Source organism: Dendronephthya gigantea, unplaced genomic scaffold (genome assembly GCF_004324835.1).
Source record: "Dendronephthya gigantea isolate DGI-Jeju-01 unplaced genomic scaffold, DenGig_1.0 000194F, whole genome shotgun sequence".
Taxonomy (NCBI): Eukaryota; Metazoa; Cnidaria; class Anthozoa; order Malacalcyonacea; family Nephtheidae; genus Dendronephthya; species Dendronephthya gigantea.
The window spans coordinates 1-144,018 of NW_021163204.1; the positions used below are offsets into that span (position 1 = coordinate 1).

At 35.7% G+C, this 144,018-nt stretch overlaps 6 protein-coding genes across 11 annotated transcripts; 3 read left to right on the plus strand and 3 right to left on the minus strand.

The window, feature by feature from the left end:
* The first annotated feature begins 2,359 nt into the window (after positions 1-2,359).
* Positions 2,360-13,995, plus strand: LOC114539017. 3 transcript variants are annotated; one of them, XR_003688843.1, is made up of 5 exons: positions 2,360-2,504; positions 8,915-9,729; positions 10,043-10,102; positions 12,674-12,739; positions 13,941-13,995. XR_003688843.1 is itself a non-coding variant. In XM_028559855.1 (4 exons), the coding sequence occupies exons 2-3, from the start codon at positions 9,160-9,162 to the stop codon at positions 10,091-10,093; spliced, it is 621 nt and encodes a 206-aa protein (XP_028415656.1). In that variant the 5' UTR covers positions 2,360-2,504; positions 8,915-9,159; the 3' UTR covers positions 10,094-10,102; positions 12,674-13,528. The 3 variants fall into 3 exon arrangements, 1 of the variants encoding a protein (XP_028415656.1); XR_003688842.1 differs by lacking the exon at positions 13,941-13,995 and adding an exon at positions 13,216-13,528; XM_028559855.1 differs by lacking the exon at positions 13,941-13,995 and having other exon boundaries at positions 12,674-13,528.
* A 4,620-nt stretch (positions 13,996-18,615) lies between these two features.
* On the minus strand, positions 18,616-19,527 carry LOC114539007 (zinc finger protein 583-like). Its single transcript, XM_028559845.1, has one exon. The coding sequence runs from the start codon at positions 19,525-19,527 to the stop codon at positions 18,616-18,618; it is 912 nt and encodes a 303-aa protein (XP_028415646.1).
* A 30,069-nt stretch (positions 19,528-49,596) lies between these two features.
* LOC114539006 (tetracycline resistance protein, class H-like) lies at positions 49,597-64,619 on the plus strand. 4 transcript variants are annotated; one of them, XM_028559842.1, is made up of 5 exons: positions 49,597-49,619; positions 50,056-50,237; positions 55,797-55,958; positions 62,566-62,637; positions 62,725-64,619. In XM_028559842.1, the coding sequence occupies exon 5, from the start codon at positions 62,736-62,738 to the stop codon at positions 64,122-64,124; it is 1,389 nt and encodes a 462-aa protein (XP_028415643.1). In that variant the 5' UTR covers positions 49,597-49,619; positions 50,056-50,237; positions 55,797-55,958; positions 62,566-62,637; positions 62,725-62,735; the 3' UTR covers positions 64,125-64,619. The 4 variants fall into 4 exon arrangements, with proteins under 4 accessions (XP_028415643.1, XP_028415644.1, XP_028415642.1 ...); XM_028559843.1 differs by lacking the exons at positions 49,597-49,619; positions 50,056-50,237 and adding an exon at positions 51,312-51,657 and having other exon boundaries at positions 62,725-63,380; positions 63,411-64,619; XM_028559841.1 differs by lacking the exons at positions 49,597-49,619; positions 50,056-50,237 and adding an exon at positions 51,313-51,657.
* Positions 64,620-68,510: 3,891 nt separating this feature from the next.
* Positions 68,511-74,365, minus strand: LOC114539001. The gene is made up of 5 exons (XM_028559835.1): positions 74,029-74,365; positions 73,293-73,525; positions 72,801-72,930; positions 71,817-72,050; positions 68,511-69,890 (listed from the first exon to the last, which is right to left on the minus strand). The coding sequence occupies exons 1-5, from the start codon at positions 74,171-74,173 to the stop codon at positions 69,592-69,594; spliced, it is 1,041 nt and encodes a 346-aa protein (XP_028415636.1). The 5' UTR covers positions 74,174-74,365; the 3' UTR covers positions 68,511-69,591.
* A 6,496-nt stretch (positions 74,366-80,861) lies between these two features.
* LOC114539008 (P2X purinoceptor 7-like) lies at positions 80,862-81,476 on the plus strand. Its single transcript, XM_028559846.1, has one exon. It carries the CDS (start codon positions 80,862-80,864, stop codon positions 81,474-81,476), a length of 615 nt encoding a protein of 204 aa, XP_028415647.1.
* A 21,842-nt stretch (positions 81,477-103,318) lies between these two features.
* Positions 103,319-108,646, minus strand: LOC114539010. Its single transcript, XM_028559847.1, has 4 exons — positions 108,530-108,646; positions 108,006-108,135; positions 106,174-106,407; positions 103,319-103,881 (listed from the first exon to the last, which is right to left on the minus strand). The coding sequence occupies exons 1-4, from the start codon at positions 108,644-108,646 to the stop codon at positions 103,574-103,576; spliced, it is 789 nt and encodes a 262-aa protein (XP_028415648.1). The 3' UTR covers positions 103,319-103,573.
* Between the last annotated feature and the right edge of the window lie 35,372 nt (positions 108,647-144,018).

Here is a 144,018-nt window from a genome sequence, read left to right on the forward strand (position 1 = left end):
ATATGAACGATAGTTATAAACACAATAACCAAACAAATTTTTAAAGTGATAGAATTGCCTGTATTTAAATCTAAATATTACGAGGAGTCACCTTCTCCAATAATTTTTAATTGCCGTTGATTTTCACACTGTGTTAGTTTGTGCTACTGAAGGAAACAAATGTGAGATATATTGGGGATGCACTGCGAGCTGTGAACACGCCCTTGCCCCATCCCCGATCTATATAGTTTAAATCCATCAATGTTCTTACTAAGAAAATTTACCAAAAAAAATAGGAAAATGTTAAGACATCTAGGCTTTTTAGCAAATAAAGACCGGAACGATGGTTGTGCAAAAGCTATATCTATAAAGGCTTGCTGGAAACTAGCACTTCTTAAAGAGCAGTTTCGTTGGTGTGAAGAATAGAAATAACAGCAGGCAATGAGGAACGATGAGTGGTTGGCATTATAGGACCATACGTTTGCTAGGGATAGATCACCAGATGGGACGTTAGAATTTATATGTCCAGACATCGCGTTTGAGGATAAGCGGACAATGGAAGGAATAACGTGTTGAGGTATAAGAATCTGCTTAAAACCGAACATCCAAAACTAAGTGAGAAACGACAGAAATAAGTAAAGTTAGTGATGGAACAGATGAAATTAAGAAGATGGCAAAAATGAAAAATAATACCCGTTGTAGTAAGTGTGACAGGGATTGTGACTAGGGAATGGGATGAATGGGATGAACTAAAGTATATCCAGCTGATCTGAGATCATGAGTGTCGAAGTCATATGCAATGAAGGAAATGATAATTCAGTTTTGTCGAAGATCTGGTTTCTGATTGGTTGATTTTTATACTAAGATAAGCTGGATACCAGGAATTGGTGAAGGGCAATGAAGAGATGCAGAAGATGGTGTATGCAATGCTCTCCCCAGACCCATCCAGGTAAATTGCAGGGAAAATTTGTAACAAGCTTCAATAGACATCATTGCAGCTGCCCAAGAAGTATTATATCGGCTATTGCTGAACATATTAGAGTATACAAAAGTAATTTGCTAGTGCTATAACACATACATTTGGTTATAAAAACACAATTTGATATAAATTGTATTGTGAATTTAATATAAATTGTGTAGGGCTTGTTAATTTATCCAAGGAAGAGTCAGAAGTGCAATTTATCACGAAATACGCCGAATCTTAACATTTTGGTTGTGGAGGCACGAGGCTTACAAACAGAAGACCACTGAGCTGTATTATAATTATAATATAGCTCAGTGCAGATGACAGAGCAGTGAACTGGGACAGAGAGAGAGCAATGGGACAATGGGGCCACCAGTGAGCTCTCTCTCTCTCTCTAGGTGAAAAACAGGGTGCTTTAGTAACCTTTTCTTTCTCTAACGATATTATTGGTCGATAATTTTGCAGAAAAGTTTCGTTTTTTTTAAAAAATTGAAATTTCATGTCATTTTGTGCTTCATAGAAAAAATTGGGCAGTTTCATTACTGGAAAAGTTTCTGTGCCCTTAAGAACACAATGGAGGTTACAAAAGATCCTTGTGCAGTGCTTACGCCTTAAATGAATAAATATCGATTTGTTTGCATGGAATTGTAATAAATACACTAAATAAGACATTTTAGTTGATTATCTTCATAAGCACTACCCTTTATTATCGTTTTTCTGTTTTATTCAAATTTTCAAGTGGGAATATTATGAACCTTTCCCAGGCTGACATCCCATTTTTATGAAATTGAAAATTGATATACGAAATAGGGTTCTACTACTAAATTTCATCAAAATTTGACAAAATTTGGACTGAATGTCAGAGTTGGTTATTTATAAAAGGCATTAAAATTTGGGCCTGATCAGATATTTCCTTCCTATGATTTTTTAATTGTTTTTGGCCAACTGCAAGGTTACAAAAGATCCCTATTGCAAGAAAATCAAAGTTTTTCATAAATCTGCATTTAACAAACCAGTAAAAATTGCCTTAAGCCTACCCGAGTGATTCATCCATTTCTTTCTTAAATCATTTTTTTTCGACAGAATTTCTGAAATTTTGGCAATCCTTTATAAACCTTGCATATCAGAACAAAGCTCTTGGGCGAAACAATGAATGCAAGCTCATTTATTTTATTTTTTAATATCTTAAAAACTCGGAAAACGATTGGAACTGGTTTTTAAATAGAAATCCGCCTTTTCACTGATCTACTTAATGACAGCTCAGGGGATATGCTTTGTTTTTATTTAAAAATTCGGATAGACTTGTATCCCCAATACTTTTCTAAAAAAAATTAGTAATTAAAATTACAAAGACAGAAGGCAGAAATGGCAAAGGCAGAAATGGTTTTTTCGTTCCCAGTTCCAGACCCCCTTTACGCGTGGTTTGCTCGCGATATTTGCTAATCAGTATTGTTGCTTGGACTGTGTATCTTTCGGTGGTTTTCTTCAGTTTTTTTCGTATCTTTGTGATTTGGCGTGTACAGAGGAAGATCCTAGTTGTATCTAAAAGTGTGCAGCTAAGGTAAGACGATTTTGACTACCCGTAGTATTTTAATTATTTTGTTTATCATAGCCGAGCATAGCGTCGCCAGACGCCAGTCAAACCTAACACTTAAATATAACAGGAAATATTGTAGATCGTTTCTAAATTCAAGTGAATAAAAGTTACACTGAGTTTAGCATCCGATTACACTACGTTTTAGTTTTATTTTATATATCTGTGATCTACACATTAAAATCATTGTGCATGACTGCTTTACATTAATTTCAAATGTGCATCAGTGAATTTCACACTTCTGTGATTCCTTATGGTTTTATGGTATCAATTATCAAGTCACAATGGCACTAAAAATATTCAAAATATATCCCAGCTTGTTCTATAATATCTACACATGATTCTATAATATTGACTGTTTGCTTACAATATTCTATAATATTGACTGTTTGCTTACATGATACTATAATATTGATTTGTTTGCTTACATCATTCTATAATATTGACTGTTTGCTTACATGATTCAATAATATTGACTGTTTGCTTACATGATTCTATAAAATTGACTGTTTGCTTACATGATTCTATAATATTGACTGCTTGCTTACATGATTCTATAATATTGACCGTTTGCTTACAATATTCTATAATATTGACTGTTTGCTTACATGATTCTATAATATTGACTGTTTGCTTACATGATTCTATAATATTGACTTTTTGCTTACATGGTTCTATAATATGGATTTGTTTGCTTACATGATTCTATAATATTGACTTGTTTGCTTACATGATTCAATAATATTGACTGTTTGCTTACATGATTCTATAATATTGACTGTTTGCTCACATGATTCTATAATATTGATTTGTTTGCTTACATGATTCTATAATATTGACTGTTTGCTTACATGATTCTATAATATTGACTGTTTGCTTACATGATTCTATAATATTGACTGTTTGCTTACATGATTCTATAATATTGACTGTTTGCTTACATGATTCTATAATATTGATTTGTTTGCTTACATGATTCTATAATATTGACCGTTTGCTTACAATATTCTATAATATTGACTGTTTGCTTACATGATTCTATAATATTGACTGTTTGCTTAAATGATTCTATAATATTAACTTTTTGCTTACATGGTTCTATAATATTGATTTGTTTGCTTACATGATTCTATAATATTGACTTGTTTGCTTACATGATTCAATACTATTGACTGTTTGCTTACATGATTCTATAATATTGATTTGTTTGCTTACAAAATTCTATAAAATTGACTGTTTGCTTACATGATTCTATAATATTGACTGTTTGCTTACATGATTCTTTAATATTGACTGTTTGCTTACATGATTGAATAATATTGACTGTTTGCTTACATGATTCTATAATATTGACTGTTTGCTTACATGATTCAATAATATTGACTGTTTGCTTACATGATTCTATAATATTGATTTGTTTGCTTACATGATTCTATAATATTGACCGTTTGCTTACAATATTCTATAATATTGACTGTTTGCTTACATGATTCTATAATATTGACTGTTTGCTTAAATGATTCTATAATATTAACTTTTTGCTTACATGGTTCTATAATATTGATTTTTTTTTGCTTACATGATTCTATAATATTGACTGTTTGCTTACATGATTCAATAATATTGACTGTTTGCTTACATGATTCTATAATATTGATTTGTTTGCTTACATAATTCTATAAAATTGACTGTTTGCTTACATGATTCTATAATATTGACTGTTTGCTTACATGATTCTTTAATATTGACTGTTTGCTTACATGATTCTATAATATTGACTGTTTGCTTACATGATTCAATAATATTGACTGTCTGCTTACATGATTCTATAATATTGATTTGTTTGCTTACATGATTCTATAATATTGATTTGTTTGCTTACAAGATTCTTTAATATTGACTGTTTGCTTACATGATTCTATAATATTGACTGTTTGCTTACATGATTCTATAATATTGACTGTTTGCTTATATGATTCTATAATATTGACTGTTTGCTTATACATGAGTCTATGATATTGACTGTTTGCTTACATGATTCTATAATATTGACTGTTTGCTTACATGATTCTATAATAATGACTGTTTGCTTACATGATTCTATTATATTGACTGTTTGCTTACATGATTCTATAAAATTGACTGTTTGCTTACATGATTCTATAATATTGACTGTTTGCTTACATGATTCTATAATATTGACTGTTTGCTTACATGATTCTATAATAATTACTGTTTGCTTACATGATTCTATTACCGGTATTGACTGTTTGCTTACATGATTCTATAGAATTGACTGTTTGCTTACATGATTCTATAATATTGACTGTTTGCTTAGATGATTCTATAATATTGACTGCTTGCTTACATGATTGTATAATATTGACTGTTTGCTTAAATGATTCTATAATATAGACTGTTTGCTTACATGATTCAATAATATTGACTGTTTGCTTACATGATTCTATAATATTGACTGTTTGTGTTACATGATTCTATAATATTGACTGTTTACTTACATGATTCTTTTATAATGACTTTTTGCTTACATGATTCGATAATATTGAATGTTTGCTTACATGATTCTATAATATTGACTCTTTGTGTTACATGATTCTATAATATTGACTGTTTGCTTACATGATTCTTTAATAATGACTTTTTGCTTACATGATTCGATAATATTGAATGTTTGCTTACATGATTCTATAATATTGACTGTTTGCTTACATGATTCTTTAATATTGAATGTTTGCTTACATGATTCGATAATATTGACTGTTTGCCTACATTATTCTATAATATTGACTGTTTGCTTACATGATTCTATAATATTGACTGTTTGCTTACATGATTCTTTAATATTGACTTTTTGCTTACATGATTCGATAATATTGACTGGGCTTGCTTACATGATTCTATAAGATTGACTGTTTGCTTACATGATTCTTTAATATTGACTTTTTGCTTACATGATTCGATAATATTGAATGTTTGCTTACATGATTCTATAATATTGACTGTACTTTTGTGTTACATGATTCTATAATAATGACTGTTGGCTTACATGATTCTATAATATGACTGTTTGCTTACATGATTCTATAATATTGACTGTTTGCTTACTTGATTCTATAATAATGACTGTTAGCTTACATGATTCTATAATATGAACTGTTTGCTTACATGATTCTATAATATTGACTGTTTGCTTACATGATTCTATAATATTGACTGTTTGCTTACATGATTCTATAATATTGACTGTTTGCTTACATGATTCTATAATATTGACTGTTTGTGTTACATGATTCTATAATATTGACTGTTTGCTTACATGATTCTATAATAATGACTGTTGGCTTACATGATTCTATAATATGGACTGTTTGCTTACATGATTCTATAATATTGACTGTTTGCTTACATGAGTCTATAATATGACTGTTAGCTTACATGATTCTGTAATATGAACTGTTTGCTTACATGATTCTATAATATTGACTGTTTGCTTACATGATTCTATAATAATGACTGTTTGCTTACATGATTCTATAATAAGAACTGTTTGCTTACATGATTCAATAATATTGACTGTTTGCTTACATGATTCTATAATATTGACTGTTTGCTTACATGATTCTGTAATATGAACTTTTTGCTTACATGATTCTATAATATTGACTGTTTGCTTACATGATTCTATAATATTGACTGTTTGCTTACATGATTCTATAATATTGATTTGTTTGCTTACATGATTCTATAATATTGACCGTTTGCTTACAATATTCTATAATATTGACTGTTTGCTTACATGATTCTATAATATTGACTTTTCGCTTAAATGATTCTATAATATTGACTTTTTGCTTACATGATTCTATAATATTGATTTGTTTGCTTACATGATTCTATAATATTGACTGTTTGCTTACATGATTCTATAATATTGACTGTTTGCTTACATGATTCTATAATATTGACTGTTTGCTTACATGATTCTATAATATTGACTGTTTGTTTACATGATTCTATAATATTGACTGTTTGCTTACATGATTTATAATATTGACTGTTTGTGTACATGATTCTATAATATTGACTGTTTGCTTACATGATTCTTTAATATTGACTTTTTGCTTACATGATTCGATAATATTGAATGTTTGCTTACATGATTCTATAATATTGACTGTTTGCTTACATGATTCTATAATATTGACTGTTTGCTTACATGATTCGATAATATTGACTGTTTGCTTACATCATTGTATAATATTGACTGTTTTCTTACATGATTCTTAATATTGACTTTTTGCTTACATGATTCGATAATATTGAATGTTTGCTTACATGATTCTATAATATTGACTGTACTTTGTGTACATGATTCTATAATATGACCGTTTGCTTACATGATTCTTAATATTGACTTTTTGCTTACATGATTCGATAATATTGAATGTTTGCTTACATGATTCTATAATATTGACTGTTTGCTTACATGATTCTTTAATATTGAATGTTTGCTTACATGATTCGATAATATTGACTGTTTGCTTACATGATTCTATAATATTGACTGTTTGCTTACATGATTCTATAATATTGACTGTTTTTGTGTTACATGATTCTATAATAAGACTGTTGCTTACATGATTCTATAATATTGACTGTTTGCTTACATGATTCTATAATATTCTGTTTGCTTACATGATTCTATAATATTGACTGTTTGCTTACATGATTCTATAATATTGACTGTTTGCTTACATGATTCTATAATATTGACTGTTTGCTTACATGATTCTATAATATTGACTGTTTGCTTACATGATTCTATAATATTGACTGTTTGCTTACATGATTCTATAATATTGACTGTTTGCTTACATGATTCTTAATATTGACTGTTTGCTTACATGATTCATAATATTGACTGTTTGCTTACATGATTCTATAATATTGACTGTTTGCTTACATGATTCATAATATTGACTGTTTGCTTACATGATTCATAATATTGACTGTTTGCTTACATGATTCATAATATTGACTGTTTGCTTACATGATTCTATAATATTGACTGTTTGCTTACATGATTCTATAATATTGACTGTTTGCTTACATGATTCTATAATATTGACTGTTTGCTTACATGATTCTATAATATTGACTGTTTGCTTACATGATCTATAATATTGACTGTTTGCTTACATGATTCTATAATATTGACTGTTTGCTTACATGATTCTTAATATTGACTGTTTGCTTACATGATTCATAATATTGACTGTTTGCTTACATGATTCTATAATATTGACTGTTTTGCTTACATGATTCTATAATAATGACTGTTTGCTTACATGATTCTTAATATTGACTGTTTGCTTACATGATTCTATAATATTGACTGTTTGCTTACATGATTCTATAATATTGACTGTTTGCTTACATGATTCTATAATATTGACTGTTTGCTTACATGATTCGATAATATTGACTGTTTGCTTACATGATTCTATAATATTGACTGTTTGCTTACATGATTCTATAATATTGACTGTTTTGCTTACATGATTCTATAATATTGACTGTTTGCTTACATGATTCTATAATATTGACTGTTTGCTTACATGATTCTATAATATTGACTGTTTGCTTACATGATTCTATAATATTGACTGTTTGCTTACATGATTCTATAATATTGACTGTTTGCTTACATGATTCTATAATATTGACTGTTTGCTTACATGATTCTATAATATTGACTGTTTGCTTACATGATTCTATAATATTGACTGTTTGCTTACATGATTCTATAATATTGACTGTTTGCTTACATGATTCTATAATATTGACTGTTTGCTTACATGATTCTATAATATTGACTGTTTGCTTACATGATTCTATAATATTGACTGTTTGCTTACATGATTCTATAATATTGACTGTTTGTTTACATAATTCTATAATATTGACTGTTGCTTACATGATACTAATATTTACTGTTTTCTTACATGATTCTATTACCACTATAATTATGGAGTTGCAAGAGTGGATGGGTCACCTGATGGCAGCAAAAAAGGATGAAAAAACGGTTTTTGCAACATGGTTTTCAGCTTTATATCATGCTAAAAGCCATTAATGATTTAGAGAAATTCAGTCCCGGTTTGACCTGAAGTTTAATACGTCAAGCATTTTTAAGTTGTGCATGCATGTGAAACAGAAAAAGTATGAAGCTGGCACAATCAAGTCGTATTTGATGAGTATTCATTTGTCCTGTCCGACAAACCAGATACAATTAAATTCAGTTGGGTAGACGTAAGCTCAGCGCGAGAAAAAGTAAAGATGTGGTCTTCATCTTACAGGAGAGAATCAAGCACAAGGAAATGGCAAAAGCTTGAAGAAGATATGCTGAATCGTTTGACACCATCAAACATCAGGAAGTTGGAGAAAAGCGCAGCAGCTCGATAGGCGGCTAAGATCATTGACCAATACTCCGATCCAGCTGAGTCCACGCCTGTCACTCTATCCAGTTTTACCTTGGTTAGGGATTTCCTGTTCACTCAAATCTTTATAGACAATGCCAATCGACCAGGTGTCCTAGCACATAATGACGATGGAGGAATTTACAAACATCCGAAAGCAAGATGACTATTACCTCATAACAGTGAAGAAGCACAAAACTGCACATGTTCATGGACCAGCTCGTGTTGTATTGAGTGAAAAACTGAAGGCGTGGCTGTCAATATTCGTTGGCATAATGCGAGCCCATGTTACCACCCGAATGAATGGCCCAGTATTCATATCCTGGAACGGAAACCCTATGAATTCTGTGCACATCACTAAGGCAGTACAATCTGTCTTTAAAAAAGCTGGAGTGGATGTTAAAGTAACATCGACATCGTTTCGGAAAGCAGCAGTGACGAAAGTTAATGTCGATAAGCCAGAGATGAGTGCGAAATTGGCTAGCCTTATGGCTCACAACGAAGCGACGGCAAAGAGATATTATCTCCTGACAGAGAAATCCAAAACTTCCATAGAGGCTTCACGAAATCTTGGTCGCCTGATGCGAACTGATGACGAGTGTGGAGATAACATTGAGACTCCTTCATATGGCAGTTCATTTAGCTACGTTAAATACGAGAAATACAACGGGTCAAAGACAAGATTCTCTCCACGGGTACGCTATGAAAGCTTGTTTTCATACAACATAATTCATCGTAATTCACATGTCTTAATTCGTTGTAATTCGTTAATTGTTATGCGAAATCCGACATATGGAAACAGAACTACAATAAATACGTCATTTGAATTACGACGCGGAACCATGTATTTGTTTTATAAAAACCAGCCTTGAGTGGCTGACAATGCAAAGAATCCTTCAGCCTCTCCCTACTTACAAAACTACTTCCCGCTACAATAACGATCCGTTATCGTGTATTATCAAAACCTTAAAGTGTTTTTTGTTATATATATTTTATTTATATTTGCAGATTCTGCGTAGAAGGATCGACTTGCTTTTTCCGGACAAAGAAGTCTATTAATGAAGTATGGTAAGTATATTCGTCATAAATAGACAGCTGGAATCTGATGCATTAGAGCTGTTTTCTTATTCAACTGTAATATATATCGCAGAGTAGTGCGTATTATATTTTCCTGGGCTCCGGCTAGAGCTAAGGGCTTTGGAGGAATAAGAATGCAAAGGAATACCGCTACGGTTCGCTACGATATACGGTGCAGTGGAAAACAGGCTTTATGTAACTAATCTTGATTTTATCACTTTTTAAATCATCTTGTATATTCCTGATTCACAGCGGACCGGTATTCCTCATCCTTCCCGCTGTGAATGCAACTTGGCTAGACTATATATGTTATGCCTTATTGATGGGATTTGATAAGGAATTTTTGCCTTATTTAAATTACAAAATCGGTGTACAACCTCGCGCTCGGCGGATAAAATGTATATGCGCGTCTTAGGATATGCTTAGTTAACGCCAAAAAAAAATTAGTATATTCATGGAAGAAGAAATGTCCCACAACACACGTTTTAATAGTGCATTATGCAAGTAAAGTGTATGCTTGTATAAAATTGTAAAACATTTTTCCTCATTACTAGTTTGATTTTGAATCTTAGATAGGACACGTGTTACTTCATTGATGTTAGAGAAAATATTTAGAAATCATTGTTGAGATTTGAATAAAATCCCTTGATGTATGCATGTGCAAAAAAAATGTGTACAACATTCTGGGGTCTTCCTGACGAGTGCAAAAATAATGTGTACAACATTCTGGGGTCTTCCTGAGGAGTGCAAAAATTAATGTGTACAACATTCTGGGGTCTTCCTGAAGAATGCAAAAATTAATGTGTACAACATTCTAGGGTCTTCCTGATGAGCGCAAAAATTAATGTGTACAACATTCTGGGGTCTTCCTGAGGAGTGCAAAAATTAATGTGTACAACATTCTGGGGTCTTCCTGAGGAGTGCAAAAATTAATGTGTACAACATTCTGGGGTCTTCCTGAGGAGTGCAAAAATTAATGTGTACAACATTCTGGGGTCTTCCTGAGGAGTGCAAAAATTAATGTGTACAACATTCTGGGGTCTTCCTGAGGAGTGCAAAAATTAATGTGTACAACATTCTGGGGTCTTCCTGAGGAGTGCAAAAATTAATGTGTACAACATTCTGGGGTCTTCCTGAGGAGTGCAAAAATTAATGTGTACAACATTCTGGGGTCTTCCTGAGGAATACAAAAATCAATGTGTACAACATTCTGGGGTCTTCCTGAGGACAAAAATCAATGTGTACAACATTCTGGGGTCTTCCTGAGGAATACAAAAATTAATGTGTACAACATTCTGGGGTCTTCCTGAGGAGTGCAAAGATTAATGTGTACAACATTCTGGGGTCTTCCTGAGGAATACAAAAATCAATGTGTACAACATTCTGGGGTCTTCCTGAGGAATACAAAAATAAATGTGTACAACATTCTGGGGTCTTCCTGAGGAGTGCAAAGATTAATGTGTACAACATTCTGGGGTCTTCCTGAGGAATACAAAAATTAATGTGTACAACATTCTGGGGTCTTCCTGAGGAGTGCAGAAATTAATGTGTACAACATTCTGGGGTCTTCCTGAGGAGTGCAAAAATTAATGTGTACAACATTCTGGGGTCTTCCTGAGGAGTGCAAAAATTAATGTGTACAACATTCTGGGGTCTTCCTGAGGAGTGCAGAAATTAATGTGTACAACATTCTGGGGTCTTCCTGAGGAGTGCAAAAATTAATGTGTACAACATTCTGGGGTCTTCCTGAGGAGTGCAAAAATTAATGTGTACAACATTCTGGGGTCTTCCTGAGGAGTGCAAAAATTAATATGTTCACATTCTGGGGTCTTCCTGAGGAGTGCAAAAATATGTTCAACATTCTGGGGTCTTCCTGAGGAGTGCAAAAATTAATGTGTACAACATTCTGGGGTCTTCCTGAGGAGTGCAGAAATTAATGTGTACAACATTCTGGGGTCTTCCTGAGGAGTGCAAAAATTAATGTGTACAACATTCTGGGGTCTTCCTGAGGAGTGCAAAAATTAATGTGTACAACATTCTGGGGTCTTCCTGATGAGTGCAAAAGTTTTTTACAACATTCTGGGGTCTTCCTGAGTAGTGCAAAAATGTGTACAACATTCTGCGGTCTTCTGAGGAGTGCAAAAATGTGTACAACATTCTGGGGTCTTCCGGAGGAGTGCAAAAATGTGTACAATATTCTGGGGTCTTCCGGAGGAGTGCAAAAATGTGTACAATATTCTGGGAGAGATTCTGGGGTCTTCCTGAGGAGGTATATATGCATAAGTTTTCGTCCCATTCTTACAACGCTTTTCTCGGCTCCTCGAATGTGTACATCATTCTGGGTCTTCCAGGGGATTTTTCGTACTTTTAGTTTGTATTTACGTTTGATACTTTTTATCAAAAGCACATTCCCACTTAATAGCAGTAAGGTTTGAGAAATCAAATAATTACAAAGTCGAGCTATGCCATCCATGCAATCCCCATTTATTGCGGTATGTATCAATTATTAATTTGTACCAACCTTGAATCCCTGTTTTAAATGTATTTAAATTTACTTTTTAGAATATTTATGGAAGACGAAATCCGAATTGCAATTCTCTAATGAATACATTTGTCATTGGAATATGGGTAAGTGATGCTCATAAATAAACTTTCAGTCTTCAAGCAGGCCACTCTCCCGTCGGATTTATTGAAAAATGACCAGCACATACATATATCAGATGGGATTCAGCAAATATAGGGTAGGGTCGCAGCTCCTCGCAAGAACGATTTTCATGGGCTAAACTTTACAATACATTTCTGTTTCAACCAATAGCATAGCTTCGTTCTTTAGAAAGCATAGAAAAGCATTATCCAATTGGACGAAAGCTTCCGAGCTCTGCGTATTGAAGCAAAATATGTAAAGATTTCCTGCGCGTGTTATTTTCTTCATCATTGATCGAGTCATTATCAAAGTAGTTTTCCTGAATAGAAATCGCGATATGCTCAATATCATATTTATAATTCACCCTTAACAAGGGCATGCAAGTTCTCATAACATACCTCAGACTTGAAATTAAAATTCCAATTTACAATTGGTAGAAAAACGAACCCTTTTTTCACAGAATTTTAGAATTATTCCAGTGCCGAGTTATATGGAATAAAGAAAAGGGTATGCAGTCTTGACGAGGAACTGCCTTCTCATTGGTTGATTTTTGATGAAAAACGGCTTCTGAGAGCTCTGCATCATTTTCCGCCTTTATTATCTATAGTCACCAATTTTGTCGAAGGTCGCCTTACAATTTAACATGAAATATTGCTGTGCCTTCTATAAATGGCCAGCAATACAATATGCACACGCAACCAAAGGAATGCACCCGATTAGGTTAAATAAATGCCGCTATTCTATTTCTCTTTTTAAAAACCCGCTTAGACCAGTTCATGCCCTTGCTTCAACGTTTTAGGTGCAAAGTAATACGGAAAGATGCAATTTAGGTGCCATAGAGGAGTGAAGTTAGGTTTTGCTATAAAAATTTAAGTTTAAAAAAGAGAAAGTTATCAAGAGTTATTAAGGAATATTTAGGTAGTTTAGCTATATTAAAACGAACCATGTTTACTCGACAAAATGCATGTGTGATAGACAGTAAAAAGACACTGCATGTTAAGAATTAAAGTTTTTATTGTCAATAAAAATATATCTCCATGAAGGTCTACCTCACTGCTCAGTCCCCACATTGTTTACATCGAATCTTGAAAAGTCCACACAGTGAATACACTAGAAAACTACTGTCCCCACATTGTTTACACACGGCGCGTCCCCGTTATGATGATTTCATGTTTCTTGACACAGGTCCCCAGAGGGGCATAAAATTTTCTAGTCCACAGGATGACTGGCAAACAGGTATTAATGTGATTGTAAGTGTGAGGATTTACGCGTTGAGTTGCACACTATAAAAGAAGATCAAAACTTGAGCAATGAAGAACTTCGATCGCTTTCGGAGTCAGTTGTTCGTTTGTCCGAGGCTATCATGAATTTGCCGAGTGGTTTAATTCACAGTAATAAGGATAATGGCAACCAAAGTCCAAGCGAAAATATTGTTTTGACTAATACACCAAACTATGATGCAAACGATTTAAATATGGTCAGTGAAGCGAGTAATCCCATATCCCAAATTGAAAATGGGGCTTTATCTCAAGGCAATGGCAACGCTAGCTCGCGTTACTCTTGATGGTAATCCAAACAGTGCCTTGCCTCCTGAACACCTTGTCCCATGCATGTCCGTTCCTTCGTAAAAGGGGTTATTGTTTAAAAGGCTCAAATTGTGACTTTTTCCATGATAAACATAACTCTCTACAACCTATTCAATCTTCCCGACCATATCGGCAATTTATTCCTCCTCAGCCTTGCTTGCCACCACAAAATGCAATACCCTATCAAAATTTTCCATTTGGCCCCCAATACCCATTGTTCAATCCGTTCATAAGTTATCTCAACCCGTACCCACCACCAATACCGAATCCAACAAGATATCCCAGAGTAAGAATATGAATAAAAACTGCCATGACATCTATTTACCCAAATTGTTGGTGGCTAATGTTCGATCCTTGAATGATAAAATTGATGAATTATTTGCTATTTCCGAAATCAACTTGTTAGACATTATGTGTATTACAGAAACCTGGTTAAACGATAAAATTTCTGATACGACAGTTTCAATACCGAGTTCCTACTTTACCGGAATGATCGTATATCTACAATTGGCGGGGGAGTTTGTATTTATGTCAACTCGAAGCTTAAAACTCATAGAATTAGTAAATTTGATAACCCTATGATTGAGTCCTTATGGCTGTCAGTTCGTCCGAACCATTTGCCTCGAGAAGTGTCAATATTTTGATTGCTGTGATCTATCATAGTACATCACGTTCTGTGCAAGACAACGAAGAGCTATATAATCATATTCAAAGTAATGTGGATACTTTTCTCTCTGATCATCCAGACGCCCTCGTTATGATTACAGGTGTTGCTTAGACATTTTACCGGCTTACATCAAATAATTAAGTTTCCTACAAGGAACGAGTCTATCCTAGATTGGTGCCTTACCAATTTGGACCATATCGGTATAAAAACAGACCAGCTTCCACCTGTTGGTTCAAGTGATCACAATGCAGTAATGATCTCCTCGTATATTCGTCGTGCACAGAAACCTTGCAACGATAGTATTATGCTTAGAGATTTGCGGGATAGTAATTTAAGATCCTTTGGTCGTTGGATTTCAGGTTTTAATTGGAGGGAAGTTTTAGAAACGGATGATTGCGATACAAAATATGAAAAATTCGACGATATCACGAGAACAATGATTGATCTTTATTTTCCAGTAAAGTCATCTAGAGTACGAAAATGTGACAAACCATGGGTTACTTCGTCGCTTAAGTTGATGATTCAAAAACGTCAACGTGCTCTTACAGTATATGGCGGAACATCTAATGTTTAGATATTTGCGAAATAAAGTTCAATATGGAGTACAGTCTGCGCGCGAAAAATTTATGAGAGCCTTGGTAAAAAACTGCGAAACAGGGATCCTGCAAAGTGGTGGAGAGAAGTGAAGAAGTTGGGTGGAGTCTCTAGTCAACAATCATGGCTTCATCAATTGATTTCAGATACTCGTCCGTCTTTCTTAGATATTGCTGAACAGTATAACAACTTTCTTGTTAATTTGACTGCCTATTTTTCTCCTTTAAACCCTGATCTCCCTGACGACGATACTGATGAAATCCACCAGGTTCCCAGCTATTTATTGATGGATACCGATCGAGTTTGTTCCGCTCTATGTCGGATTAAAGTTAACAAATCATCTGGACCTGATAATATCCCCAACAAGATTATGAAAATTTTCTCGTATGAACTTGCACCAGTGATATCTAATATTTACAATTCATTGTTGATACAAGGAGTTTTCCCTTTGAAATTAAAGCGGTCCTTTGTTGTACCGATCCCAAAGACCCCGATACCGAATCTAATCGAGGAAGATTTACGACCAATTTCACTTACTGCCCAAATTGCAAAAGTTATGGAAGGGTTTATGTTGGATTCGATGACCCCCGAGTCAAGTGGGAAAATGGATAATAAACAGTTTGCAATGAGTGGAAAGTCAACGACCCAAGCTTTAGTTTATCTGTTACACCATATAAGAGCTAGTATGGATAGTGGATAGTGGATAGTTTAAAATCTTTGCAGATTTTAAAAAGGGTTTTGATCTTGTGGATCACAATGTCTTAGTATCAGAGCTCCAGTGTCTTGACGTCCACCCTGTCATCTTGCGCTGGATCAAATCCTTTTTAACTGGAAGACAACAATGTGTCAAAATCGGACATTTTACATCGTCCTCGAAGAAGTTAATGGTGGGGTTACCGCAAGGAACTAGGTTGGGCCCTTTACTATTTGCTGTTCTGGTTAACTCTTTGCTTAAAGACTGGCAAGGTAGAATTAAATTCGTCGACGATGCTACAGCTTGTGAAATTATCCCTCGATGTTCGATGAGTTATTTACGTCTCGTTGCCAATGAAATGTCCAGTTTTGCTAGCAATTGAGGTATGCAATTAAATCCAAAGAAGTGTAAAGAAATGGTCGTATCCTTTCTTAGATTCAGTACAACTAATTTTCATCCAATTTTATATATGTGGCCTGTGTTGAGAGAGTGACTTCTTTTAAACTACTTGGAATCCTTCTGTCAGATGATCTTACGTGGAATTGCCATATTGAGAAAATCTTAAAAAAAGCTAATTCCCGCTTATATGCCTTGCGCTTACTAAAAAAGAGTGGATTGTGCCAGAAAGATCTCGTTCATATATATTGCTCCATGGTCAGATCTGTGGTCGAATATGCCTCTCCCGCCTGGTCCGACTTAACCGAGTATTTATCTGTCCTACTAGAGTCAGTCCAAACTCCAAAAGAGAGCACTTAAAATTATCTTCCCTTTTGCCTCGTATCGTGAAGCTTTGGTTCTTTCTGGTTTGGATAATCTTAAAAGTCGTCGAAATACTGCTTGCGTGGTATTTGTTCATAAATTGAGAAACGCTGAACAACTTAATAATGATAATTCACTCTCTTACATTCTCGATGCAAAGAATTACATTGGTGGTCATGATCATAATTACAATCTAAGACATAACTCATCAATGAGACCCTTTGCGCACACCGAAAGTTTAAAAAATTTTATAACTGTTAAATATTTTTAATTTTTATTATGTTAATAATTTCTCATATGTTGGACATTAGGTATTATTCTTTCCGTGTAATTCAGTTTTTACTGCAATACGGTTAATTAAACATGCATTATTATTATTATGTTGAGCGTTTTTGTAAGTTATGCACATGCGTGAGTTCAATACAAGTTTAAACAGGGAGCTATAGGAAACGTTGCAAACGTGCGATTGCCTAAATTATAATATTGGTTCGCGAATGTGAAAAGAAAAAATGTGAAAGGAAATGTAAAAGGTGCCTTGGTACCTGAAAACTTTGATTTAAATGTATGGTAAAGCTATTTTGAGAGCGTTTTTTGACAGTAAATGTGATTTGCATATATTGTATTTTAAACAAGTATTTATTACCAACCAATGTATGACATTTCTTTGAAGTTATTCATCAATTTCGTTTCAATTAATTGGAATTAGGAAATCAATTATTTCAAATTATGTTTATTAAAGGTTAATCTGGTTGAAAAAGCAGTTACAAATTGTAGTATTTAAACCTATTCGTAGCGCATATATAGTTGAGTTTGAGGCTCAAGAACATTTCGCAGTTGGAAATATATGTTAATTGCTAGGCGAGGGGATATTGCATGTAATATATATGTCAAAATGTTTGGTGTAATTCGATACTAAACTTTAATCATGGTGACATCAATAAGTAAATTAGCTTGTAGGTACAAGATAATTAAGCTTACGTGGTGCACCTACTAGCTACTTTACTTAAAATTAACAGTTTTCGTTTCGATTTCGATTGTGTACTTACTATATCCAGTGTATAGAGGAGCTCGATATAGGCAAGTCATAAGGTCTACGCGGCGAACTTTTCACAGCAACACAATTCTATTTTACACCAAGTTTGGTATTCGCGATTATCCTATTTTACCCTAGTTTGGACGGAGAAAAATATTTACCTTTCCTTATTTCAATTCCGCTCTGCCTCTCCAACTTTGAAATTAAACGATTTGCCAGTAACATTGGGTTGTCCACCAAAAATTTTGAATCTTACCAAATTAAACGGTGTGCTACACGCTGCGAAAAAGAAAACAATAAAGAATTTTTTAAGGTTTAAATCAAAGCTTTATTACTAAATGTTCCCACCCTGTCAACTATTTGTCCTAACTGGGCTGCTGGTTTCTTAGACTCTGGACTCTCTCTTTCCATGGGCGTTATCAAGAAATTCCTGCCTGCTTATTGAAAACATCTATTCCCGTAAACATTATTCACTCTGCGTTTACTCACATTCTTAAGGTGCGAAGAATAATCATGTCAGAAGAACCTCAAACATCAAATTCAAGAGGTTTCTGTTTAGCGTGTGTTTTTTTATGTCTTGATAAGCCACCACACTGTAAGAATCTCTTCTTACAAATATCACATTCATAAGGTTTCTCTCCAGTGTGTATTCGTTTATGTCTAGCCACACTATTAGATTGCGCGAATCTCTTTTTACAAATATCACATTCATAAGGTTTTTCTCCTGTGTGTGTTCCTTTATGACCAGTCAATTGAGCAAAAGTACAAAACCTTTTCTCGCAAACATCACATTCATAATCTTTCTCTCTAGTGTGTGTTCTTTGATGTCTAGTTAAGCCACCATACTGCGAGAAGCGCTGCTTACAAACATCACATTCATAAGGTTTTTCTCCAGTGTGCGTCATTTTATGTCTAGCTAAGCCAGCAGACTGTAAGAATCTCTTCTTACAAATATCACATTCATGAGGTTTCTCTCCAGTGTGAGTTCTTTGGTGTCTAACTAAATGATTACTACGCGAAAATCTCTTTTTACAAATATCACATTCGTAAGGTTTCTCCCCAGTGTGTGTCCTTTGATGGGTAACTAAATTATTACCACGTGAAAAATTCTTCATGCAAACATCGCATTCATAAGGCTTTTCTCCAGTGTGTGCTCTTTGATGATTAACGAAAATACTAACATGTGAAAATATCTTCTTACAAAAATCACATTTATAAGGCTCCTCTTTTGTGTGTATTTTCTTATGTCTTGTTAAATCGCTCCTTTCACGAAATTTCTTACAAACATCACATTCATGTGGCTTCTCCCTCGTATGTGTCCTTTTATGTCTTTTTAAATGGCTTGTTTGAAAAAACCTCTTATTACAAACGTTGCACTCATGTGGCCTTTGAGTTCCCGTTTCAGTTTCTACATCCAAGTTGCATGATGATGAGAACATGTTCTGAAAATATTCACAAATTTCATGTCATCACACGCCCTATTTAATTTTAACTAGAAATACATTCATGCAGGAAACCCCTGCCATTTTAAACGTAGCAAATTATTTCCTGAGCCTGTCTAGCCCGCATTGCAAAAATTCGAATGATCCGCTGATGGGCAGACATTTTATGAACGCTCACAGCTAACGTATAACGCTCAAAAATTCAACCTTCATACCAGCAAAATTATACAAAATCCTCATGCAGGGCTAAAAGTTGAATGTTGTTTTGTTGTATCTATGGATCGATATATTTGCGGTCGACTTTTCAAAGTGTTTAAGTGATAATTTTTTTACAATTATACCAAAGAGGCCGCTCACGGGCCGGATATGCAGTACTTCAAAATAGTGCTGTTTTAGTAATTATAATCATAACGCTTTTTCTGGTGCTGTTTTAGCACCTGTCCTCCTTGTGTGGGCGCTAATTTAATTCTTCCAAAGGGGTGTTAAATAATCGCAGTGCTGAATTGTCTTCTTTACAAAATATTGGAGTTAAATCAGCTTCAAATTAGGTGTTAAAATAGCACTTTTCATTTAACACCACCATTTGGTGCTGATTCAATTACAGTCTTGGTGCTTATTTAACTCCCTGAAATTAACAGTGTAGCTATAGCTATTGTTATATTGTTAATATATTGGCTAAGTGGCTTGGGCATATAAATGCATCTTATGTAGCAAGTGTCAACGTTCATCTGTTCCGCGGAATCTGATTGGTTGAAAGTACGTCACATGAATATCAAGAAATCTGACTGTTTATACCGCAAAATCTTGTTTGTTTGATTTGAACTAGTTTGATTGCGGGGATTAATGCATTAACCTTCCATTAAAATTCTCAAGCCCTAAATTTATCCTGCTTTATGGCTTACGCGGGGTAAATTACATCATCGAATGTCGATAATGCTTAACACGAGCTTAATTCAAGTCATGTTTCTATTTTAGGTTTAGCAATTGCAAGGTTGTCAAATTTGCCCTGGCTGCGGCCAGCTGTATATAAAATACAAATTAACTTTTAACTATAGTTAAGAACAGAATTGGCTAATCAGAGTCGTGTATTTCTGAGTTAACTAGGATTTACGTATGCAAAATGTAGTTAAAGTGCCTATATCACTTGTGAGATCTTTACGGATTTGAATAGAGCTTGAAAAATTAGTTTATAAGTTCCACAACCTTTTTTGATAAAATTAAATAGTTTCGAAAATACGTCGGTTGGGGGACTGGGACTCAGGAAAGATTTGCAAACACGCCGTCTTTTATAATGTAAGCATGAAGAGTTTCACTGGCAATATAGTTTGCGCTTTTCAAGAAAAAAAATGCGGCAACAGTGCGTTGTGTATGGCTGTAGCAACTGGGCGAGTTTTTCTCAAAATATTTTACGTTTTTGGAAGATCGAAGTTGTTAAGTCATAAACATATTGCGTAATACAACATGACGTAAGTGTCATGTGATCATCTCCCACATGTTGTTGTTCTTGTTCTAACGCCATTGCTTGTAAGACAAAAGATGTTATAATAAAGATTTGGGATATCAATCCGACTTATAGTTTATCCATCGTCATGACTAATATGCTAACAGAAGTAAAATTACAATTGATTATAATATGTTCGACAAGAACTCGGTTCCCGAGTCCTAGGCCCCCGAGCACGACGGAAATTTAGGCAAATCGTCATGTTTAGATGTAAATGTTTCCGAAACTATTTAATTATATCAAAAAGGGTTGTAGAACTTATAAACTAATTTTTCAAGCTCTATTCAAATCCGTAAAGATCCCACAAGTGATATAGGCACTTTAAAGAATTTTATACAACCGGCCCTTGTTGTGTAAACCCGGCTTTTTCTTTGATGGAAAGGGTTTGGAGTGCCCATAACTCATTTCATTGTAGAATTCAAAATGGCATGTTTCAGAAGTTAATAGACCATGTTTTGATAAAACAAGTATGACCCACATACAAAGATGGATGCAATTATAGCTATAGCATAGAATGCTATATTATATGTAGCAATGCAACTTTCAATCTAGTTTGGCCTTATGGGGAATACGATTTTAATTCCAATCAAACATTATCACTTCTATGCAAAAAAAAAACCAGTAACGAGCAAGATTCTTATACCCGGTGTGTTATTTCACATCTTATCAACACGCTTTCCTCTGTATCTTCTATCTGGAGAATTTGCTAGTTTATACCTTTTATAGACGACTTTTAATCAGCAACAGTTAATTGTTTTTTTATTCGAGCATTCAAAGTCATGCTATACATAGCTATAGTGCATGTACAACTTGTTCATATTAATCTTCCAACTTCCACAATCGCCATGAATAACATCGACCAAACCGCGAAACAAAGTGTGGTTATTATTATGTTAGTTGCCCGAGGTATTATAATATTATGTTCCCGCCCGCGCGAGAAAAAGCCGCTATTTAGATCGTCACGGCCACATGAACAGATTGTCAAGGGAACGTCAGTTTACAGCTTTAATATTGAACAAGGAGTATACTTGCGGCACGCTAATATTCATGTAGGGTGTATAAAAAAACGCATGCCATATTCGATCTTTTGTGATCGAATAGAAAGCAAGGTTAACAAACAGCGGCGTAACGTTGCTCGAAAAAAGATACTGTCAATGAATGTAAATGGTTTTCCAAGTAACCCAAAATTGTTAACACCATATATATTGCTGAGATTCCATATTTCCATAGAGGGCTTTACATCGTGCAAATTTCTTTGCGAATTGCATTATTGCAACTCAATTATCATTATAAATATATACTTTCATGTTTCTGGATAAATTATATAGCTACTTGCTATTTGGCAACGATTAACGAAAAACCGGCCATCCATTATATGGATTTGCAAAGTATAGTCTGATGAAGTATTTCGATTAAAACGATGAGGTGATGAAATGGATTCGATAATCTTGAAAATTGTAGCCTGAGAATACCTGTCAGCGTATGCGCGGGTAAAGTGGGAGAAAATTGTGACGAAACATCATTTGTATATATTCGTCTGTGTGATTGGAAGGTTCCTTGTTTATACAATTCTACAGACAAAGAGTTGTTCAATTTTATTCCACTTTCGGCAATCAATCGTCTTGTTACTGCCCGGATTAAATTCGAATTCTGACTTGATTATGAACGATCAGGATTTAAACCAACTCCGTGCGGGAATACAAATGCGAAATTGAAGCTGTGCACCGTTATTCATGTACGTTGGGCGTTTTTGCAGGTTAAGACGAGTTGAACGTGGAATCTAGCAAACGTTTGCAAACGTGCGATGGGCTAAATCAAAATTTTTGTGCTGGTGCGCGTAACCATAGGCATGAGTGATATTTAGAATTTTAAAACTTTTGAAATAATATATTTCACTGAGATGATCTTGAAAATATACGAAAAATTGACTCGTAAAATTTATTAAAAGAAAATTTAAAACATGCCAATAGCACAGAGTAACAGAATTGGAAAGGTACAAAAAGAGAATTAAGGATAACTATAATTTTACTCTGAAAAAGACAACGATATAGTTCATTGTCGAAAGCTTCATAATCCTTTGGTAAGTGAAACGTGTAAATGTGTATATAGTCAGGTATAATTGCACTGATGAAGGCTCGGGTTAACAGACCGAAAGCTTTACGGTATTAAATACCAACCGGTTGTGTACCTACAAGCTAATTTACTTATTGATGTCACCATGCAAACATACAAGAATATTATTACACATGTATATAGTTAATATAAATTTTTTTGTATAGTTTTTACGTGCTGTCGAACGATAATTATTGTCTTATAGAAAAAAACAACGATAAAGCAAGGATTTGTGAGTTTTTCGGACGTCGCACGTAGGCGTTTGACATGAACTTTGCTGCATATTGGGTCTGACCATTACAATCTGACTTCATAATTATTAGGGACGGGAAACTCATCTTAAGACGGGAAATTTGACTGGGAAAGTCCATCAAAATATGAATAGGGATGGTTATATTTAAAGGAATGTTCGAGTATTAAAAAGCTGCGGTAGTTATTACGATAATCAGTTTGTTTATTTTCCCTACGCTATGCATGATAATATAGTTTTGTCTTTGTCGGCTTGTTATATATTTGAAAAGCTTGTCTGGTTTATACATCTACATTCAAATTAATAAGACGAGTTTCTCATCCAGACGGGATGCCCGTCAAATTCATACCTGTCTGTTTGGACAGGAAAGTTAGAAAGGGAAGTATAGACTCGCGTCTGTGATCAAAATAACGCCAGGCGAGTTTCCCAGGGCATCTTTTAGTACCATAGACTGGTGGTGCATTTTGCCCCACTGGGCCCTTTCCTTTGCCCCACCACTGAAGAAAAAAATGGCATATTGCCCCAAAGCCAGTGCCCAAGTTGCACATGAATGAACTATCAAGAGTAAATAGGTTTTACGTTGATAAGAATCCATATAATTTACTACGGTGTTCATGTTGATTGTGAATTCTCAATTTTACCAAAATCACAAAACAGGGTAGGATTTCACATCAATGACTTGTAAGGAAATATTATGAAGAAATAGATTTGGTAGCCTGTGGCGCACATGCACTATAGAAGCTTCGTACTTCGTAGCCATTGAATATTTTTACAGTCCATTTGTATTTGTAAAGCGAAAATTTAAATTTATAATGAAGAGGTCGATGAAATCCGGTCATCAAAAGCGATCGAGGGCAAAAGAAAGACGCTACAGCAGTCAGCAAATGCCCCAGGGCAACTATCTTTGTTTAAAATGCTCAGATCGAAAACAGCAACCAAATGGAGTCGCAGAACCAAATAAATTTACTGAGCTCGCAGCTCGTAGACGTCACAACATGTTGAACTTTCTGATCCTGAGTCAGTCATACTCGACCAAAATGATATTACTAACAGTAACACTGAAAATATTGCAACTGTACCAACCGAAGTATCAATGTCGAAGTCTGATCTCAAAAATTCTAACAACTGGTATAGGGGGATGAAAAAGGGCTCCGAGATCAATTTAAAAGACTGAAAAATGAGTGCAAGTAACCTTCGTGGGAGGCTCGTGTAGCCTCCAGGGGGCGGAAGGTCTGAGCCGTGCCGTGAGCGCTTTTGTAGTTTTGCCCTACCGCTGAATAATCCTTAAAAGATGCCAAGGAGTTTCCTGCATGTTTAAAGATAAGTTTTTTAAAAGACCTAGCACTTAAATCACTAGGACTGATTGATCTAGGGAATTAAAGCGCGAATGACTATATAGCCGATTTTAAAATCTATTTAGATACATTCAGTGATGGCTTAAATTAAATACAGTGTATCAGGCATGACGATTCGACTTGATTAAACGTTAATCATGCTCTAACTGATTTTTTATAAGATAATTGAAGAGGATGAAGAGGAAAATATTTATTAAGAACTTATCATGCAAGATAACTATTGATTGGTAATGATCTCGCTTTCACGAGTGGTTTGGAAGTATTGAAAATGTTAAAAAAGGTATAATACCTGCTGTTCGTAGTTCGACTACAAGCCTTTTCCACAAAGCCGCAGCACTAAAATAAAGCTGTGTTTGAAAAAGAAACGTGTGAATGCAAGGCCCACAGTACTCCCAGGCAACTGCTCGCATATTGTAGTATTGCTTCAACGATTTACAAACAAGACTGCATCACCATGCACGTAATGTCAGGAGCTACTTATAATACTAGACCTAAGTGGATTGACGGAAATGCCCTTAAAGTTGTAAAAATTCTTTATCTCCCACAATATTAATTGCCGCGAGCCGATGTTGAAGAAAGACGTTTTGACGAACTCCATAACGCATGCAATCATGCATTTTTTCTGCTATAGAGTTCAGAGAGACTCCGCGACGGAGACATTTAGTTGCAGTAAAGCAGGGCATCTTTAAGGATTATTCAGTGGTGGGGCAAAACTATAAAAGGGCTCACGGCACGGCTCAAACCTACCTCTCCCTGGATGCTACACGAGCCCCGAAGTTTACTTGCGATCATAATTTTTTTTTAAATTGACTGCGGAACACTTTTTTATCCCCTTATACCAGTCAATACAATTTTTGAGATCAGAGATACTTCGGTTAGTACAGCTGCAATATTTTCAGTGTTATTGTTAGTAGTTTCATTTTCGTTTAGTACCGCTTTCAATAACGCCCATTGTAAGCTCAGGATCAGAAAATTCAACATGTTGTGACTGCCTTTTCAGCTGCGAGCTCAATAAATTAATTTGGTTCTGCGACGTCATACCCATCTGTGAGAATGCATTTGCTCGTATTACTATTAGTTGTACTACAACTAGGTTGCTGTTTTCGATCTCAGCATTTTAAACAAAGATAGTTGCCCTGGGGCATTCGCTTTCTTTTGCTCTCGATTCGCTTCTGATGACCGGATTTCATCGATCTCTTCATTATAAATTTAAATTTTCGCTTTACAAATACAAATGGACTGTAAAAATATTCAATGGCTACGAAGTACGAAGCTTCTATAGTGCATGTGCGCCACAGATTACCAAATCTATTTCTTCATATTTCCTTACAAGTCATTAATGTGAAATTTTACCTTGTTTTGTTTTTTTGGTAAAATTGAAAATTCACAATCAGCATGAACATCGTAATAAATTATATGGATTCTTATCAACGTAAAACTTATTTACTCTTGATAGTTTATTCATGTGCAACTAGGGCCCTGGCTTTGGGGCAATATGCCAATTTTTTTTTCGGTGGTGGGGCAAAAGAAAGGGTCCAGTGGGGCGAATGCCCCACCAGTCTATGGTATTAAAAGATGCCCTGGGTGTGGTCGTGTATGGGTGCGTTGACACGTTGCAGTTTGCACAGGATTGAAGATTTAATAAAAGCGCAAATTCCAAAGTGTGAGACAAAGTGAACGTATCATGGGGTTTATTTACATTTTTGAACAGTCAACTTCTATGCTTTTTGAAGTAAGATGTGCTTCTGATTGTCGCGATCAGAACAACATTTAGGTTCGCAAGGCATCTAAATGAGTACGAACTGTATTGTTTATGTTCAGAAGTTTCATGAAGACTGGCACGTGCGCTGCACGCCGGAGTTAACGCACTGTCGTCTTGTTCCTGGAGGACTTGCTCTTCCAATCTCATGTTTTTGAAGCAAAAAACATGGCGGATTTTGACTGTTTGACGTCATAATTGACGCCATATCATACCTAATTTTAGTGTGCAGTGATAACCAATTTGTGCAGTGATAAAAGTAGAATGTGCTGTGATAAAATGAGAAATGTGCAGTGATAAAAGGTATTTTCTCAACAGACCTCACGCTGCTAAAATGGATTCGTCAGTAATTGTCACCCAAAATTTTAGAAATCAAGTCATAGGGATTTAAAAGTACAGAAAATTTTCTGCAGGAGCTCCTACTGACCGCCTACAATTACCTCATGGTTAAATTACCATTTTCCTGTTAGGACCATTTTTACATGCCCCCCCCCCCCCTTCTACTATAGTGGTGTGATGATATGCGCAGTGATAAAAAATTCTTAAAATTCGCTATGCGCCATATTGCCCCCCTTTGCCTATGGTAATCACTACAGACCAGGCTCAAATCTCAGTCCACTAAAAGACGACCCCCTGTTTTTTTTTAAATAACAGGATTTCGTGCCCCCTCTTTTTTTAGATGCTGTATCCCTAATAATAATGCCATGCTTTCAAATGGTTTAATACCAGAAATGGTTCTCTGTATGGCTTTAAGGTGTGATTACCGTTTCGAATTTGATATGCATCATATTCTAGATGATGCAAGGAAAGACTATTATAACTAACTTAAATTTGATTATGGTGCCATGAAAGACGATTATGGTACTAGATATGGTACTAAAGATAATTGTCTTATGAATTCATAAAAATGCAACTAAGCCAATTCATTCCTTCATTAGTCTATTAACCTTTAATTCCTGATTAGTCCCATGATAATTTTGGGGGTGGGTAAAACTGTCCAGGAAATTATAAAAGTTGTTGCAAATTGCCCAGTCAATGCATGTCTGATAAATTTATTTTCCATTTAAATCACTATTGTAACTATAACAGAGAAAGTCGACATGGTAAAATTAACAGTTTAATGCTCCAGTAATTTGTAAAAAACACATTTCCAAATTCCATTGCATTATCATTCAAAAAATAGAGATCTGATCAAGAGTACACCCAGAGGACAGAGGGGAAGGAAAAGCATTGGAAAATAAGCAAATTAAAAGTAGATTGATGACAAGGTGCAAGGCGCAAATACACACAGAAATTTCACAAATGATCATGCTTAACACGACATTTGGTGTTTTTGTTTTTTATATCATTTTCTATTCGCAAGGTTTTATGACAAGCAAGGGCATCCAAGTCGAATCTAAAAAAACGGCTCAATTTGCCCAATATTTAAAAATGATACCATCAGTGTTCCACTATTACGTTATTACACACAGTTGAAGGTAAATTCCTGCTGCAATTAAAATTTAAAGAAATATTGATTTCATATTTTCAACACCAAATGTTTAATATGAATATTTTGAATCGAATCGGCTCATCAGTCTATACTTTGCAAAATTATTCTATGGGGCCAAATTTTTGTTAATATGCATGTGCAAGTATAGCAAATACAGCAGAAATATTATGTCGAAGTATAGCAAGTGCAGCAGAATTGCACAAGTATAACGTTCGCAAATTGGTAGGTCGGTAAAGCTTATTTTTCAGATTACACGATACTTAGCCTTTGGTTAATAAAAAATACCAATAGTTTTCACAAATTCCCTAAATTTGCTAAATGCCAAATTTTTCCTGTCTTGCTTGGGCGGGAAAAACAGTTAACTATTGTTTGTTGTCTGTTATCACACGCGGGGATTGATCAATGAAAAGTTTTTGTCTTAATTTTGTAATCGTTAGCCATCAATCCACCGTGCAAATTTTTCCCAACTCGTTAAATTGAAATAAAATTCATCCTTGAAAATCCACAAGCGATCATGCTTAACACGATGTTTAGGCATTTTTTGATAGTAATTTTATGGTTTTAAGTTCATCTAATATATTGGGGGCCTAGGCTAGCTGTAATGCTATATAGACGCTTAAGTCTCTGCGAATCTTTTTCATGGATGCATGGTGTGGCTTTATAGAATTCGAAATGATATGTTTCAGATGTCAATAGATCGACAATGTTTTGATAAAAAAATGCTATAGGCTTATACTATAGCATTGCTTATATTATTTTATGCAAATTAAAATTGGAAATTAATTTTCCATAGAAATTAAATCACATAACTCCATTTTATCGTGTAGGTATCGTGTTTAGTTCTAGTATGCAGTAATCAAATGTAAAGATTCCCAGGAAAAAATAATATCGGAGCCGATTATCATAGAAAACCTCTCATACCCTCATAAAGGCCGACGATAAAGTTATTTTTGCGCTGGACAGTGCAACCGTCGCTCGATGGCAAAGTAATTGTTTGACGGAATAGATTTCATATACAGAACCATTATACACCCATTGTCAGACCGCGACCATAAGAAAAGTCTATACTAAAGTGCGCTGTACCTAGAGCAGGCATGCTTGGCCATGCTTCTTTCCTATAACGTGCTTCGTGCACAGTTTATAGATATTGAAGCAACCATCCTAGCATTAATTGATTAAACACAGATTTACAAATAAAATGATTAGCTACAGGGCAAATGATTCTTCGCCTCACGACCGTAGAATACAACTTAAATATAATATAAAAATAATATAAAAAATAGAGCTATATACTATAGTCTATATTCTAATAAATGTTAAAACATTTCTTCAAATCAACTGTATAGAAGAAATACGTTGTTGTTGTCACACAGAAAATTCAATTTAAAAAGTAAATTTATAAAATATTCTTCGTTAATAGCGGCACGGTACCTTTGTGGTACCACAGTTAATAGAATATACATGGTTTGGAGACCACATAAAACTACAGTACAACTCATTAACTATGTAAAGGCAGATTAATGCAAATTTGTTCCTTTCTCATGACATGTCGATTGTATTTTGCACAGATAAACGAAAAGCAATCTTATAATTAACATATTTTTAAAGTCAAGGTTAATGAGCTTAGCAATTTTAATTTATTTGCCTCGAAAACCTTGGTGAAAAGATCGAGAGCGCTAATTAACATTTATGACGTAGTTACAACCCGTTTTTCATGATATTCTCGAGCATCATATTGTACATGCATATTTAGCAACACGCTTACCTCCATATATTTAAACTGAAAAATTGGCTTGCTTGTATTTTTGTCAGAAACTTTATAACAGCGGTTAATTTTCTACTGACTCTTCAAAGCCATGTGACATTGTGACTCATAGCTAAATGCGCTTCTAATAACGCGACAGTTCTGTTTACAGTGCTTGAGCAAATTGACCTTACTATAAAAAAAGAGTGAAATACGTGTACTTCGGTGAACAAGGATCAGCTTTGTTTTGTTGTTGCAACATGTGCTCATATTTTGAAGAGCTAGCACTTAGATAGTCAAAAAAAGCGCGACTGTCTATACTATACAGTCCAATTTTTACTTTAACCCAGTCATATAATTGTAAGTCAAAATTGCCTCGACAACACTCGGTTACTGCTTCGGCGAAGTAGAATGTTCGACTGCATCTAAACTTTCATTCCAATAAACGACCACTGAATGTTTACAGGATAGAATAAAGTGAAAGACTCGACCGGATACAAGAAATAAAATAACACAATGTATACAACCTAAAATTTATTGCAGATATATAGCTGAGTATTACACATATCTACATATCAATTATGCCAAAGATAACCTTTCAATGGCATGAGTGCCCTGGAAGTGATAATAAAAGTTAAAATGGGTATCAAATTACCTGTTGTTTGTAGCTCGACTTCAAGGCTATTCCAGCGAGCCGCACCCCTAAAACAAAGCTGTGTATTAAAAAAATTGTGCGCATGCGGGGTCGATGATGAATAATTATGCTTACACATCTCTCCTATGCAGATACAGCTATAGATAGATATTGCTACTATACGATTTGTAAACAATGCGCAACACTGCATATATTCTGAAGCCAGTATTAGCCTATACTAGACCATGTATGTTTTTTTTTCAATTTTGATTGTGAAATCGTTAAATCATTGTGAAATCATAACTTAGCATCAAATGTGGTATAGCAACTACCTAAAATAGACAAAACACTTCTCGACGTTACCACCTGAGGGCCTTCTTCAGGAGAGTTGGTATGAAAATAAATATGGGGAATACATTTCTGGTATTGGGTTAAAACACATGATAAAAATGACACAAAATCAAAACAAATTGGAAAACATTACGTTGCCATAGAATGAGGAAAGCCTGGTCAGCAACGAAAATATATTACAACAAGCTCTGATGTAAACAAAGAAAGAGAAGTCATATTACTCGAAGTAGCTTGAAAGAGACTTTCATTTATGCCAGAGGGATGAAGAGTGCCAATTAGTGCTTTACCCTTAGAGATCTCTCAGTTTCACCGATATGAAAATTATAGTAAACCACATTTGTGGCGTGAAATGCAATAAATGAGGTTGGAGCTAGGAGAGGCATGTGAGATGGTGCCAACCTCTTTTGGGTTGTTCAACACTGTAGGTCAGTCAACAACCACGATAACACTAAGCCTGTTGCAAGACACTTTACCTTTGGTAATCATTGTGTCACGGACAAGAGAATTAGAGCCCTCTGTCCCATTTCCGTTAAAACGATAACCGTAAATGACATGAAATGCGACTCATCCACAGACTTGGCACTCTTCATCCGTCTGGCATAAATGAAAGACTCTCTTTCATTCAACTTAGCATCAAATGTTGTATAACAGCTGCCTAAAATAGACAAAACAGACAAGACGTTTCGACCTAAGCGCCTTCGTCTGGAGCAGGATCACATTTCCAGACATGCAACAAACTGAAATAAATACTATAGCAAAATACCTCCCATCAATCCCGAATGTTGAAGTCCGATTTAAGCGTGGAAGTCCATGCATGAGCCCATGCACACAAAATAAATAATTACGTTCTTTTTGATCGGAATTACCACATATTATATATAAATTAAGAACAATTGTCCATGGAACGTCAAGTAATTATATACCTAATATATTAGAATCGTTTTTAGGCTGTTATCAAACTGAGCAAACAAAATACTAACCGGGTTTGAAGTAGGTTTTGCGACTTCCAATGATCTATAACTTGCATGTAAGAAGAATTAAGAACTGAAGTAACTATGGCTATTTAAGTAGTTGGTGATTCACAATTGTGACAATTGTATATGAGAAGGAATCTTGGAACATTTTATTGAAGTGTTGTAATCATCACTGCGCGAGTGAATGGCTTTAAAATTTGACCACACTGTATAAAACTGAAAAAGGACCATGAATAAAATTACCAAAACCTTAGACGGCATGCTACTTGATTTTCAAGTTTAGCGGAACACTTTGATGTTCAAGTGTTTTGCTTTGACTATATATATCGTTTAAAATACACATTATATTTGCGATATATATTATACACAAAATAATCAAAAGTGTTAAAACGTAAATTTTTTATCTAAAAAAACCGAAGCAAATTTAGTTTTTTGAATGGTTATAAAGGAGTGCCGTCGGTGCTAACACTCAATCTGTCACCCGTAGGTTAAACCACTCTTCTGACAACGTAAGGACACACATTCGGACACACGGCTAAGTAAAACTCTGATCGAGATATATAGGCATTCAGTGGTTTTAATACACTCCTCGCGTATTCTTTTCCTACTGGAGGCTTTCGAGTATTTCTCGACTTACAAAAATAATCTGTATTTTGCTGCTTTTCGTAATATCGCAACTCGTATATACCTATTTTATGAAGTGTTATAGTCTAAGAGCTTTTCAATTTCAACAATTGACTCTATAATGAATGCACTGTCTCCCCTCTTCTTCGCCAAAGAGATTAATATAGTATAGCTATATTGTTCTTGTTGTGTCTTCACTGTCCGGGGCCGGTTGTTCGAAAGGCGTTTAGCTTAAACGGTGGATAAGTTAAAAATGGAAAACCTAATTATCCATTTATTGAACAACTGAGCTGAAATATTTCGATGTAAATAGTTGTCAATCGAAAGTACCTATTATATGCATAAGATGCAGGTTGAGTCATTCACAGGATTATATGAACGTATTTTTAAAAGTTGGCTTATCCACTGTTTAAGCTAAACGTCTTTCGAAAAACCAGCCCCCGGAATGCAATTTTCTCGATATTAAAGTTAAGTATAACATAGCTAGGCCAGCATTCCTTTGACGTTGTGCTGTTTCCTGCTCGATGCGAGTTTAAATTTTGGCTAGATGAAACGTTTTCGTTAGGCTCGCTATTGTGCATGAAGCGTCGACATGCAGAAAGAGTATAATTATTTAAGAGCACTTTGACTGAGGTCAGATAGTAAAATAATAGATAATAAAAAATTATATTATAGGTAAATATATAACAAATATTCAACAAAGAGGCAAATGAGGTAAAGTCTGACAGGAAGAACAATCGTTGATCAGTCGGTCAAGTGAAACAAAACCGCGCAAAACAGTGATAGATGAAATATAGAAATTTTAGATTTGACTTTGGGTTTGAGAATCAGTTCATCTTCAGTCACCTTCAAAGCGTATTGTGCATGGATGAATTAAATGTATTGATTACCGTAATATGGCTTCTACTTAGAATTTTTCTACTGCGTCGTTAGAAAATATATATATGCATGTGAATGATTAAATATGAGAACATTGAAATATTGAAACATAGGCTACATCATATTTTAAGAACCATGAAGTCCTGAGCATAGCTTTATTTAAAGGCAATAATAATTTGCCCTTATAACGCCATCATTTTGCATTGTATTATGATTAAATGTGACCTTCCACGGGAAAACGTACGTTAACGATATTTCGTTGAAACGGCAAAACGAACGGATAACGAACGGGTAGTGAACGATCTGTAATAACGTTTCAACGAACCCAAAAAACGTTTTGACGAATTCAGCTAAAAATGTGAACGTTTAAAGTCGAGAATACGAACGGATAAATAAACGTTCAATCTGAAGCCGTTTGAACGATTTATGTTTATGAACGGTTTTAACGAATTAGTCTGAACGCCTGTTGCGCGTATGATTGACGCAAGATATTATTGACTAATTAAAAGAATAGGAAATATTTTCAAACACGTATAACATGTGTTGGCGCAAGTATGCGTGTACATATAAATAGCTATACCTTCATTTGAATGTTTAACTAAATTTATTAGCTAAACTACCTAAATCACATTATTTTATACTTTATATACATATATACATTTGCATTTTGCATCAAAATTCGGGTTTATTAATCGTTAGAAAGCCTTCAGTTATTAGTACAAATTATCATCGTTACGTCAAATTAATCAATGCATCATCTGCAACTATACCCATCAAAATATTCAGCGTGTGTTTATTTGCAACAACTCTATAGCTCTAAACCGAGAGTAAACGAAGATTGCCATAAATGGCCTGGCTTCGATAATAATATCATAGGCAATGTCATTGGTCACCGTCTAAGTTTGGTTGAGTTTCAGCTACTGGATACATATTTTATGTTAAACTAAACACAAGAGATTCCATTGTACACTATTGCTTATACTCTTTGACGCGCAAACGACTAAATTAATTATCGCAAGGATTAAGTTGTTTACAGATGATAACCAGACATTAATAACAGTTATACAGAATATCGCATACGCAAAGCTCGTTTGTATACGAACCAGCGTAGTAACATGTGCTTGCATGCTGTCAAAACTTATTTGGTATAAATAGCCTACTACATTAAATATCCCAACCATTTATGCACGTGAAAATCCACATTTCAATTTCAGCAATGCATTGCGCGGTAATAAAATATTTAAAATATAAGCTTGGATATTTACCTAGTGCTCACAATATGTTCCGTGCGGCAATAGCCTCTAGCTGCGGTCAAGCTTGTCGCGGAATGTCGCCTATACACAGTACTGTCAGTAGCAACTAAGGGCATCATTATACCTTAAGAATATTTAAAAATTTGATAATAATCTATTTTATCCACTGCATGCACCATCGCCATATTTTCTTCGCAAAGCTAAAGCTGCAATGTCCCTATTTCTGCCGCCATATTTTTTCATGTAAGTGATATGTTTTGTGACCATACGACCACATATGCATGTGTTACTTGTGATATTAAATTAGCTAACTAAATTCCTGGTGGTCATATTCATCAGGAAATATTTTATTTTCCCCAAATATTCGACCATCTACATAGGTAACTGTGTACATACCTATGCTACCTGCATGAGCCTAACAATAGTGACCTAAAGAAATAGAACGCGCGTAAATTAATGGGATAATTTTCGAAATCTTCATTTCAAACCACCGCGGCAATCCGCAATCCCGAAGGTCCGAATTCAGTTCCGCCCTGCAAAACAACTTAATACTCAACCCCGGCAGCAAGAAAAGATTGCACAGTATTTTCACTAAAGCATATAGCAATAGCAGACGCCCATATAGAAACCGGGTTTTTAAATCACAAAGAGTGCAAATAATTTTTTCTGCAAAGCATATAGCAATGCTGCCGCCCATATAGAAACGACAATGCCAAATGCATGCACAGGGGAGTTTATACTCACCATTTTAAGAAACAAACGATCCTCAACATCTTCGAGACATCTACTTGTGACACAATTTGTGCCTCCTGCTTACAGTAAAATTAACTAATCAAGATTATTTAAGACATGCATGAAAGCATTAATCCATTTTGTCTGGCGAAATTTTTTATATCATATAATTATATATATATTTCGAGGTAGCATCTACCCCTTTTTTATGAAAAATGTCAGCAAAGTTTGTAAACAATTGTTGTTTCAATGTAAGTAAATATATCCTATAAATTGTAACCACCACGGCCCAAGCTAACAACTTTTCTAACCTCAGCCAAGCCATTTTCAATGTCTGGCAACCTTTCATGTCATGTTTATTCGGAATGATTGGATGATCGTGGCCCGGCCAACTTGATTCCACCGGCCATGATAAGCAATCTAAAGAGGTATATTGCAGTGCGCATTTATATCTGAATACATTTTACTCGCGTTAACATATACATAAAATGCAATTGAGAACGTCTTGTTATATACAATTGCATGATCATCTATATGAAATCTTACTTCGAATGCGTGTCATATTTCGATATATATGCATGGTCAATAGAGAGCTACAGTTTAGCCAAGCAAATACACTCAAGGGAAAAAAAACTTTAGTTTAAATCGAGAGAACCGTTATACGAATTCTGTTGATGATTTCATCAATAAGCCTGATTTCAATGCTTGGAGGAAAATAATTGCAAGCGCGCCTAATAAAGTGGCCAAGTCATGACTTTCCTTATATCATAGCTAATGTTTCATTTAGTGTTCATACCTGGTATTAACCTTTATATATGCTTGCGTTAAAACGCCTTGACTTCTCCATAGATGCTAATATCCAGCAAATATTTGGGACAGTCAGAAATTATTGGTAAAGATCTTTACCCGCGCGCTCATGCACGCATAAACAGTTGACAGGCGCCATTTCAAATTTGCTCATTTTGCCGCTCTAGCTGGCAGGCTTCAAGGTACAATGACCATGCATAGTTGCAATTTAATATCCGGAATGTAATTTCTAATCAAGGGAGGCCAAATCAAAATTAGTGAAAATTTTCCTGTTGCCCAACAGCTGATATGTTGTCCAAGCAAGATAAATTCCAATGCTCCTTTTCTGATGAATTATATATAGCGAAATATATGTGGCAAAATATCTGAAAGGTCAAACTTAAATGTTTGTAAACGTTAGCTTGGCAACTTGCCCTTTGGGCTTGTGTCAGCCCAGTTGTGCGCAATGAAGGACTGCACGCACTTTAAAACATAGCGCAAAACTCAACCTCACAAAACACGGAATTTTCTTTGTAATAAAAAAAGTCACACAATGAACATCATTGATATAGGTTCATTACTCTCATACAGTCTCTATCATTTATACGATTTGAGCCTTCTCCGCGTTCCACGTTTCCGATTCGAGGAGCAAGTCGAGAGAAATCAAATTACAACCAAAATATACATGGGGAGTGAATTGTGCTGAAATGTGCATATATCAATATATATGAAGTATTTTTTTGTGAATTAAGAGTCTAAATAATATTTACAATGCATGAGTTATATTTATGCCATGTATAAGTTATATTTATGCAATTGCCACCGTTCAACATGCCAGCAACGATCGAGCCAGATGGCTTAGATCTGGGGAGACAAAGATACCTTTTTAAGGAAATAAGACAATTTTGTAAGCGGGGCACTGAGGATCTTGTTGCTCCGGCTCTAGTTTTAGACTAGATGCACGTACATATTTAAATTGCTATTATATTCATGCAGTGGCGTAACGAACAGAGCTGAGGATGGGGTCTTGAGTACTTAGTACTGCGGGGTCCCTTAATTCGCTGTTTGTCATAAATCACGTTTTGCTTATACTATGATATTTCGTTATCTATCCTGGCCTCCAATAAATGAGGATCTCTTAGTTCTCGTCGTAACCCTACCGAACGCGCGTTAGGTCACTGTATTTATGTCTTCAAATATTACCTATAGGGTATTTCAATTGTTGTATAATTTGTAGCTATGTCAGACTGCATTAAAAGCCCCGTTTACACTACACTCAATTTATCGGCACGGCACGGCTAAAATAGGTACCCGTGCCCAATTTTACTAGTGTTCAGGCTACCAAAACAAAGGCCGGGCACGGATGAAATGGGCACGGGTACTCATTTTAGCCGTGCCGTGCCGATAAATCGAGTGCAGTGTAAACGGGGCTAAAGACAACGAATTTCAAGCTGAAAGGTCCGTCCTAGAATGCGGTCCTTAATTTTGAATAGATTTTAATCAGTAGCTGCTTCGTACGGAGGCCAGATAAGTTTATCAGATGTAAATAAATTAGCTATATATACACATGGTTTAAAAGTACGATATTAATATGTAACACGCAAAATCCCTCAATTCATTTTAAAATCTGGTTTTGTCTGTTTACATACATTTAGAGACTTCCGACAATTATGCAACTTAATTAGCACCTTGCCAAGGCATATTATGGCTCGTAATGCTAATATATGGCTTGCGAGTTGTTTGGGTGCGCGGTGAAATTTGGCTTATGGAAGCTACAGAAGTATAGTAAAGCACAAATTCTAACCATTTAGTGCATTACCGAAATTCAAAAAACGATAATTTTTTGAGAGACAGCTTAAGACGTGAAATTTGACGCTAATGGAATAATTGCATGCACTGAATCTTAATAGCCTTTCTGTCTGCATGACGCTAAGCATAAACCATAACATGAAGCGCACAAAATAGCATTCGATTAGGCTAGATTGATATAACCCCACTATTTCCTTTACAAGCCTTCTATACTAAGGAACTGAATACGTTTCTGGGAGTATTTCTGTGTAGCACATTCTGCGCTTCTTCTGCAAAGTTGTAGCATTGCAAATGTTTAATCTAATATGTTGAACCAAATCCAATGCGATTGAACGAAATTCCGGCAAACGTTTCAACGAACGGTAAATCAAACGGTTAAACGCTTTCGGACCAATTTTCAAACGTTTTTTCCTAAGCGTTCGAACGGGCAATTTCGAACGATGAACGATCTCGAAAATCGTTTCAACGAACGCTTCAAGCGTTTGAACGGCAAACGAACGGATAACGAACGATATTTTCGAACGAACGAAATAGCGTTAACGTATGTTTTCCCGTGGAAGGTCACAAATTATTCCTAATTATATATGTTCACCGTTGTGCTCGCTATAATTATTAGTGCTGGATCTTGTTTGATAGCGCTAAAATTTATATGGCCGATGCTGCTATTCCTATATAAATCCAATTCCTATTTCATAAAGTGCACTTAACACAACTGAAGTGTTTGTGTCTAAAAATTTTCTTTTTTGTCGAAGTGACTCTATAATTATAATGAAGACGCTGTCTAGACTATTTCTTTAACAAAGAATTTTGATAAATAGCCAATATTGTTTTTTAATGACCAAAGCATCTTGATCACACGAATAAACGAGCTGGATAATATGTTACTCTTTATCCGAGAAGTTTTGAAAAAGTTAAAATTAATTTGAGAATATGCGTCGGTGGTCGAATTCTAACAGCTTCACGATATCGCTTCATACTTTATTCGCACTAATTGTTCATATTTTTGGCATTAAGCCGCAAGACAGGACTTTTAAGTACATTTTAAGTGCACTTTAGGCTGAGTTAGAAAATGCTATAACGTTGTTTTATAGTCTGAAATTTATTCTTGCGCACAAGTCCGCGGCGTTAAAGGCATGCAGTTTGTTACCCCTCCTTCTTCTCTTCTCCCCCCGTTCTGTTCACACGATCAAATTTTGTTGAATCCCATTCACGTCTGATGGACGTTTTATAGTTTGTGAATTGAATCCAACGAAATGCGGTCGTGTGAACAGACCTTTATGCAACCTCTATTCCCAGAGGTTTCCAAATGATTTTTAAAAAGATCTTGCCGCTTCCGGTTTCGCGTAATAGGAATGACACCTATAATACTGGCAATTGGATTACTTTGCAATTTTAAAGCATGTAGTAATAATAATCATAGATTGTGGTTAGTGCGGTCGTCACCATGTATCCATTAAGCAATTCGAACTTTTGATAATGAGGTCGATGACAATGATGTTAGTAATAATAATAATAATAAACTTTATTTAAAGAGGGTTACAATCGTACATTTTAACCTAAGCGGTATTCTTCCAAATGGCCCTCATTATAATACATATAAGATAGGTTATGCGGTCATTATATACAAGAATTACATTATATAGGATTATATACAACACAGTTAATGGACGAAACGATATGTACAAAGTAGAAATATTATGTATACGTGTATATAAAACACAATGACTATATACAACACAATGTATATATTATACAACACAATGTATATATTATACAACACAATGTATATATTATACAACACAATGTATATATTATACAACACAATGTATATATTATACAACACCGTAGACGAGACAATATAAACAAAAGAAAGATATAAGAATAAAATGAATATTGAATATATTGAGAGGAAAATACCTGGTGTCCCAGAAAAAAAGTACTCCGGTTTGATTCATAATAGCTTTTAAACAAGCTAAGCTATTAAACGGAAATAACTTTCACTAGATAGAGGGGAGACTAACTTAGATTTTGATATATGTGACCTTCCACGGGAAAACGTATACGTTAACGATATTTCGTTGAAACGGCAAAACGAACGGATAACGAACGGGTAGTGAACGATCTGTAATAACGTTTCAACGAACCCAGAAAACGTTTTGACGAATTCAGCTAAAAATGTGATCGTTTAAAGTCGAAAATACGAACGGATAAATAAACGTTTAATCAGAAGCCGTTTGAACGATTCATGTTTATGAACGGTTTTAACGAATTAGTCTGAACGCCTGTTGCGCGTATGATTGACGCAAGATATTATTGACTAATTAAAAGGATAGGAAATATTTTCAAACAAGTAACATGTGTTGGCGCAAGTATGTGTGTACATATAAATAGCTATACCTTCATTTGAATGTTTAACTAAAATTATATTTATACTTTATATACATATATACATTTGCATTTTGCATCAAAATTCGGGTTAATCGTTAGAAAGCCTTCAGTTATTAGTACATATAATAGCTTTTAAACAAGCTAAGCTATTAAACTGAAATAACTTTCACTAGAAAGAGGGAAGACTCACTTAGATTTTGATATAATTATTACAATTGTATTTTACTTAAAAATTTACGGAGATATCAATGTTCAAAATTGGTAGCATATTTCTGGATGTGTCTAAATTATGCAAAAAACGCGGTATCAAATATTAATCAAGCTTTTCTCAACTGAAACATGCACTATTAGCAGTAAATAAACACACCCATACTCTTTGATCTTTACTTAATCTTGGCATATTCAGGAAAAACTCAAAATAAAACACATTCAAACCATAATTTCATGAGGCGCAACATGCAACTCCCCAAGGACATCCAACATTTTTCAAACAAAACGTATATAGAGAAAACAATAGTGCTGATACTGTTATATGTGTAATTGGCTGTACTATTTTTTCATGAAATAATAATACTTCGTTTCATAATAAACAATTTGTCAAGTGTCATTTATTTACTGCTAATAGTGCATGTTTCAGTTGAGAAAAACTTGATTAATATTTGATACGGCGTTTTTTGCATAATTTAGACACATCCAGAAATATGCTACCAATTTTGAACATTGATATCTCCGGAAATTTTTAAGTAAAATACAACTGTAATATATCAAGATCTAAGTTAGTCTTTCCTCTATCTAGTGAAAGTTATTTCACTATAATAGCTTAGCTAGTGTGGAAGCTATTATGAATCAAACCGGAGTACTTTTTTCTGGGACACCCGGTAGAAGAGGTGAAAAGTTGTAACATATACACTTGACAATGTTACTACATGAAGAGCAAGAAAAATGTTCAAGATGGTCAACTTCATAATTTAAATCACGAAAGAACTTTTTTAGTTTAAACTTGTTGGCAGAAGGAGAGTAGTCATTGACCATTATTAGGTCATTTCGCAAGGAGTTAAACAGAAAAACTCCACTGTATGAGAGTTTAGTTTTAGCCAGGTCAGATTTGACTAAAGGTACCCTTGGATAAATTAAGGAACGTCGAGTATCAGTATTGGCGTGACAACTCGGGATCCCTCGTATCCGCACGAAACATTAGACGCAAAATGCAACGCGCTTGGTCGTTGGCTCCTGCAGTTACTTTCATGCAGTGGCGTAACTAGAAGGATAATTGAGGGGAGGGGTGAATATTCATATATCCAGTTCTGCCCTACGGATTTCTTTTGTAATTGCAATAGCTTACAATAGAAATTTGTCTGGCAGAACTGAATATATGAATATTCACCCCCCTAATTATCGTTCTAGTTACGCCCCTGCTTTCATGCACAGGTGAGACGACCTCGGTCATCACAAAAAAAATCAACCCTCTGAAATCATAAAAGGTTTTGTTCTTTTTAGCAGCTAGTAAACCAGGTTTAAGCTGTACTTTGAGGAAATTTTTCGCAGACAGGTTGGTAAGATTTATATCCTTTTTTATGGTGCCGTGGTTTTTTCTTTTAGTTTATTAATTGTCCTTGCTTGTGTGCATTTTAAAAAGTACTAACATAATAAATGGTCTTAATGGGAAGACAATTAACAATTACGAGTAGTTCATGTGCATTCACTAGCTGCTTTTGAACAAAAAACTTTCACAATTTCACTGTTGAAAATATATGTACGTTCATTGCCTCCAGCAGGGAAGTGGAGCCAGGGGATTTTGCATATAGTTCTGGTGTTATATTACTAATAATGGGTAATCACTCGCTTGTAAGCTGAGTTTGAAATTGGTTTAACTAAAGTAATTTTTGACATAAAGAATTATGTCAGCGGTACAGATTTAGCGAAATTACACATTGGTTCCCAATCGTGGAATTTTTCACTTTTCAAGCAAGCAAGCAAGCAAGAGGGTGAAAACATAGATCTGCCCTCAATTTGCTGCATGCAAGCTCAAATTGAAAATGAAAATAGTTTTTCCTTATTCAACTGTCAGCTTTTCATGTTTGCAAACTCCAAATTTGCACTGCTTGTTTGTGCATGCCCAAATGCGGCAATCACCAGATTTGCACTTTCTTGTAAATTTGATTTTTCGTCCTGCATGCATGTGAGGCCCTTGCGGGATCGCTTTTATGTTCGGCTTTAACAAAACCTTTCTGTAACTTATAAATATAGGATAAACAGCTATTGCCATAGACAACCCAAATCTCCATAATAATTTGAACACGAGGAATTTTTCAGCAATTTGTCATCACAGTACGTGTAATATTATTACCCTGCGTCACAATCTTGACAAATTTCCCAAAATTTTCTCGCGTTTAAATGATCTTAATCAGTGATTCTCATAGATGTTAGGAAAATTGCCTTGTTGTAATATGTACTTAATTAATCTTAATTAATCCATGCTCTGGTTATTGCATTACGAGCATCGAGGCCATGTTGATTAATTTTTAATTAATCCCCTGCTAAGGTGATCACCTGCTGAGGCTATCATATCCAAGCAGGAAACACGGCTTCAACAAGAAGTGAAATACTGGTCGAAATCATGGCAAGAGCGTGAGGAAGGATTGGCGAGAGAGGTGTCATATGATTGTGACCAATTTTTATGACGAAAATTCCCATTTCTATCACAACGTCATTTGTTAATTAGTGTAATTATTTACCGTAAATGTTCTGTGTTGATAGATTTTATGGTGCACAGCAAAATTTAAATCCGGTCCATTTTATTTTACTGGGTCAAAGAAACTATGATATAGGGCAAAAGATTTAATCCGAGTTATGCTTGAATTGAACCATATCTACAGATACATTAGCCGTACATTGTTAAGCACAGGAGCAAATATTTTTTATTTTTTAAACAGTTTTTCTAGAATCTGATACTTCGATATTTTTAGTATTTTTTTTATCTGACGACTGAACCATCTTAACCTTCCTGCATATAGTTTTAAATCGAAACTCCAAAAAGATTACTATCAAATTCTATTGTTGAAAATACCTCACTTATTACTTGTGCCTGGCTAAACTTGTGGAACTGTGTGGACCGATCATGTGTTTGCAAGCTGGAAAAGTTGTTGTGAAATGAAGCTCATGATGAAGAAATTGCAGGGGTATATTTATTAAGTTTCCTTTATAATTAGGTTACCTGTAATAAGATGTACATATTCAACCTGCAGTTCTGTCAGACGAATTTCGTATAAAACGTGAAATCGTTTACAAACGAAATCTCTGATGTGAATATGAAATAAATGCATATATATAAATGAAAATGCTAAGGGACCAGAAACTAATGTACAATAATGTGGTGTAAGAATTTCCAAAAATAAATGAAAAATCTAACATCGACCTAAGCTAAGGCCTTCGCCAGGAAAGTAAATTTAGGAGGGATAATATTTTGTTGTGAATGTTATGAAATTAAGAATTGGTATATGATATTACTTAGGATGAAGTGATTTAAATGAAAAGTAATCTTTCAAAACACCTCTGTTGGTCGCAGGATTGATAAGGATTTGACATTCTACCGCAAATCCATTATTCGATCGACTGATTGTCAACCCAGGAAAACCCATTGTGTGTCTGCTTGTGGTTGACCAAATACATTTCCAGCCTTGAAAACCCAAAACTCACAAAACCAATTCAGGAACCGTCAGCAACTGTCGTGTTCAGATTAGCTGAACCTTGACAATCTTTCCTTCGATGGTGGCCATAACCGGGGGTACCAACAAATAAGGGTAGGTACATCGATGACTGTCTTGATGCAGCATCATGTTTTCATGTCAAATTAGAGATCAGAGTTTGTTACCATTTCAGTGTTCTACATCCCTGGAACATGTCGCAGCTCTCGGAAGCTTTTGTCCAATTGGATAATGCTTTTCTATGCTTTCTAAAGAACGAAGCTATGCTATTGGTTGAAACAGAAATGTATTGTAAAGCTAAGCCAATGAAAATCATTCTTGCGAAGAGCTGCGATACTACCCAAATTAGCTAGAATGAATTACACGGCCTAATTTCCAATTCAAAAACCCTTATAAATATCAAAACGCTAGTGGTTACTCATTTCCAAAGAATATTTTTACATAAAAATCTACCAATATAATTGTAAGTTTGAGCTGTAGTAATTTATTCTGACATACCCTTGATCCGCCACTGTGCCCGCTGACTCCTGTGGCAACCTCTTATATTCTTTCTTACATCCCAAATACACTAAGAAGTGTATTTATTTTCCCAGTTCTTTCGTGTTTGTTGTGTTGGCAGTGAAGATGTGGAAACAAGTCTAAATGAGTCTAAATGTTTGGGGATGCCTTATCCTAGGCCTCTTATAATTCCTGGGAAACACTTTAGAGTATGTTATACTAATGAATATTTTCGAATATCCAGCCAAATGATCTAAAGATATCTTTCATTGGCTGTGAGAAACCCATGCATACATTGGTAAAAAACTCTTTAAGCAAAACATTTCAGAGTGCAATGGCACATTACCACCTTGTGGCATTTGCGAATGTAAAATGTACTCTTTGACCTATTCCAAAACTGTGATTTCAGATCAGGCTGAAAGCATTAGATTTCAGATCACTGATAGCATCAGCAATTTTTACCATAGTGGTATTTCATCCAGACATAATGCCATTCGTGTTTTGCTATACAATACATGGAGTGAAAATATAAAACGTAGAATCGTCGCAACTATAGACTTAATTTGAGTCTACGAGCATTGTTTGCCGACCCCTAGATCGATAGGGAACATTTGGGTGACCGAATAACGGAATAATATTGTTTTTACCTTGCGTATTTTTTCAACCAGCCAAATGCAAAAATTTATTGCTTAACTTTATGTGTAATACATAGTGTAATACATGTGTAATTGCCAACTGATTCGAAGAAACTTTGTTCACGATAATGTCTTTTGTATTACTAATATAAATTTTCCTGCAGGGTACAGATTTTTTCTTGTGTAACTTTAAGTACAAGTACGATCGTACTATAGTGGGCCAGAATTCCTGGGACTTCGTGACCGAGTTACGATTATAGCCCCATTTACATTACACTCTATTTATTGGCACGGTACGGCTAAGATTGGTACCCGTACCCAATTTGAATAGTGCTCAGGCTACCAAAACAAAGGCCGAGCGAAGATGAAATGGGCACGGGTACCCATCTTAGCAGTGCCGTGCCAATAAACTGAGTGTATAGTGCAAACGTGGCTAATGTCTTGATAAGCAAAATTAGTCGTCCACATTCTTTACTCGGAAGCTCTATATTCATTTTGATTGAATATGAATAATAGAGGAGACAATAATAATAGAGACAATGTCGGAATAATAGAGGAGACAATGTCTATCCAAGGGTGGATTTGTAATTCCAGATTAATACAGGGTGCCCCCTAAAACACCCAAAACTATTGAAATCACCCATAACAATGTAATAGTTAGAGTTTGATTGCCTATGAATTATAACAGTAAAGTTTGTGTGTATCCACAAAGAATTCTTATCCAAAAATCAGCGAATGATGGATACATATTTAAACCAAGCACTCCTCTTTTCTAGCAACTTTTAAATTCTTCTTAGCCTATATAGCATTATATAAATTGCGTTGATCCCCACGAGCAAAAATTCGCGAACAAGTCATTCAAATTAAGTTTTTTACAATCAAATTAAGTTTTTTACAATAGGTGAATTCAATAGTTTTGGGGTTTTTTAGGACACCCATCGTTTTCGTTTATATTTGCTGAATATTAACTGATTATTATTCTATGGAAAGCGTCACTTCCGGTGAAATGAAGCTCAGTGATTGGCTGAAAATAATTTTCAGCGGTCAATACTTTCCCGTAATGTAAACGTTTACGTTACTGATGAGTGGCGATCCATTACGAGACGAAAAACAGAGAAATTCTGAATAAAAAAGGCACAAATAAATGCTCAAGAGAAAGTTAATTGCTTTTGAAATTAATAAGATTTCTCCAGATAATTTAGGTAAACTAAATAATTCAATGTTTTTGTTTTTGTTTTTATCAAATGCATGCCAGGCTATACGAATACAAATTGATGCATTTCTTCTTTGTTTCAAGTGCAAATACATGCCTTAAGCAATATACTAAACTTTTTATTAACCTCAATTGCTTTGTTTTTACCGAGAAATACCGGACCTCAATCTTTTTGTGCAAACCTCGCTCTACGAGCTCGGTCTGTTCGAAAAGTCCTCGGTCCGATATTCCTCAGTAAAGACCTCGCACTCGGTTGATAAGAAGTTATTAACCGAGTGGTATTTACCGAGTGCCGAGTGCCTATTATGGAAGTGGTGTAATTATGAAAAGTGAAAGCACGAAATGGACCTTTTTTAGAAGGCTAGTATGTATGGTGAGAATGTCTTCCCCATAAAACGCGTAAGCTAATGGTTTCGGAGTAATATTTCATACATTTTGACAGCAAAAACACTATAGCCAGGAAAAGAAGCAATCCGGGCCGTACAGAGAATTGTATATGTAGGCGCGTAACGAGAACGATAATTCAGACGGGGGGGGGGGGGATATTCAGATATTCATATATGTGAACACGACTGCCAAGCATGTTCGACTTGGCGCTATTTTAAGAATCCAGTATGGAATCGCCTCTAAGTGTATTCCTAGCATATGCCGTGATATTACTGATATTAGGTTCATTGAAGCTCACGTTTCTGCTCGTTGCGGGCGGGTATCTGCAAATGTTCATACCCGATCTGGTTCGTAAAGCCTTTCACTTTATGCACATTGCATTTAAGAAGCTGAAAAAGACGTGTAAATCTGTTCCTCGACGTGATGAAATTCACCAATTTCGTAGAGTGATTTTTTGATCGCCATTATTTTCTTTTAGCTGTGGCTATAATTATACAATACACAATAACTCAATTTTCTAAGCCCGCGGGTGCACAAACATGCACCATCGAGTAAAATCTATTGCATGGCATGCTCATTAATTTTGCACCAGCGTTGTTTAAGGTTGTGCTTTTGACTGCATGCATGGTGGATTTCAATCAAAAAGCTTTCTCAAGACGTGTTTTGTACCTATTTTTTACGTCTGGATATAAGTCTGGACGATAAAAAGTTTTCTTTGCTATGCATTATTGTGCAGAATTTATGTGCCTTTAGAAGTTATGTAAAATTCCCAGGAGCTGAAAGGCTTTTGTGCTTGTGACAAAGATATGTAATACATGCACAAAGCTGACAATACTCTACACATCCAAGAACTGAGGGGCTGTTTACATGAGCCCGGTTGAGCGAGATTCAACGAAGCATGAGATGATTTTGAGGTATTGAAATGAGCAGATAACATGATCCTGGCAGTCGTATAATCACCACAATAATAGCATGTGCTTGTTTGGTGTCATAAAGACTTATTTCAATACCTTAAAGTCCTTTCACGCTTTATTGAATCTCGGGTAACCGGGCTCATGTAAGCAGCCCTTTAGCGTAGTGACGGGGCATTTAAATTATGATAAGGCAAGCAAACAAAGGCTTGATTCAATAGAGTGTTTTTTTGTGACACCCTGTACAGGGTGTCCCAAAAAAGTCCCCGCTATTGAAATGAAGCTTTTGTTGGAATTTGAATGCATGATCAACGCAGTAGTGTGTAAATAGCATAGTTATTAGGTTGAGGCATTCAAATAAAGCGTCTGGCTTTCAATTGGGTTTATCATAATATTAAGGCAATCAGATTCGAACAAAGGCTTGATTTCAATAGAGGGGACATTTTTTTGGGACACCCTGTATACAGGGTGTCTCAAAAAAACGAAAACAATTGAAATCACTCATTGTTAAAATTTGAATGCCGTGCTCACGAATTCAACCCGTGGGGATTTAATGCAACTTATAAAATGCTAAATGCTTTGTGTTACTAGAGAAAGGGGACATTTCGCAGTTCATGGTCCTTGAGATGCACACTTAAATATTGTCATCCATATTTTTTAAATTGTAAATTTTGTTAATAAATATTATTTTTGTTTACAAGCAAATTTTACTGCATCATATACATGTATAAAAATGCGTATGGCAAACATTTATACACCTGTGAGTCCCAACAAAGTGTTTAGGCATTCAGACTCTAACAATTGCATTGTTATGGGTGATTTCAATAATTTTCGTTTTTTTTGAGACACCCTGTAGATCAATTCAGCCTCATAAGCAAATTACCCATAAATTACACACAATTTGAATAGCGTTATGACATTTTAGCAAATAATTTGAAATCATAATTATTGTTATCAGAACCAGAAATTAACCATGCACCCGCTTATCGATGCTAGCGACGCCACTTTGTTGAAATACTTATACAGGGTGTACAAAAAAAAGGACCTTCAGAAATTAAACTATTGATATCATGATAAACCCAATTGAAAGCAAGACGCCTTATTTAAATGCCTCAACGTAATAACTACCCTATTCACACACCACTGCGTTGTTCATGCATTCAAAATGCAACAAAAGCTTCATTTCCACGGGGGGGGTGTGCTTTTTTGGGACACCCTGTGGTTTTGCAATGTTTTCAAATTTGACGTCATTACAAAGTCCCATCTTAACGGGGGGGGAGGGGGGGGGAGGGGTTGCAACACCAAAGTTTTGCCGACGAACACGTGGCACTTGAAGCACGTTTAAAGAAAGCTCATAAGCAGAGAGAAACCGAATGTCTTTACAAAATTTAATGCATTTCGATCAGAATTTGTTGCTGAAATGCTTCAAATCTTATATGGCTTTGTCTACGTAATAAAACTTTTTAAATTTTATCACTTTAAACGTTCACGATGTATCAACAGACGAGTGAGGCGACTTCTCAAATTATCGCAAGCAGCTAAGCAAGTTAAGCAAAATTATACTTTATACCGACGATGATATTATTACCAAGCGACATCGTAATTTTTTATAATTAACACCAGGCTAATACGAATAAAAAGATCACAGTATAAACAGGAAACTTCTAGTGTTCAACGAAATGAAAGAAAGACTGTGCTACTCAGCCACAATATCGAAACAATTCTCCGCGCCGGAAAATACAGGAGAACAGTGGCGTATGGGAGACGACAATTGGGGAGGCACATATTCATATAATTATTCATGTTGTGCAAGATTAATTACTCGTTGTACAAGATTAGTTAAAAATTCGCCAGGTTTTTTTTTTCATCGTCGCAAGTGTGTTTTGGCGCGAAATGTACTAGAATTTGAAAAGTGTATGTAACCGTATTTATCTACGTCACAGTTTTGTGTCCCAAGAGTTGTGGTGCACAGCTCAAAATCTTTGGCTAATCGTCGGATGCGGGATTTGATTTCGCTCGCATGATACGGCAATTCGTCCAAGAGGCAGAAATAAACCGTTCTTTTATTGTTGTTCGATTAAGTTTAGGTTTAATTGAGGTAAGAATATGTTTAATACATATAGATTCTAGTCCTATTTTAATAATATCACAGCTATTTCGCCGTTTTACAAGATGTGGTCGTGTACTGGCGCGCGTTAACACGTCGCAGTTTGCACAGGATTGAAGATTAATTATTTTAATATAAGCGCGAATATACAAAAGTGTAAGACAAAGTGAACGTATCATGCTGTTCATTTACATTTTGAAACAATTGAACTTCTATACTTTTTAAAGTTCGACGCGCTTCTGAATGTAGTGATCGAACAACATCTAGATTTTAGTTTCGCAAGGCATCTAAATGAGTAAGAACATTGTTTATGTACGTTCAGAAGCTTCAAGCTTCATATTGAAGACTGCCACGTGCGCGGCACGCCGCGCCGGAATTAACGCCAGAACAGGCGAATAGTTTCTTTTCAAACCCATTGTGTTTACAGGTCTGTTAACATGAATATATGAATATGTGCCCCCCCCAATGATCGTCTCCAGTACGCAACTGCCGGAAAAGCTCCAGACACTGGCGGATATAACGAGGAGATAATATGTTTCATCTTTTGCGGGAGAAGAGTCTAGTTGGCGCCTTGAGTAGAGCCACTTCATGCAAAGACAAGGACTAAAGGTGGTAACAATATCCCAATTCAGATGTTCAGTTGACACGTTTCATGGTATATTAGATTATGCATGTGTATCTCTAAACTGTTGATGCAGATTGGATAATTGTCAATAGTATAGGTCACATAGAAATTCACTTCAGACAAAATTGGTATTTTTTCACTTCATTTTAGGCGTATTAATTTAAACAATTAAAGCGTAGATAGTTGTTGTTACGTAATATATATATGTATATACAGGGTGAGTAAAAAAAAAGTCCCCCCTATTGAAATGAAGCCTTTGTTGATTTGAATGCATGATCAACGCAATAGTGTGTAAATAGCATAGTTATTAGGTTGAGGCATTCAAATAAAGCGTCTTGCTTTCAATTGGGTTTATCATAATATTAAGGCAATCAGATTCTAACAAAGGCTTGATTTCAATAGAGGGGACTTTTTTCTGACTCACCCTGTATATTACGTAATATATATATTACGTAAACAGGATTATATTCAATAATTTAGGGATCCTAATATCTCCCCCTCTCCGCATCAGCATGGGCACTTCTTGGTGGCACTTTAATTAAAACATATCAATTCAAGAGTTTTGTACCTATTCCTAATAATATGAAAAAGCTAACGCGTTGTTAACGATTTTGAATTAACTGCTATATATATACCTTTTTCATATCTATCACAAAAAACTGAAATTTCCTAATCAGCAAGCCTTAATTATTGCATTGGTTGTATTGCATAAGTCAACCGATTTGCCAACCTGATTTTATCCATGAAATTACACATTATTTTTCTGAAAACAATATTATATATTGTCATATTATATTATATATATTATGTATATTATTATTGGAAAATTATACATTCTCTGTATAAGGTTTCCATGATAAAGAGGTTGTCACAATTTCGCCGGTTAAAATAAAAATGTCCATATGCTATTGCATTTAAATTTATGAGTTAGCTGGCGGGTTTATTATTACTTGATCTGTCAGAATCACCACTTTCATTTAACAAGACTGTCCTACCCACAATGCTAAATGGACCTCAGTTACATAAGTCGGGAGTGTACATGTTCGGAAGTTTACACGTATATAATTTACTATGTGATAAAAATACAAATGAGGTATATATATATTACATACATATCATATCAGCAGTGCTTCATGTCCTAAAATTACCCGTGCGTGTTTGTATTAGTATATTAACAAAGCGCAGCAACAAATATTGTATTATTTGAAATTAAAATTAATCATTCAGACCTCAAGAGGTTAACACTATTAATGAAAGCCTTCTTTATTTGAGGCTTCCAAAGGAAAGACTTCTCGAAAAAAACACAGATAAATTATGGCGTCTAAACTATGCTACAGATTTAACACGAATGTATGAAGATTATACAATATGTCAAAGTATGAGCATGAATTCGTGCCATTGCAAGTACGTATTCTATATTTTATAGCTCTGCAGCAATATATGAAGCGGTTAGCGACTAGTGATATGGAGAACGTACACACTTTATAGCTTTATTGTATAGATATATAATATCTTAATTATGTTTACCGTTACTATAATATAAAAAAATAACAAAATGGGTTTAATAAATCAATAAATTATGACCAAACCATGTTACGACGTTGGAATAAAACCCATTAAACTATCATGTAAACCCAGTATATACATGCATTATGTTATAGTATTCGTTCAAACAGAATGCAATTTGTTTATTATTAGTTCCTAGGGTTAATTGCCTAAGTTAGTTAATGACGAAATTAGTTAACTAACAAACCAGATTTCTGAGGAATAAAATGTTGGATAAATAGTTATTTAAACAAAGACAATAGTTGAGTAGATTTTTTCAATCCAAACCTTCAATTGAATGAGATATTAAAATTATTCATTTAACAAGGAAATCCATCTCATTTACATCATACTAGGAACAATTCCATGTTTCCCTCAGAAAGTTGTGAGGAATAAATAACATATAGAAAATCTTAATCATTTGTAAGGTTCTTGTATGATTTTGAAATTAGGTTGGGTATGATAAATTCGTACATCCCAATAATTAGAATATATATATTCCAATTGTACGAGAAATACATGCATGCAGCAAATGTTAAGTAAGTTTCAAAATCAATTCCAGTTAAACGAGATATTAAATTGCCAAAAGCACTTCTCAATTTATAGTTCAAGAGACGAAGTAACAAGAAAGCACAAGGCCACCCTATCCCAGCATGCATCGAGAGCAAGATACTATCCCAAGTGCTTGCGCGAATTTCAATATCAATGTTAAGGATTAACTGTGCATGCACTTTATATTATGTGATAGAGCAAGTATCAAAGTTTTGCGGCGTGATATTGGCAACATTTCCTATTATATTGATTTTGATATCTGTTACATATTTTTGTAACAAAAAATATGTACTAATTTGTTATGACTAAATATATTCACTTTCAAATAACCAATTTTGATGAGTTATTAGTAATCACTTCGTTTTTCTACTTATTAAAAATAGAGTATAAAAGTATATTGAAGTGAAATAAACCATTATTAGTCCAACCAAAACGATTGGTTTAAATAACTCGAAGTTGCTAATCACGGACCTATATATATATATATATATATATATATATATATATATATATATATATATATATATATATATATAATAAAATAAGAATAATAGAATAAAAGTTTCAGTTCACTTCAGTTCAGTTCAGTAACCTGGTCGATTGGTTAAAATGACGTATTGATAATAGTTGTAACTTTTTGAAATAGGTTATTTTAACCTGCCAGTTTTTGCAGCGTGCCTCCTATATTCAGCACTATCCTTTCATTGTTTCCGCGCACTTTCCAATAATCCTTCAAAATATGAAATTGCTATAAACGGTATAATATAGCTACGTATCTTGTATAAACCTCAATATCGAAAGATTTGTCAGAAAAACGAAGTCCTGCAGCTTCAGACCACGACGGCCATATCCGAAAGAATATTTTGGGAAAATCAACAGTTGTGAAAACCGACATTTTTTTAAAAACTTAGAAGAACATATTTTGTCCATTCGAAAACAAAAAAATAGGAAAGATTCGTATGTGATTATTTATTCAATTTAAAAATTAGGTTAAGTGCCAAAGATATTGGTAATATCAGGTCTTTTCTTTGACATATCGCTTTGCAATAAGCCGATGCAGACTATGTGTCTTTGCGTCTATACACATACCTCATGGGAAAGGATCATGTGTGTTTTTCACTGAGATGCAATACCGAGATCGATCTGTTATAAAGCTTTATAATAATATAAAAAATTATTTCTAACCACTCATCCAAGACAAGGAGGAAATCCCTTAGTGACGTTTTTTTATACATAAACGTTTCATGTGGCAGTGTAACCGTATTCTATATTTTTTTTCTTCCCGTAAAAGTTCCATTTGTTCGAATGCAAATTTTTCTCTGAATCTATAGAATAACATAATGAAACGTGTATTCATGAGAAGCTACCTGGTTTGCCTTTTTTTGCACTGCTCATAATAAGATGTACAATAAAATAGGGTACCTTTAGTATCGTTTGTATATATCGTTATTATACGCTCAATATATGTAAGATGCAACAAGGTGAAAAATCAAAATGCGAACTTAGCGCATTTAAATTAAGATTGAGAAACAAGCTCATCTGGTGAAAGCTTTACAACAATAACCTATAGGAAGGTGTTTAGTGTTGAGAATTACCCCTGTTAGAATTAAGAAACACCGCTAAATTTATTGCGCTTAAGCTGAATTGTTATAACTGCTTTATAATATGAAAATATAGGCAGTTTGATATAGGCAGGTAGGTTTAAGATTTTTAACTAAATGCCGCATGGCTTCCGCGAACGTTCAGCGAAGAATTAAACCATTGGCTGAAATCGTGGGTATGGAATATGCAGATTGCCTTAATTTGCAAAACTGTGAAAAAATCATTGGATTGCAGCACTGTATAAGTTGTATAGCGTATTCTTCCAATTTCGCCAGTTCGCCAAAATACTGCATGTTGCAATTAGCTTGGTTGTTTTTTATAAGTAAGGGAACATTAAAGTTTCTATAGTGTAATGTTTAATTTCTGCATTGTATAGGTTTATGTCATTTCTTCCCAACAAGCGTTTTACATGCATGCTTTCGACGTGATAAATAACTACAACTTTGCCTTAATGGAAATGGAGTAGAAATTACTGATAAAAACAATAAATTATATAACCGATAAAAGTAATAACTAATTATGCCTTTAACTTCTAGTCATGCGGTTCATTTACATTCTTTATATTGCAACATTTTGTCGCCAGAAGACATTCGCGCGCATTTTCTGCCACTGCTGTACTCAGTAGGCAGATTTTCCGAATTATCCGTACTGATGTCAATAGTAATTTTTTCATCTGTTTGCTCACTTGCCATCCTGAAAGTATAAAAAAATGATGCTCTAGCTTGCAATTTTTCATTGCCAACAACAATAGAGTTAACACGTTCAGTTTCACTGCTTGCAGGCATATATTTTCAGAACTAACAATGTTTCAGTAAATAAAGAGTCATTATTCGGCAACTTTCATCAAATATTGCTTTTTCAAAACCGAATGTGTATTAAATTTATGCTAAACAGTTAGCCTGTTAACGGATGTTTAACCCTCATATGAAGAACAAAAATCACAGGAAACGGAGAACTATATGCCCTGTAATTTAGCGTCAGTACCAAAACAATATGGATTATACGAAGTTCAAGAACGTTCTGATGTTCCAGAAAATAGCAGCCATAACGACAACAATATATTCATTCTTGCCGATAAATGAAAAGTCCAAACGGCGCTTTCATATAATAGATCGTGTCTGGAAATTCCTAAATGCTGTATGTACATGTGATAGCAATATTCAACAAAAGCACGGCTAAGATTTTAAGTTCAAACTAAGGCAGACTTAGACAATGCTTGCTACTAGTTTTGAGAGAATTGAAGACAATGAAACCTGAATCTCTAAAGTTGGTCGATGAAGCTTTAATTTTCGTGTACACAGCTGGATGCTTATTTACGCACTACTCGAATGGAAGTTGGCATGTCATTATAGATGAGAACTATTACTATTCTACTGTCCTTGAGTAAGCGGTTGAGATCTCAGCAAGAATTTATTAGCCATAGTAATTTTGAACGAGGGAAGTGGCGTTGACACCTAACATTGTTGGGCAATTTTTACAACATAAAAAATCAAAAGCAAATGCAAAATAATCTCAACTCTACCGTTGCTAGATTGAAATATTTTTAATTTACGTTTGTATTCACGTAAAAATGAGTACGGATAAAAATTAAATTTCTCAACAATGCTCAACAACGTCCAAAAGCTAATTACTTTTTCGGATTGATTAAAATTGCATCTGATGTCTTTAAATATATAAAGTTAAAACAATTATTGGATTCTACATTTGCATGAAATAACAGATGAAATGGACCTTGGTCTGAATTATTCCTGATATCATGCTCAGCCTCATCCAATAATAGCTCAATATTCACATGTCGGCATTATCAGGTTTCATTGCGCATGCGTGGTTTTCTTCTTCTTTAGTCGAAAGATTATCACCGCACCCACTTGAGGCAGATGTTCACTTGGCTTATGGCAAGCAACACGTCCAAATCGGAGCTGAGAATTGTCTCATCCAGGGCAACCTTCTCGATAATCCGTCTCAGCCCAGTAACTGAAGTTGCTATATGCAGTTATAACTTGAAGGTAATTCTTTGTTTTATTAAAAAATCGTTTAATTTTGATACGATCATATAATTTTTTTTAATCGTTTCACTGAATTCTGAAACTTTGTCAGAATTTTTTCTCACTGGCTGAAACACCTTTTATAAAGTTGAGGTCTTTTAAAATAAAGAAGTGGGCGGTAAAACCTTATTTAAAAGATCACACGATAGCCTGATGAGCCATACACTTGTTTTCAAAAGAAAATTAGAAACAGTAATCATGAATGCCAGGGTGCATGGTATACCAGCTGCACCCTCCGGTGAAGACAGAACTGCTCGTGCATGGACCGCCTTAAACGTTATGTGTGTTCGTGCAATGTCAGCAATGTTGCTGTGTAGTCTATTGGGCACTTATTGATAGTCAGTTTAACATAGAAAAACCGTTGTATTTGTTTTTGAAAGTAATATTGTATTTCAATTTTGTGAACTTTATTGCTTGAGAACTTTGTTGAATAATTTTTTTCCACTCTAATCCGGTAGAGTCTGCATTGCATCTCAACTCTATCGTAGCGTAACGCCGCCTAATATGATAATGGTACTTTAGCTACCCTATATCTGTACATACTTCGAGTGGTACTTCAAAGTACTCTAATCAGTACACCGCTAGTATGTTCATTGCTCAAAATTAACGTGTGTTGTCCAACAGCGAAGCTCGCAAACTATTTTATTAGTTGGAATTGGTCACATTGAATGGGGCAAACGTTTGATAATTATCTTCAACGACGGATGAAAGTTAGAATAATTATATGCTTGAATATTCGATAACTATGAGATAAAACATGCCAAAATTTAACTGTCTGCAAAATTGCAATACACAGAGAGAAACTATATGGGGCTTTGATAAAAAGCATGTAAAACAGGGAGTCTGTATAGTTGATGAATGCTTGGAAATTATTTTATGAACATGAATTTCGGAAACGCACAAGATTCCCAGAAGCAAAGCTCTTATTTTAGTGTAACAATTATTATGTAAAGCAATCATATCATAGCCTTTAGTCGGAACTTGGCATTTCTTAAAGTCAGGTAAGCGAGAGAACTCTGCATGCAGCACCTTATTTATATCAACCAATCACGACAGAATTTTTTTATTACAATTCGTCAGATCTCATTCAAAATTTATTACAACTTTACTGCTTTTGTAAAAGCTTTTTCTGTGCAAGGCGGAATCTTCATTCCAAAGTTTATAGCTAATAATTACACGCCGGTAACGTCCAGCGTTTTTTGTCGTCATTTTTTCCCTTTCTGTGTGTACATGCAGCCTGTGTTGCATTTCAACCGTATCGCGAAGAAACACCGCCTTTTGTAATGTTAAATATCAGGTTTCGCTTTGTCGGTACAGTTTCAAGAGGGGCATGCTTAAGAACATCATATAAAAAATGTATTTCCTTTTTTAAAATCGTGGTTTGATTTCACAGCTTGCATTTCCTTTAGAAAATTCAAGTACATGAATACTTGAATTTTGAGCATCTTTGAAAGCGCAAGTCGAAGTATGACTAAGCGTTCTAGTTTCTATATATCCATCACATAGAATGAATTATGCAGATGAGTATCTTGTGTTCAACCACAGTTAATAGAAGAAAGATGGTTAGGCTAGCTGGCAAAACGCCTCCGAAATTTATGTCGGGACACTTTTATTTTTGTCACGTGATCAATAAGCGGATGCCAGGAGTGAAATACAATATGGAGATATAGTGAAATTTGATACAATCCAATTCTCTGTTCGAAAATATCTATCATTTCACGCTGTGAAGGCCAGAAAAAGAAGAGGTATGTCCGATAGCGATCAAAAATCTGATTTTTGCGACATTCAGGACTTACCTAAGGATATCACGGAAGATTTGAAAATGTCAATCGAGGACTTCAATCTTATCATTCTTATGTATCGCTAGCGATCTTAGACACCGAAACGAACTCAAACGCGGAGTTTTTCAAAATTGAAACAGAAATTGAAGGCAGGAAATCGTTTCTTTACTCGCATTGCTCTAAAGTTTGTTAGTCGAAAGGTGGCCTAACAAAAAAATAAACACGCGAATTCCAAACACCGCGGAGCAGATGTTGTTGAGGCAATCTAATCGGAAGATGTCAGTTGTTCATTAGAAAATCTAGGAAAAATATTGATATTAAACACGTATTACGAAATTTACTAGTAGATATTATCTGCGAGTCAACGTTAAACTGTCCCGTCGTGAAATCACTGTGGGATAACATTGTGCTAGAATCTGGTATAGACGAATCTGGTTCTACACAGCAAAATCTATTTTATGCCTGGATTAAATACACACTATGTCATAAGTCATAGTTACAAGTTAATACAAATGCTACAGCATTAGAAGCAACTGTCCACTGTTACCTTTTCATACAATGTAAGAACAATAATAATTAATAAAATATTCACTTTTAATTTACTTCTATCAAATGTGGCAGGATTGGCAATGTTCAAATATTTGTAACCAATTCAATGTGTGGCAGTAATCAGTTTGATAGTTAACCAAAGCAGTTATTAGTTTGAAACAACATTCAAATAACATGGATATATGGACTCGATCATTGTGTCTTTATAGATAAGACTGTTTAAGCAGTGGAAATTTGCATACGGCTTTCATGACTTAATCTGATAATTAATCAAGCCACTTAACTTTGACTTTGTGCACAATACTGTGAGTATGCCCAGATAGTCTGAGCTTCTGTGACCTTGGCTTTTCATTCCCTATTACTATCATGGTACCAAAGAAACCGAGAAAAAAATAAAGTGGAGTCTATGAGAAAGAAATTGGTTATGCACACATGCAGTATTATGCTTTTCTTCTATAAGGCTTTTCCTCGGCAAGTTTTCTGTCGGGACGCTTCCTGTGACTAATATTTTCCTTTTCCCTAAAATGTAAATTAATTTATACAGTAAGCAATCTAATATTCGCGAACTATGATACGTTCTTCGTGCTAAATATTATCATGAAAACAGCTGTCCCTAAAGTATTTTACCACGAAAGTATACGCGACAAATATTTACCAGCTACGATACATTCTGGCTTGAAACGCAGCTCACAAACAAAGGCATTGTTTCCCTCAATTCTCTGTTTTAAACAGCGGAAGGGATTTTAAACAGCGAAAGCTTGTGCTTTCCGCTAGTCGCGCAGCAATTACCGCCACCGATACATTTAGGAACTTCTCTAATCACAAAAGTTTCAACCAGTGAGATACAAAGTAGAATGAATCACAAAATGCACTCGAATACCTGTGAATTCGCTCATAAATGTAATTTGAGCCTCAAGGGTCTATACCGCTTATTTGTCACATGCATGATCAAAATGAAATAGGACAATAACATATTTTGTCACGTGGTACGCTAGCCTAACCATCTCTCTTCTATTTACAAACTGTAGCTCAACATGCTGCATTCATGGGAACTAAGCATCTGCCAAATTGTCATGCATAGAAACAAACTAGCGTTGCTTCGATCCAAAACGTATAACAAAAGGATGCACCGACCTCGACGTCTATTTATGCAAACATAGGCAAATTATAATTAACCCAAGTTCGGAAATCACTGCTTGTCTTTTGATAATCGATAATACCAAAGCATTTTCAGAATAAGCGAATCAGAAGATAAATTTTTTTTTGAATATATTTCCTAATAAAAGTTTCCCATTATTAAGATGTTTATTCTTCCGAGCAAAGTTTTATTGTGAAACACCGATTTGATAGGTAGAATCATGAGACTTCAGTGATTTATTTTGATGAACGTGGATCGCCACTGCTAAGCGAGGCTTTTTCTCTATCACATCTTAAAATAGAACAAATCTCGTTGAAGTGAAATAATTTTGGCCTCATGGCCACAATCCTGTTCTACTTCACACCACGATTCTCCAATAGTGGTCTGGCAGTTGGATTGGTTTGTCCACCAATTAATAGTTATTTTGCTCAAGCAACATTTTGTTCGAATCGCACCACTTTTAGCCAATTCAATTGCAGTATTTGCCAAAGATTACAGAAGATATATATTTAACAATAGTATTTTCACTAAATTGAGTGCAATGATGTTCTACAGTGGCGTCGCCAGATTGACGAGTGGGGGTGGGAACATATTCATATTTCATTGAATGTATCAATAAATTGTTCATTTATTTTCGTCCAAATTTGTCGTTCAAATTTAGACGCTTTATTATTAATATTTGTTTGTAGCCTCTCTTCATCTTGTTTTCACTTTTTCATAAATTTTATTGGCTAATTGAGTTGCATTCAAACTGATTGGTTGTTGTTGACCAGTTAACTAAAAAATAACCCCATTTTCGTTGCATATACATGCATGTTCTCTCATACTTTTAAAGTGCCTATATCACTTGTGGGATCTTTACGGATTTGAATAGAGCTTGAAAAATTAGTTTATAAGTTCTACAACCTTTTTTGATATAATTAGATAGTTTTGAAAATACGTCGGTTGGGGGGCCTAGGACTCAGGAATGATTTGCAAACACGCCGTCTTTTATAATGTAAACATGAAGGGTTTCACTGGCGATATAGTTTGCGCTTTTGAAGAAAAAAATGCCGGAACGGTGCCTTGTGTATGGCTGCAGCAACTGGGCGAGTTTTTCTCAAAATATTTTACGTTATTGGAAGATTGAAGTAAAATTACAATTGATTATATTATGTTTGACAAGAACTTGGTTCCTGAGTCCCAGGCCCCGAGCACGACGGAAATTTAGGCAAATCGTCATGTTTAGATGTAAATATTTCCGAAACTATTTAACTATATTAAAAAGGGTTGTAGAACTTATAAACTAATTTTTCAAGCTCTATTTAAATCCGTAAAGATCCCACAAGTGATATAGGCACTTTAAGTAGCAATAGAATAAAGTCTTGAAATTTTCGACCTTAGGTAGTCTTTTTTAAAGCAATTTCGAGGGAGGATATCAATTTTGAGCATTATTTTAATGCAGCTGTAGAAAGTTAAACTTTTTGTGCAATATTTACGATATGAAATTGTCATCTGTAAAGTACCCTCCTCCCCGCTAAGTGGACAAAAAACACTACCAACTACGTGTAAATAATTTCTAAGCATGGGAATTGACCCTGTCGGACAAAAATTGCAATGCATTATTTGCTCGAAAATACACCGTTTTCACACCTTAACGCTCTCTTTAGTCCTTCTAAAACTGCTTTTCTGTTGCGCGATTCCCGCCTTAATCAGGGATTAATATTCAAATGAGAACGAAACCGGCTTCATTAAAGCACAGAATTTTAGAGAATTCATCCTTGGAGTTGTCGTTTCAGTTGTATTAGATTTCAATGTTGTTGACATAGACAGAGAGTGATTTCAACTGTATAACGTCAGCAATAGGAGGTTGATTTAGGTAAAAATTACTTGAAATTACAAGAAACATGGCCAGAGATCGAGAGATTGGATATGCAGATTGGCGTTAAAAAATTTCATATTTGTTTAAATATCTTTCAATTGCTGCACTATAAATCATGCTGGACTATTAATCACTTTTCCCAATCTTAAAGTCTGCATACGCAATCCTAGAGTTAAAATTTGAATCAATCGTTGAATATTTACAATTTAGCTGGTTGTTTCTTGTAAATCAAAGAATATCGACGTTTCTGGTAACGTTTTGCTTGTTCAGGGTTTATATCAACTCCGCATTAGCTTATTTCTACAAACGGTTTGCATGGCATTGAATGTAATACATGTAAATGGCTAAAACTGTGGCTTGGAAATGTGGGAAGAATACTGGTCAAAAATTTCGAAAAACTACCAGAAAATATTTCGGATAATTTGTTTTGCAACTAGCAATCGAGGCAAATTATAACCGACCTGCCAATAGTTTTTCATTTTAGTACTTTGCATTGTACAGTTTACTTTAACTTCACGCGGATATAGGTTTACACCATATGCAAATAATTCAATATCGGCGGAAGTACAATGTTATTTTTTCCAAATTTTCTGGCCAGGTGCATTTCGGCGTTTTATCCGTTTCTCATCTGCAAATAAGAATATTAAACGCAGAACATGCATTCCAATGCATTTTATAATATTACATTTATAGTATGCGCGTGCTGATTGGTCGAGAATCGTGTTGCTCTAACCTTATACAAAAACGGGACTTTTCCCCAGAGCTTGACAAGCGAATTGATGTAATGAAAATCTAATTGCATTGAATTATAATATTTCTGCAAAATCTTTTTATTGAGTTATATTACAAAAGAGATAGAAATATTTTTTCCTGTGTTTCTATACAGTTATAGACTTATCGAAACACTTGTTGGAGTTTGGGAGAACTCGAAACAACGTGGAAAAATTCACCTAGTTTTTATAACTGTATTGAAACACGGAAAATGTTTTCCTAAATAAATTACTGCTAACCTGAACTCTTACTAGCCATGTAATTTTTCAATGTTTCCATTCCCTCATTCTTTACTTAACGTTCTTTATTAAAACCAATCCTTTGTGAAACTGTGACAGAGTATAAAATGTTCATATTATACTTTGACTACTTTGTCTTAGATTTTCACATTTGCAACATTGATGTTTGACGTTGCATTAATTTTGTATCTGTGAACCATTATTGAACTAAATTTATTCATTTATTCAGAGACAACTTTACAACTTATTCCCTGCGATAAATGACTCAATTGCTTTAGAGTACTCGGAAACTTACGCTTTGGTAAGTGGCTTTGGCTTATATTGTAAATTAATTAAACACTTATTCTACTTTATAATTATAAGTATCGTTTCTCTTTCTTTTCTGCAGTGCAATTAGATATGGAAATAACATATCTGAAAACATGGATATTCTTCGCAATGATTGTTCGCCAATTCATAGATGGGGCAGAAGAATACTTTATCGCACCGACAGCATGGTATTATATCAAATCTCTGGGACAAAATATGCTTTTTCTCGGACTTGTCATGTCTGCTTTCCAATTTAGTGCACTCCCGTCCAGCCCCATCCTCGGCGAATTGGCGGACAGAGTTGGATACAGTAGATGTATTATTATCGTCAGCCTGTTTTTGAAGTTTGTTGCATATATATTGTATGCAATTCCAGTCTCGGCATATTTTCCACTAATTGGGAGAATTTTGGGTGGGCTCACTGATGGTTCTATCGGGGTCGTCTATGGGCAAATAATATTGTACACACCACAGAAACATCGAACACAAGTGTTCTTAATATTGGATGGAGTGTTCACCGTGGGCACCCTCTTGGGCCCGGCAGTCAGCGTGTTTTTGATCTTTAATGTGAATATCTTTGGCTGGAAAATCGACGCTGGTAACTCACCTGGAATCGTTCTTGCACTTTTATGGTTGGGAATGTTTGTAGTCTCTCTGTGGTTTCCCAGTGAGTTTGGAACAACGAAGGTTACAGTTGATAATAGTGATCAAGACCAACATATGGTTGTTGATGGCAATGATAATGATGGTGGTGGTGGTGATGGGCATGATAATGATGGTGGTGGTGGTGACGGGCATAAACGCGTTGATTGTAGTGATGGTCAGGATCACAATGAAGATGATTGCATTCTTCCGGCTACAAAAGATGGGGTTAAATCACAAAAATATGGTTCTTACAGTACAATTTTTCTCATGTTTTACCTCGTTATATTATGTTTCTTCTACTCTAGTACTGTTACCTTTTACGTTCCCTTGCTTGCGCAAGAACACTTCCACCTACGATTCATTCATGTGAAAATGCTGTTCTTGGTAAGCTCTGTCTTTTGCATGGTTCTGTTCCTCGGGTATTATATTGCCGCAAAATATTACGATGAGGCGCAAATGTTACTTTTTTCAATGATGATGCAGGTAATTGCAATATGGCTGTTAACCTATATTGCTTTTAGTTGGAACAGTGGGTTAGGTGCATACGGTGGTTATGTTCTCCTCCCTTACATCTGTCTTGGAATGCCATTCTTCTCATTTTCTTTGTGTTGTTCAGTCTTGTCGTATATCACCGATCCAAATAAGGCTGCTTTTTATCAGTCTATGTCAATCGCTGCACTTCACTTAGGAAACTTGCTGGGCCGTCTAATTTCATCGTACATTTTCACCGTAACGGAGCTTTTGTGTTTTTGTTTCGGCCAGTTTGTATGCTGGATTGTTGGAGCTTTATGGTTTGCCCTGGAGTTTTCTAACATACGACGAACGGAGTTTTGATTTTGCCACGCTTCAGACTTTAGCTACATGTCTTATTATAATGTTGCATGCAGTTATTATGTTAAATTATCGATAAACAATGTTAAGAACAAACAATGGACCTTAATTTCTAACCTGAAGACTGAACTGCGAAGCAAAGACAAAAAACTGCGTTAACCATACCGTGCATGTTAACGTCATATAACTAAGTATTTTTTTCATTATTATTGTGTTATCTTTTCGATAGAGTATTTTTGCATGATGCACCTTGTATTTTGAGAAATCTTTATAGTCTTTTTTTGTTTATACATACAATTGAAGTATATATTTTTTTTTCGTACACCATGTGTCTAGCTATCTCCTTGTCGCTTACATTACTGTTATGTCAATAACGAAATGATTGTTATTTTTTTAAACGAACATGAACATTTTGATGAAAATCCGCTGTACAAACCACCGTTTTCCAAAGCATGCGCATCTCCCAACTTTAATCGTTGGAATTATAGAGCTATTAAAACGTGTCAATAACTGGCTGTAATTGATTGTATCAACGTATATATTCCTGAAACAAATTCTTGTAATTTTGTTGACATTGTACAATCCCTGTCATTTACCAATAGGAATTAGGTTTAGAGATTGGACTGTGAAAACCACATTCCCATTTCCACATTAATTTTTTATTGATGCAGTAAGCAACCCTGCATTTAAGGAACTCGTTGTTCAGCACCTTATACGATATAATAGCAGTGGCGCCGCCAGCAATTTTTATTAAGGGGGCAATTCTGAGGAATTTAGTTTTTACTCTGTAGCTTTAGTAAATTTGAAAATTGTTAACACTCTCTCCATTTCATTGAATTTGGAAAAATCTGAAAGCCTATACTTTAGAAATCATTAAGGACGCCACTGTATAGTATACGCGTCAAAATTTGACCGGGTTGCAAAATTTCTGCTTATTGAAACGTTGCAGCAGTGAGGTTGACAAGACAGCACAACACAGCGATTCTTATGATCGCTAATCTAAGAGGATAACTAGGAAACTGATCATTGAAATACTTGGCTCGAGTGAGTACAATCCTAGCTATAATCTTTCTTTCCAATCATGTATATCATATGCAGTAAGTTGCTCAAGCTAAGCTTAGAAATAATCATTTTAAGCTGGATTTCCGGCACTTACAGCGAAATGTTTTCATATTTTCTTTTGAATTGTGAACAGTCATAGTTGCGCTAATTTATTTACGCTGTCAAAATTCCGCCTTTAGAGATACATAAAAATCAAATATTTGCCTATGAAAGGATCAGTTCAAAAGTTTTGCTGTGAGGGAACCATTGGAAGATTTTTATAACTGCATAAACCTTTAAGGCTGTGAATTGTGAGGGATGCGGTCTAATTAGGCTTCATTTCTCTTTTAACCGCTGTTTACGCTGGTTTTGCTATTTTTCTTCCCGTCATGAAAGTTATTTTTTTATTTAATACATACTGATTAAATAAGAAATATCATCATCGTTGGGGGATGAGAATATCTTTTTATATGCGTTCAATGTAAAGACTTCAAGCCAATATTGAATTCTGTAATGCGAATGACAGTCGCCTGTGTTATAATTAGAAGACAGGTATCCGTTGCAGTATTAATTGTCGGTATTCCGGTTTCAATACTTCGGCAATCAAGTTGCAACTTGAGATTTGAGAGCATCTTAAATGAATCAATAAAAGATAGCCGCTCGATTGCTTCGTTAAGTACCTAGAATATTAAGAAATATCGGCTTTTAAGGTCGAAACATCGAGAAGTAACAGTTACTATTGCGTGTTTGGTACTTTTGATAGAAATGCCAACAATATAAATTATTATCTGTTGACATCGCTGCGATTTGAAAGCGATTTTCAGTCTATAATATGCCTGGTAACTGTATAATAAATAATATTAAACAAATTTTGTATCTCGGAAAATACCTGAAAATTTGCAAGTTCGTCAAGAGGCAAACATAGCTGGCATAATGCTTAGTATAAACATGCAATTGACCAGCTAGCTCAATGTCATTATACTGATATACCAGTAAATGTGTTGTAAAGCAGTATTGGAATGTATAATTATATAATGCTGCTATAATAATATTCAGGTCGTCGAGAAAATAACAGTCCCAAAATTCATGCAGTACAATCCCAATACGGCAGGAGAGAGATTGCAGTCGACCAAAAAGGTGGGAATTTTATCTGGGCTGGTCAAAAAATAGCTGGCCAAAAGCTTCTTTGATTTTCACGTTTCAAGTGGGTTTTTTCCTTTTTCAATGTAGCAAGTAAACGTCAAATAAATAAATTATTCTTTTCGCCACACTAGAAAATTTAGCATGATACAACACCGTAAAGGAAATGGGACAGGGAACAACTAAATTGGCAGGTTGAAATGGAGTTTCAGTCCAAAATTTTTATGTCAATTTGAATCCTTGCATCAGTTAGAAATTATCCTGATGAAAATTTGGAAAATTTTTTTGAAAAAACATTCTGTTCTAAAAAAATAAATTCCGCTTGAAAGGCCCGATTCTTTTTTTTTCGAAATCGTAAAACACGTCCTAGCCTTGATTAAAGCATGGCTTCCTTCATGCTTGGGTTTTCTTGATACATTACGGTTCGGGTAAAACATTTTGATGCGTTTTAAAGTGCGTATAATCGTTTTTGACATGCTGAAAAAAATAGTTCAGGAAAATTCAGGATGATAAAACACCATAAATGAAATAGGACAGTGAGCAACCATTATTGCCAGGATGAAAAGGAGTTTCAGTCCAAACTTTTTTTATGTCCCCATCTTATCTAATCGAATCGATTGGATTTCAAAATACCTTGATTCAGTTAGTCCATATCCTGAAAAAAATAGAAAATATTCTGTCCTAAATGATAATAAATTCCGCTTGAAAGGTGGTTCCGGTAAAATATTTTGATGCGTGAGTGATTTTATAAATAACCCGACGAGGTTCTTTGTAATAATTTAAGAAATGGTAAATCATGCTACAAATTTCACAGAAAAACGGTCAAAGTACTTATACTGATGATGGTGTAAATATTGTTACAATGAATTCAAATCAATCTTTGAAATTAGTACTGATGGAATCAAAGGTTTCAAGATGTTTGAAGCAGAGTTAAAGTATTTTCATTTCATTTCAGGTGAATAATTGTTTAGTGAATTAGAGAGGTGATTTTTTGAATAAACGAATCTGCCATTCATTAATTTCGCAAGTGGAAGGAGGAATGAAAAACATTCAAAATATTAAAGATTCTATTCTAGAAGTAGTGTAATTATGAAAAGTAAAGGCACGAAATAGACCATTTTTAGAAGGCTAGTATGTATGGTGAAAATGTCTCCCCATAAAACGCGTGAGATAATGGTTTTGGAGTAATATTTCATACATTTTGACAGCAAAAGCAGTATAGCCAAGAAAAGAAGCAATCCGGGCCGTACAAAGAATTGTATATCCATGCGCGTAACGAGAACGATAATTCAGTCGGGGGGGGGGGGGGGGGGGCGGTGTGGGTGTGAATATTTATATATTCATGTATGTGAACACGACTGCCAAGCATGTTCGACTTGGCGCTATTTTAGGTATCCAGTATGGAATCGCCTCTAAGTGTATTCCTAGCATATGAATGATATTACTGATATTAGGTTCATTAAAGCTCACGTTTTTGCTCGTTGCGGGCGGGTATCTGCAAATGTTCATATCCGATCTGGTTCGTAAAGCCTTTCACTTTATGCACATTGCATTTTGGAAGCTGAAAAAGACGTGTAAATCTGTTCCTCGACAAGATGAAATTCACCAATTTCGTAGAGTGATTTTTTGATCGCTATTATTTTCTTTTAGCTGGGGCTATAATACAGTATGAGTAAAAAAAACTGACACCTTTGAAATTCAAATCAGTCGCATAGCGGCTGTAATGTGACAGAAGTTGCTTAAAATATTTCATAGGTTTACGAAGCATATCATATTAATTAACCTAAAACATGAAACATAAAGTTTGTTCCCATTGGGAGTTAAAATGCATTCTAAGCTCTGTAAATACATACATAGTATGGTCGGTGTTGGAATATGCTGTTCCAGCTCTTGTGGCAAAATGTGTATAAATACGTTATTTACCGGCTGCGAGGTCCTGCATGCATGATCGAAAAATACTTCCCGAGCCGAGGCCGCAGGCCGAGGGACGTTTTTAGGACCGACGGGAAATATTTTTCGATCCTGACCGACCAAAACGGTAAATAACGTATTTATTTTTTTACAAAAAGCGGCGTTCGGTTCAAATATAGTTGTGTAGTCAGACTGAGCAAAGGCGACAAAAACATAAACAATCAAAACCTCGTTCGTTTAATTTACTAAAATTCACTACAATTTATCGTTTAGAATAAAAAGTCAAAATTTTGCGGATAAATCTTAAAAAAACAAACAAATATACGCTTTCGCTCGAGCATAAATATAGGATTCGCGACCGTGGTAAGATATCATAAAATTCCGCTTGCTGCATGCATGCTAAATACTATATAAACAACTAAATATACACAGGGCCGTAGCTAGAAGTTTAATTGGGGTGGGGGTGCATATTCATATAATTCGTTTTTGCCCGAATGACTTCTTTTGTATGCCATTGTTCCTATGGCATATAAACATGAATATATGAATATATACACCCCCCCAATCAATCGGTCTAGCTACGGCCCTGAATATACAGTATATGCAATGTTTAATGAAGAAAATATCTGGAACAAAATTTTTTGGCCACTGTTTACTGTAGCTCAGCCTCAGTTTGAAGTACTTTGTACTGCAAAGGTCGCAAGGTCGACGCTACTGTGATGCTTTTAAAAATCAAGTTTTTAATATAGTTACTATATAGCAGCCATTATTCTAAAGAGTGTTTCAGCCAAATATGTTCGAGGTACAATGAATAAAATGAACAGAGATTATCGCTATTTTCAACGCAGTATATCATCACAGATTCTAAGGTCTTCTAGTACGCTGGTGATTTAAGTGGAACTTCCCATACGGCTCATGGAGTGGAATCCTTTTCGGCTTTAGGTCAATATATTTTTCTTGTGGTAGATTGAAATGATAGGGACAATTTTAACTGTTTATCAACGAGTTTATTTTAGGTGTCCGAAATCCTTAGCACCCTGGAGGCCTGTACCACGCAGGGTGGCTTTCTAATAAGTGTAAGCATGTGACACTGAGGATGCTTTCCTTTACGCGGACAAAACTCAGACCGGTGAAATTTTGAATTGAAATGGAATTTTTCGTTAAGAATATAGCGGTTATCGAAACTACATTTCCTGTGCTAGGCGGATGTAAATAACGATACACTTGAATGCAGAGTTAGATTGTCTGCACCGAAATCAGTTTTTAACGTATAAAGGAAAGCGCCCTAAGAACCAAAGAAGGTATAAGAAATTACATGTCATTCCTTACTATTAAAATGGGATACTTTTTTCTTTTGCAGACAACGTTATGTTCGCGTTTATACAAGATGAAACACTTCCACCTCAGAAGGTGTGAAATGGTAGGTCCCTGCCAGGATGCTGTGTTTGGATTCATAATTATAAGCATGCCCAAAATATGTGTAGGAGCCAGTATTGTAATGAGCGTTGTTGGCGATGTGAACATCATGACCATTTCCAACCGTTGGTCCATAAGTGGAAGTGGCATGCATGGCGGCGCCATCATTTTCGTTCTTCAATGGAGCTTTAAATGGAGCTAGGTTTTCCTTGTTGCGTAACGAGAAAATAAAAGAACCAGGAGCTTGTTTGTAGCTGCTTCCTGTAATAATTGGTCAAAATTAATAAAAAAAAAATACGGGCATGCGTGTTTGATTTTAACAATAGTTAGAGGGCTTTTTTCGTACGCAAATTCCAACGATATAATAATATTAAATAAATAAGTGGCATCCACCTCATGCAATAGGTCAAAACAGTATTAACTATTACGGGCATACATCTTTGATTTTGAGAACAATTTGCGTTCTTTTTCATATGAATCTACTAACAACCATTTAACGGCCCTAAATATTTTCTCTGACAGCTGGGTGTTGGACAACCTTGTTTCCAGAGTATTCGCTCCACGCATTCTTTCGCGAACTAACCCAATAAGGCCTGATGACGTCACTGCGAGCATCATAGGGGGTGACTGATATTCAGGTGCAGCCTGTTCGCAAGTTGTTCAACCTATTGGACGCAAGTAAATAAGCCACGAAGGCCACGTTTTGCAATTTTTTCATCATGATTTTGGATGATTAACTTCTGAGCGGAAAATTTTCGCAAACAACGGGTTTGTAACGGCGGGCATAAAATTAATAGTCTGCCGGATGAATAGGTCAAGATGCTGTACCATCCCATTCAAAGAATAATCGCAATTTTTAAATACAAAGAATCTATTGCTGTATTCCTAATCATATTTTCCCACGTACTTATTTCTGTTTTGTTAAAAAATCTACTATCCAACTTATGGAGTTCAGATTATTTCTCTTTTTAACATTAACTGTTGATTCAAGAGCGTTTCTCTCAAGAAGGTTTCTGTTGTGTATCTGAGAGTTTCAACAATCTTGTAAAGTGGTGTTTGTAGGTCTTATGATCTTCTTCACGTTTACCACTTCACAATATTTAGGCAGAACGACTGCATATTATATAGCTTTTCATTATTTCACCAAAACGTTTACAATCTTCAATCATTCGGTTGTTATTGTAATAGTCTAATGATTATTATTGTCCTTACAGCTGTGGCAATTATATTCAATCTTCCGACCGTAATTAACAGTATTCGACTTTACCTAAAAAATGGGTAATACGTCTTCAGCCCATATAAGGGTTCTTCGCTTAGGCGTGGGTAGAGCGAACACGCTGGGTATGTGGTTGCGTATTTTGATTGCTTTTAACGATGGTTTTTTAATTGCTGAAAGAAACTAAAAGGATTTTTTTTAGTAGTGAGGACGAGAACAAGATGAATTTAATTTCCGTTTCAAACATGGATAATTTTATGCTTTTAAATTTGAAATTCGCTTCGTCTTGGTGTGAACCGGGTGGGAAATGCCGAAAATTTTCTTGAAAACCTCATCCAAAGCTGTGGAATTGCCGCTAACATTGTGGCCTCGCGACGATTTGGTGTCAGAGTGACGACGTTTGCAATATTTATGCCGATTTTCTGATTTCCGATTTTTTTTCCGCTTTTAGCTTTGCCTGCTTGGAAATGTGATAATATCTAGCTAGAAAAGTTCGAAAGCTAAATTATAGACGTCAGAAAGCAAAATTATCAGGCGAAACCTACCTTAAATACTTGCTGATTCACACATTTGAAAAAAGTCGGAATATGAGGCGAAGGCCCCGCCTGATGGCAACCGCAGCAGGGGCATTTCCACGTTTTTTATTCGTCTCTAGCCTCCATTGCGTCGCATTATGTGGCTCATTCACTATTTGGGAAATCGTCATACCGCTTGATTTCCACACACATCCACCGGAAAGTGCGAAGCATAAATTATTATAGCTGACTGGACTCAGAATCGTATTGACCCCCCTTGTACATATAATTGTTAGTACCATAACTTAAAAATGATGCACGCACGCTTTAGCATTCAAAAGTCGTGTAATAATAGCCATATCGCTAGCATTTGTATGAAATGCCTGGGTTATGATGCCGGCTCAGACTTTGATTTGCCAATAGTATATAGCTAGTCAAAATTAATAGCAGTCTTACCATCCCAAGACTCTGTAACGTAGAAACCAAAGATATATACACCAACTTTAATGAATGTTACAGTTGGTTTCTTGTGATCACATCTTGCGTGGAAAGTAGCTGCTGCCCATCCATCTCTACTTGCGCGCCAACAAAGCAATGTATTATAGCTTCTTCCGATCCATGTTTGTAGCAAATTTTGATATAAGTGAAGTATTCCAGACAGTATCGTGGATTCAGAGAAGAGGTCTGTAGCTATAGAAACTTATTATTCAGTTGACTTGATTTAAAATTTTCAAGTTTTATCAGGAGCGGTGAACACAGTTTATTCGTGAAGTCAGAAAGGGGGGGGGGCTAAATGGATTAAAAAATTATAGCCAGAAATACGAATGTAGTCCATAAACAGGTATTCCGAAACAGTGGTGTCTAACGCATGTGGTTGTGAAGCGCGATGGTTTCAAAATTGAGAGCATGGTTCAATATTTAGAATGATTTTTGCAAAATGAATGGGCATATTTGCCCCTTGCTCTTGTTCAAAAATGGGCCGGAAAGCTGCACCTGATAACCTCCCCCCTTTTCTCCTGTTTCGGTACCCTGTCCATAAACTTAATTTATTCCATGTTTTAAGCACTTAGTGTGAAGTGAAGTTTTTATTTATTGTTTTATCAGTAATTTGTTACTTGTTGGTATAAATATCTTCCTATATTTTCTATGCCAAAGGTGAGCGGGGGTGATGGATGTCAACACATTTTCGTCTTAGACGGGGCTCCCCTGGTTCCGACGCCCTCGTTTAAATAAAATATGGAAAAAAAGAATAGAAAATATAAATGAATAGAAATGAAAAGAAAGACAGAACTTTTTCTCCGGATACATCAGGCCAAGAATGCAGATAAATCCATTCCACTACCATCACGCATTTATACTTTTCGCGTTGATAAATTAGGCTCGTAGTTATTGCACTAGTTCTGATCAAGAATCAAAATCACGCTAAAACACTTCACTCACCATATTCACAAAGATTTCCTTTGTATTTTCCTTCACATCTACACTTGTAAGGATCTGATCCAGGTCCATCGTTAAGATCAATGACTGTTTTTCCTCCATTTTTACAATTTTTCATTTTACTACAAGGCACCTATGAAAAATTGGGGTTTTAATGGTCTAACTATCAAATTTTTCATTAGCTGCGATATCGAAAATGTAAACTTCCAATCTAATGCATTATAATTCACAGCTGTGTACTATAAATATTATAGCTATGGGTACTTTAGAGGTTCAAGACAGTGGTGTAATAGGTATATTCATCAGAATATTGTTTGCAGCACCTGCTGTAATATAAATTCGATTAATCGGCTTAAAAGCAGCACTTTGAAAATCAAAACGTGGGAATGCATGCTGTTTGTGAATAATTTAACAAATAATTATAATAAATCACTTCGATAATTTAATGCATTGCGCCTGCATGGGGTCATAAAAAGAAAGAAGCAATTTATTTACCTTCCTTTGCCCAAGCAAATGATAAAACACCCAGCCTTCGTCGTCTATGTTACAATTGCTCATGTTGTAGTTCAGAGCGTGTGCTAACTGACAGTTCGAGTTCGTTTTCTTTAGCATATTCTTAAAGTTATACCCAACACAAAAAGGTTCCTGCAAACATTTCTGAGCGCAGCTGCTTGATAAACTGTATGTGGCTTCAGATATGCGACTAGTTTTCGGGACAGAGCAGGCATCTAAATTTAAAGAAGAAATATCCGTTGATTAGTTTGAATTGTTTTGAACTAAGAAGTATCATCGACAGGTAAATCTTGGCAAATTTTAAACGAATGCGTGCGAAACATAAACCTATATAGTTAATTTCCAAAATTTGCATTTTACAAAAGGACATAATTTTATTTACGTATATATTTTATATCTTTAACATAAGGATCTGAAACAGGCGGACTAATAAGATGAATGCGTCGTAGAAATCATGAATTCTATATGAAGTCCATTTCAGTACTCATCATGCTTGAATTATAACTTTAGCGCATACATTTATCAACTAGTTATAGCCAATATTTCTACACGCCTCATATTTTTAATCATATAATTATTATATCATGGACTAGCAAACCATTGCAAAGTTCGCGGGTTCGATTCCCACTGTGATCAAGCCAATTTTCAGCTTACCCGATTGATGACTCAGAGAAGCAACATCACAATATTCATTTCATATATTATTATATCATTTTACCTTTCTGCAATAATCGAAAAGATACTGCCATATTCGTAGCGTCTTCTGGCCTACAGTACTCATCTTCTAATTTTGCAAAAGTTGGCAGGAATAACAGAACAAGAAATCGTCCGGGAAAGTTTCTTGTCCTAATGAAACGCAACATTTTGTCTTACAACCGCATTAGCAACATATCTCGGAGTACAATTATATCAACAATTTAATGTCCTTCTATTCAATTTTTTTAGCTTTCACAATCGACTGGATTGCATATAACGTCGTTACCCCTTGAATTGTAGTTTACGTCTGGAGTATAACGGAAACTCAATAGTATAGTCCGTTTGTAATATTGGCGACATTTAACTTCCCAAGCACAGTTGCTATAGCAAATTAAAAACACTCTTTTCAATTAAGATTTTTTTTAGTAATTAAAATTTCTCTGGCGGCAAATAAATTATACCGTTTCCTATATATATTTTAGTCAATTGCCGTTTGTATCTACTTCTTTTCTAAAACGCTTAAATTTCGGTTAATCATTCTGATCTTCATTCACTTTGTTAAACATGCACAAACCGAAAGTTACGAACTGTAAAAGTCATAAAATTTCTAGCCAGTGTACTAATTTTCATCAGCTCACTTTTAATTTCTCATACAAATTTCATTGGTAATATTGTATGTTTACAGACGGAAACACAATAAATTGGAATATCATGCTCTAATACTTTATGGCGTTTTTTGACAAGACCGCGCAGATTTTTCAAGCTTTTCCGCATTTTACGGCATCATAACGTCTAGCACGGCGAAAGACCATAAAATCAAGCCATAGACAGTAGAAACACAACAACGAATTTGATCTTGTTTGCGTTTTATTAGTTAACATTCACCGAAAGTGTTAACGAACGTAATTTCAGTTACGTAAATTTCTAATGCATGAAGTCAAATCCTGATTGGCAGCATTTGTGATATATGTAAACGTTCATATGCACCTATCGTTTATACTGTAAAATGTGCAAACTCCGAAGAATTTATTGTGCTTTCAATTCGCTAATATCAATTTCGGATCGAACGTAGCTATTTCGCTACCTGTACACGCCTAATTTATAGAACATTACATTTCCTAACTTATCGTATCGTACATGCAGTGGCGTAGCCAGCCTGACGATTTTGTCCCACTATGTAAATTTCGATTTATTATAATTATGTCTTTAGAAATCTATTGTTTTCACAGTCAGTGAACACCAAAATATTAGCATAGCGGGACAGATTGACAGGCTGGCTACGCTACTGTATGCTCACATGTCAAGTTGTTCATAATCGTGCAGTGTTTAAAAATATGAAACGTGTCTAGGCAAAGGCACAAGAGTCACAGGGAATAACATTAGTTATTTTTGCGGCCCCGACAACGTAGTAAAGAGCAATATTGCCAATAACACTTTCTAGCGATCCCTTTCTATTGAGTTATATAAAACTCGTTTTATACCTTAACCGGCCACCTGTGAAATATCGATTTGTTATCGTTACGTATACATGTACCGCGTACTAATATCATTTGATTCACGATCAGACTTAGAATTCCAAAATATTCAGTACTTTCGGGAATAGAAATATTTTCGTAATATATTCAAGGAAATACTATGATTTAAAACTGGGTTGCATTCGCACAGAGCTACATGCACGACGATCTTAGAAAGTTAGTGAGTAAGCTATATACCGTTTTCCCGAGTTGTGAAATATAAAATTTATGACATGCCACAGGTCAGAGTTATAACATCTCCTGCAAGCAAATTCCACGTTCGCGTTCCATACGTAAGCAAGCAAGCGTTCAGTTCTCCAAGCTGGCAACTTTCGTGCGAATAAATTAAGCCGAACGTTATTAGACGTTTGTTCAATAAGAGCTTGCTATTCTACGGATTTAGCGCTGTTAGTCAATGGAAACTGTATTTTAACGATTGTTTCGTTCAGTAATGACATTGCGTTCGTTTAACGCCTTCTGTGAATATTAGCTATTAGCATGCATGCAGGGACTAAAGACGACACAATAAACACGCAGGATTACCGTATAATGAAAACCATATTACTCATAATTTTGATGCCACGAGTATGCAAATTTACTATCAATAATCACCTAACTAAACAGAAAACTTGACTAAGACCAATTAGACCATGTAATACACGCTTTTAGCATAAGAAGTTGAGGGCAGTGCATTGCATCTATGGCGGGACAGGAATATGTATATACTTGAAAATGGCGATTGGCAATTTGCGCCTCATGGCGCATATTTTGTAAACGCTGGTCTGTATAACAAAATTCGGTTATTAGATAATATATTAATTAAAGTCTGTATGAACAACTTTGTTGATCAACGATGACTACAAAATTTGGGCATGCACAGTCACAGTTACTTTACTTGTATGTGTACCCAATGTATGTTAGTGCTCCAAGTTTCACTGGCGATATAGTTTGCGCTTTTAAAGAAAAAAATGCGGAAACGGTGCGTTGTGTATGGCTTAGCAACTGGGCGAGTTGCTACAAAATATCTTACGCGTTATTAGAAGATCGAAGTAAATTTAGAATTGATTATATTATGTTTGACAAGAACTCGTTTCCTGAGTCCCAGGCCTCCGAACACGACGGAAATTTAGGCAAATCGTCATGTTTATACATGTAAATATTTCCGAAACTACTTAATTATATCAAAAAGGGTTGTAGAACTTATAAACTAATTTTAACACTATTCAAATCCGTAAAGATCCCACAAGTGATATAGGTACTTTAACAACAACGGAATAGTTATTAATTTCTTGAAAGAATATATTTACATAAAAGCCTACTCATATAATCAAATTATGAACTAGATTCCACAATGCTGACCTAGGAGCTCATGCAGCCTCATTTTGAACAGCATGGACTAGGAAACTATAAAGGTCGCTAATTCATCACTACTGTGGTCATGAATTCCACGAGACTTTTTTCTTATACTTTTAAAATTAACAAAAAAAAGTTTTCAATGCATTGCTGGTAAATCCAGATGTCCTCAATCCTTAGCGCCATAGTGACTTTTTAAGAAGCTTTAAGAAGCCTCTAGAGATGATTTCTGGTGATGAGTGTAACTGCAAGCATGTGACACTAAGATCATCTCAAAAAAATTGTGTAGAATACTTAAATTATTTTCCAGATAACGTTATATGTTTGGGTTTATACAAGATGAAACAACTCCTTCGATAAATTGGGGCTTTGTAAAACACGACTTTAGGCTGAAGAAATAAAGTGATAAAGGAAAAGACAGTTACAGTATACTGTTACCTTTTGGTCATGTGGTATTAACTAGTGCACTACTGACTTACTTCAGTGCCATGAACCTGGTGGTACAAATAACGTAATTTATTTGTTAATCACGGTGTTATACTACTAATTATCATGGTCCAGAAGAGGATTAACGAATAATTTGTCAAAACTATAAGCTAAATTAATTAATAGTACCTAGCCATGTAAAGGATATACTAAATATGATATGAGGAACTTAATTAAAAAGAAATCCATTTCAAACATTCATAGTTGAATTTTATAACATAGGAAGCTTTAATGAAAACTATAAAAGAGTGTTCTTATAAAGTAACAAATAAAACAAGTAACACTCTTTTCTTTTTTGATCATGGCGGCACTTTCTTTGCAATAGTAACTTCTAGTTCTTGAATACTCAGAATGGCGCAACTCTGAGTAATCTCTGAAAAATTTATCTTGACCGGAAAATCGTTTTGTGGGTGAGGAAGGGAGGGGGCATATATTCATTTAAATTCACGTCATGTAGCAGACTGTAACAATGCTAAACGTAAACATATGAAAATCTCTCCCCTCTTTAATTAACTATCTTCAGCGGCCCCTGTTGGGACCTTTTCAACGTTTTCAGCCATGTTCTCAAGCAATTATTTTTTGAATTCACTCTTATATTTTGAGTAATTTGTTCCAAATCTTTACAGTTGACGGCTCTGGAACGAAATAAAAGGCGCTTAGCACGAAATTTTTCTGTAGTAAAAGTCGTCTTTATAAAGTGGTTTTCCGCTTGCCGAGAAATGATTCGTCAACGAAAGTATTTGCATATTTTCTTTTGAGATGAAAACTGAGTAACGCTTAACTAATTTATATATTGAAGGATGTGAATATTCCACTAGCGAACTCTTTCTTTGCATGCAAACGGAAATAAACCTATCCTAATTACCCTCAGTTATAAACATGTTTCGATCCTCAAGCGTGCATCATTTTTAGGTTATGATAATTACATTTATATTGCGTTGATTACAAACGGTTTATGTAACATTAGCATACAGTATGTCGACAGCGCGAGCCTGGTTAAGGTAAGTTTAACAAAGATAATATCACTTTGTCAAAATTAACCAGTTAGAACAAGAACTTGATGAGAAATAGGAACAAGCACAAGGTGCTGAAATTCGTGCTAAGGCTTTGAAGTGAACTGGAAATAACCTAATGTTCACATGTTCGAACCATCTGAGTCTTCGTGACTTATAGTGGCAGATACAGGGTGTAAGTCAGGATAAATTACATGTATGGTTAAATTTCCAATAAGCGTAGACAATATTTTCGTCTCTCAATGGAGCTTGTATAAGAAATCCAATGAATAAATTTAACAGAGCTTTCTATGTAAACGTCTTTATCGCTACTTACAACGCAGTAAACTATAGGCAGCCCGGCCAATTCAGGTACCGCATACTATCTTATGAATATAATTATCCAAAAGCTGGCAATTCTCTCACAAAAAAAATAAAAAAAATAATGCATATACATTAATACCAACGCTTGAAACACAAAAAATACTCTAGTTTCTTGAAAAACACTTTGAACATATTTACTAAATTACTATCTGTCATTTATTGACTTGAAAACAACTTATAAATGCTTGTATTTTGCGAATAAAAAGTTTTTTTATCCAATTTTTTTTAAACAGAGGCCGGATGCAAATTACTCGACAAACGTCATCATCGGAAAATCGTCGGCAAATTTCTGACTGGCTATTGAAAGTTCGGAAAATCACGAGACATTTTTTCTTCATTTAAATGGTAGCTATCTTTAAAATGGGGAACGGGGAATCGGGGAATCCAGGAAAAAGGGAATCGGGGAAACAGAGAGTCGGGGAATCGGGCAAACAGGGAATCGAGGAATTGGAGAACGGGGAATCCGGGAATAATATGAATAGCATAATGGTATTGTTGTGTGGCATTTAAAATCATGTGGAGACAATAAGCTGGTGTGTTTATTTAGTTATCATGCAAATTATTTTTCTATTGAATATTTGCAACAGATAATATGTCATATGGGAATAACATTGCTCAAGAAACTGTTCTGTTTATATAATTTTCACTTTGCTTTCTAATATGTTTTATATAATACATTATACACATGTATATTTGTGATCAGAACCACATGAATAATAGAAATTGTACAATTTACAGTTTTGTTACTTTTGTGCGATACTTATGAGGAACTGGGGAACAGGAGGACAGGCGAATTGGGGAATAGGTAGTAAGAGAGCATGAGAACAGAGTCACAGAGGAGTTCTTCTTTCTCCCCACGCCCAATCTCTGGTTTCCCCATTCTCTTGTTCCTCCGTTTCCCTGTTTCTATGTTCCGCCGGTTGCCTTGAGCCTCTTCTTCCTCTCCCCATTTCTGCTGCTCCCCTACTCCCAAGTTCCTCCACCCCCCTCTTCTCCTTTCCTCTGTTCCCCATTCTTCTCACTCCCCAGTTCCTCCATTACTTGATTCCATAATTTTTGTGTTTCAAGTGTTGGTATTAATGCATGCATTATACATAAGATAGTTCTAATGAGATAGTAATAAGATAGTCATAATTATATGCATACTAATGCGGTAACCGCATTGACTGGGCCGCCTATAAGTAAACCCAAAATCTCGATTGAAATACCATTTCCTATACGGCTCTTCAGTAGAATCCTTTCCGGCTTTAGGTTAAATAAAATCTTTATCTTGTGCTGGATTTACAAACGATTGATGTTTATTACAAGTATATTTTAGCTGTCCTAGGCGGGTTGCTGTCCTAAATCCTCAGCATCCTAATGGCCTTTTTAAGAGGCTTCTACCGAGCAGAGAAGCTTTCTGATGATGATTGTAAGCATGTGAGAATAAAATTGTATCAAAATAATTACATAGTATCATCAATAATAAAACGGTGTTGTAACGCTATATGCTCGGGTTTATACAAGATGAAACACTTCCAGTTCAGAAGGAGAGAATTTATTGTTCCCTGCCAGGATGGTGTTTTTGTCGACGTTTGCTGGAACTTCATAAGTATGCCCCAAGTTAGTGTATGAGTTGGTATTAGAATGAGCGTTGTTGACGATGCGAATATCATGGCCAGTACCTATTGTTGGTCCATAACTGGGATTGGCATACACGGCGTTGCCATTTTCGTCCTTCAATGGAGCTTTAAATGGAGCTAGGTTTTCCTTGTTGCGTAACGAGAGAATGAAAGAACCTGGAGCTTTTTTGTAGCCACTTCCTGTAATAAGTCAAAACTTTTATTAAAGGACATTGGCAGTCAAAATTTTTATCGTATATTTTAAAGGTTTTACATCATATGATAAAGGATACGACAATAATTTGTGAAATAAGTCTTTCGTTTATGAGTAATGTGAACCTAAATTAATCGGAAATGTGAAACTCGTCGGCCATTTTGAATCGATTTTTCAAAAAATTATCCCGCTCTCAAAGTGGCGGATGTGACGTCATTTGATGGGTTGCAATAACACAACACTATATTTTTACAGTGTTTATTCATGTTTGTTGTGGTTTTACAAGGTAGTTGTAGTCTTTTACGTTAGTGATGGAGTATATTCACGAAAACCAGCGAGGAGAGGTGTTGCCCTACCAATTTGAGCCAGAACCGGCTTCATTAACTGGCGATAATAGCGACGAAAGTTACGCCGACGAAAGTAGCGATAGTGCTTCGTCGTCTGAGGAAAATGTCGAGCACGAATTTGAAAGAGCAAATGCCTGGCGCCTTCAAAATCTTAGTTGGTGTAAATGTGGGCATTGCGCATTATCAACTAAAGCTGTGGAGTGCTTTTGTTGTCATGAGAAAGCGCTGGAGTATGACGAGTACGAAGTGCTTCTGGATAAAGCAGAGGCACAAGGTGAAAAATGTTTGACAGCGCATCCGGAATTTATAGACAATATGCTATCAGAAAGCGTCCTGAAGATAGATGTTTGTCAATATCTGGAAGAAAACTGGCCTCTAAGTGATGGAGATTTGGAAAGAGTGCACAAACTGTATAGATTAGTGGCATATCGCCGATGTTCTCGCTGGATTTTCCAGATCTTGGGTAAAGGGAAACGAAGACCTTTTCCTTCTTGCGTGTATTCTAGCATTAGGGGACGCTTTGCTTCGTCTGATGGCATTTATACGCATTTTAAATATGCTAAAAAGTCGAAACGGTAATTATATCTTTTTTCACTACGTTGAAAACTCATAAGTAAATATGTAATGTTATGAACAATGCCTGTCTAATCTCATCAAAGATTAGGCGCAACACATTTTTTCACCATATGGTTCAAAGAATTTATCATTCAAAAGCTAAAAGCCTGTTTTTTAATATAAAAAAATTTCCTCATTTATCTATTGTATTGTTTAACAGAAAGTGACAGAAAGTCATACCGGTAACAGAAATTAAATAAGTAATACATGTAACAAAAAGTGTGTGCCTCAGTCATTCGCGATTTTTACATTTTTCCTCCTTACAATTACATTTGTCGTCACACAGGACTTCCATTCCCCTACAGTTGCACTTTCTTGTTGCGCACATTCCTTTGCAGTTGCATGGCTTGGTCACTATTCTTTGTTGTTCACTTGTAGGTAGGGCTGGTGTACTGAATCTGGACTTTCTTTGGGCTACAACATCATCTTTTAAAGGCCGCTCTTTCCCTGCTAAGTACTTGGACACAAGAGATTCTGGTTCAGCTGGGAGAATTTCCTTTGCATGAGCCACTGCTTTTTTCATTGTTTGATACTTATTTCTCAAGTGGATAACTTGGTCCAGTATCAGCTGTATGTATCCTGTAAAATTAGATTTTTAACTAAGGGTTCAACATTTTTTTAACTCACTAAGTTGCAAGACTATTACTAAAATCTTGCATAAATTGAAGAAAAAGAATAAAGTAGGGTGAATTGTTGATTAATATTGGGTTAAACACTTGCCAAAAAAATATGTTTGTAAACATGCATGTATGTAGTAGGGGACATGAATGCTTGTGAAGGGTAATAAATGCTTGTTCTTACCATAGGTGGGCTTTTCCTTTAAGGGTTTTGCAACAGCTTTTTCCCCTTTAAAAGCCTTTGGGTAAGCAATTGCCCATCTGAGCTTTCCTTCAGCCGTTTTTGCTTGTTGTCTGTTGCTGTTTTCATTAAAGTGCAAGTTTGAGCAGTACAACCTGTAAACATATTATGAAAAGGTCCTAAACTTTAAGCAATTAACCTTATTAATATAATCAGGTACCAGGTACCAATCAATACTGAAAACTTACCTTGCACTTAATGAATGATATGAATGATAGGTGTTCTTTGATGCAAAGGTGTTGTCCAAAGCATGTTTTGCCTCCAACCCAGAAGTCTGGTGGTACTGGGACAACTTTCGAATTGCTGTGATGAGTCGAGGTTTCGTTAGCATTTCCTCTAACTTCTTGAATGCAGCTGAACCTGTAAGAGTCAAGTTCATTAATGAATTGTCAAGATTACCAGATGCAATATATATCAAATGCATCTTGCATGAAATGTTGTGCATATATTTTAATCTGTATGTCCTTGATTTTGAGTAATAAATACTGCACTTTCAGGTTGAGTTTGAAGGACTTTAGTTTGTTTTATGGTTTCAGGACATTGGTTTATAAATAAATGTAACTCAATATAATTGGACATGATAAAGTGAAATGCATACAATCATATCAAAAGTTCAAAATGACAATTCAAATTTCTCAGCATGCTTGATGATAACAACAATTGTTTTCAAAGAGAAAAATTTATAAAATTTTACTGTACCTTGCTTTAGCCATTCTCGTTCAAGTGTGTCGTGAAGGCATTCTTTAAAGATCTTATGGTTTGCATGTTGGTGAATGTTCACAATGTGATTCAGAATGCTGAGCCATTTTTCTTCCCTTTCATCTTCTGATTGACCAGTGGCACCAACCCAATAGATATGATTGATGATTGACTGTGAAAAAAATCAAATTTCAAGTTAATCAACTCTGTCAGTTTTCCATGCTTTTTGAAATAAATTTGTTTAACTTACCCCGATCCATGGTTTAATTGATTTGAATTTTTTCTTCTTGGCAACCTTCGTCAACTTCTTTTTCTCACCTTAAAAATGTTAATGTGCATATAGAGTCCCTGCATTCAAACAATATCCAGCCATTAAAATATTGCTATACCTTTTGCTACATGCCAGACGTCATAGGAATGTTCTATTTCTGGTTTCTCATTCGCCATGAATGCAGAAACTTGAGTATGACGATCTGTCACCAACTTAGTCACCTCAACCTGGTTGTCCTCCAAGCATTTCAATTGCCTCTTCAAGGATTCAAGCTCCATGGCATTTGAATTTTTAACCTCTGTAGACTGTTAAAAAATATAAAACATCACACAATATATGTTATGTATACAGAGAATATGGCCGTTTTTACACTAGAGACGCATATCCGCATAATGCGTCCAGACACGATTATTTTAATGTGCAAGTTACTTTCCTATTGCCTGAATTATTACCTTATCATTATTAGTTTCAAATACGCGCACCTTAAATTGGTGCAATTTTTTGTCTATGTTTGTTATTTTTGCTTTTTATTTTTATATTACCTTAATTATCTGTGTGTCCAAGATCAGATTTGTTTTCATATCCAACGTACTTCCCGATCCAAATAGGCCAGTGTGTCCAGGACTGTCGACGCGCATATCAGACGCAATTACAGTGGGCTCTTCTATTTCTCGCAGCCTCGCGGATTGCTCAGCTTGCCAAACCTCGTAGACAGCTGGGATCGCATAATTCTTTAGAATATACGACATTTCCCTTCGCTTCACATTAGGAATCTTCAACGCTTTAAAGAGTCGAAGAACCTTTGATGACTCCATGCCTGTCGCGATTATGCTAGACGCCAACAGTAGATGAAATGCCGGCATTTTGAACAATGAAGGACCAGTTGTCCACTCGAAGTAATGCTCACTTTCCAATGTACACGACACGCAAATTTTACATGATGAGCCAATTTTGTTTTTAACCGTGACAGTACATCTCGAACCACACTGAATACATTTGCCACACAGTTCGAGTATTGCTTCCTCGTAGACAACAAATTTCATCTGGGCTTGTGGCGGTTTCCCTCTGTAAGAACGACATTACCCAAATGTCGTCATCGCTGCTCTCTTCGACTTCGGTGTCTGTAGATGATGCCTCGCTGGACAAGTCGATATCTTTTTCGACTTGTTCATATTGGCGAATCATCGCTAGAGCTGCGTTCCACCTCAAATTCTGTTGTTGCTTCTTGCTCTGCCTCTGGTATTACGTTTTTCGTGATATTGTAGGGTGTTTCCTCAGTGCTTGATATTGGTACACTTGTGTCCGTTTCCATCTGCGTTGCGACTGGAACTAGGGCTGTTGGTTGAAAGAAAGTGGAGGTCGCCTTTATAATTGTCTGGGTCTTGACTGTTCTTTTCCCTTGTTTTTGCGACGTTTGTGTCCACTTTTCTTTGGTGAAGAGTTGAGCGGTCGCGGGAAGCACCTCCGTGCCAAATGTCTGTGACGTGCTGGGTAAATCACTTGCTTCATCGCTTGGTTTTTCGGTTTCCTCATATTCAGTTACATCAGGTTGCTGTTCTGCGTCTCCTGAACTTTCCTTTTCTTCCTTCGACGATTCGCCATGTAGAAGATCAGATATTCCCTGTAATTGTGCGTAAATATTCTTAGCTTTTATTATTTAGAATGTGACAATTGCAATTAGGCGATTGAGTATTGTATTACCTTTTCTCGTTGTCTTTTTTGCGCAAGAGGCCTTGTTTTAGTTTTGCTTGTATCTGTCAGTGGTTTGTTCAGAGTTGGCAAGGCATCTGTTTTTAACCGTACTCGAAACGTTTCTTGACACCCTATACGTTCCAGAAACTGTGGCGAATGTCCAGGTTCATACGCTTCCTCAGCAAAATGGAGTGAGCAAATTCTGCTATTTGATAACGGTTTAAAAGCTTTTCGCTTGCAGAATTCAATCCACGCCTTTCTTCTATTCTTTTGCGCAACCGATTTTCCGTTTGGAAAAGCAAAGAAATGTACCCCACCAGCATTCTTTTTCGCATCGCTATTACAACCGTAAACAGGACAGTACGACATGTTTTCGATCTGCTTTAGTTTGCAGTAATGAAGCATCAAATTCGCTTATCGCCCTGTTATACATCTATTTCGCTCACAATGATGTATTGTAGAATCTGTCAGCACCGACGCGGCAACAGTTATTGATCCTTATTTGCTTCTTAGTGCGTCGCCGAAAAAACACCAACTTCATTTTACAAAGGCAAAGCCGTAACCGGACGAATTGACACATAAGTCAAAGGTGTCGCGGTAATATACCTTTCCATCCGCTAAAATAATTTCCTATTATTACTACCCTTGCCGACATCACTTACGGCCACACAAGTAAAAGCAAGATGTTCAATTTCTACCTAGCCGACAGTTTCGCCCTTCTGCGATTCCGACCCGGTACATTGTCGCTAGCTGTTTTTGATATTGTTTTAGAGAAATACTTTGCACTATTCAAATTCTATACATTATATTACACATTTACCACATGTTCACAGTATTTCTGCAATAGAACACGTCTGTCGTTTGAAATATTTGAAAGGTATATAATGCCTGTTGTCATAATTGTCCAGATGTGAGGACCACATACAGTACATGGCAGGCATCATATTTATAAGCATTTTAGCGTTTACATCGCCAATATTTTTTGCGCATAAGAGTGACGCATTGCTATTACACAATTATTCAATTCTATTCGCTCCGTATCATCCATTTTAACAAGATATTCAAGTAACAACGTCTAGATACAATAGAAATCCATATATTGATATAATTAGATATCTCGCGAACCCATCAAATGACGTCACAAATGTATGCGAGCATAAATTATCATATGGTGTTGTTTTCAAAATGGCGGACGACTGTTCAACATTTTTACAAATTCTCTCAAAAACTTAATGCGATAGGCACGTCAAATTATAAAATTAAGTATTCCATAGGTAAGTTTAATAGATATAAGGAATAAAAATTTTGGCTGCCAATGTCCTTTAACAATTACGGACATACATGAGATAATTTATATAGTTGCCGAGATTTTTAAAAACAACCTTTCATTCGTGTGGTAAAACTGCTGACGTACATTATAATTTCTTACTCTCAAGATGAACTACACGTTAGATATTGGACATTATTACTGGTATTACACTGTGCAGGTGTACCCATGCTATACGAACAATCAACTAATCAAATATGATTATTTATGACATGGCTAAAATTGCGTAAAAAAGTCCAGCAACTTAAAATAGTATTTAATCATAAGATCTACCAGTACGGTTTCTACTAGTACCGGCATTTACAATGATTTAGACAAACCCGCATAGCTAATGATAAAAATACAAACAAAAAACATGATTTTCAAAATAAGTGTAAAGTTTGAAAGGAATCGAGATGGATTGAATGCACAGAAGGTGGTAGTCTCTTAATATAATATAACTTATCGAATATCATATATTTTCCTAGCTTGACATATTTTCCTTGCCCGTATAATTGAAAAGCAATTCTCAATTCTCGACGTATCTTCATTATACCATTTGCCCACATGCCTTCTCATTGCCGACCACATGTGCTCGTCAATATAATGCAACTAATGTTTAAAGGTCGAATCTCATATTTTAAGGAACTATTACCATTTTTGAACACTCATTCGAACTTTGTACTTAATATCGAAATATGTGCTATTTGTTGTTTGAAAAGTTAAGAATGATAGGATTTTAGTGCTCATGCAATGTATTATATACGAGCTTGCGCAAAATATGCTTACATGCACGAACCGTTTAGATTGGAAATCTACGCCATATAAATGCACTAATTATTATAACCGGTGTGACGCGAAATCTCTGACCTGCGAAATCTTTGACTTTTGCGTTTCTGCACATGCGCAATGATATGCATGATTTATTTTTGCTCATAAATTTTGCAAGTGTTCGGCTACAGAACGGTGCGTCTTAACACAGCCTTAAAAGCTTTCTTTTAATCGTTTAATTGTTGTTAAATGGCTATTTTTACGACTGGGACCAATACTGCCAGTGTCGATACAAAGCCTAAAACAAAGATAAATAAACACAAGGTATGTAGAACTTGGATTTTATAGCGATCGAACACCGCACAACAAAGGGGGGATGGTGGAGATGACTGGCTGGGTTGTGACAGATGTTGTCAATTTTTCCATGCAAGCTGTATTGGTGTAGACTTTGCAACTGCCCTTGCAGAAAACTTTTATTGTTAAGCTTCATTAGAGTGTTTAGAAATTTTTTTATGTATTTTATTAGAAATGTAGTACTTGTGCCTGTACAAATTAAGTGTAAATATATAGTTTAATTGTGAATAACTAACCTCTGGATGTAAATAATTATGTAAATGCAGTTGCAAGAAATTAAGATAATAATAGTAATGTGTTTGAATATTTCTTTAATGTCATTGTTGAAAGTATAAATAATACCATCACAGGTTAATAAATCACTATCATGAATGTCCTGAATAGTATTATTGCTGTCTGAGCATTTGAACGTTATTTAATAATAGTGATATTGCTAGCCTTTTTTGAAAGTGATAAAATTTTAAATACCGATGTTCTGATAGGAAGCCCAGACTTTGATTTGCCCGTGGGTCACACGCGCGCAAGACAAAGCTGCGCTGCCCACAGTGTCATTAGCCAGCCTCGTCCCCGGCGCGGCGGGGGAACACGCGTGGGTCAGTGGAGAAGCTCTCGCGGGGGAACACGCGTGGGTCAGTGGGTCAACGAGCGCGGGCGGAGCGCCTGGCAGAAAATGCATTCAAGATGGCGGTCAAACAAAGAAATGAGCAAGTATTTCTTAAGTTTTTTCTTATCCACTAAAAATTTGTTTACAATACCTCTGAGAGTTGTTCTTTGGACACTTTCAACGATTTCATCCATTTGTGAGTGATTTTACGTCATATTGTGGTAATGAAAAGGCACAGATGTAACAAAATACACTTCTCTTCGATTTCTGTAGAATGGTTTGCATTTTCTGCCAGGCTCCATTTCGTGTTAAAATCCCTGCACGCGACATTCCCCACGCGCACGACGCGCACGTAACGACGCGCACGTAATGGAGCCTGGGGACGAGGCTGGTCATTAGCAGTCTTACTGTCGCGTTCCCGACGTGACTGTCTGCGGAAACAGCCTAATCGGAATTCGTATTGTGGCCGGGAATCCAACCACCCCTAAAACAACGTAAGTTTAATTATTTATTGCGCAACAATGCGCGGTGAAACTACATTAACCGAAAAGTTATACAGAATTAGTATGAGCCAGCAACTTATACTACATATAAGTTCAGATCTGAAGAAAAAAGGTTAACTTACATCTATGCCTCGTAATATCTATAGTACAATAGAAAAAATCGTAGAAAAAACGAGGCGAAAACCATAAACAAACTAAATCTCAAAACTGTCCAAAACGTACGATCCAGTAACGTTCCGTTGTCATAGCAATGTCCGAGTAGTGCCTTTGCAGATATTATCCAGGGCTTATATCACACTTACCTTCCCAAGACTCTGTAACGTAGAAACCAAAGATATATTCACCAACTTTAACAAAAGTTACAGTTGGTTTCTTGTGATTACATCTTGTGTGGAAAGTAGCTGCTGCCCATCCATCTCTACTTGCGCGCCAACAAAGCGATGTATTATAGCTTCTTCCGATCCACGTTTGTAGCAAATTTTGATATAAGTGAAGTATTCCAGACAGTATCGTGGATTCAGAGAAGAGGCCTGTAACTAAATCATAATACTGTTGACGTGATTTGATTTTTGCAAAATTTATCAGGAGTGGCGAACACAGTCTATTCCTGAAGTCAGACGAGGGGGCTTGCTAAATTGATTATAAAATTATAACCAGAAATACAAATGTAGTCCATAAATAGGTATTCCGAAACGATACGAGACCAAAGGAAGGCATAGATTCGTCTTTCCGTGAAGACTTCGGTGTCCAAGGCTTGTGCTTGTGAAGCGTGATGGTTTCAAAATTGATAGCGTGTCTCAATAAAATTATTTAAAATGCATTTTAAGCTGTTGTGGTGTCCCCGCCTTTTGTTGCTGTCACCTTGTTGTTGTTGTTGTTGTTGTTGCTGTCACCTTTCTATCCAACCTTAAAACGTGGAGGCTAGTCATACTGCCGCATTCGACAAGTTTGACAAGGTTTACGCCAAGTTCTGAGCAATTTTTCGTATTTATCAACTCACAAATTCACGTTTATTAATATCATTGTAATTAAACCGTCCAAAGAAAGCGGTCAAGGCAGGACAGAAATGGTTGTGTGTATGTGTTGTTGATTGTGTAATTACAGGCGAAGCTAAATAAATAAATAAATAAATAAATGACTCTCTCAAAATAAATGGGCATATTTGCCCCTCGATCTTGCTCGTAAAAAGGCCGGGAAGCTGCATCTGCTGCCTCCCTTCCTTTTTCCTGTTTCGGCGCCCTGTGCATAAACTTAATTATTACATTTTTTACGCTCTTAGAACTATCCCAAAGTGAAGTTTTTATTTATTGTTTTATCCGTAATTTGTTACTTGTTGGTATAAAAATCTTCCTGTGTTTTGTATGCCAAAGGTGAGCGGGGGTGGGAGGGTTAACACATATTCGTCTGCATGAGACGGAGCTCTCCCTGGTTCCGTCGCCCTAGTAGGGACCTTATTAAGCATGTAGGACGGCAACACGACGACGACGTGGTTGGAATACTCCTTTAAATAAATGTTATGGTAAAGCGTTGTTCTATAGATTTATTTACTGTACCAATTTAATGAGATATAAGACGTTGAAAACGTTGTGCTTACGTTTAGGGACAACTCTATAGAGCTAATTCAAGGTAACGCTCACTGGGTCCTGAAATGCAGACGTTCTACATAGGACGTAATAAACGACGTTTTGCCGTTGTAAACAGAACGTAGATCACGTCTAAAACTCCCACAGGTATTTAATAATTCATTTCTTTTCAATTAAGCATTGTATTGATAGCTGCCGTCGTCGTGTTTCCGTCCGGGCCTACATGCTTAAGGTCCCTAATTTTAATAAAACACGGAATAAAAGAATACAAAATAGAAATCAATAGACATGAAAAGAAAGGCAGCATTTTTTTCTCGAGATATAAGGCCAAGAATGCAGATAAAGTCATTCTACTACCATCACGCATTTACACTTTTACATTAGGCGTTGATAAATAGGCTCGTAGTTATTGCACTAGTTCTAATCAAAACCACGCTAAAACACTTAACTAACCATATTCACAAAGATTTCCTTCGTATTTTTCTTCACATCTACACTTGTAAGGATCTGATCCAGGTCCATCGTTAAGATCAATGACTGTTTTTCCTCCATTTTTACAATTCTTCATTTTACTGCAAGGCACCTATGAAAAATTGGTTTGTATTTTAATGGGTTAACTCACAAATTTTTCATCAGATGCAACATTGAAAAGATAAACTTTCAATATAATATATTATAACTTCACAGCTATGTAAATATTATACAGTTGTGGGTGCTATATATAAAAAACATATATAAAGCTATGGGTACTTTGAAGGTTCAAGTCATTGGTGTAAAGGTATATCCATCAGAATATTGTTTGCAGCACCTGCTGTAATATAAATTCGATTAATCGACTTAAAAGCGGCACTTTGAAAATCAGAACGTGGGAAGGCTTGCTGTTCGTGAGTAATTTGATAAATTTAATAAATATAATAAATCACTTCTTTAATTTAATGCATTGCGCGTAGGCTCATAAAAAGAGGGAAGGAATTTATTTACCCTCCTTTGTCCAAGCAAATGATAAAACACCAAGCCTTTGTCGTCTATGTTGCAGTTGCTCATGTTGTAGTTCAGAGCGTGCGCTAAATGACAGTTCGAGTTCGTTTTCTGGAGCATATTCTTAAAGTTATACCCAGCACAAAAAGGTTCCTGCAAACATTTCTGAGCGCAGCTGCTCGACAAACTGTATGTGGCTTCAGATATGCGACTAGTTTTCGGTACAGAGCAGGCATCTAAAATTAGAAAAGAAATATCCGTTGATTAGTTTGCATTGCCTTGAAATAAGAAATATCATCGACAGGTAAATCGTGAAGGCAGAGTTTGAACGAGTGCGTGCGAAGCATAAACCTATATAACTAATTTCCAAAATTTGCATTTTACAAAAGGACATAAAAATATATTTTATTTTTTTAACATAAGGATCTGGAACAGACGAACTAATAAGATGAATACGTCGTAAAAATCATGAGTTGTGTATGAAGTCCATTTCAGTTCTATATGAAGTCCATTCTACTGCATGAATTAGAGTTTTAGCGTATGCAACTAGTTATAGCCAATATTTATACACGTCTCATATTTTTAATAATATATTATATCATGCATGGAGTAGAAATTCATGCAAAGGTCGTGGGTTCGATTCCCACCGTGGTCAAGATAATTTTCAGCTTACCCAATTGGCGACTCAGAGTAGCAACATCACAATATCATTTCATATATTATATTATATCATATTGTACCTTTCTGCAATAATCGAAAAGATATTGCCATATTCGTAGCGTCTTCTGGCCTGCAATACTCATCTTCTAATTTTGCAAAACCTGGCAGGAATAACAAAACAAGAAATCGTCCGGGAAAGTTTCCTGTCTTAATGAAACGCAACATTTTTGCTTACAACCGCATTAGCAAAATATGTCGGAGTACAATTACATCAACAATTTAAAGTCCTTCAATTCAATTTTTTTAGCTTTCACAATCGACTGGATTGCATTTCACGTCATTGCCCCTTGGGTTGTAGTTTACATCTGAAGTATCACAAAAATTCAATAATATCGTCCGTATATAATATTGGCGACATTAAACATCCGACAGTTGCTATAGCAAGGTCAAAACACTCTTTTCAATTAAAATATTTTTTTAATAATCAAAATTTCTCTGCCGGCAAATAAATTATACCGTTTCCTAAATAGCCTATTTTAGTTAATTGCTGTTTGTATCTATTTCTTTTCTAAAACGCCTAAACGTAGGTTAATCGTTCTGATCTTCATTCAGTTTGTTTAAACCTACACAAGCCGAAAGTTATGAACGGTACACATGAATGTCATAAAATTGCTAGACGGTGTAATAATTTTTTAATTTCTTATGCACATTTGATTGGTAATATTGTATGTTTAAGGACGGAAACACGATCAATTGGAATATCATGTATTAATGTTTAATGGCCTTTTTTTCACGAGACCGCGTAGATTTTTCAAGCTTTTCCACATTAACGTCTAGTACGGCGAAAGACCATACAATAACGAATTTGATTTTGTTGGCGTTTTATTGGTATGGATCATGCAGGAAAAGACGACGCGGTAAACACGCAGAATTATAACCGTTAACTGAGAACCACATTATTCATAATTTTAAATCCATGGGTATATATTCAAATTTACTATCAATAATCACCTAACAGTCTTAACTAAACAGACAACTTGACTAAGACCTTGTAATACACGCCTTTAGTATAAGAAGTTGAGGGCAGTGCATTGCATCTATGGCAGGACAGGAATTAATATGTACTTGAAAATGGCAATTTGCGCTTCATAGCGATTAAAAAAGTGATATTTCCAAACGTTGATCTGTATAACATAATTCCAACTAAAGTATGTATGAACAACTTTGTTGATCAACGATGACCACAAAATTTGTGCATGCACAGTCACAGTTACTTTACTTGAATGTGTACCTAATATGTAGTCCCTAGTACCATTCCATAATTGAAATGAGCGGTAAGACGGAATTTTTCAGTTATCCAGAAAACAACACAACTACATGCAATAATAATTCACCTGAGTCATACATGCATGCAAACATGTTCATTATAACTTTATAGATACACAGATATAGAAAGGAACATAAAAAATTAACATTGAGTTCCGAACTATCACATATTTGAACGTTGTACACTGGTGGAAGAAATTACATGCATGCATGGCCTACCTTATACCTCAAAAAATACCTCAAAAAATACCTGAAAATACCAACAACGCAATTGCATGGTTATTCATTTCTTGAAAGAATATTTTTGCGTAAAAAATGCTCATGTTATCGCAAGTTAGAGCTGTATAGTAATTTATTCATACTTACACTAGATTCGCCAATGTTGACCTAGAAGCTCAGCCTCATTTGGAGAGCATTGGACTAGGAAGGTCGCAAGTTTGTCCCTACTGTGGTCATGCTTGCACGAGTCTTTCCTCTTATGCTTTTAAAATTAACAAAAAACAAGTTCTGAATACATTTGCTTGTAAATCCGGCTCTCCTAAATCCTTAGCGCCATAGTGGCTTTTTAAGAAGCCTCTAGAAAGCCGAGATGCTTTCTAGTGATGAGTTTGACCACAAGCAGTTACCTAAAAAATGGTGTAGTATACTTAAATTATTTCAAACATAACGTTATGTTTCGGTTTATACAAGATGAAACACTTCATGTAGGTCCCTGAAAGGATAGTTTTTCTGTCGCAAGGGTTGGTATTAGAATGAGCGTTTTAACGATGTAAATATCATGGTTATGTCCTCCTGTCTGTCCATTATTTCGTTTAGCATACTTTATCATAATTTATCATCTTCGGCATGCTTTGCAGCTAATACCTTGCGAACAGCTCGCTATTGTTTCGCCTTGTCTCCATTTAAATCTACATTTTGATAGTCCATCTGATATAAACAATCTAACATATCTTTTAAAATTTTGACGCCCCATGAAAAACAATTTTAAGCATTCTGATTCGAGACAGATTTGTTTGATATAAACGAGCCAGATTTGCTGAGGGAATTTTTTTTCTCGCACATGTACAAAAATGCGCATGCGTTTCTGCAGAATTTAACTCACCTAACCGGGGCAACTCAGCACATGGCAATTACATGGACAAATGATGCAAATTTTATCCCGCTGGCTGAGTTTTACCGGCTTCCAAGTGAGTTGGCCGGTTTTTAAAGGTTCTGCTTCATCACAAAAACATTGGAATTCAACCTGTTCAAAAAATTAGATTACAGCCAAAAATGAAAATACTAAATGAATCGCCAACAGAACTATGATGTGCAGTCATGTTTAGAAAACAACTCCTTCCATAAATTGGGGCTTTGTAAAACACGACTTCAGGCTGAAGAAATAAAGTAATAAAGAAAAAGATAGTCACAGTACACTGTTACCTTTTGGTTATGTGGTATTAACTAGTGCACTACTAAGACGACTTCATTCAGTGCCATGAACTTGGTGGTTCAAATAACGTAATTTAATTGTTAATCACAGTGTTATACTACAAGAAAGGAGCTAGCTGAAGAGATTTTCAGTGTGGAATATGATAATTATCATGGTCCAGAAGAGGATTGACGAATAATTTTTCAAAATTTAGCTAAATGAATTAATAGTACCTAGCCATGTGAAGGATATACTAAATATGGAATGAGGAACTTAAAGAGAACTCCGATTCAAACATTCATAGTTGAACTTTAAACGACATACTTATACATGCTTAAAATTTGCGAATAAAAAGTTTTTTTGTCCAATTTTTTTTAAACAGAGGCGGATGCAATTTACTTGACAAACGTCATCATCGGAAAATCATCGGCAAATTTCTGACTGGCTATTGAAAGTTCGGAAAATCACGAGACATTTTTTCTTCATTTAAATGGTAGCTATCTTTAAAATGGGGAACGGGGAATCGGGGAATCCAGGAAACAGGGAATCGGAGAAACAGGGAGTCGGGGAATCGGGCAGACAGGGAATCGGGGAATTGGAGAGTGGGGGAACCGGGGAACCCGGGAATAATATAAATAGCATAATGGTATTGTTGAGTGGCATTTAAAATCATGTGGAGACAATAAGCTTCTGTGTTTATTTAGTATCATGCAAATTTTCAATTGAATAATTGCAACAGATAATATGTTATATGGGAATAACATTGCTCAAGAAACTGTTCTTTGTATATAATTTTCACTTTGCTTTCTAATATGTTTTATATAATACATTATACACATGTATGTTTGTGATCAAAACCAGAAGATATGAATAATAGAAATTGTAGTATTTACAGTTTTGTTACTTTTGTGCGTTACTTATGAGGAACTGGGGAGCAGGAGGACAGGAGAATGGGAGAGTAGGTAGTAGAACATGGAAGAGAACATTGAAAAACGGGGTCACAGAGGAATTCTTCTTTATCCCTACGCCCCATCCCCGGTTTCCCTATTCTCTTGTTCCTCCGTTCCCCTGTCCCTATGTTTCTATGTTCCGCCGGTTGCCTTGTGCCTCTTTTCCCGCTCCCAATTTCTGCTCCTCCCCTACTCCCCAGTTCCTCCATCTCACTCTTCTCCATTCCCCCTTCCCCTGTTACCCTGTTCTTTCACTCCGCAGTTCCTCCTTTCCTCTGTTCCTATTCTTACCACTCCCCAGTACCTCCATTCCCTAGTTCTCCCGTTCCCGAGTTCATCCATTACCTGATTCCCCCTATTCCCCGATTCCCCGATTCTCCCATTCCACCATTCCCCGATTCCCCCATTCCCCGTTCGTCCTTTTAAAGATAGCCTTGAGTTCGCCTCCGTGATTTTTTTTGATGATAACGTTTGTCGAGTGAATTGAATCCAGTCTCTGTTTAACAAAATTACAACAAATATATACTTTTTATTTGGTTTGTGTTTTGTATCTAGTTTTTTTTTCAAGTAGCTATATAGCGTAATTTTTGTGTTTCAAGTGTTGGTATTAATGTAGCCTTAGGATCATTGTATACATAAGATTGTATGCGGTATCCGCATTGACCGGGCCGCCTGTAAGTAGTTATCACGTCTCGTAGAGCGATGGCGATTGAAATGCAATTTCCCATACGGCTCTTCAGTAGAATCCTATCCGGGTTTATGCTAAATAAAATCTTTACCTTGTGGTAGATTTACAAACGATGTAAATTAAACGAACAAGTTTATTTCAAGTATATCTTAGCTTAGTTGTCCTAGTCGGGTTGCTCTCCTAAATCCTCATCAGCACCCTAGTGGCCATTTCAAGAGGCTTCCACCGAGCAGAGAAGTTTTCTGATGAGTTTTCATATTGTCTTCAATAATAAAACGGTGTTGTATACTTAAATTCTTTTGCAGGCGAAACTATGTTCGGGTTTATACAAGATGAAAAACTTCCAGTTCAGAAGGAGAAAATTTTCTTGTCCCTGCCAGGATGGTGTTTTTGTTGACGTTTTCTGGAGCTTCATAAGTATACCCAAAGTTAGTGTATGAGTTGGTATTAGAATGAGCGTTGTTGACGATGTAAATATCATGGCCACCCCCTATTGTTGGTCCATAACTGGAAGTGGCATTCAAGGCGTTGCCATTTTCGTTCTTCAATGGAGCTTTAAATGGAGCTGGGTTGTCCTTGTTGCGTAACGAGAAAATGAAAGAACCCGGAGCTTGTTTGTAGCCACTTCCTATAATAACTTAAGTCAAAACTTTTATTAACAATTAGGGGCATACATGAGATAATTATAAAGTTGCACAGATTTTTGAAAACAACCAGTGGCGTAGCCAGCCTGACAATTTTGTCCCGCTATGTAAATTTCGAGTCATTATATTTATTCATTTCTTTAGAAATCTATTGTTTTCACAGTCAGTGAACATTAAAATATTAGCATAGGGGGCCAAATCGACAGGCTGGCTACGCTACTGAAAACAACCCTTCATTCGTTTGGTAAAATCACTCCGCTATATTATAATTTCAAGAGGAAGTGCTAGCCATCATCAAATGTAACTAAAAGCATAGCAGATTTTAGGTTTTGCTGAATTTCTCACTCCGAATATGTACCAAACGTTATGTCAGATAATTATCATTAAAATAATTAAAATATGTCGAAATAATTATATCTATGCAGGCCGGAAGGATTTTTAAAGCGTGCTCATACAGTTTTGAGCCTGGTAAGCATGTGGCGTTAGATTTGAGTCAGAAAGGCCAAAATTCCCCTATAATTCTTGCTTCAAAAATATTTCGGCGAACTTACTGAAATTGAGGGTCGACCACTTCCCTAGGAATTTTAATATAGCTCAGTGGAAAAAATGCCCAACATGCGGAGAAAAGTCCAGCAACTTAAAGTGTATTTAATCATAAGATCTACCAGTACGGCTTCCATCAGTACCGTCATTTACGATAATTTACACAAACCCGCATCATGATAAAAATGCAGACAAAAAACATGGTTTTCAAAATAAGTGTAAAGTTTGTAAGGAATCGAGTTCGATTTAATGCACAGAAGGTGGTAGTCTTTTAATATGTAATTTATCGAATATCATATTTTCCTTGCTCGACATATTTTCCTTGCCCGTATAATTGAAAAGCAACTCTCTATTCTCGACGTATCTTCATTATAACATTTGCCCACATGCCTTCTAATTGTGGACCACATGTGCTCGTCAAATCTCAAAAGTGATGCCCCTGATATAGCTACGTAGTGTATTATATTTTAAGGAACTATTACCATCTTTGAACACTCATTAGAACTTTATACTTAATATCGAAATATGTACTATTCCTTGTTTGAAAAATTTAGAAAGACAGGATTTTAGTGCCCAGTATATTATAATACCAACTTGAGCAAAATATGCTTGCACGAACCGTTTAGATTGGAAATCGACGCCATATAAATGCACTAATTATTATAACTTGAATTGACGCACGCTTTAGCATTTCAAAGTTATGTAATAATAATCTGATAGGAAGCTCAGGCTTTGTTTTGCCTGTGTGTCACACATGCAAGAAGAAGCTGCGCTGCGCACAGTGTTATTAGGAGTCTTACCATCCCAAGACGCTGTAACGTAGATACCAAAGATATATTCACCAACTTTAATGAATGTTACAGTTGGTTTCTTGTGATCACATCTTGTGTGGAGATTAGCTGCTTCCCATCCATCTCTACTTGCGCGCCAACAAAGCAATGTATTAGTATTATAGCTTCTTCCGATCCATATTTGTAGCAAATCTTGATATAAGTGAAGTATTCCAGAGAGTATCGTGGATTCAGAGAAAAGGCCTGTAACTAAAGAAAATTATAATCCAGTTGAATTGATTTAAAATTTTCAAGTTTCAAAAGAAGCGGCGACCACACTTATAAACAGGTATTCCCAAACAATACAAGACCAAAGGAAAGGATAAATTCGTTGTATATATGAATAGTATTTTAGCTTTCCGTAAAGACTTCCGTGTCTAATGTTTGTGGTTGCGAAGCGCGATGGTTTCAAAATTGAGAGAATGGTGCAATATTATTTAGAATGACTTTTCCAAAATAAATGGGCATATTTGCCCTTTGCTCTTGCTCGTAAAAGGGGCCGGGAAGCTGCACCTGCTCCACCTTCTCCCCCTCCTCCCTCTTCCCCTGTCTCGGCACCCTGCCTATAAAGTTTTTCCACGTTTTACGCACTTAGAACGAATACAAAGGATTTATTTATTGTTTCATCAGTAATTTGTTACTTGTTGGACTAAAAATCTTCCTATATTTTGTATGTTAAAGGTGAGTGGGGGGGGGGGATGTCAAAACATTTTCATAGTTTTTAAAAAATATGGAATAAAAGAATAGAAATTATAAATAAACAGAAAAGAAAAGAAAGACAGCACTTTTTTCCGGAGATACAAGGCCAAGAATGCAGATAAAGTCATTCCACTACCATCACGCATTTATACTTTTCACGCTGATAATTGCACTAGTTCTGATCAAGAATCAAAATCAAGCTAAAACGCTTCACTCACCATATTCACAAAGATTTCCTTCGTATTTTCCTTCACATCTACACTTGTAAGGATCTGATCCAGGTCCATCGTTAAGATCAATGACTGTTTTTCCTCCATTTTTACAATTCTTCATTTTACTACAAGGCACCTATGAAAAATTGGTTTGTGTTTTAATAGTCTAAGTTAGACTGTCTAACTATTTTTCATCAGATGTAACATTGAAAAGAAAAAACCTTCAATCAAATGCATTATACTGACTTCACATCTATGTAAATATTATAAATATAGCTATGGGTACTTTAGAGGTTCAAGTAATTGGTGTAATAGGTATATCCATCAGAATATTGTTTGCAGCACCTGCTGTAATAAAATTAACCAGAGAGGTGCTGAAATCACCTAACGCTCGCCTGCACTGTTTGTCTAGAATAAGGCTAAACTCTGTATGAAAGGTATCTGTATGAAGCACAAATTACCGATCTTTTTATTACAAATTACAAGGCTAAAATCCGCGTTGGAAGGTAATATTAAGCACAAACTTCAGATATTAGTTGTGACCTCAGAATTACTGGCCAAAACTGGCCGCGGAATTACATTAGTTTTATTTGTGACCAATATTTCTTCCGTTTCTCGCAATCCGCGCACGTGATATCAACAGGTAAGTTAACGGACCAAGCAAAACCCTGCTTTAAGACATATAGGCAGCCAGGCAGCCCTTGCCCAGACATGTTTTCCTTCTCGCGGCGCTCGCGCCTCGCGCGTGTACGCGAGTCTACTTGGTCTAATCTGACCAAGTATAGATTGCCAGTCGCCACATTTTGATGAAAGCATCCATCTAGACAATCTAGACAGGAATCGGCCGACTAAAATCGTCGTGTGTGCGCCTAGCTTTATGAAAAAGACAAGATTGGATTTTTATATCTACACAAAAAAGGATTATGCATCAAACAACGAAAAGGTATGTACATAAATCTTATAGGGCCCTGTCTACAATTTAACTGGCTTTAATAATATATTTGCATGTGTATCTACATAAATAATATGCAAATATATGTCACATGCGTTGCCATTTGCCTTTGCATTCCGAGCCTATCGGCTTTCTACTTATAAATACTTATGTGCTAAAGCTTGTAATTGCGAATTATCTGACAATATTCTTTAAACTTTAACGTTGGACTATGTTTTATATATATTCACTCCCTGAATGATTTCTATATTAAGCGATTGAATTTTGATACGGCATGTCACAACACAATCTCATAATTTAAATTGTACATGTACAATACAAACATATGGTAGCATACAGGTGAAAATATTTGAAAGTTTCTCATTTGGCTTAGGGTTGTACAAATACTTTCGTTAAATATGATTCAGCTACAACTTTGAACTAAAAAAGACAGGGCTACACAATAGCCCTGAAAATCGTAATGAGCGTGATAACTCTGGATAACTCTAACATTGACCTTTCATGATGCTAATAAGCTTAACATTTGCCTTATCATTTGATAATTTTGAGCAAAGCTCTCTTTATTATTGTATAAATGTGTACCAAATGGCACTGAATAGTCACAATGCATATCAGTGACTTATATTTATGATGATTCCTCTGATGTAAAGCCATAATATTTAAAAAATATAGCATCTTAACATTGACCTTATCATTATGCTAAATAGCTTAACATTCACCTTATCATTTGATAATTTTGAACAAAATTCCATTATTTTTGTGTAAATGTGTACTAAATGTCACCATATAGTCACAAGACATATCGATGAGCTATATTTATAAAGAATCTTCCAATGCAAAGCCATAATATTTAAAAAATATAACATCTTAACATTGACCTTATCATTATGCTAATTAGCTTAACATTCACCTTATCATTTGATAATTTTGAACAAAACTCTCTTTATTATTGTATAAATGCGTACCAAATGGCACTAAATAGTCACAATGCATATTGATGACTTATATTGATAATGATTCCTCTGATGTAAAGCCAAAGTATAGAAAAAATATAGCATGTTAACATTGACCTTATCATTATATTTTGTTGTATAATGTTCACTCCCCCCTGGTAAATGGTTCTTTTGCAACAAATAGACTCCTTAAGTAGATAAGTTGAAAATAATGGGAAAATAAAAGTGGCATCTTAACATTCTACTTATCATGTAGTGTGGACGCGGACGGGGACGGGGACGGGGACGGGGACGGGGACGGGGACGCGGACGCCAAGACTATAGCAATAGCTCTCTTGCACTAAAGTGCAGGCGAGCTAAAAATCGATCAATAGGCTTAAAAGCGGCACTTTGAAAATTAAAACGTGCGGACCCATGCTGTTTGTGAATAATTTAATAAATATAATAAATCACTTCGATAATTTATTGCATTGCGCGTGTGTTCATAAAAAAGAGAAGCAATTTATTTTACCCTCCTTTGCCCAAGCAAATGATAAAACACCCAGCCTTTGTCGTCTATGTTGCAGTTGCTCATGTTGTAGTTCAGAGCGTGTGCTAACTGACAGTTCGAGTTCGTTTTCTGGAGCATATTCCTAAAGTTATACCAAGCACAAAAAGGTTCCTTCAAACATTTCTGAGCGCAGCGCTCGACAAACGTATGGGCTTCAGATATGCGAAATAGTTTGGCAAAGAGCAAGCATCTAAATAGAGAAGAAATATCCGTGATTAGTAGTATAAAGATCTGGAACTGGCGGACTAATATATTATGATGAATGCGTTGTAGAAATCATGAGTTCTGTATGAAGTCTATTTCAGTACTCACCATTCATGAATTATACCTTTAGCGTATATAGTTATTTAATATTATTATAAGGTCATTATACACGTCTCATATTTTTAATCAAATATTATATCGAAAACTATATATAGCAAACCATGCAAAAATCGCGGGTTCGATTCCCACAAGCCAATTTTCAGCTTACCCGATTGGTGACTCAGAGCAGCAATATTCATTTTATATAATATATCATTTTACCTTTCTGCAATAATCGAAAAGATATACTGCCATATTCGTAGCGTCTTCTGGCCTGCAGTACTCATCTTCTAATTTTGCAAAACTTGGCAGGAATAACAAAACAAGAAATCGTCCGGGAAAGTTTCTTGTCCTAATGAAACGCAACATTTTGTCTTACAACCGCATTAGCAACATATGTCGGAGTACAATTATATCAACAATTTAATGTCCATATATTCAATTTTTTTTCGTTGCCTTTCTCAATCGACTGGATAGCATTTCACGTCGTTACCCCTTGGGTTGTAATTTACATGTGGACTATCACGGAAACTCAATAACATCGTCCGTATTATAATATTGAGGACATTAAACATCCGACACTTGCTATAGCAAGATAAAAACACTTTTTTCAATTAAAATATTTTTTTAGTAATCAAAGTTTCTCTGACGGGAAATAAATTATGCCGTTTCCTATATATTTTAGTTAATTGCTGTTTGTATCTATTTCTTTTCTAAAACGCCTAAACGTCGGTTAATCGTCCTGATCTTCAATCACTTTGTTAAACATCCACAAACCGAAAGTTATGAACTGTGAAAGTCATAAAATTTCTAGCCGCGGTGTAATAATTTTCATTAGCTCACTTTTAATTTCCTATATACATATTTGATTGGTAATATTGCATGTTGGATGGAAACACGATCAATTGGAATATCATGCTCTAATTCTTAATGGCCTACTTTCACGAGACCGCATAGATTTTTCAAGCTTTTCCGAAGACCGTAAAACAACGAATTTGATTTTGTTGGCGTTTAATTAACATGGATCATGCAAGAACTCAAAACGACACAATAAACACGCTGGATTACCGTCTATAATGAAAACTACATTATTCATCATTTTAAATCCATGGGTATATGCAAGTTTATTATCAGTAATCACCCAACTCAGCAAAAAACTTGACTAAGACCTTGAAATACCCGCTTTTAGTATAAGAAGTTGGAGCTGTGCACTGCGTGAATCATATATATGGCGGGACAGGAATATGTACTTGAAAATGGCGATTGGCAATTTGTGCCTCATGGGATTAAAAAAATATTTGTAAACATTGATCTGTATAAAATAATTCCAAACTAATGTCTGTATGATCAACGATGACTGTAAAATTTGGGCATGCCCAGTCACAGTTACTTTACTTAGCTCATGCGGCTCTTCAGTAGAATCCTTTCTGGCTTTAGGCTAAATAATGTCTTTATCTTGTGGTAGATTTACAAACGATTGAAATTAAAGGAACAAGTTTATTTTAAGTATATTAATTTTTAGCTGTCCTAGTCGGGTTGCTGTCCTAAATCCTCAGCACCCTAATGGCCTTTTTAAGAGGCTTCTACCGAGAAGAGAAGCTTCCTGATGATGAGTGTAAGCATGTGAGAATAAAATTGTTTCAAAATATTTACATATTGTCATCAATAGTAAAACGGTGTTGTATACTCAAATTCTTTTGCAGGCGACGCTATGTTCGGGTTTATACAAGATGAAACACTTCCAGTTCAGAAGGAGAGAATTTTTTTGTCCCTGCCAGGATGGTGTCTTTGCCGACGTTTTCTGCAGCTTCATAAGTATGCCCGAAGTTTGTGTATGAGTTGGTATTAGAATGAGCGTTGTCGGAGATGTGAATATCATGGCCACCCCCTATTGTTGGTCCATAACTGGGATTGGCACACACGGCGTTGCCATGACTTTCGTCTTTCAATGGAGCTTTAAATGGAGCTAGGTTTTCCTTGTTGCGTAACGAGAAAATGAAAGAACCCGGAGCTTCCTTGTAGCGACTTCCTGTAATAAGTCAAAACTTTTATTAACAATTACGGGCATACATGGGATATAAAGTTCAACAGATTTTTGAAAACAACCTTTCATTCGTTTGGTAAAACTGCTGATCTACATTATAATTTCTCACTCTCATGCAATATGAACCAAACCTTATGTTAGATAATGAACATTATTACAGGTATTACACTGTATCCTGTGTACCCATGCTAAAGGAACAATCAGCTAATCAAATAATTTATGAACTGGCTAAAATTGTATTTCCCAACTTATAGTCTTTGTTCATGATCTTTAGCCATGTGTTTCTTTAATGTATAAGCATGTAGTTTTTAGGAAACAAAATATAACACTTTCTCCAAATATTAATTGTTGAAAAATGCAATGGAAGTTAGAATTTATCTCCATAAAACAGCCAAACATTTTCTGGCATATAAAATGTTCTTAGGCATAAAAATGAGAATTACTTGTGGGTTTGTTGACTTTTTTAAAATTTTTTGAAGTTATAAAGTATTATAACTGCAAAAAATTAAAAAAAAAGTCACCTAACTCACAAGTAACCATGCAGTCTTATTTTTATGCCTAAGAAATTTTTGTATTCGCCTGGTTTTGGTAAAAACAACGTGTACGACCTGTATTATAGATCTTGAAATAATGATCTTTAATTATCATTAAAGTGATTAAAATATGTCGAAATAATTATATCGTGAAGTTATGTGGAAGGACCTGTGAAATTTCACATGTAGATTTGGAACCTATGGAATTTCACATGTGTATAGTTATGTGGAAGGACTTGTGAAATTTCATAAACTATTATAACTTAAAAAAATATTGAAAAAAGTCAGCTAACTCACAAGTAATTTTCATTTTTATGCCTAAGAAATTTTTGTACTATAAATTCGTCTGATGTTGGTAAAAACAACGTGTACGACCTGTATTATTTGTATAAATCTTGAAATAATTATCTTTAATCATCATTAAAGTGTTTAAAATATATCGAAATAATTATATATATGCAGGCAGGAAATATTTTGGAAGCGTGCTCATGCAGATATGAGCCTGATCAGTATGGCGTCAGATTTGCGTCAGAAAGGCCAAAATTCCCCTATGATTTTTGCATCAAAAAGATGTCGGCGAACTTACTGAAATTGAAGGTCGAGCACTTTCCCAGGAATTTTAATATAGCTCAGAGGGAAAAATGCCCAACATGCGGAGAAAAGTCCAGCAACTTAAAGTGTATTTAATCATAAGATCGACCAGTACGGTTTCTACTAGTACCGTCATTTACAATAATTTACACAAACCTGCATAATGATAAAAATACAGACAAAAAACATGATTTTCAAAATAAGTGTAAAGTTTGTAAGAAATCGAGTTCGATTTAATGCACAGAAATGGTGGTAGTCACTTAATATATGACTTATCGAATATCATATTTTCTTTGCTTGACATATTTTCGTTGCCCGTATAATTAAAATGCAACTCTCTATTCTCGACGTATCTTCATTATAACATTTACCCACATGCCTTCTAATTGTCGACCACATGTGCTCGTCAATGCAACCAACGTTTAAAGGTCAAATCTCAAAAGTGATGCGCCTGATATATACGTAGTGCATTAATTATATTTTAAGGAACTATTACCATCTTATTCGAACTTTATGCTTAATATCGAAATAATGCTATGTGCTATTCGTTGTTTGAAAAATTAAGAAAGACAGGATTTTAGGGCTCAGTATATTATATGCAAGCTTGCGCAAAATATTCTCACACGAACCACTTAGATTGGAAATCTACGCCATATAAATGCACTAATTATTTTAATTTGAACGTTATTAATTTTAATAATGGTGATTTACTAGGATTTTCTGAAAGTGATAAATTTTTAAATACCGATGTTCTGATAGGAAGCCCAGACTTTGATTTGCTCGTTTGTAACACACGCAAGACAAAGTTGCGCTGCCCACAGTGTTATTAGCAGTCTTACTGTCGCGTTCCGGACGTGACTGTCTAAATTATTTATTGTGTATCAATGTGCGATGAAACTACATTAACCGAAAAGTTATACAGAATTAGTATGAGCTATAGGAACTTATACTATAAGTTCAGATCTGAAGAAAAAAGGTTACCTATCTATTGCCTCCTAATATCTATAGTACAATAGAAAAAATCGTAGAAAAAACAAGGCGAAAACCATAAACAAACTAAATCTCAAAACTGTCCAAAACGTACGTTCCGTTGTCATAGCAATGGCTGAGTAGTGCCTTTGCAGATATTATCCAGGGCTTATATCACACTTACCTTCCCAAGACTCTGTAACGAAGAAACCAAAGATATATTCACCAACTTTTATGAAGGTAACAGTTGGTTTCTTGTGATCACATCTTGTGTGGAATGTAGCTGCTGCCCATCCGTCTCTACTTGCGCGCCAACAAAGCAATGTATTATAGCTTCTTCCAATCCATGTTTGTAGCAAATTTTGATATAAGTGAAGTATTCCAGAGAGTATCGTGGATTCAGAGAAGAGGCCTGTAACTAAAGAAAATTTTAATCCAGTTGACTTGATTTGATTTTTGCAAGATTTATCAGGAGTGGCGAACACAGTCTAAAGGGGGGGTAAATTCGTTTCATCGTATTTTAGCTTTCCGTGTAGACTTCCGTGGCTAACGCTTGTGCTTGTGAAGCGCGATGGTTTTAAAATTGATAGCATGGTTAATAAAATTATTTAAAATGACTCGCTCAAAATAAATGGGCATATTTGCCCCTCGCTCTCGCTCGTAAAAAGGGGCCGGGAAGCTGCACCTGCTGCCTCCCTTCCATTCTCCTGTTTCGGCGCCCTGTGCATAATTAGCAATTATTGAATGAGGTTGAACATGATATGAAGAATTATCAAGCCGAAGTTTGTCATTATCAACCGAAGCCGAAGGCTGAGGTTGATAATGACAAACTGAGACTTGATAATTCTTCATATCATGTGAAAACCGAATTCAATAAATGTTTTATTAGTTATTTAAAAGAACGAACATGTATTCCTCAAAGTTGCCGAACCTTTCACTTGAGGAAGCCATTGTGTTGATGTCTTCGCCATTCGTGTGACGTCAAACGTGGGATACGACTATTTAATATTCATTTTTTGTAAACGTACGTTCTGATTGGTCGATTTGTACCACGTGAGTGAATTTTATATAGCAACAACGCCACGGCAGTGCCGTTATAGGATTTATTCTACGATCAAAATGGCGGCAATAAACAAAAAATTGCCGACCTTAGTTAAGAAGAAATTAATGTAATTATAGATGAATCCACACTGAAAAATACTAAACAGGCAACTGGTTAGGGTGTTTTAGTATTTAAAGGCAAGCATGTGTTGTTTATTTAAGTTTTAAAATGATATAAAGTCTTTACGAGTTTACTCAAAATGAATATTAAAAGCATTAAAGCACTCTTTGTTTGTGTATTATCGGGTTTTACATGCACTCGTTCAAAAACAAGGAACTCGAAGTTCCATACTGCACTCGGCTTCGCCTTGTGCAGTATTTAACTTCTCGTTCCTTGTTCGTGAACTCGTGGATGTAAAACCCCATAATGCACTCACAGAGTGCTTTAATCCTAAATTATCACACTAAAAAAATTTGTATCACACGTTATGACGTCACACGTTGTATATGACGATTTCACATATGGCTATTAGCCAATGACAGACTGTGAATTATTTTAAATAAATAATAAACTTAATTTACTCCATGTTTTAAGGACTTAGAACAATCACAAAGTGAAGTTTTTATTTATTGTTTTATCCGTAATTTGTTACTTGTTGGTATAAAATATATCTTCCTATATTTTGTATGTCAAAGGGGGTCAGGGGTGTGAATTTTCGTCTGAGACGAGACTCCCCTGGTTCCGCCGGCCTATAGTTTTTATAAAATATTGAATAAAAGAATAGAAAATATAAATGAATGGAAATGAAAAGAAAGACAACACTTTTTTCCGGAGATATCAAGCCAAGAATGCAGATAAATTAAACCATTCCACTACCATCACGCATTTATACTTTTCGCCCTGATATATCAACCTCGTAGTTATCGCACTAGTTCTGATCAAGAATCAAAATCACGCTAAAACACTTCACTCACTATATTCACAAAGATTCCCTTCGTATTTTTCTTCACATCTACACTTGTAAGGATCTGATCCAGGTCCATCGTTAAGATCAATGACTGTTTTTCCTCCATATTTACAGTTCTTCATTTTACTGCAAGGCACCTTTGAAAAATTGGTTTGTATTTTAACTATCAAATTTTTTATCAGATGCAGCATTGAAAAGAAAAACTTTCAATCTAATGCATTATAACTTCACAGCTATGTAAAGATTATATAGCTGTGGGTGCTATATATAAATATTATAAAATAGCTATGGGTATACCAATATACTTTAAGGGTTCAAGTCATTGGTGTAATAATTATATTCATCAGAATATTGCTTGCAGCACCTGCTGCTGTAATATAAATTCGATCAGTCGACTTAAAAGCGGCACTTTTAAAATCAGAACGTGGGAACGCTTTCTGTTTGTGAATAATTTAATAGATATAATAAATCACTTCGATAATTTATGGCATTGCGCGTGTGCTCATAAAAAAAGAAAAGCAATTTATTTACCTTCCTTTGCCCAAGCAAATGATAAAACACCCAGCCTTTGTCGTCTATGTTGCAATTGCTCAGGTTGTAGTTCAGAGCGTGTGCTAACTGACAGTTCGAGTTCGTTTTCTCAAGCATATTCTTAAAGTTATACCCAACACAAAAAGGTTCCTGCAAACATTTCTGAGCGCAGCTGCTCGACAAACTGTATGTGGCTTCAGATATGCGAATAGTTTTTGGTACAGAGCAGGCATCTAAAATTACAGGAGAAATATCCGTTGATTAGTTTACATTGCTTTGAACTAAGAAATATCATCGCCTGGTAAATCGGTAAGGCAAAGTTTGAACGAATGTTTGAGAAACATAAACCTATATAATTAATTTCCCAAATGTGCGTTTTACAAAAGGACATGCACATTTACCTACGATTTATTTCTTTAACATAAGGATCTGGAACAGGCGGACTAATAAGCTGAATGCGTCGCAGAAATCATTAATCATGAGTTCTATATGAAGTCCATTTCACTACTCACCATGCAAGAATTATAGCTTTAGCGTATAACTAGTTATAACCTATATTTACACACGTCTCATATTCTCAATCATATATTATATCATGGACTAGCAAACCATGCCATGGTCGCGGGTTCGATTCCCACCGTGGTCAAGCTAATATTCAGCTTACCCGATTGCTGACTCAGAGTAGCAACATCACAATATTCATTTCATATATTATATCATATTGTACCTTTAAGCAATAATCGAAAAGATATTGCCATATTCGTAGCGTCTTCTGGCCTGCAATACTCATCTTCTAATTTTGCAAAACCTGGCAGGAATAACAGAACAAGAAATCCTCCGGGAAAGTTTCTTGTCATAATGAAACGCAACATTTTGGCTTACAACCGCATTAGCAACATATCTCGGAGTACAATTTTATTAACAATTTAATGTCCCCTATACAATTTTTTCTATTAGCTTTCACAATCGACTGGATTGCATTTCACATCGTTACCGGCCCCATGGATTGTAGTTAACGTCTGGAGTATCACAGAAACTCAATAATATCGTCCGTATATAATATTGGCGTTATTAATTGTAACTTCCCTCAGTTGCTATAGCAAGGTCAAAACACTCTTTTCAATTAAAATATTTTTTTAGTAATCAAAGTTTCTCTGGCGGAAAATAAATTATACCGTTTCTTATATATTTCAGTTTATAATTGTGGTTTGTATCTTTCTTTTCTAAAACGCCTAAACGTCGGTTAATCGCTCTGATCTTCATTCACTTGGTTAAACATGCACAAACCGAAAGTTATGAACTCTATAAAAGTCATAAAATTTCGAGCCGGTGTAATAATTTTCATTAGCTCACTTTTAATTTCTAATAAATATTTGATTGGTAATCTTGTATGCATGTTTAGTGACGGAAACACGATCAATTGGAATATATCATGCTTTAATACTTATAATGGCGTTTTTTTGACCAGACCGCGAAGATTTTTGAAGCTTTTCCACATTTTTACATCATAAAGTCTAGTACGGCGAAAGACCATAGAAACAAGCCAGAGAAAGTAGAAACACAAAAACGAATTTGATTTTGTTGGCGTTTAATTAGCAGGCACGCAGGAACTAAAGACGACACAATAAACACGCAGGATTACCGTATAATGAAAACACATTATTCATAATATTAATTCCATGGGTATATGCAAATTTATTATCAATAATAACCAAACTAAACAGAAAACTTGACTAAATCCTTGTAATACACGCTTTTAGTAAAATAAGTTGTGGGCATGCAGTGCATTGCGTGTATATAGCGGGGCAGGAATATGAACTTTAAAATGACGATTGGCATTTTGCGCTTCATTCCCATTAAAAAGAATTGATATTTGCAAACGTTGATCTGTATAACACAATTCCAAACTAAAGTCTGTATGAACAACTTTGTTGCTATGCGATGACTGCAAAATTTGGGCATGCACAGCGATTACATGCAAATTGCGATTACATGGACAAATGATGCAAATTTTATCCCACCTAGCCGAGTTGGCCCGGCTGTCAACATCGCCCAAGTGAGTTGACCGGTTTTCCAATGTTCTGCTCTTCATCACAAAAACATTGGAATTCCACCTGTTCAAAAATTGGATTACAAAAAATAACTCCATCCATAAAGTGGAGCTTTGAAAAACACGACTTTGGGCTGAAAAAGTAAAGTATTGTAAGTAAAATGCAGGAAAAGACAGCTACAGTACACTATAACCTTTTGGTCATGAGGTATTAACTAGTGCACTACTGAGCCAACTTCATTCAGTGCCATGAACCTGGTTGTTCAAATAACGTAATTTAATTGTTCATCACAATCGTATACTACAAGAAAAGAGCTAGCTGAAGAGATTTTCAGTGTGGAATGTGATAATTATCAATGTCCAGAAGAGGACTAACGAACAACTTGTCAAAATTAAGCTAAATGAATTAATAGAACCTAGCCATGTGACGAATTTCAAAAATTGATAGTTCATAGCTTTCCTCTCATAGCTTTCTAGCATGTGCAATGTGTACTCAGGACCGTAGCTAGACCGCTTAATTGGGGGATGTATATTCATAATTATATTGATTTTTATATACCGTACCGGAACAATAGCGCTCAAAAGAAATCAGTGATGCGCCTAATATACGTAGTGCATTATATTTTAAGGAACTATTACCATCTTTGAACACTCATTCATTAATAATGGTGATATAACTAGCATTTGCTGAAAGTAATAAAATTTTAAATACTGATGCTCTGATAGGAAGCCCAGACTTTGATTTGCTCGTGTGTCACAAACGCAAGACAAAGCTGCGCTGCCGACAGTGTTATTATCAGTCTTACCATCCGAAGACGCTGTAACGGAGATACCAAAGATATATTCACCAACTTTTATGAAGGTAACAGTTGGTTTCTTGTGACCACATCTTGTGTGGAAAGTAGCTGCTGCCCATCCATCTATACTTGCGCGCCAACCAAGCAATGTATTATAGCTTCTTCCGATCCATGTTTGTAGCAAATTTTGATATAAATGAAGTATTCCAGACAGTATCGTGGATTCAGAGAAGAGGTCTGTAGCTATAGAAAATTATAATCCAGTTGACTTGATTTAAAATTTTCAAGTTTTATCAGTCACGAGCGGTAAACACAGTTTATTCGTGTAGTCAGAAGAGGGGAGGCGCTAAATTGATTTAAAATTATAACCAGAAATACGAATGTAGTCCATAAACAGGTATTCCGAAACGATACGAGACCAAAGGAAGGCAAAAATTCGTTTTATCGTATTTCAGCTTTCCGTAAAGACTTCGGTGTCTAACGCTTGTGTTTGTGAAGCGCGATGGTTTCAAAATTGAGAGCATGATTCAATATTTAGAATGACTCTCTCAAAATAAATGTGCTTATTTGCCCCTCGCTCTATGTAGCTCGTTCTACTACCATCACGCATTTATACTTTTCGCGCTGATATATTAAGCTCGTAGTTATCGCACTAGTTCTGATCAAGTATCAAAATCACGCTAAAACGCTTCGCTCACCATATTCACAAAGATTTCCTTCGTATTTTTCTTCACATCTACACTTGTAAGGATCTGATCCAGGTCCATCGTTAAGAGCAATGACTGTTTTTCCTCCATTTTTACAATTCTTCATTTTACTACAAGGCACCTATGAAAAATTGGTTTGTATTTTAATGGTCTAACTATCGAATTTTTCATCACATGCAACATTCAAAAGATAAACTTTCAATCTAATGCATTATAACTTCACAGCTATGTAACTGAATAAAATTATTATACAGTTGTAGGTGCTATATATAAATATTATAAATATAGCTATGTGTATTTTAGAGGTTCAAGTCATTGGTGTAATAGGTATATATCCATCAGAATATTGTTTGCAGCACCTAGCTGCTGGAATAAAAATTCGATCGATCGGCTTAAAAGCGGCACTTTGAAAATCTGTTCGTGGGAATGCTTGCTGTCTGTGAATAATTTAATAAATATAATAAATCACTTCGATAATTGAATACATTGCGTGTGCTCATAAAAAGAAAGAAGCAATTTATTTACCTTCCTTTGTCCAAGCAAATGATAAAACACCCAGCCTTTGTCGCCTATGTTGCAATTGCTTATGTTGTAATTCAGAGCGTGTGCTAACTGACAGTTCGAGTTCGTTTTCTGGAGCATATTCTTAAAGTTATACCCAGCACAAAAAGGTTCCTGCAAACATTTCTGAGCGCAGCTGCTCGACAAACTGTATGTGGCTTCAGATATGCGAATAGTTTTCGGTGCAGAGCAAGCATCTAAAATTACAGGAGAAATATCCGTTGATTAGTTTGCATTGCTTTGAACTAAGAAATATCATCGCCTGGTAAATCGGTGAGGCAAAGTATAAACGAATGCGTGCGAAAAATATATAATTAATTTCCAAAATATGCGTTTTACAAAAGGACATAATTATTTACCTATATTTTATTTCTTTAACATAAGGATCTGACAATAGGATTGTTACGCAAGGCTTTATTGTGGTTAGATATATGCATATAAAAATAGCTGTAAAAATAGGAATATTAATTGCATGACATGGATTAGTGATTGTTTTTTGCCGGAATATGCCTGAGTAAATTTAATTTTCAGCAATTCGCAATCATTAATCATGCACTTTTTCCGTTCATGTATGGATCAAATACTACAGGTATGGCGACTTGCTATACGAATATCAACCACTTAAGTGTCGATAGCCTCGAGGTTGTATGTGATTTCTACAAAATACGAAAATTAGTGCTTACGAAAATCATTTCCTACGATGGCAAACGGCTGAAATGGTGTGGAACATACTGCGACCTGAAAGTTTTTGTGAAAACCGCTCTTGGTCAACAAGGCGAATGGAGTCTGCCTGGTGGCAGTTCCAAACGATTTGTCGCATCAGCCTCAGACCTTACAATTATTTGGTACCCGGGTAAGCTCAATACCATAACATTCAAAGGGGAAAATGGTATGTTGGTCAAAGATTACTTAATACAGCTCTGTGAAGGCCTCCTTTTGGAAGGCGAACGAAATATTGTCGAACATGTGAATGAATGTGAAATCGACACGGATGACTTGGCTATTCAACTCGAAGCATTGAGCAGTAAGGTCGACGCGATCCAATCATTTATTAATGTAGAAGGTATGCCGTTGAGTTCAACCATACAGAATCTGAAGACCGAAATAACCAAGATTCATGCTGTCCTTGAAGAGGAGAAATCGAAAAATAATGTTTTAGAGAACCGTGTTTATCGCCTTCAAGAAGAACATAATGAAGTCAAGTCAAAACTGTCGATTAGAAACAATGAGAAAGTCAATAATCACTCCTTTGAGAACAATGAATCGCTCTCAAACAACAAACACCTGTCTACGGAAAATAATCATCAAGACAAAGAGCTCAATGAGAGTTGTTATGTAAATACAACTCCCCCTCCCGAGGAACAGTTAATAGATCACAGACAAAAGAATAAAACAAATACTCACCCAAAGCCATTTTTGGGCCAAGGTAAAGGTAATACGCGACTATTGGCTGACTCTCCTAAAGATGATAACGACAAGCCTCGATCGAAACAAGTTATTGACCTTAACGCGACCACAGAAAATGAGGGTCTCTCCTTTAAACGCCAGTATGAGGATTATAAACAAAGACACAAGCTGAATGATCATCACATTAAAAACAGTGTAATGTCAGGAAAACAAGTCATGTCTGCAAATCGTTCACATAAAGAAATACCTAAAGTTGATAACATGCGAATCAACCAGGTCAACGATAAAATCCGAAATGTTAATATAAACTTCGACCAGAACCAAAGACAACATATCCCTACGCGTATTACCCACCGTCCGTCAACGCGAAAACAACACATTACCCGAAAGTACAAGAAAGCGCTACAAAACACACATAGACACAGAAAGCAGGATTTTTGGTCAGGATCAAAACATCAACACCAAACAGATTGGCAAAACCACATACAACTGGTCCGCAAAGTCATGAACCCTTGAACGTTATACCACATCCAACTTCACATGTCATGATTGTACACCTGAACATCCGATCATTAAAAAACAAGTCCCATTTTATTGAAATCACCAATTTTATAAAGCTATACAATATTGACGTCCTTACTTTATCGGAAACATGGCTAAACACTACCACCAAAAACTATGAAATAGCTATCCAAGGCTACAACTTATTTAGATTGGATCGTTTGGGAAAAAAAGGAGGCGGTGTTTGCGCCTATATTCGGAATAATATAAAAGCACACATGTTGAAAGACTTATCAAGTATATCTGATTCGAGCTTTCACCAACTCTGGATCTAACTACAGCACAATAAAAACAAATCTATCATAATTTGCATCGTCTACAGAGTACCTGATTGCCCCCTCGACTGTTTCGATTCCCTATTAAAACCGAACTTTACCAGAGCGCTATTAAAGCAGAAGCCGGTAATAATACTCGGAGACCTAAACTGTAACCTGAAGAATAAAGATAGCATCGAGGGTAAAACTTTACAAACATTCATCATTGAGTTAAACTTAACACAGGTTATTGAAGACTATACAAGAGTCACGGATAAAAGTGCATCGTTATTAGATGTTATCATGTCGTCGTCTTCTTCTTTAATAGAGTCAAGTGGCGTAGTTGGTACCTGCATCAGCGACCACCTCCCAGTTTATGCTATTGTTAAATTGAAAGCTCCTAAACCACAACAATCCTTTAAAACTATTCGTAGTTTCAAGAAATATAATCCAATGGAATTTAGATCTGACCTGCTTCGTCAACATAACACATTAGACTCGATCCTCGAACACCGTCGACGTCAATGATAAGGTATTCGTCTTCGATAAGTTGTTAAAGAGCACCTTGGAAAAACACGCCCCGCTAAACACAGTTAAGATAAAGAATCGGCCTTGCACATTCGTAACTAATGAGATAAAAAACATGATGAGAAACAGAGATCATTTGCATAGAATTTTCTTAAGTACTCGCCGTCAAGCTGACTGGAGTGAGTTCGTGTTTGCCCGTAATGTTGTTAAGTCCGCACTAAGACACGCTGAAAAGGATTACTACACGTCTGAAGTATTAACGAATAAGAACAATTCGGGTTCTTTATGGAAAATAATTAACAATTGTATCCCATCGAAGGAGAGAAACACTCTTACCTATGCAAAAGATTCAACTCTGGTAGCAGAAGAATTTAACCACTACTTCACCTCCGTAGGTTCGTCTACCGCCCTTGCAGCAGAGAACATCGCCAAAGATCATAACTTGCAGTTGACTGATCCCTCACGACGAACCATGGTGTTTCCAGTAGATGAACAATTTCACTTCGAACATGTCTCTACCGCAGATGTTCAACGAATTGTCTTAGAAATGCCACTAAATAAATCACCTGGTATCGACTTCATCCCGATACGTGTACTTAAAGATTGTTTACCTATTATATTGCCCGCATTAACTAACATTATCAACAGCTCTTTGACCTCTGCTACTTTCCCTACAAATTGGAAGACGTTTATGACAATCCCATTACTTAAAGAAGGCGGCGACCACGAGATACCATGCAATAATCGCCCACTATCACTTCTGGTAATGGTTTCAAAAATTTTTGAAAAGATCGTCTTAAAGCAGTTCAATAGCTATTTACTTTCAAAGCAGAGGCTTACTTCTCACCAGAGCGGTAATAAATTATTTCACTCTACCGAAACACTTAATGTTGCGGTAACTGACGAGATTCTTGAAGCAATGGATAAAAAAATGTTAACGGCCATGGTTTTATTAGACCTTTCGAAAGCTTTCGATAGCATCGATCATCGAATCCTATTACATAAACTGTCCAACGTAGGCGCATCAAATTTAGTGGTGAATTGGTTCGAAAGCTATTTAACCGGAAGAAGTCAAATGGTGCGGATTGGTTCTACCCTTTCGTCACGACGTCCGGTGACACATGGAGTTCCCCAAGGAGCAGTTCTTTCTCCTTTGCACTTCTGTATATAAATATAGACGGCTTGCCATCAATTACACCGAATTGCCATTTTGAATCTTATGTTGATGATTCGAAATTGTTCCTCTCCTTCTCAACTCAAGATGCAAACTTAGCCTTAGAAACCATGAGACAAAATCTATTGGAGGTCACACGTTGGTGTTGTGGACATAGTCTTTTAGTGAATCCCGGTAAAACTAAATTCTTGATAATTGGAACAAGACAACAAATGCAACACATTGAAGCCATAGACCCAACTATCTCCTTTTTGGGCGAGAATTTAAATGTCGTCGCTTCCGCTAAGGACCTTGGTATAGTTCTTGATCCAGTACTATCATATGATGAACACATAACCAAATTGGTATCAACATGCATGTCGAAGTTATGTCAAATTTACAGAGTGAAAGCCTGTTTTAATCAAGAAACTTTAAAGTTAATCATAGAGTCGTTGGTTTTAAGTAAACTATTTTACTGCTCGACAGTATGGGCAAACACGTCGGACTCAAACATCAAAAAGCTACAATTAGTCCAAAACTTCGCAGTAAGAATAATAACTGGTGCACAGAAGTATGACCATATCACTCCTCACCTGCAGGTTCTAGGATGGCTTCCAGTAAAAGAACATTTAATTTACAGAGACCTATTGATAATGTTTAAATGCCGTAATGGTATGGCACCAAGCTACCTATAAGTGATAAATTTTTTACCCGTTCCAGTGTCCACGACCGGGAAACACGCAATATGAACGAGCTAGACATTCCCTTTTTCAAAACGAAATCTGGGCAAAGGAGTTTTAAATTTCGAGCAACTAAGTTTTGGAATGACTTAGACGACGAACTTAAAGACATCAGTAATTTTATAACTTTTAAAAAGAAGTTAAAGCAGATCATGCTTTCAAGTCAATTTTCTAAAGATTAGCTAATATTTATTATAGTTTATGTAAATATTATATAGTATTTTATATAGTTTTGTAAATTGATCTGAAAAGCCCGTTTGGGAGATCTATTAATTTATAATAATAATAATAATAATAATGACATATCTTGTGTTTAAGTCAGTAATAAGGTGAAAATATTTATCACCCTGTCAGAACTAATACCTGGATAAGCAGTCTTAAGTCGTCACTTATCTTAATTGTCGCATATTTTTTTAAAAAGTGCGTACTGTAGGCATCAATTGTGTTTTGAAATGTTGCGCGGTCGAGCATGTGATAGATTACGTCATCAAAAGTTCAATTCGGTAAATAAGAGTAAAAATAGTTTAATTTGAAAGATATTGTTCACAGAGGTATTGTTTGTAAATTTTACTTGTCGTTGATGATAAATATTTTAATTTGTGAACACTTTTAAATATTGATCGATTGAGCAGAAAGCCAACTCGACTAGTGCGACAACGCCTTAAACAAACACGAGACCTGGAGCGAGCTTCTAAGACCAACCCACATTTTTAACTTACAACGTTGATTTGTTTGATAAGGATCAGCCCACTCTGGTTGATGCCGTGTGCAAGTTTCTTTCGACCATTACTATAACAGGGCGTGCACAGCCCCGAACCTTCAGTGGACCAACGTAATAAAAACCATGTGAAACGTTGAGGAAGTTCAACAATAAAGAACCGACGAAAAGACAGAACAGTAACGACGAAGATCAGAAAGAGAAAAAGCATACACAAACGAACATTAGTGAACATCAGAAAAATCCTGGAAAAAAAGAACTTTTAACAGGATGAATGCGTCGTAAAAAATCATGAGTTCTGTATGAAGTCCATTACAGCATTCACCGTGCATGAATTAGCTTTAGCGTATATAGCTAGTTTTAGCCAATATTTTATACACGTCTCAAATTTTTAATCATGTATTATATCATGGGCTAGCAAACCAAAGGTCGTGGGTTCAATTCCCACCTTTGTCAAGCTAATTTTCAGTTTACTCGATTGGTGACTCAGAGTAGCCACATCACAATATTCATTTCATAGTTTTTCATATTCTACCTTTCTGCAATAATCGAAAAGAGATTGCCTTATTCGTAGCGTCTTCTGGCTTGCAGTAGTCATCTTCTAATTTTGCAAAACCTTGTAGGAATAACAGAACAAGAAATCGTCCAGGAAAGTTTGTTGTCCTAATGAAATGCAACATTTTGGCTTACAAACGCATTAGCAACATATCTCGGAGTACAACCATATCAACATTTTAATTTTTTTTCAGCTTTCACCATCGACTGGATTGCATTCCACGTCGTTACCACTTGCGTTGTAGTTTACATCTGGAGTATCACAAAAACTCAATAATATCGTCCGTATATAATATTCCCGAAATTTAAATTCCCTCAGTTGCTATGGCAAGGTTTCATTTAAAATATTTTTTAGTAATCAAAGTTTCTCTGGCGGCAAATAAATGATACCGTTGCCTATATTTTTTAGTTAATTGCTATTTGTATTTATTTCTTTTCTAAAACGCCTAAACGTTGGTTAATCATTTTGATCTTCATTCACTTTGTTAAACATGCACAAACCGAAAGTTATGAACTGTGAAAGTCATAAAATTTCTAACCGAAGTAATAATTTGCATTAGCTCACTTTTAATTTCCTATACATATTTGATTGGTAATAATTTATTGCATGTTTAAGGACGGAATCGCGATCAATTGGAATATCAATCGATCGACTGGATTGCATCTCACATCATTTCTACTTGGGTTGTAGATTACATCTGGAGTATCACGGAAACTCAATAATATCGTCCGTATATAATATTGGCGACGTTTAACTTCCAACAGTTGCTAAAAAGCAAGGTCAAAACATTCTTTTCATTTAAAATATTTTTTTAGTAATCAAAGTTTCTCTGGCGGCAAATAAATTATACCGTTTCCTATATATTTTAATTAATTGCTATTTGTATTTATTTATTTTCTAAAACGCCTAAACGTCGGTTAATCATCCTGATCTTCATTCACTTTGTTAAACATCCACAAACCTAAAGTTATGAACTGTGAAAGTCGTAAAATTCTGGCTGGTGTAATCATTTACATTAGTTCACTTTAAATTTTCTATACATATTTGATTGGTAAAAATGCATGTTTAAGCACGGAATCGCGATCAATTGGAATATAATGCTCTAATACTTAATGGCATTTTTTCACGAGACAGCGTAGATTTTTCAAGCTTCTAAAAATTTTTGCATCATAACGTCTAGTATACGGCAAAATAGCATACAATAATGAATTTGATTTTGTTTGCGATTTATTAGCATGGATGCAGGAACTAAAGACGACACAATAAACACGCAGAATTTGTGTATGATGAAAACGACATTATTCATCATTTTAACTCCATGGGTATATGCAAATTTACTATTTAATGCATTGTTTGTATGGCGGGACAGGAATATGTACTTGAAAATAACGATTAAAAAAACTGATATTTGTAAACGTTGATCAGTGTAACATAATTCCAAACCAAAGTCTGCATGAACAACTTTCTTGATCAACGATGACTGCAAAAATTTGGGCATGCACAGTCACAGTTACTTTACTTGAATGTGTACCCAACATTTTGTGCCCTAATACCAATCCATAAATGAAAAAAACGGTAAGACTCAACTTTTCAGTCTGCCAACACAACTGCAATAATCAATTCACATGAGTCATACATGCACACATGTTCATTATAACTTTATACATACAAGGAAATTAATATTGAGTTCCGAACTATCACATTATTTGAACCTTCTTGACCTACACTGGCGGATTCAAGTCGAAATAAATTACATGCATGGCCTACCTTATACCTCAAAATACCTTAGCAACAACGCAATTGGTTTTTCATTTCTTGAAAGAACATTCTTGCATAAAAGCCTACTCATATTATCGCAAGTTAGAGTTGTATAGTAATTTATTCATACTTACACTAGATTCCCCAATGTTGACCTAGAAGCTCAGCCTCATTTTGAAGAGCATTGGACTAGGAAATTATAAAGGTCGCAAGTTTGTTCCTACTGTGGTCATGCTTGCACGAGTCTTTTCTCTTATGCTTTTAAAATTAAGATAAAACAAGTTCTCAATGTATTTGCTGATAAATCCGGCTCTCGTAAATCCTTAGCGCCATACTGGCTTTTTAAGAAGCCTCTAGAAAGCCGAGATGCTTTCTAGTGATGAGTGTATCTACCAGCAATTACTAATTGCTAATTCCGCTCGGAGATTAGGAATTACACTCAGAACCCGGGAGAACAAAGCTAAACCGAAGTTGTCCAAATTCTATATTATGGTTTGGGTGGTTTTGTAACTAACAAAACATCTTCAAAGTAAAAGATACAACAACTCGGTTAGCAATGCTAGCAGTATTGCAAAACTCGACCCTATCCTAGTCGACGGCCTCATTCGAGTCGGAGGTCGTATCCAACGAGCACAGATCAGCGATGACGCTCGTCACCCAATTATCCTTCCTAAAACCCACCACGTAGTCACCCTAATCACCAAATATTACCACCACGTCTCTGGTCACTCTGGCATAGAATACACGTTATCTTTAATAAGAGAGCGGTTTTGGATAATCAAGGCACGGACTACAGTTCGAAAGATATTGAATGCGTGTGTTAGCTGCAGAAAAAGACAGTCTCCTGTCGTCGAACAAAAGATGGCAGGCCTTCCGGCAGATCGCGTAACCTACGGAAAACCCCCATTTTCCTTTACTGGCGTAGATTGCTTCGGCCCGTTCTCTGTACGTCGCGGAAGAACGAGTGCGAAACGATATGGTATCATCTTCACCTGTTTAACAACTCGAGCAATCCATGTAGAAGTAGCAAATTCTTTGGATACGGAATCCTTCATAAATGCTTTACGAAGATTCATCGCAAGACGGGGCCAACCTGAGGAAATGCGGTCGGACAACGGAGGTAATTTCGTAAAAGGCGAAAAAGAACTTCGGCAAGAAATCGAAAAATGGAACCAAAATCAAATCCATGACTTCCTCGTGCAACGTAGTATTAAATGGACATTTAATCCACCTGCAGGCTCACACCACGGCGGGGTGCATGTGGGAGCGATGTATAAGAACAGTTCGAAAGGTAATGAGAGCTATTACCAAGGAACAGTTACTCGATGACGAAGGCCTCAACACATTGATGTGCGAGGTCGAAGCTATTGTCAATGGACGGCCATTGACAAAGTTGTCAGATGACCCCAACGATCTGCAACCCCTAACCCCCAACCATCTCCTATTGCTCCGAAGCGGAACAAATTTACCACCTGGAAATTTCTCAAAAGACGACTGCTGCAGCACGAGGCGATGGCGACAAGTACAGTATCTGGCCAATGTATTTTGGAGGCGATGGATTGGAGAGTATTTACCATCATTGCAAGAACGGCAGAAATGGCTTAAGAAACGACGCAATATTCTCAATCGACTTATTCGACCCAAACCTGTATATATCCTGTTAATAAATTATCAAAATTCCTACGTCGAGTTCGTTTCATTCTACGCACCGGCCGCGTCTACCCCTGTAGATTTATTGGGAACTCGTTGACATTGAATTTCTGTCCCAGTGAAGCTACATTAGTTCGAATTTGGTTTGCAGACGCACCAACTTTAACTATCATGCGCGTAGATATAGCTTTGATTGAGGTAGATAACTGTCATTTCGTAAACCTTTTTGTAAAAGCGCGTTTAATAAACTTTGTGCTAAATAAAACGAGAAGAAACAAGATATATGAAGCATGAAAGATAGCAAAGATGAACATGGATACAGTCAAGACAAAGCCGTGTAAGAGGAATAATTCGTGTGGTACGTGCATACTTTGTTTATTTCGTATTTCCTTCGCGATAAGGATGAGCTGTATTTGTATAATTTTCAGCTTTATATGCCGTTTATTTGTTTAATTTTCAGCTTTGTATAATTTTCGGCTTTTTATACAAACGCATATAAACATGTGAAAGGCTATTACACCTTTGCTTTAACGTCAAAAAGTGTTTTTTAAAGGAAACATTTGAGCAGGGTTTCTTTGTATCTGAAAATTTTGTACTGTTTTAATCGTTTGCATGAGACTTTTAGCATTTTAAATCATTACTTAATTGCTGTGTGGTATAATACAGCAAAATTAAACGGGCAATGTTTACACTAGCTTTATGATTATTTTTGTATTAATACACTCGGTAAAATATAATAAGACTGATTTGAGTTTTGTGTCATTTCAAAATATAAGTTTAGGTCAGGTTGGCTCAGGAAATTGTACTTGGTTTAAAATAGCGAGGGGTCGCTGCATGCACGGATTTCTAGTATACTTATTATTTTGCAGGTAACGTTATAAAATTATGTTTGGGTTTATACAAGATGAAACAATTCAGAAGAAGAGAAATTACAGGTCCCTGACAGGACAGTTTTTCTATCGCTGACGTATATTGGAGCTTCATAAGCATACCCAATGTTTGCGTACAATTTGGTATTAAAATGAGCGTTTTTGGCGATTTTTAAAAATATAACGGCCATGTCCTTCTGTTGGTACATTATTTGGATTAGCATACTTTATCATCATTTATTATCTTCGGCACACTTTGCAGCTAATATCCGCCGAACAGCTTTGTATTGTTTCGCCTTGTCTCCATTGAAAACTATATTTTTATTGTCCGTCTGAGTTTTATACTCATATAAACTAGATAGTTTACGCATCTTTTACCATTTCGACGCCCCATAAAAAAGATTTTTAGCATTCTGATTCGAGCCAGATTTTTTTTAAAATAAACGAGCTAGACTTGCTGTGGAAATCTTTTTTCTCGCACATGTACAAAAATGCGCATGCGTTTCTGCATAATTTAATTCACCTAACCGGGGCAACTGAGCAAATTGCGATTACATGGACAAATGATGCAAATTTTATCCCTCCTAGCCGAGTTGGTTTGGCTGTCAACATCGGCCAAGTTAGTTGACCGGTTTTCCAATGTTCTGCCCTTCGTCACAAAAACATTGGAATTCCACCTGATTAAAAAATTGGATTACAAAAAATAACTCCATCCATAAAGTGGAGCTTTGAAAAACACGACTTTGGGCTGAAAAAGTAAAGTACTGTAAGTAAAATACAGGAAAAGACAGCTACAGTACACTGTTACCTTTTGGTCATGAGGTATTAACTAGTGCACTACTGAGCCAACTTCATTCAGTGCCATGAACCTGGTTGTTCAAATAACATAATTTAATTGTTAATCACAATCGTATACTACAAGAAAAGAGGTAGCTGAAGAGATTTTCAGTGTGGAATATGATAATTATCAATGTCCAGAAGAGGACTAACGAACAACTTGTCAAAATTAAGCTAAATGAATTAATAGAACCTAGCCATGTGACGAATTTCAAAAATTGATAGTTCATAGCTTTCCTCTCATAGCTTTCTAGCATGTGCAATGTGTAATCAGGACCGTAGCTAGACCGCTTAATTGGGGAGGGGGTGTATATTCATACATTCATTTTTATATCATACCGTACCGGAACAATAGCGTTCAAAAGAAATCAGTCGGGCATAGGACGAATATATGAATGTACACCCCCCCAATTAAGCTTCTAGCTATGGCCCTGTGTGTAATGTTAACTGATGTGATGTGATATGATGTGATGGGATTTTGATGTGATGTGATTTTGATGTGTTATTTTTATGTGATGTGATGTGATGTGATGTGATGTGATGTGATGTGATGTGATGTGATGTGATGTGATGTGATGTGATGTGATCTGATGTGATGTGATGTGATGTGATGTGATGTGATGTGATGTGATGTGATGTGATGTGATGTGATGTGATGTGATGACGTGTGTGACGACCTTTTGATAAAAAACGTCTCATTCTAAATTTTATATTAATATCACAGTAATAAAGAATTTTATAATATAAAAAGATATAATGAAAACTATAAAAGAGTGTTACTTGTATTATTTGTCACTGGACTTTATTTAAAACTTCGAATCATGCTGTGACTGTACGTCTGCACGCTTACAAATCACGCTAAATTTCAAAACGTAATAACGCTTGAGAATTAGGATTTCATTCTTTATTCAGAATGGCGCAACTCTGGGTAATATCTGAAAAGTTTAGCTTGAGCGAAAATAGGGATACATTCATTCATAGTCACGTCATGTGAACTATGAGTAGGAGAACAGGAGAACAGGAGAGCACGAGAACAGGGGAATAGGCGAGCTAGGTAGCAGGAGAACATACGAACAGAGTCACAGAGTAATTCCCCCTTCTACCCACTCCCCATCCCTAGTTCCCCCATTCTCTTCTTCCTCCGTTCCTCTCTTTCTATGTCCCGCCGGTTGCCTGGTGCATCTTCTCCCGCTCTCCTACCCCCCCTCTTCAATCCCCCTCTTCTCCATTCCCCCGTTACCCAGTTCTCCCACTCTGCTTCTCCTCCATTCCTCTGTTCCCCATTCCTCCCACTCCCCACTCCCCAGTTTCTCTATTCCCTAGTTCTCCCGCTCCCGAATTCCTCCATTACCCGATTCCCCCATTCCTCGATTCCCCTGTTCCCCGATTCCATTCCCAAATCTCGCTATTCCCCCGTTCCCCTCTTGCCCGATTCCCCGATTCCCCCATTCCCCGTTCCCCCTTTTAAAGATAGCCTTGAGTTGGCCTTCGTGATTTTTTCGATGAAAGCGTTTGTCGAGTAAATAGCATCCACTTTTTACTTGCAAGATTTAAGCATTTTTAAGTTACTTTCAAGTCTAAAAATGACAGATAAATTTAGTAACTATATCCAACTTTTTTTTTATCTATTTTTTTTCAATAAACTATATAGTGTAGTTTTTGTGTTTCAAGTGCTGGTATTAATATATGCATTATGTTTTTTTGTCAGAGAGTTGCCAGCCTTAGGATAATTATATACATAAGATAGTATGCGGTACCCGCATTGACTGGGCTGCCTATAAGTAAACACAAATTCTGACGTCTCGTAGAACGATAGCAATTGAAGTGCAATTTCTCATACGTCATTCAGTGGAATCCTTTCCGGCTTTACGCTAAATAAAGTCTTTATCTTGTGGTAGATTTACAACGATTGAAATTAAAGGAACAAGTTTATTTCAAGTATATTTTATCTGTCCTAGTCAGGTAGCTGTCCTAAATCCTCAGCACCCTAGTGGCCTTTTTAAAAGGCTTCTACCGAGCAGAGAAGTTTTCTGATGATGAGTGTAAGCATGTGAGAATAAAATTGTATCAAAATATTTACATATTTTCATCAATAGTGAAACGGCGTTGTATACTCAAATTCTTTTGCAGGGAACGCTATGTTCGGGTTTATACAAGATTAAACACTTCCACCTCAGAAGGTGTGAAATGGTAGGTCCCTGCCAGGATAGTGTTTTTGACGACGTTTTCTGGAGCTTCATAAGTATTCCCGAAGTTTGTGTATGAGTTGGCATTAGAATGAGCGTTGTCGGAAATGCGAATATCATGGCCACCCCCTATTGTTGGTCCATAACTGGTTCTGGTATACAAGGCGTTGACATTATTTTCGTTCTTCAATGGAGCTTTAAATGGAACTAGGTTTTCCTTGTTGCGTAACGAGAAAATGAAAGAACCTGGAGCTTGTTTGTAGCGAATTCCTGAAATAAGTCAAAACTTTTATTAATATTTATGGGCATACATGAGATATATAAAGTTGCACAGATTTTTCAAAACAACCTTTCATTCGTGTGGTAAAACCACTCAGCTATATTATAATTTCTGGAGGGAGTGCTGGCCATCATCAAAATTAATGTAATCAAAAGCATGGCGGATTTTAGGCTTCGCTCAATTCCTTACTCTCAATATGTACTAAACGTTATGTTAGATATTGGACAATATTACAGGTATTACACTGTGCAAGTGCATCCTGTGCACCCATGCTAAATGAACAATCAACTAATCAATTAATTTTTGACATATCTAAAATTGCATTTCCGGATCCTTACATATAGTCTTTGTTCATGATCTTTGGCCACGTGTTTCTTTAATGTATAATTATGTAGTTTTTAGGAAACAGATCATTAACACTTTCTTCTAATATTAAATGTTGAAAAATGCATAATAGAGCTTATAAAGCAGCCAAACATTTTCTGACAAACAAAAAGTTCTTAGGCATAAAAATGAAAATTACTTGTGAGATAGTACTAGTTGACATTTTTTTCAATATTTTTTGAAGTTATAAAGCATTATGATTATATTCGTCTGGTGTTGGTAAAGTTTTTAAAATATATCGAAATAATTATATCCATGCAGGCCGGAAATATTTTTGAAGCGTGGTCAGATTTGAGCCTTGTCAGTGTGGCGTCAAAAAGATGTCAGCGAAGTTACTGAAATTGAAGGTCGAGCACTTCCCCAGTTCCCCAGAATTTTAATATAGCTCAGTGGGAAAAATGCCAAACATGCGGAAAAAAGTCCAGCAACTTATAAAGTGTATTTAATCATAAGATCTACCAGTACGGTTTCTATTAGTACCGGCATTTACAATAATTTACACAAACAAACATAATGATAAAAAATATACAGACACAAAACATGATTTTCAAAATAAGTATAAAGTTTCAAACGAATCGTGTTCGATTTAATGCACAGAAATAGTGGTAGTTTCTTTATTATATAACTTCTCGAATATCATATTTTCCTTGCTTGATAGCTCCGTATAATTGAAAAGCAACCCTCAATGGTCGACGTATCTTTGTTATGACATTTGCCCTGTGCTTGTCAATGCAAATAATGTTTAAAGATCAATCACCATCTTTGAACACTCGTTTGAAATTTATGCTTAATATCGAAATAATGCTATGTGCTATTCGTTGTTTGAAAAATTAAGAGAGACAGGATTTTAGTGTTTAGTATATTAGCTATATGCAAGCTTGCGCAAAATATGCTTACACGCGAAACCGTTTAGATTGGAAATCTACGCGCCATATATATAAATGCAATAATTATTATAACTTGAAAAGACGTATGCTTTAGCATTTGAACGTAATTTAATGGTGATATTGCTAGCATTTGCCGAAAATGATGAAATTTTAGATACTGATGTTCTGATAGGAAGCCCAGACTTTGATTTGCCCGTGTGTCACTCACGCAAGACAAGTTTGCAATGCCCACAGTGTTATAAATATTAAGCAGTCTTACCCGCGGAATCCCAAGACTCTGTAACATAGATACCAAAGATATATTCACCAACTTTAATGAATGTTACAGTTGGTTTCTTGTGATCACATCTTGTGTGGAAAGTAGCTGCTGCCCATCCATCTCTACTTGCGCGCCAACAAAGCAATGTATTATAGCTTCTTCCGATCCATGTTTGTAGCAAATTTTGATATAAGTGAAGTATTCCAGACAGTATCGTGGACTCAGAGAAGAGACCTGTAGCTATAGAAAATTATAATCCAGTTGACTTGATTTAAATTTTTCAAGTTTTATCACGAGAGGCGCTAAATTGATTTAAAATTATAACCAGAATTATGAATGTAGTCCATAAACAGGTATTCCGAAACGATACGAGACCAAACGAAGGCAAAAATTCGTTTCATCGTATTTCAGCTTTCCGTGAAGACTTCGGTGTCTAACGCTTGTGCTTGCGAAGCGCGATGGTTTCAAAATTGAGAGCATGATTCAATATTTAAAATGAATCTCTCAAAATAAATTTGCATATTTGCCCCTCGCTCTATGTAGCTCGTAAAAGGGGCCGGGAAGCTGCACCTGCTGCCCCCTTCTCTTCTCCTGTTTTGGTCCATACACTTAATTTATTCCATGTCTTACGCTCTTAGAACAAACACAAAGTGAAGTTTTTATTTATTGTTTTATGCGTAATTTGTTACTTGTTGGTATATAAAAATCTTTCTATATGTTGTATGCCATAGGTGATCGGGGGTGGGGGGTGTCGACACATATTCGTCTGCGACTGGGCTCTCCCTGGTTCCGCCGTCCTAGTTTTTATAAAGCATGGAATAAAAGAATAGAAAATATAAATGAATGGGAATGAAAAGAAAGATAGCACTTTTTTCCGGAAATATAAGGCCGAGAATGCAGATAAAGTCATTCCACTACCATCACGCATTTATACTTTTCACGCTGATTTATTAAGCTCGTAGTTATCGCACTACTTCTGATCAAGAATCAAAATCACGCTAAAACGCTTCGCTCACCATATTCACAAAGATTTCCTTCGTATTTTTCTTCACATCTACACTTGTAAGGATCTGATCCAGGTCCATCGTTAAGATCAATTACTGTTTTTCCTCCATTTTTACAATTCTTCATTTTACTACAAGGCACCTACGAAAAATTGGTTTGTATTTTAATGGTCTAACTATCAAATTTTTCATCAGATGCAACATCGAAAAGATAAACTTTCAATCTAATGCATAATAACTTCACAGCTATGTAACTGAATATTATATACTTGTGGGTGCTATACATAAATATTATAAATATAGCTATGTGTATTTTAGAGGTTCAAGTAATTGATGTAAAGGTACGTATATCAATCAGAATATTGTTTGCAGCACCTGCTGTAATAAAAATCGATCATCGGCTTAAAAGCGGCACTTTGAAAATCTAATCGTGGGAATGCATGCTGTTTGTGAATAATTTAATAAATATAATAAATCATTTCGATAATTTAATGCATTACGCGTGTGCTCTTAAAAAGAAAGACATAAATTAGAGAAATTATTTACCTTCCTTTGTCCAAGCAAATGATAAAACACCCATCCTTTGTCGTCTATGCTGCAATTGCTCATGTCGTAGTTCAGAGCGTGGGCTATCTGACAGTTCGAGTTCGTTTTCTGGAGCATATTCTTAAAGTTATACCCAGCACAAAAAGGTTCCTGCAAACATTTCTGAGCGCAGCTGCTCGACAAACTGTATGTGGCTTCAGATATGCGACTAGTTTTCGGCACAAAACAAGCATCTGAATTTAGAGAAAAAATATCCGTTGATTAGTTTGCATTGCTTTGAACTAAGAAATATCATCGCCAGGTAAATCGTGAAGGCAAGGTTTAAACGAATGCGTGCGAAACATAAACCTATATAGTTAAATTCCAAAATTTGCATTTACAAAAGGACATATTTACCTATATATTTTCTTAACATAAGGATCTGGAGCTGGCTGACTTATAAAACAAATGCGTCGTAAAAATAATGAGTTCTATATGAAGTCCATGTATTTCAGTACACTCATGCACGATGCATGAATTAGTTTTAGCGTATATAAATAGTTATAACCAATATTTATAGACGTCTCATATTTTTAATCATATATTATATCATGGACTAGCAAACAATACAAAGGTCGCGGTTTCGATTTCCACCGTGGTAAAGCAAATTTTTAGCTTATCCAATTGGTGACTTACAGTAGCAACATCACATTATTCATTTCATATATTTTATCATATTGTACCTTTCTGCAATGATCGAAAAGATATTGCCATATTCGTAGCGTCTTCTGGCCTGCAGTACTCGTCTTCTAATTTTGCAAAACTTGGCAGGAATAACAAAACAAGAAATCGTCCGGGAAAGTTTCTTGTCCTAATGAAAAGCAACATTTTGTCTTACAACCGCATTAGCAACATAACTCAGAGTACAATTATATCAACAATTTAAAGTCCTTCAATTCGATTTTTTATTGCCTTTCACACTCGACTGGATTGCATTTCACGTCGTTACCCCTTGGGTGTTAGTTTACATCTGGAGTATCCAAAAAACTCAATAATATCGTCCGTATATAACATTGACGACATTAAACATCCGACAGTTGCTATAGCAAGGTCAAAACATTCTTTTCAATTAAAAATTTTTTTAATTATCAAAATTTCTCTGACGGCAAATAAATTATACTGTTTCCTAACTAGCCTATTTTAGTTAATTGCTGTTTTTGTATCTATTTCTTTTCTAAAACGCCTAAACGTCGGTTAATCGTTTTGATCTTCATTCACTTTGTTGAACATGCACAATCCGAAAGTTATGAACTGTGAAAGTCATAAAATTTCTAACCGGTGTAATAATTTTCATTAGCTCACTTTTAATTTCCTATACATATTTGATTGGTAATATTATATGTTTAAGGAGGGAATCGCAATCAATTGGAATATCATGCTTTAATGGCCTTTTTTCACGACACGCGTAGATTTTTCAAGCTTTTCCACACTAATTTTTTACATCATAACATCTAGTACGCTGAAAAGCGTACAACAACGAATTTGATTTTGTTGGCGTTTTATCGGTATGGATCATGCACGAAAAGATGACACGGTAAACACGCAGAATTACCGTCTAATGAGAACCACATTATTCATGATTTTGAATCCATGGGTATATGCAAATTTATTATCAATAATCACTTCACAGTCCTAACTAAACAGACAACTTGACTAAAACCATGTAATACACGCCTTTAGTATAAGAAGTTGAAGGCAGTGCATTGCGTGTATGGCGGAACAGGAATTAATATGTACTTGAAAATAGATATTTGCGCTTAATAACGATTAAAAGAAATTGATATTTCCAAACATTGATCTGTATAACATAATTCCAAACTAAAGTCTGTATGAACAACTTTGTTGATCAACGAAGACCACAAAATTTGGGCATGCACAGTCACAGTTACTTTACTTGTATGCATGTGTACCCAATATGTAGTGCCCAAGTACCATTCAATAATTGAAATGAGCGGTAAGAATGAATGTCCATGGGGCAATGTCCTCCTGTCGGTCAATTACTTCGTTTAGCATACTTTATCATAATTTAAATCTTCGGCATGCTTTGCAGCTAATATCTTACGAACAGCTCGCTATTGTTTCGCCTTGTCTCCATTAAAATCAACATTTTGATAGTCCATCTGATATAAACTATCTAACATATCTTTTACCATTTCGACACCTCATGAAAAAGATTTTTACCATTCTGATTCGAGACAGATTTGTTTGATATAAACGAGCCAGATTTGCTGAGGGAATTTTTTTCTCGCACATATACAAAATGCGCATGCGTTTCTGCATAATTTAACTCACTTAAGGTGTCTCGATACAATTTTTCGAAATTTTTAGATGCACATTTTAAACAGGGATATTAAGCACCTAAATATTTCACTATAGGGCTAAAATTTAATACACTTTGCAGGAAACATATCTAGAGCGGAAATATTCTCAGAACTTTTGCCTGGCACCCGTTACCATGGAAACAGAGACGTTTCAAAATGGCCGCCAAACAGGGTTTAATCGTGTTAATATCACAAACGAGTTTGGTGACCCTCAATTTTTTTTCAATTAAACGTTTACGCCAAAAATCATTTATCTATAAAAAAGTTTTAAAAAAATTCTAACATGGGGAATTTTTTCTATTTACAAAAACGTTATTTTTGCTTATTAAAACATTCCCTCATGTTAAAATTTTTATAAAACTTTTTCATAGATAAACAATATATATATATATATATATATATATATATATATATATATATATATATATATATATATATATATATATATATATATATATGTATTATATATATATATATATATATATATATATATATATATATATTATATATATATATATATATATATATATATATATATACATATTCTCTGAATGCAAATGGAAGTCTTTCCTAATTACCCTGAGTTATAAACATGTCAATTATAACGTATTTTCATCTCCTTTCCTCTGTTCCCATTCCTATCACTCCCCAGTTCCTCCATAACTTGATTCCTCCATTCCTCGATTCCCCTGTGCCCCGATTCTGTAAGCCCCCCATTCCCGATCCCCCTATTCAATTCCCCCATTCTATTCTTCCCCTCTTCCCATTCTTCCCCCTCTTCTCCTTCTTCCCCCTTCTCCCCCTCTTCCCCCTTCTTCCCCTCTTCCCCTCTTCCCCCTTCTTCTCCTCTTCCCCTCTTCCCCTCTTCCCCTCTTCCCCTCTTCCCCTCTTCCCCTCTTCCCCTCTTCCCTCTTCCCCTCTTCCCCTCTTCCCCTCTTCCCCTCTTCCCCTCTTCCCTCTTCCCTCTTCCCCTCTTCCCTCTTCCCCTCTTCCCCTCTTCCCCTCTTCCCTCTTCCCTCTTCCCCTCTTCCCCTCTTCCCCTCTTCCCCTCTTCCCTCTTCCCCTCTTCCCCTCTTCCCCTCTTCCCCTCTTCCCCTCTTCCCCTCTTCCCCTCTTCCCTCTTCCCCTCTTCCCCTCTTCCCCTCTTCCCCTCTTCCCCTCTTCCCCTCTTCCCCTCTTCCCCTCTTCCCCTCTTCCCACTTCCCCTCTTCCCCTCTTCCCCTCTTCCCCTCTTCCCCTCTTCCCCTCTTCCCCTCTTCCCGTCTTCCCCTCCTCCCTTCTTCCCCTATTCTCCAATTCCCCGATTCCACCATTCTCCAATCCCCCATTCCCCGTTTCTCTTTTTAAAAATTTTTAAGTTGTTTTCAAGTTCAAAAATGACAGATAAATTTAGCAAATATATCCAAGGTGTTTTGTATCTAGTTTTTTTTTCAAGTAGCTGTATAGGGTAATTTTTGTGTTTCAAGTGTTTGTATTAATGCATGCATTATATTTTTTTCAGAGAGTTGCCAGCCTTAGGATAATTATATACATAAGATAGTTCTAATGAGATAGTTATAAGATAATTATATGCATACTAGTTGGGCAGTCATAATTATATGCATACTAATGCGGTACACGCATTGACTCGGCCGCCTATAAGTAAACACAAATTCTAACGTCTCGTAGAACGAGATCGATTGAAATGGAGTTTCCCATACGGCTTTTCAGTAGAATGTTTCCGGCTTTAGGCTAAATAAAGTCTTTATCTTGTGCTGGATTTACAAACGATTGAAATTAAAGGAAAAAGTTTATTTCAAGGATATCTTAGTTGTCCTAGTCGGGTAGCTGTCCTAAATCCTCAGCACCCTAATGGCCTTTTTAAGAGGCTTCTACTGAGCAGAGAGGTTTTCTGATAATGAGTGTAAGCAAGCGAGAATAAAATTTGTCAAAATATTTACATATTGTCATCAATAATAAAACGGTCTTGTATACTCAAATTCTTTTGCAGGCGACACTATGTTCGGGTTTATACAAGATGAAAAACTTCCAGTTCAGAAGGAGAGAAATTTTTTGTCCCTGCCAGGATGGTGTCTTTGCCGACGTTTTCTGGAGCTTTATAAGTATGCCCGAAGTTAGTGTATGAGTTGGTATTAGAATGAGCGTTGTTGAAGATGCGAATATCATGGCCAGTACCTATTGTTGGTCCATAACTGGGATTGGCATACATGGCGTTGCCATTTTCGTTCTTCAATGGAGCTTTAAATGGAGCTAGGTTGTCCTTGTTGCGTAACGAGAAAATGAAAGAACCTGGAGCTTGTTTGTAGCCGCTTCCTGTAATAAGTCAAAACTTTTATTAACAATTACGGGCATACATGAGATAATTATTTTATAAAGTTGCCGAGATTTTTGAAAACAACTTTTCATTCGTGTGGTAAAACTGCTGACCTATATTATAATTTATCACTCTCAATATGAACTACACCTAATGTTAGATATTGGACATTATTACAGGTATTACACTGTGCAGGTGCATCCTGTGCACCCATGCTATAGGAACAATCAACTAATCAAATAATTTATGACATGGCTAAAATTGCATTTCCCAACTTATAGTGTTTGTTCTTGGTCTTTGGCCGTGTGTTTCTTTAATGTATAATCATGTAGTTTTTACGAAAGAGAAATTAACACTTTCTCAAAATATTGAAACGCATTAGAGCTTAGAATTTATCTCCATGAAACAGCCGAACATTTTCTGGCATACAAAATGTTCTTAGGCATAAAAATGAAAATTAGTTGTGAATTAGTTGACTTTTTTCAATTTTTTTTCAAGTTATAAAGTATTATAACTTGAAAAATATTGAAAAAAGTCACCTAACTCACCAGTAATTTTCATTTTTATGCCTAAGAAATTTTTGTATTCGTCTGATGTTGGTAAAAACAACGGTAACGTTTACGACCTGTATTATTTGTATAAATCTTGAAATAATGATGCGCTCAGTATGGGGTCAGATTTGCGTCAGAAAGGCCAAAATTCCCCTATAATTTTTGCTTCAAAAAGTTTTCAGCGAACTTACTGAAATTGAGGGTCGAGCACTTCCCCAGGAATTTTAATATAGCTCAGTGGGAAAAACGCCCAACTTGCGGAAAAAAGTCCAGCAACTTAAAGTGTATTTAATCATAAGATCTAGCAGTACGGTTTCTATTAGTACCGGCATTTACAATAATTTACACAAACCCGCATAGCTAATGATAAAAATACAGACAAAAAACATGATTTTCAAAATAAGTGTACATGTATAAAGTTTGTAAGGAATCGAGTTCGATTTAATGTACAGAAGGTGGTAGTCTGTTAATATATATAACTTATCGAATATCATATATTTTCCTTGCTTGACATATTTTCGTTGCCCGTATAATTGAAAAGCAACTCTCAATTTTCGACATATCTTCATTATAACATTTGCCCACATGCCTTCTCATTGTCGACCACATGTGCTCGTCAATGCAACTAATATTTAAAGGTCAAATCTCAAAAGTGATGCCCCTACATGATAAACGTAGTGCATTATATTTTAAGGAACTATTACCATCTTTGAACCTCATTCGAACTTTATACTTCTATCGAAATATGTGCTATTTCGTTGTTTGAAATATTAAGAAAGATAGGATTTTAGTGCTCAGTATATTATATACCAGCCTGCGCAAAATATGCTTACATGCATGAACCGTTTAGATTGGAAATCTACGCCATATAAATGCACTAATTATTATAACTGGAAATTGAGCATTTGAACGTTATTTAATAATGGTGATATTGGCAGCCTTTTTTGAAAGTGATAAAATTTTAAATAGCGATGTTCTGATAGGAAGCCCAGACTTTGATTTGAACTTCACGCGCGCTAGACAAACGGCCGCGCTGCCCAAAGTGTCATTAGCAGTCTTAGTGTCGCGTTCCCGACGTGACTGTCTGCGGAAACAGCGTAATCGGAATTCGTATTGTGGCAGGGAATCCAACCACCCATAAAACAACGCAAGATTAATTATTTATTGTGTATCAATGCGCGGTGAAACTACATTGACCGAAAAGTTATACAGAATTAGTATGAGCCAGGAACTTATACTATAAGTTCAGATCTGAAGAAAAAAGGTTAACTTACATCTATTGCCTCCTAATATCTATAGTACAATAGAAAAAATCGAAGAAAAAACGAGGCGAAAACCATAAACACACTAAATCTCAAAACTGTCCAAAACGTACAATCCAGTAACGTTCCGTTGTCATAGCAATGGCTGAGTAGTGCCTTTGCAGATATTATCCAGGGCTTATATCACACTTACCTTCCCAAGACTCTGTAATGAAAAAACCAAAGACATATTCACCAACTTTAACAAAAGTTACAGTTGGTTTCTTGTGATTACATCTTGTGTGGAAAGTAGCTGCTGCCCATCCATCTCTACTTGCACGCCAACAAAGCAATGTATTATAGCTTCTTCCGATCCATGTTTGTAGCAAATTTTGATATAAGTGAAGTATTCCAGACAGTATCGTGGATTCGGAGAAGAAGTCTGTAACTATGGAAAATTATAATATAGTTGACTTGGTTTAAATTTTTTAAGTTTTATAAGGAGCGGAGAACACAGTTTATTCGTGAGGTCAAAAGAGGGGTGGGCGCTAAATTGATTTAAAATTATAACCAGAAATACAAATGTAGTCCATCAACAGATATTCCGAAACGATAGAGGAAGGCATAGATTCATCTCTCCGTGAAGACTTCGGTATCCAACGCTTGTGCTTGTGAAAGGCGATGGTTTCAAATTTGATAGCATGGTTCAATAAAATTATTTAAGATGACTCTCTCAAAATAAATGGCATATTTGCCTCTCGCTCTTGCTCGTAAAAAAGCCGGGAAGCTGCACCTGCTGCCTCTCTTCCTTTTTCCTGTTTCGGCGCCCTGTGCATCAACTTAATTATTCTATTTTTTACGCTCTTAGAACTATCCCAAAGTGAAGTTTTTATTTATTGCTTTATCCGTAATTTGTTACTTGTTGGTATAAAAATCTTCCTGTATTTGGTGATTTCCAAAGGTGAGCGGGGGTGGGAGGTGTCAACACATATTCGTCTGCATGAGACGGAGCTCTCCCTGGTTCCGCCGCCCTCGTTTTAATAAAATATGAAATAAAAGAATACAAAATAGAAATCAATAGACATGAAAAAAAAGGCAGCACTTTTTTCCGGAGATATATGGCCAAGAATGCAGATAAAGTCATGCCACTACCATCACGCATTTACACTTTTAAATTATAAGCGCTGATAAATTAGTCTCGTAGTTATTGCACTAGTTCTGATCAAGAATCAAAATCACGCTAAAATCACGCTAAAACACTTCGCTCACCATATTCACAAAGATTTCCTTCGTATTTTTCTTCACATCTACACTTGTAAGGATCTGATCCAAGTCCATCGCTAAGATCAATGACTGTTTTTCCTCCATTTTTACAATTCTTCATCTTACTGCAAGGCACCTATGAAAAATTGGTTTGTATTTTAATGGTCTAACTCACAAATTTTTCATCAGATGCAACATTGAAAAAATAAACTTTCAATCTAATATATTATAACTTCACAGCTATGTATGATATTATATTGTTGTGGGTGCTATATATGAATATTATAAATATAGCTATGTGTTTTTAGAGGTGCAGCACCTGCTGTAATAAGAAATCGATCAATCAGCTTAAAAGCGGCACTTTGAAAATCTAATCGTGAAAATGCATGCTGTTTGTAAATAATTTAATAAATATAATAAATCACTTATTACAAATTACAAATTACAAATTACAGAAGTTATTTACCTTCCTTTGTCCAAGCAAATGATAAAACACCCAGCCTTTGTCGTCTATGTTACAATTGCTCATGTTGTAATTCAGAGCGTGTGCTAACTGACAGTTCGAGTTCGTTTTCTGGAGCATATTCTTAAAGTTATACCCAGCACAAAAAGGTTCCTGCAAACATTTCTGAGCGCAGCTGCTCGACAAACTGTATGTGCCTTCAGATATGCGAATAGTTTTCGGCACAGAGCAAGTATCTAAAATTAGAGAAGAAATATCCGTTGATTAGTTTGCATTGTTTTGAACTAAGAAATATCATCGCCAGGTAAATCGTGAAGGCAAAGTTCGAAGGAATGCGTGCGAAACATAAACCTATACATTTAATTTCCAAAATTTGCATTTTACAAAAGGACATATTTACCTATATATTTTTTTAACATAAGGATCTGGAGCTGGCTGACTTATAAAACAAATGCGTCGTAAAAACAATGAGTTCCATATGAAGTCCATGCATTTCAGTACACTCACGATGCATGAATTAGTTTTAGCGTATATATATAAATAGTTATAACCAATATTTATAGACGTCTCATATTTTTAATCATATATTATATCATGAATGGACTAGCAAACCATACAAAGGTCGCGGTTTCGATTCCCACCGTGGTCAAGCCAATTTTCAGCTTATCCAATTGGTGACTTGCAGTAGCAACATCACATTATTCATTTCACATATTTTATCATATTGTACCTTTCTGCAATAATCGAAAAGATACTGCCATATTCGTAGCGTCTTCTGGCCTGCAGTACTCGTCTTCTAATTTTGCAAAACTTGGCAGGAGTAACAAAACAAGAAATCGTTCGGGCAAGTTTCTTGCTCTAATGAAACTTAACATTTTTGCTTACAACCGCATTAGCAACATAAATCGGAGTACAATTATATCAACAATTTAATGTCCATCGTCAATTCAATTTTTTTAATGCCTTTCACAATCGACTGGATTGCATATAACGTCGTTACCCCTTGGGTTGCAGTTTACATCTGGAGTATAACGGAAACTCAAGGATATCGTCCGGATATAATATTGGCGACACTTATAACTTCCGATAGTTGCTATAGCAAGGTCAAAACACTCTTTCAATTAATATATTTTTTAGTAATCAAAGTTTCTCTGGCGGCAAATAAATTATACCGTTTCCTATATATTTTACTCAATTGCTGTTTGTATCTATTTCTTTTCTAAAACGCTTAAACTTCGGTTAATCGTCCCGATCTTCATTCATGCACTTTTTTAAACATACACAAACCTGACGTTATGCATGAACTGTGAAATTTGTCATAAATTTTCTAGCCGGTGTAATAAATTTCATTAGTCAACTTTTAATTTCCTATACATATTTGATTGGTAATATTGCATGTTAAAGGACGGAAACACGATCAATTGGAATATCATGCTTAATGGCGTTTTTTGACAAGACTGCGTAGATTTTTGAAGCTTTTCCACATTTTTACGTTATAAAGTCAAGTACGGCAAAAGACCATAGAAACAAGCCATAGAAAACAGAAACACAACAACGAATTTGACCTTGTAATACACGCCTTAGTATAAGAAGTTGAAGGCAGTGCATTGCGTGTATGGCGGGACAGGAATATGTACTTGAAAATTGCGATTGGCATGATATTTGTAAACGTTGATCTGTCTAACATAATTCCAAACTGAAGTCTGTATGAACAACTTTGTTGATCAACGATAACTACAAAATTTGGGCATGCACACGCACAGTTACTTTACTTGAATGTGTAACCAATATGTAGTGCCCCAATACCATTCCATAAAATTAATGAAAAGAGCGGTGAGACTCAATTTTTCAGCTTGCCAGAGAACAATACAACTACATTAATATTTCACGCGAGTCATAGCTACATGCACACATGTTCGTTACAACTTTAGACATACACAGATATAGAAGAGACTAGAAGAGACTATAAAAAATTAATATTGAGTTCCGAACTCATATATATATTTTAACCTTCCTGAACAATACTGGCAGATTCAGGGTAAATCGGAATAAATTACATGCATGGCCTAATTTCGAAGTAAATATTCATGATCTTGTCCTCCTGTCATTCCATTATTTGTGTTAGCATACATGGCGTTGACATAATTTTCGTCTTTAAATGAGACTTTAAATTCCTTGTCTTGTAACGAGAAAATGAAAGAACCAGGAGCTTGTTTGTTGCCACTTCCTGTAATAATAGGTCAACAAAACTGTTATTGACAACCACGGGGCTTGAACTTTGATTTTGAGAACAGTTTGTGAGCTTTTTGTAATGTAAATTCTATTTATAATGTAAATTCCAACGCCTATTTAAATGCCCTATAAAAGACACCTGTTTGACAATCTTGTTCCTATCGTATTCACTCCACGCATACTTGATTTGCAGGTAGTTCAATATAAATTATTGGACGGAATACTATACTCATCCCATCGACTGTAATTATCGGTATTCGATTTGTAATGGGTCTGGCAGTCTAATTTTTTCCTTTAACTTTGGTTAACATTAGACTTTATCCCTGCTATATTACTAAGAAGCAAGAAAGAGTTGTGTATCAATGTTACGCGGATGGATTTTAACTTACAGACAAATAGTTTTGAATTAGGGAAATTAAGAGGGGTTAAAAATATGATTTTTTCACATTGTGATAGCACTTCTGGTTCAATTTTATTCCAACATTGATTAAGGTTGGTATGTAGGGGTACACGAACCTGATTCACAAAATGTTTCCAACTTTTCCTTCGACACACGTAACTTCACTGAGACATCCCTTCATTCTTGATATCTGCATAACCTCTCTTTCCTTTGCTAACTTCTTTTGCCATCTTTGGTTCACAAAGAAATATAATCCGCATTTCCAGAATAACTTAAATAGCATGCAGAACGTTAGAGACTGTCCATCCGTCTCTACTTGGACATCAACAAAGAAACGTATGATAGCTTCTTCCGATCCATGTTTGTAGCAAATGTTGATGTAAGTGAAGTACTCCAGAGAGTATCGGAGAATCAGAGAGCGGGTCTGAAACTATAGAAAATATTCATGGAAACTAGATCTTTGAAATCCTCAAAATGAAGGGGCATCTTTTCCCCCTTGCCCCTGTTCCTAATCGGCAAGTCGGTAGCTCCTGTTCTAGCGTCGTGCCCATAAACCTTATACCTGCAGGTTTGACGCCCATAGAACAAAAACAAAGTAAATATACATTCCTTGTGAAGCTTATTTCTTGTTCTATTCGAAGTTTGTTACTTGCTGGTGTACGAGTTCTTCCTATGCTTTGTGTGTACTTGGTCGTGAGCGAACAACAAATTTTCGTCTCAGAGAGGGCTATACATACTGTAGCTCTACAATGGTTCCGTCGCCCCTGACTCTTATAGAATGCAAAATAAAAGAATAGAAAAGGAAGAGACTTAACCTACTATTTTTTCCACTCAACTTTGGTTAACAATACACTTTATCCCTGTGATTATTGTAACATTGGTATTACGACAGCACTTTACGAAAAACAAAACGTGGGCAGCATGCTGCGCATAAATTTTTTAATCCCGCGGCGTCGGTGCGGAGCGCCGTGCGAGGGTATATTATTAGTTCCCTTGGGAGATAAGATACACCCGGGTATTTTGACAGTACATAAAATATAGCGGAATCAAAAGTTGCTGATATTCTATGTCATTGACGGTCGACGTTGGATGGTTTTGTAAGTTATGTGCATGCACGAAATTTAAGCGAGTTATGACTGGTAATCAGCCTTGTCCTGATTGGCTAAGGTGGAATGTTCATATTTAATTGAGACCACCAGCAAATTATTTAACTCTGATTTTCGAACTATTTTGTAAAAATATTTAAATCACCAAGTAAAATGAGAACATTTTCTTGTTTATGGATAGCCTTTTTTAAGAAAGGGTATAAAATTTAGGACTGAGCTATTAAATAATCATGTACAACGTATATAAGCTACCACGTCTTTTAAACCGGTGTCTGTTTTGTTTATCAGAATAATGTCACTGTAATATCATTATAATGTCACTGTAATATCATTATAACATACATAATATTTGGTGTATTGAAAAGGTGTAGTTTATTTTGCAGTGTTTTGACGTTTTGAAGGTTGCATTAATAACCATTACTAAGCTGTAAGGGCATAGAATAATAAATTTCCAGCTTCAAGCAGCTATTCTAAACGTAAAGATATACAACAGAATTGTTATCAGACGTCCAGACCTTTGGCACAACCATGCATACAGGCTTAGTACACTACATTGGTATGAAATTTGATTTAGGTTAGCGTGTATATATATATATATATATATATATATATATATATTAATATATATATATATATATATATATATATATATATGAACTGTGTTTTGGTTAAGATTTCTTCAGACATAGAATTAAAGCACACGAGGTGTATCTCCAAACGTTTCGCCTGTTATGGCTTCTTCAGTGGAATGCTTTACAATGATATTTCCTCCTATTTATATACAACTAATTAAAATGCTAAATTACCAATGAGTATGCAATGTCTATAGTGTTCCATTATTTTAAATTCTATAAAAGCATGCTCATGCATTTAATGTGCCATTACTAGACAAACTTATTAAAACTCACTAATTTATAAAAGTCTATATAGTCCCGTAGTTTAAAATTCTATACAATGTTAATAGATTAGAAATAATTCAAACACTGATTGTTCTGCCAATACAGCCGTTCATCAAGTCTCCAGAATGTTTTTGTATTTCAAATGCTTCAATCTTATTACAGGTAACCTGGATTTCTTGTGGGATTCCAAATGTTTATAAACCGTCTGCTTTTCATTTTCAAGTGTTCTTTAATCCTTGATCCGATTGTTCGCCCCAATGTATACGATATCACATGCTGAACATTCGATTTTGTAAACAACATTCTTCTTTAGACACAAGTTCGATTTTGAAGATAATTTGCACGTTTCACATTCGCTCGGACAGTTCTGTTGCGTCTTTGGTGGCGCAAAAACTTTAGAAAGGGGTTGACCATTGATGAAGTGTATTCTTACATTCAGTATTCGTGATCGCTTTACTACCCTAATAGCCTGCCGCTTAAACTCTTCGTTGATAAATGGTAGCTTTATATAGATAGATCGTTGTTGTTCTAATTCCTCCGGTTCATTATGTTGCTGGATATGTCGCTGTTTATTTTTATAAATCGTCTTCCTAATTATAGATTTAATGAATGTTTTAGGATAGCCATTGGCAGTAAATAATTCCGTGATCAGATTGAGTGATTTCTTTCGTGTTGTAGAATCAGTTGAACATTTGATAGCCCTATTTACTTCCCCAATCACTATGGCTTGTTTGGAGAATATTGACCCGTGACTGTCCCAGGGTGTGATGCATCGGCTGTGAATTGGTTTTATAGAAAGGGTTGTACTAAATGTTTGAGTGCCCGTGTTCCAGGTGACAAGGGTATCCAAAAACGGTAGTTGATTGTTGTTTGGCAATTCAAGTGTAAATTTGATTGCATTATTAAGGTCATTTGCTAATGTTAAAAGCTTCTCTCCTGAGAATTCTTTACTTAACAGGATGGCAAAATAGTCATCAATAAATCGCTTGAGAGTGACATATCCATTAGACTTAATTAGGATTTGGTTATCGAGTTCGTTCATGTAAATAATCGCTAAAACGGGGGCTAGGTTGTTTCCCATAGCCAAACCTGATTGTTGTTTGTAGCCTTTGCCGTCAATCAAGACCTTGTCGCTAATCAAGCAGAGACGAACCAGTTCTTCGAAGTCTTGGTCGCAAAGGGCATGTAATTGGCAATCAGCTTTGTGTTGATGGAAGAAACGCCGAGTGACTGTGAAAATACTTGGAGTATGGTCGTCTATATCAACCATTGGTATAGACCCATATAAGTTACATACGTCCAAGCTGCAGAAACCATGTACTAAGTTACCATCTGTATTCGAGATAAAACTGATAAACTCGTCGGTGTTTTTTAAATGTGCTGGAACGTGTTTTAAAAGCGCTTGTAATGATTTGGCCAAATACTTGGACAAACATGTTGCGGGGGTGTCTGTAGCTGCGTGTATAGGCTATTAGGGTAGTAAAGCGGCAGGCTATTAGGGTAGTAAAGCGATCACGAATACCGAATGTAAGAATACACTTCATCAATGGTCAACCCCTTTCTAAAGTTTTTGCGCCACCAAAGACGCAACAGAACTGTCCGAGCGAATGTGAAACGTGCAAATTATCTTCAAAATCGAACTTGTGTCTAAAGAAGAATGTTGTTTACAAAATCGAATGTTCAGCATGTGATATCGTATACATTGGGGAAACGGGGCGAACAATCGGATCAAGGATTAAAGAACACTTGAAAATGGAAAAGCAGACGGTTTATAAACATTTGGAATCCCACAAGGAATCCAGGTTACCTGTAATAAGATGGATGATTTTACATGCTAATATCGCGAATAACGTGGAGAGGAAATACATTGAAGCATTTGAAATACAAAAACATTCTGGAGACTTGATGAACGGCTGTATTGGCAGAACAATCAGTGTTTGAATTATTTCTAATCTATTAACATTGTAT

What these genes read in the sequence shown, in the direction of transcription:
- LOC114539017 (XM_028559855.1), top strand. Translation starts at nt 9,160, where the DNA reads ATGACGATGGAGGAATTTACAAACATCCGAAAGCAAGATGACTATTAC. An exon ending in AGACAAGATTCTCTCCACGG is followed by an intron (nt 9,730 to 10,042) that starts GTACGCTATGAA and finishes TTATATTTGCAG; the next exon opens with ATTCTGCGTAGAAGGATCGA.
- LOC114539001 (XM_028559835.1), bottom strand. Translation starts at nt 74,173, where the DNA reads ATGTTGCGTTTCATTAGGACAAGAAACTTTCCCGGACGATTTCTTGTT. An exon ending in ATTTGCTTGGGCAAAGGAAG is followed by an intron (nt 72,931 to 73,292) that starts GTAAATAAATTG and finishes AATTTTTCATAG; the next exon opens with GTGCCTTGTAGTAAAATGAA. An exon ending in CGTTACAGAGTCTTGGGATG is followed by an intron (nt 69,891 to 71,816) that starts GTAAGACTGCTA and finishes CAATTATTACAG; the next exon opens with GAAGCAGCTACAAACAAGCT.
- LOC114539007 (XM_028559845.1), bottom strand. Translation starts at nt 19,527, where the DNA reads ATGTTCTCATCATCATGCAACTTGGATGTAGAAACTGAAACGGGAACT.
- LOC114539008 (XM_028559846.1), top strand. Translation starts at nt 80,862, where the DNA reads ATGGAGTATATTCACGAAAACCAGCGAGGAGAGGTGTTGCCCTACCAA.
- LOC114539010 (XM_028559847.1), bottom strand. Translation starts at nt 108,646, where the DNA reads ATGCTTGAGAAAACGAACTCGAACTGTCAGTTAGCACACGCTCTGAAC. An exon ending in ATTTGCTTGGGCAAAGGAAG is followed by an intron (nt 108,136 to 108,529) that starts GTAAATAAATTG and finishes AATTTTTCAAAG; the next exon opens with GTGCCTTGCAGTAAAATGAA. An exon ending in CGTTACAGAGTCTTGGGAAG is followed by an intron (nt 103,882 to 106,173) that starts GTAAGTGTGATA and finishes GACTTATTACAG; the next exon opens with GAAGTCGCTACAAGGAAGCT.
- LOC114539006 (XM_028559842.1), top strand. Translation starts at nt 62,736, where the DNA reads ATGGAAATAACATATCTGAAAACATGGATATTCTTCGCAATGATTGTT.